This window comes from Calliphora vicina, chromosome 2, assembly GCF_958450345.1.
Source record: "Calliphora vicina chromosome 2, idCalVici1.1, whole genome shotgun sequence".
Classification (NCBI taxonomy): Eukaryota; Metazoa; Arthropoda; class Insecta; order Diptera; family Calliphoridae; genus Calliphora; species Calliphora vicina.
Window position 1 is genome coordinate 32,111,108 of NC_088781.1, and position 144,179 is coordinate 32,255,286.

At 30.0% G+C, this 144,179-nt stretch overlaps 1 protein-coding gene across 1 annotated transcript; it reads right to left on the minus strand.

Annotated features, from left to right (window-relative positions):
- Window positions 1–3,607: 3,607 nt before the first annotated feature.
- On the minus strand, window positions 3,608–4,640 carry LOC135950375 (putative mediator of RNA polymerase II transcription subunit 26). Its single transcript, XM_065499922.1, has 2 exons — window positions 3,994–4,640; window positions 3,608–3,938 (listed from the first exon to the last, which is right to left on the minus strand). Exons 1-2 carry the CDS (start codon window positions 4,638–4,640, stop codon window positions 3,608–3,610), a joined length of 978 nt encoding a protein of 325 aa, XP_065355994.1.
- Window positions 4,641–144,179: the final 139,539 nt, after the last annotated feature.

The following is a 144,179-nucleotide window of genomic DNA, read 5'->3' on the forward strand; positions in this document are numbered from 1 at the left end:
CTACCAGTCAATCCTTCTACCAGTCCATAATTGACCATACCCCCCATATAACCCCATATCGGGAAAATATTTTATTGTAACATATTGATGGTGGGTATACAAGATTCGGTACAGCCGAATAAAACACTCTTACTTGTTCTAATTTAAAATTTGTTCTGTAAAACCACTTTTCCCTAATCCAACACTATAAACTGTAGCATACACAGCAATATATATAAAAACAACAATACACGAAAACACCAAAAACAATGACAAAGTGTGTAGGAAAGTGTTTACTTTAGAACACAACTGGAACAGGTATAAATTTTTCATAAAAAATAGAAAACAGAAATTATATTATACACACATGATTATAAGGTTAGTCCCTCTTCCTTTATCTCTCCGTATATGTATAAATGTACGCTTTAAAGAAACATTAAATGTATACATGGCTATTAAGGTTTAATTAAAATGTTCACCTGTACGTGCCTATTTTCTATTTTATATAGAAAGTGTCAAAAAGGGTACAAACAGGGTTTGTTGTTGTACATATTAACAATAGATACCTTAAACGAAATTAAAATGGATTTTTATAATGTATTTAATTTTAGCAAAATGAAATTGCATTTTCAGAAATATTTACTTTATGGTGTACACATATTACACACAAATTATCACATAGGTTTAGGTACTGTTAAATATTTGTATTTTTGTAAAAGGTGATGTTTAATAATAAAAATTATTATATCAAAACATAAAACATTTTGAAAATGTAAGTGTATATGTGAGGATATTTGGTAGACCAAACATTTTCCACATATTAGGCAAATATTTTAAGTTTTAATCAGTTAATTGACACAATTGATTTATGTCATCATATTTTAAATTTATACTCAAACAGCCAGACATGTCAAAAAGACTTGAGGATAAATACCTTACTAAGATAATACTTTGCGTTAAAATCATAATGTAAATTAATTTTGTGTAATGCGTGCTGTCACTTAGCATCTCCAAAGAAAAGTAAAATAAATAATCCGTCTCCTCGTGTATTCAAGGCTAATACTCTCTTTACCGTATAACCACTGCACTTGCAATAATTTATGCAAAATAATCTATATTCAACACAAAAAACTGAAATTTCTAAAATGTTTTTCCACAGTGGATAAATGTGTTTTCGAATATTAATTCTTATTTTGCACTTACACATTGATATAAAATATTCAAAAGAAAATAAAAATAATAAATTGTTTGTATGTGTATGTCAGCATTAACAGTTTGAATATATTTTATTTGTTTTATGTTACTTTGGTATAAGGATTAAATTTTCACTGCTATTCGCACGACTAAAACAACTAATAAGGCTACAACTGTTTATGTCTGTAAGTATGAGAGTGTATAAGAATACAGTTGTATGTAAGTGTAAGAATATTGCTAAGGATTATTTATTGCAGCAAATAAATAAAGCTTAACGGTTAATTGTGCCCCATTGTGCTGTTAAAAGTTTTGACATTTATTGTGTTTGTTTTTAGATGCTGTAAAAACACTCACACACACCTCACTATATTTATGTATAGGTTTAGCCAATAGGGTGGCCCTTATTTTGCACACTTTCGATGTTTGATGTTCAAAAACCAAGACAGAAATGTTAGATCTCTACACTAAATAGTAGTTTCATTTTTCTCTTGGAAGATAACCATTAAAACAAGTTAGGGTATTATATTCGGCTGTGTGGAATCTTATGTACCCTTCACCAAAGTTTAAAATAAATATTAAATTTTTTATTGCTTAGAAAAATAAATAATTTCAGATTTTTTTTTTATTATTTCGATCATAACTATTGTTTATAAAAACCCGACGGTTAACCGAAAATTGTAATTTTTTAGAAAACCGGTTTTTCGGTTAACCGACATTGAAAAAACCGGTTAAGCCGGTTATATATGTGTAGAACACATAAAATGTCCAATAAAGTATATACAGCTTTATAATTTGAAAATGATTTTTAAAATAAAAGTCAGACAATTAGTTTTATCTATTTAAAATAAAAATTACACTGTCCAACAGCATTTTTGGAACAGAATAGGGAACATTTAATTCTGAAATGGCATGTTCAGTAGATCATTTTTGTACAATAAACTTATAGTCCAGTGGATCAAAATTTAAATTTTTTGATCGAAGTGAGCATTAGAAATTAGTGAAAAAAATGTAAGTAAATGTCTGAGAGAATTGCTATTGTCACAGTTATATTGTGGAATTTCTTAAACCTATAGCTCCTCTCTTTAGGTGTAATTTTTACCCTTTTTCGAGAAAATCCAAAAAAAATATTTTCAAAAAGGACATTAGAAGATTAAAATATTCTACGAAAATTGTTTCCGAAAAATTTCAGTGAGGGTCACCAAAGATACCAAAGTTGTAATAAAAAAGCACACGCAACCTTGGGTATCACATTTCTTTAAAAAATTTGCAAATATCTATTTTTGATATTAATGAGTTGTTTGATATTTAAAATTTAAATAGCCCTCGAGAAGATCTACAAAAAAATATAAATCAGAAGAAAAATTATGTTCAATAATGTAAGAAATCTAAAATACTTGGGATAAAAAGCCAAAGAGCCAAACATTTGCATAGAGAAAACAAAATTTGATGATATAAAAAGTTGGTGATATTTCCATATGATGGCTTTTTTCCTTATAAATTTAACGAATAATTATTATTTTCGGTCCCTGTTTATTACCACTTACAAAAACAATAAAGTTTTTGTCCTCTGATGTGCATTAATGGAATAACTTCCCACAAAAATTATGAAATAAGTTGCAACGCATTTTGGGATTTTTCATAATAAAAACATTTCCAATTTGCATAGCAATCTCTATGGGGGTTATTTGGTATCAAATTAGAATGGGTTGGTTGGTTGGTTGGTTTACGTGGTAGTTCACTACGTGCGAACAATCAAGTAGAGTCGAAGGGACCCCGTTTTGATGAGGCCACACCACTCGTCAGATGTATTGTCGTTTACATCGCAATGTAACTAAAAAGTGCTAGCTAGACCCAACCTGTAGCTGTGAGATATCTTAGTAGGTCATTGAGTTTAGACCCGGCTACCTCACCAAGGTTGGTCAATGTATAGTTGCCCATGAATTTATGTCTCTTGACACTCAGAGCTGGGCATTCGCAGAGAAGGTGGAAAGTCGGTTCCTCCTTTTCCCTATCCTTACAACTGCGTACAAAGAAAAATGTTAATAGATTTTTTGGCAATAATACATGATCTTGGCCTACCATTGTTTCTTGCATAGAGGATATTATATGCTGAGGCCGGGAACCCCTTCACGTCCAAGTCAGAAGCCCAGGGTTCTTGCACCAGCCCAATGTCCAGGTCCTCTTCGGCTAAGAGTACCCGAAGGTTATCTGTAGCACATTTCGAGTGCTGCAGATTTATCTGCACTATTTTAAGCGCCATTGTTGGTTTTTGGGGGGGTTCGGAGAGCTTCATTTCTGTTAGCAGAGAGTTTGCAGCTTCAATCTAATCCGCTTCACCGCTACCCGTACCTGTAGGCCTGAACACCTTTACCTTGGCGTCCCTCACTCCGAAGAACAGCTTAAAACCCGCCTTCTCAAGCTTGACAGAGCCCGATTAGGTGATGGCGAGGACTAAGAATGTGTGGCCATCGCCTTGCTCGGTGCGGATGATGGACCAGTCATCCGTGTGGATGTCGGGGTTCTGTAGCTTCAGACACTCCACCAACTTATGCGCATCGGTTGCCATCTTCGGTAACCAAATACGTGCACGCGGTCTCATTGGAATTTCTTGAGCAGGGATCTGTTTAAGGCTTAAACCTTCCAATGCACCACTAATCTTTGCGATGCACTTGCTAAGAAAGTCCTTTGAGAACTCGTCCATGCATTTGATCACCCTGTAGCCCCGGTGAATCTCACCAGAGTCAAAACGAGGTGCTGTACCAGTCCTATTAGCGAACACGTGTTCCATTACGAGTTCAGTTAATTTGGACTCGATAGCACCCCATTCTGTTACCACAGGATTGATGGTGCCATTCTTTCTCGGTCGCCAGAGCCATTAGAAGATGGTCCTTAACCACCTCGTTGAAGGGCCGTCTGGCGGATGTAGTCGTGGTTGATGTGGGTCCCGGAGTGGATTTTTTCTCTACAACCTTTCTCCGTTTAGGCGACTTCTCTCCCTCTGTCTGAGAGCGATTGCGCTTGGACCTCTCTGTTTCTTCGGCTGCTGCCTTTGATGTACTGGGTACGGAATCCAAAAACTTTTGGTACTCATCAACCACAGCCTGGTATTTGGCGCGATCTTCTTCATCACGCTCATGGGGGGCACCGCTGGCAGCATTCTTGTCAATCTTGTCAAGAATGAATATCGCCTTGGCGTAACGGGATTTGAGGATGTCTTTCTGACTCTTCCTCTTTTTTCTTTTCTTCTTCAATTGGTCGCCAGTCTTGGCATCCGATTGAAGAGGTGCATTCGTCAAGTTTTTGGAGGGCAGTAGAGTGCTGTGACGGTCACCCAAGCTGTCTGACATTGCGACCAGAGTCTCTTGACTAGAGGCTAGTAGGTCGTCATCTGAAGAAGATCCGAGATCATCGGTTTTCTTCAGGGGGTTGTTGTTGTTGTTGTTTGTGTTGTTGTTGTTTGTGTTCATTTTTGGTCCCACGAGTAGGCACGTAAGGGGATGGACCATACATGCAGTGACGGCGTACATAGACTAGACAGAGATTACAACCGGCCCGTGTCATAAGCACCGGAGGGGAGCTGTTATCGACTAATCTTCTTTAACCACTAATTAGCCATTCAGGTTCTCGGCACTGCTACCAACCTCGTTAACCTTACAAGTGGGGGAAAAGAAAGAGAGAGAGAAAAGACAGAGGGAAAGAACAGAGCGAGGAAAGAACAGAACAGTTTTGGTCCGCGGGTAGTAAAACAAGAAATATAAATAGAGCACTATCGCTAGGCGACCATTTGATCTAAAATGTATCGCCAGTTATAGCATTACCATAGCACCAATTATATCCTATTGTGACCATTTGTTAAAAATGTGTCACAATATTATATAGTTGGCTATCACAACCCGTTTTACGAAACCTAGCCATATCAATAAGTTTAGACCATTTGTTAGAAAAAAAAGTGTCTCAAGATATTGACATTGCTCGAGCATTTGTCAGGGCTAATGACATGTTGTAGGAAACAGTATCACTAGACTAGGCAATTGCTCCCCCTATCCGCCACCTGGGACGCGTTCGATGGGAGACTGATAACTCCACACGGATAGGGGGAGAATGGGTTATACACGCAGATAAAAAGCATGCTTGTGGTAAACATAATCTAAGAGCACCATATTATGATAAGATTTATGATTGCAGGCCAAACAAATGATCATTATTAATTTCATAAAATATCATATTATGCTCAAATATAGTTACAATATCATTATCATGCAGGATCATAAAATGTTCTGAAGTAATCATATTATGATCCAAGCAAAAATAATACTGATATAACCCAATGGAATTACATTATGGTCCAACGTAATCATATTTATTATTTAATATTATGATCCAATGAAATCATATTATGATCCAAAGTAACCATATTATTACTAAAATTTATTTTTGGTAATAGAAAATTTAATTTTAATAAGTTTTAGTTTTAACGTACAAAATTTCCAATAAAAATATTATTGATAAACTCAACGAAATTTTTTGATATTCGCTTTAGGAAAACTAAAGATATTACAAATAAAACTATAGAGCGATTGAGAATTACAGACACTCAAAATTTACTTGTAATTTTCAGCATTTGGTTTTTAGATAACAATCTTAGACCGTGTGAGCATCGAAAATCCAAATAGTGAACAATTAGGGTCATCCTAATACACACACACATTCACATAAAAGCTAAAGCAAACATACGCTTTTTATAATACATGTAAGTATGTATGTATAAACGTGTATACGTTAGGGATGTAAAGTGGGAATTGCAAACTGTACCAAAGGGTATTGAAAAATCGTACTTTTTCTGTGTAAAATGTATCAATATTTTGGTATATTTTTTATTGTATAGATTTAGTTATTATCTATCTGTCTACATACAAACATTATTTTATAGGCTTACATCGTTTTTTATAGTACTTATTCCTAACTCTCTCAGTTACCCAGTTAAATATTTAGATAATTTGAATCGACTAAAAAATCGACAAACAAAAATTAATGGCTTGTCTCGGTGGCATGTCACAGTGTCCATTTACATAATGTCCATGGACATTATGACACCTCATAAAGTGACATTATGTCCATGGACATTATGTAATTTCGGTAGTGTCATAATGTCCATGGACACTCTGTCACTTTGCTTATGGATATTATGACACTTTTGAAAGTGTCATAATGGCCAAATTTTGTTCAGAAAAACTAATTTTTATAAAATGTTTGATCCTAGTAACAGTTTATATTTTCATATATTAGAAAACTTCATGTAGCGAAGCCGCCTGCCGCGTTCCATGGAGGAGAAAGCCCCTAAAAGCGGCCGCAGGCCGCCAATAAGAAATACCTTTTTCTACGATACAGAATAGTTGCTCGCCATGCTACTGAACTCCACAAAATTCAGATAACAGATCACTAAAAATGACTAACCCTCTTTTCACCCTCAAAACAATTTTTAAACAGGTTGTTGTTGGTTATGAGTACGCTTTTGTCAGAACACATTATCCGATAAAAAGTTATGTTCCTAGCGCAACACTAAATATTGCATTTTCTGTAAATTTCATGAACATTGCTTAACAATTTTGTTGTTATAATTGTATAAAAAAGATTAATTTTGTGTGCTTTCCCACACAAGAGTGACATAAGATTTGGGAAGTATTAGTATCTGCAATTCAGCGATTTATATGTAATATTTGGAAATAGTTAGTAGTAGAACTCCCAAGTTATAGTCGGATCTTTTAAATGGCATAAAGTGAAAAGTCTTGTAAGTAGACCAATTTATCACTAACTGTTGGGAATAAGTTGTACCAAAATGGTACAATTGTTTGAAAATGTTCATCCCTTTTGCACGCACACATACTACATTTCTAGGTACGCTGTATGAATATATGTTAAATATTCTCTAAATAAAAAATATATAAAACAAAATAAATTGAAACTAAACTAAATAGTGGCAAGACTCGTGTTTGGCATTTGTTTATTTTACCGGGCACATGTGTGAAAATCTACGTGCTTTTCAATGGCTGCTTTTTATATGTGTTTGTTGTTTATGCTTTAGTTTTGTTTGAGGTGCATAAGTAGAAAAGTGCGTGAGTGTGTATTAGAGAGTTTGAGTGTATTTTGTGGGTAAAAAAGTACAAACAATCTCGGTAAAAAGCTACATAAACATTCATCCATACATCTATAAACTAAAGAACTTTTGTGGTTGCGGGAGTTTACCAAACAAACATAAAATAGTTTTTTGTTAAAAAACTTTTCATTCATTTTGTTGTTGTTGTTGTTTATAACAAGTTTTTGTTATACATCTTTATGTTAAGTTTATGCTTGAGTATAAATACATACAACATACCTAAAACATGCACCCATTTGCTTATGATGCATGATAGTTTTAAAACTGAAAATTTTTTTTCAAAAATATTTTATGGTTTTGTAATATTTTTAATTATATAAACAAAAAACAAAACAAATAAGGGAAGCTTTATTAATTGTCCAGAAATAAAAAGTTTTGTTTAATTGAAAATATATATTTATCTAGTAGCTGCGTGGGGAATTTGTGCTGGTAGTAAAATGTATCTTTAATTTATGAGTAGAGTTCGAATAGTAGTAAATTATAATTTTTTTAGTGCTGTAATATATTAAATTATTCCTTAAAGATGTAGATATATTAGCTCATTAAGACAAAGAGAAATATTAAGTAATTAATCCCCTCTGTGTGTGAAAAAAATTTTAATATTCTTCAGCAATTTTTCAATGATTGGTTCTCTTCGTCATCTAAAATACAAATGCAGAACTTTTCAATAAACTCGGATAACGGTTTTGAAATTGGATTTTTGCAAAGTAATTTTGTTTTTGAGTTATTAGTTTTCATGTTCGTTAGTTCTAAATCGAAATTATTCAAGACAATAAAGTTTTTCCTCGAGTTTTTGATCAAAGAAGCAACATTTTAAAAAAAATAAAAAGTAAAATATTGTGAATTACAACAGATTGCGTAATTTTTGAACGAAGTTTTCTTTGAAAATATAAAATTTTGTATCAACAAAGCGTCATATGTGGGAAATTTTGCTTTACTTCCTTAATTTTAATTGCTCACCAAGTTTATGGTAAATATGTTCCAAAAGTTTAACTGTGTTAGAGATGGTTTGCTTGGTTCAGAAGTGGTGATTTTAATATGGACGACAAAGACCTTCCATTCCAGCCAAAATAGTTTGAAGACCAAGAATTGCTTAAACGCTAAAAAAGAAAATAGTTTTGCACCGAATCATTACTTGCGATAAATAGTAGATCCATTTCGTTAAACCGAAGCGTAAGTGATCGTATGCGAAATCTATTTTGAGCTGTTGCAATCTGAACAAACCATCAAAAGGAACCTGTAGCGAGCGTAACTGATTCGTTTGAAGTGAGCAGTGCCCGAAAATGGCCCAGATACGAAACCGCAATATTCCATCATGACAACGCTCGGACACAGGTCGCTATTCCTGTTTAGAAGTATTAAAAATTAAGTGGTTGGTAAATTTTGCCCACCCACTTCCTTCCGACTACTATTTGTTGCTATCGATGCCAAAAAGATGGAAAAAGGTGGTAGCTAACAATGGCCAATACTTCACTCAGGGAAAACCTGCAACTTAAAAATAGGAACGTGTCATATTAATTCAATAATGATCATTATAATAGATTATAATAGAAAAATTATATTGATATACTATGATAAATCAATAATTTTCAACTTTAAGTTAATATTTTTCCATATTGAAATAAAAAATTTCAACATTACTAGACTTTCGTTAATGTTCCTTATTGATTCAATATGGCTTTTATTGATTTTAAGTTTTTTTTTCTCTGGGTCTCTGGAATAAATGTTTCAAAATAAAAGCTAAAAACCCCACAAAAAAAGTGTATCGATGTAAAATGGCATGATCTCGGTGGCCAGATGATGGGATCACCTTTCCGTGAGATAACTGTGACCTCAAATCGCTAACGCAGAATGTCCAATGTGGCATGTTAAAACCATACGTTGTTGGTGACTACACGCAGAGAAAAAACATGGTTGTGGTAACCATAAACTAAGAGCAACATATTATGATCAGATTTATGCTTGTAGTCCAAAATATGTGATGATCATTATTGGTTTCATGAAATATCATAATATGTTCTGAAATAATCATATTATGATATAAATCAATCATAATATGACCCAAAGTAATCATATTTATGACCCAATTAAATCATATTATGATCCAATGAAATCATATTATGATCTAAAGTAATCATATTATTATTAAAATTTGTTTTTATAAATACAAAATTTTATTTTAATAGGTTTTAGTTTTGAGGTACTAAATCCCAATTAAAATATTATTGGTAAATTCAGTGAAATTTATTGTTATTCGCACTAGGAAAGTTAAAGATAATATACAAATAAAACTATAGAGCGAATGGGAATTACAGACACTCAAAATTTACTTGTAAAAATAACACAGTTTAGACAAACACCAGCACTCACAAATGGTGGGAAAAAAGACTATTAAAAGTAAATATATTTTGTTTGCATCTTAAACATATTAAGGGTCCTCATGTAAACGCTTATATGCCTCGTAAACTGTGCAATCTGTGCATTTTTACACTCTCGCAAATGAAATGTCAAAAAATGTATGAAATTTGCACAACTCGGATAAGTTTGCGCGACAATTTAGACTCGCAAACTTGAATTTATTGTGCATTTGATGAATCAGCTGCTTTTGTTTACTTTTATTAATAAGAAATAAAAATCAAATAAAATATAAAAATTTTGAGCATGTGAAAATTGTGTAACTTTAGAACAGAATGATTGTATTAAATGACATTGTATATGAAAGCATTAACCAACAGCTAGAACATAAATAAAATCTTACAAACTATGTATATCACCGTTTGTTCCAAAGATTTAACTTTCATTCAACATTTTTAAAATTAAAATTTATACAGTTTGAAAATTTATTTTTTAAGGCTTTTGTTGAATTTATTTTTATTTGACATTTGTATCAAATAGAGAGAAATTTAATGTATAAACTTGCACAAAATTGAAAAGGTGGGTTCATGAAACACGTCGCGCAAATTTGCACAATTGAACAAATGGGAAACTTAAGCGTTTAAATGAGTACCCTTATTATGACTAAATAATATAATATGTTTACTTATTTATCATTATTTAGTTGTTGTAAATATATTATGTTTACATCTTAAACATGTTATGTCTACGCGTATAGAAATTTGACATTTAATGGTTGTACATAACATAATATTTTGACCTATATATCATTATTTAGTTGTCCGAACCAATCGGTGACCATTTAACCATATTCATATTTATAACATTTAATGGTTACAGAAACAAAAATATTGTTTAAATTAAATTAAAACAAAAATTATATGTTTACGACAACAATATATTGTTACAACGAACATAGTATAGTTGTCGTAACCATATTGAACCATGTTTTTCTCTGCGTGTATGCAGTCCAGAATAAGTAGGTAAGGTATAGCGCTTGCCGTTGACGGTGATGGCTTGGCCAACGTCGTTCTCAAAGAAATTTCAGATCCTGGATCATTATAGATAGCGGAGTCGATTGAGCAAATGCCCAGATATCTTCGGGAAGCAAATATTCGATAATTCTGTCAGACATGCTTTCTAAAAGTATTTAGAATCAGCAAAATCGGTCCACAAATGCATGAGATAAAAGAAAAAAAATCAGGACAACCTCGATTTTTTACCCTTTTTATGACCTATATCTGGATTACAAAAGGTAGGGTCACACATGGCAAATATTTGCTCAAAAAAGCGTAACCATATTTTTTTAGCACAACTCTGTTTGACGTGTTTACTCTTACAAGTGGTTTGTAAGATCAAACAGCATCAAATAGAATAAAACTAAATAGTTTGTTTTGAATCATCCAAAGTAAAATATTTTTTTTTGAATAAATAAAAGAATTCAAATATATTTTATTTAGTGGTTACGTCTTTTTCGTCAAATATTATATAGACAACATGAATAGCTAATGACAGATATTTCAATGACCTTTGCAACGTCGTATATAAAACCATAGTTAGACCTACAAAGGGTCAAAATCGCAATAAATATTTTTTAACTCGATATTTTTTAAAATTTAAAAAAAAAGATTAAATTTTAAAAAAAAAAAATTACAATAACTGCAAAATTCTTTTTTCCAAAATATTAATAAAAAACAACTTTGGATAAAAAAAATCAATTTTGTTTACTTAAAAATATTTAAAATTTGTGTTTTTATATAACATATATAATTATATAATTTGGTGAAGGGTATATAAGATTCGGCACAGCCGAAAACAGCTCTCTTACTTGTTTTCCTTGATACTTATCTTACCTAATATTTTTAGCATTTCGTCGCATTTAGGTCTTGCGAGAATCGAAAAGAGTTAAATTAGCATCACCCTACTGACCACATATCAAGGACCAAGCCTATTGAAACTGACTGAAATAGGTCCATTATTTCACCTAGCCCCATACAAATGTCCTTCCGAAATTACACTTTATCTGTCATAAATGTTTAATTTATATATGTATCTCCACAAATTCCGCTCCAAATAATTTTTTTTTTAGACCAAATTTTGTTACGATCGGACCATAATTAGTCATAGCTCCCATATAAACCCGCTTCCGAAAATAACTTTAACGTACAAAAATCGCTTAAAAATTTTGGTATACACAAAAATCAACATAGATAACTTTCATATAGACATAAATCACACGACCTATTTTCATGGTGATCGGTCCATAATTGGTCATAGCTCCCATATAAGGCCCACTTCCGAAAATTACTCAAAAATATAAATTATTGAAATTTTGAAAGAAAAAAGTTTTTTCTCTTTTACTTAGTGTAGGGTAGAATATGGTCGGGCTTGACCGACCATACTTTCTTACTTGTTTTAAATATATTTTTTTTTTTTGCTTAAAGTAACCAGTAACAATAACATTTGAAACGCACGCAAATATAAATTCTACCACACTCATTTTGAAATTTTACCTTCCTCGAAGTGATATCCTTCTAATCTGGGCAAAATAAAAACACAATAAAAAAACTAAACACAAATACACATAAATCTTTACAAACAACACAGATGAAGAGTAAGAAAACACAAGTAAAAAAAAATAACTGTAAACAATACACGAAAAATAACTTAAAGATAGTGAAACATTTAACTGTCATTGTGAATCATTGTTGTAAGATTGAAATACATTAGAAATAAAACGTAAAATAAGGAAAGAAGCTGTAGAGTTAAAACCACACAAACACACACATACAAATGATAGATACTTAGATAAAAATTCGGATTGCTATTGCTGAAGGGTAAAATTGTTATACAGCATTAGCAAACAGCAACAATAAAAAATCCAACAATATCACAATAACAACAAATGATAAAACCCTATGGTTTTCATTGCTAAAAAATAGCATTGGGAAATTTTAGTAAAAATTTTCTTGAGTTTTTGTAAAAAAATACAAACAAAGAAAGCTGAAAAAATATATATAACAAATATAACTTGATATATGACTGGTTAAAATGTGTAAAAAAAAAACTCAACTTAGATAAACAAATAAATGTGTTGAAGAGAGTGCTTGTTTGTATCTTGGAGTATCTCAATACATAAAATACAAATTTTAAGGGAAACCTCAAAAGAAACCCATCAAGTTACATCATGTAAAATAACAAATATTAGAGGGATATAACTTTTATTCACAAAATAGTATAAATAAAAAAAACAAAATTTGCTTACGAAATCCTATAATGAACAGTGGGTTAAAACGTAAAAAAATTTATATGGAAAATTCAAACATGTTTAATTTTTAATATAGAGACTTTCGAAATTAATGTTCCTTTCGCAATATGAAAATGGATAGTAACCAATCATTACTTCCGACACTTAAAGATCTGGCGGATATTGAGTCAACTTGTTGGGAATTATAAGTGTCCCTTAGAATTAAATTTTCTGAAATGTTGAAACGGTACCCGCTGAAAAATTTCGTAATGACATATAATACCACCAAAAACATTTTTAGCTTGTTCTAAGAAGGGCAACCCCTGTAGAATTTCGATTTAGTTTTGAGGTGCTTTTACAAGGGGAAAAATGCATTTTCAGTTTTTTTAAAAATGTTGCTATTAAGTAATTGCTGTAGTTTAAAAGAATCGAAATGTGTACGTAATTGCTGTTCTAATGAGATATAAAAAACAAAAATTGGTTAACAAATTTTAAAGTTATTAAAAAATCTCCAGGCCATTAACGTGTCTCAGGCCACTAGAACAAGAAATGTAGGAACAAAATTAACATATTTTGAGAAATATTAAAATAAAAGCTTATTTTTACTTAAAATGTATCCATATTTAGTTGTGTATGAGTTTTTATCTTCTTAGGATAACGCTAACCTATTCGCAGGTATGACCAAAAAAACGGCAGTTTTAAAACTCCATTTAGAAATTTTTAAAAATTTTGTTAAACAAATTTCATAATTTGTTGATCATCACATGGGGATTTATTAAAAACATAACAGGGAATAAAAATATGAAAAAAGTATGACAATACCTGCTATAGTTTTCCGTACCTGCGATATAAATTTAGCGATTTTCGAGAAAAACTAATTTTTTGGCTATATTTTGGCGAATGAGCCCAATTTCCACACTGTTATTAATTTTAAGTAAAATCGGTTCAGAATATTATAGTCCAGGTAATTCTAAATATAGTCTGAAAGTTTTCTAAAATCAGAAAACGTTTACCCTTAAATGGTGAATGTCAAAGATCAAAATTTTCAATATTTGGAATTTCTAATGAAAGATAGCGAAATATTATATATTTTTGGGCCGATTTTGATGAAACTTAAGAAAAATATAACATGAAGTCTAGTTTTTACAATAACTGTACAAAATTGGAAATTATACCGTAAGGGCACTTGGGGTCCAAATTACCCTTAACTTTTAATATCACGAAAAACACATTCATTTTGACCCCAAGTGCTCTTAAGGATTGATTTCCACTTTTGTGCTGTTATGTTTAAGTTTCATCAAAATCGGCCCAATAATATATAATATTTAGCTAACTTTCCATTAAAAATTCCAAATATTGAAAAATTTGATCTTTGACTTTCACGATTTAACGGTTAACGTTTTCCGATTTTATGAGACCTCTACTATGCTTCGGGTTATTGCAGTGGATTCATTTTACTTCGCAAGTAATTAGCAGCATTTTGGACATACAAAATCGTCCTTCAAGGTCTCTCAGCTTCAATTCGTATGGCACAGAATTTCCCTCTTTTTGGATGCATTCTGTTACTTGCAAACGTTTTGAAATTGCCGATAGTGTAGCTCCCAATGATTTGCAAATTCTTGTTGAGTTTAACAATAATCTTCGTAAAACAAACATTTTTAGATTGGCGATGTTTGTCTTCCGTGTCAAAATCACCACTTTTGAACCGAACAAACCATCTCTCGCACATTGAAACCGATGGAACATATTCACCATTAGCTTTGGTGAGCAATCGTGTACTTCAGTGTCACTTTTTTCAATCTAAAGAAGTAGAGCGACATTTTCGAAACAAAACCAAACTTTGTGGTTTACATATGTACCCTTCTATTGTAAATCCTTCATTTTTAAGTCATACGCCCAATATATTTTTGCTTTTGAAAACTATGGTAACTTAAGAATGGCAAGCCTATCGCGACTGAAATTGATTATATCGTGAACTTTATTGAGTAAAATTAAAAATTATATAATTCCTTGGATATTGACAAAGTTATCAACATTCTCCTGATATAATGATGTTGACTCAGTATGAACTTGTTGCTTCAGCGTTTATATCATAAAAAGGATTTCAGCTGTAGCCACCATATCTAAGATGGAGAGTCTCTGTATTTCTCAAGGAGCTATCTTTTGGTATTCTGCGATGGCCATGGCAAGACAAATGCCATCGACAGTTCTGATTCCACGTAATTAATCACAGAAAGTGATAGCAATAAACACCGCTTCTGCGAGATGCAAGGTAGGATACTCAATCTACCGTATAATGAATTCGAAGTTGTAATGATGAAGGAGGTCAGATATCGCGAGATGCTTATTCTATGTCTGTCCAACCAACTCCGACTAAAATTATGAGAATCTATGTGGCTTCTTTTGCACGACTTGTATTGGAGCATGTAGCCCGTTTCTGTATTTCTCGAATCGAAAAACTTTCCGCATAAAACGATTGAATTGCAACAAAAACAGTGTAAAATGAAACAAAATATGTTTTTTCTCGCACAAGTGTTTCTGTATCTTGAGTTTGCGAGAATTATCTGTCATTTAAATAATTTTCCAGCAATTATTGGAAGGATGTGAGAAAAAGTGTTTCTGTAACAATATTTTGCGAAAAGTTTCTCACAAGAACTGTCAAAACAAGTCACATTTGAAATTGGCACAATTGTTATATTTTGGCATTTTAAATTTTTTTAGCCTTTCACTGTTTTGGTTTTATTATAATTTCTTTCTTTCGTTGACGTTTGTCTTGCATTTGACACTTAATTATTGGAAATATTCCAGTAAGAATAGAATCTGTGTTGTCTGTTTTCGCATTCAAATATAGAAACACTTTTTTCTCGCACATCGAGAAACGATGGAATTTTTTGTTTCACACTTCATGTGAGAAGTTTTCCGATGCGAGAAATACAGACACGACCTACTGGCATCAGAAGGGTAAATTCTTCATTTGAGCATCAGAAAGCTTCATTTGAGTTCTTATAATGGTCGAATGTGATGTCGATATGGCTTTTACTTTTTTCTGGTATCACAACAAGCCGTACAGTGAAAGAAAACATTCTGTCACCATGAGGAAATGCCTCTCTATTTAACCTAAGCTCATGATTTACTAACAACGCATCATATATTTTTGTATTTTAGCAGCACGAATACTGTTTATACTGCTTGTTAAATTTTTCCAACACACTGTGTTTTACCAAAAATATACTTCACATTTTATTATTAGTTTGCTATGTGGAAAAATAGAAATAAAAAAAAAAATAAAACTTATCATGTGATTCAAGTACATATTAAAATGTAACAGTAATGAATGAGTAAAAGATACATATTATATGTTTTGCCAAAACAAAAAAAAACTGCAAAACATTATGATGAATATTTCTGTGATGTACAAGAAGTTCCCTGCAATGAGCTTAAAATATGTAATTTGTTAGAAAATGAGAATTTAGTTAAGGAAATTGCAATTTACCATGCTGCTGCTTTCTAAATACAGTCGTATACATGCTACAGCTATTAAATAAATAAGGAAACTTAACTCGTTGATGGATGAATGTCAATTTGTATAAAGCAATTTCTATGTTGAGGTCAATTTGTGGATATACAAACAATTGCCAATTATCTTGTGCTTGACCAAAATCCAAAATGAAATAGAGCATGCTAGAGTAAAGATAACCAGGCATTCAACCAAACCAACGTTGACTAAATATATGTTTGTTTGTTTATTTGTTTTTGTGCAACAACATACCTACATAGGTACTTATCCATACATACATGGAGTTCTATAGAAAAATTAAAACTACTACTGCAACTACAACTACAACTGAGCTGTTAATCAGTATGTATGGATTGCTGGGTTATATGCCCATATAAATGACCATACATTTTACCTAATAGTTATACGGTGACTCCTTACCTCTCCTTCACTCAATTCAAATAAGATTGTCCTCTAGAGCATACATACAAACATCTGTATCTGTATCTGCACACTCACACACACGCAGCTACACAGATATTTGAAACATGTTTTGATGGTGTTGTTTGTTTTCTGTTTATTGCTGGCTAATAAGATTTCACGAGAAAAACCAAAAGTGTTGTCAGGTTTTTCACCATGATACTCTGAAATGAAAATTGGTGTTTATAAACCTAAATCTAAAAATGTTGTGCTGTTTCTAAGGTGAGGTAATTGTTCATTAATTGAGTTAACAAGTGTTTCATAAATTATTTATGGTAATTTTTAATATATAAAACTTTTGTGGGCCGATCTTCATAAAATAAGGATCGGGCATTGTTATGTAAACGAGGATTATCGATGTGGAATTTAAATATTATTTAAGTGCTTTCGGAAGTGGTCCTTATATGAGAGCTATTACCAATTAAATGAATTAATTGAAAAAACTGTCAAGCGGTGCTCCCCGCTAAACTAATTCGAGTACGCTAAATTCAGTTGGAGGTTGAACAACATACACAGAGCCTCAAAAGTGAGTAAACATCAGTGAATTTTTCGATTTTTTTAAGACCATAGTTCGACTTAAATCATTGTTTTTCAGATCCGAATCTATTACTCAAACAAATCTCCAACAAACCGAAACTTTAAAATTTTAATCGGTGGATAGATTTTAAGATGTTCACTACCTTAAAGAAAATCAAAACTTTTGAGGCTCACTGTATAATTGCGTAACTCAAATTCAAGAAAACCGAAATGAAACTAGTTTAAAGAAAGACTTAATATGCGGGGTCGTTTTAGAAATGTAATTTTTTTTTGGCCAAAAAAAATATTTTGTTAGAAAAATTTCGAAATTTTTATTTGGCATAAAAATTTGGAAAATGCAGATATGCTGTTAATTTTTTCTTTGATTTTATTTACAAAAGATAAAACAAATATCCCCTAATATTTTAACAAAATTCATAACACGCCGTAATTAGCTACATCTTGCATTATTTTCTTTTGTTTATTACTGCAATAGTTGGCAATGCAGTGCACAAAAATATATTACAAAACGGAAAGATCCTGTAAATTTTCTGTTTGTTGTTGACTTTGAATCCTTAAATTTGACTAGTGGAAAAGTATGTATATATCGCACTCGTTCAACAATACTGTATTAACTCAAAATTTCAAAACTTTCAGTAGAGGGAAAAAACTGTTTGTGGTTGCATTTTAAGAGAATTTTTAAAATCCGAATACATCGTAGTAAGCAAATTCCATTTGAAAATATATTTACATTGTTTTTCTTTAAAATGTTTGCAATTTTTTCAAAATAAATCTATTTTTTGAGTTAATAAAATTTTTCTGAAACTTATCGATATTTTGTTTGTATTATTTTATCAACCAAATAAAAATAACGCATGTAAGAAAGTATGGTCGGTCAAGCCCGACCTTATAATACCCTAACCAAGCAAATGAGTAAAATTTTTTTTCTTTTAAAATATCAATAATTTATATTCGTGAGTGATTTTCGGAAGTGGGCGACCTGTACTCTGCGCACAAGGTTTACATGGACAGCCAACCAGCCAGCCAGCCAGACGGACGGACATCGTTTAATCGACTCAGAAAGTGATTCTAAGTCGATCGGTATGCTTTAAGGTGGGTGTTAGACCAATATTTTTGGGCGTTACACACATCTGCACAAACGCATAATACTCTCCCCACTATGGTGGAGTAGGTTATAATAAATTAAACATTTATGACCGATAAAGTCCAATTTCGAGAGGACATTTGTATGGGGGCTATTTGAAATAATGGACTGATTTCAGCCAGTTTCAATAATCTTCGTCCTTGGGCCGAAAAAATTATATGTACCAAATTTTATCGAAATATCTTCAAAATTGCCACCTGTACTCTGCGCACAAGGTTTACATGGACAGCCAGCCAGACGGACGGACATCGTTTAATCGACTCAAAAAGTGATTCAAAGTCGATCGGTATACTTTAAGGTGGTTGTTAGACCAATATTTTTGGGCGTCACACACATCTGCACAAACGCATTATACCCTCCCCACTATGGTGGTGTAGGGTATAAAAATTTTATTATTTTTAACTTGAATAAAGGCTCAATTCAAAATTATTTTTTTTTATGAAAATATACGATGTATGTGTATTTAATTTTTTATATAAACTCAAAATAATACCTTTTTGTTGATACAAAGGTAGTACTAATTATCACGAAAATGGTCTGAAATGTGGTTTTCGAGATGAAAGAGTAATCGGAATACGTTGAAATTTTTACAGTAGATAGATATTGAGTTGTTGGTTTCTTGCAAAAAGTGAAATTTTAAAAATTTTGAGTTAATACAGTATTGTTGAACAAGTGCGATATATTATATATTATCGTGTAGAAAATTGTGTCTTCTTTTCAAAAATGTATACAATTTTTATTTATAGAAGATTTTTGCAAAAATATGTTAAACAATTTTAAAATGTATGAGGTATTTTTTTTGTCTTTAGCTTAAAAAATCAAAAGTTGTGGACATATTTTAATCGTTTAGAGCTTGTTTTGTTTGCAACTTTACTTTCTATGCGATTGCAAAAAATTAAAAAAATTAAATTTTTTGACAAAACAAATTTCTTTTTCTAAAACGACTGCGAAGATAAAAAAACAAGTAAGAGCTATATTCGGCTGTGCCGAATCTTATATACCCTTCACCAAATTATACTTAAAAATATTTTTTTTTAATATTTTTATTTAAACAAAATCAAAATTTTTTTAATGTTTTAAAATTTTTAAAAAAATTTTTTTTTTTCCAAATTGTTTTTTAATTTTTTTTAAAAAAAGTTTTTTTCAAAATTTTTTTTTTAAATTTCTTTAATTCATTTTTTTGGAAAAAGAATTTATGACAAAAAAAATTTTTGATGAAAAAAAAATTCGGGTTAAAAAATATTTTTTCCCGATTTTGACCCATTGTATGTCCAACTTACTATGGTCCTATATACGTCGTTGCAAAGGTCTTTGAAATATCTATCATTAGATATCCATATTGTCTATATTAATGACTTAGTAATCCAAATATAGGCCAAAAAAAGGTCAAAAATCGAGGTTGTCCTAGTTTTTTCCTTATATCTCAGCCATTTGTGGACCGATTTTAAATAGCGAATCGTGTATGTAAGTTATTTGGGGGCTTCGGAAAGTTGATTTCAACATACAAACGGACAGACGGACATGGCTATATCGATTCCGCTATCTATAACGATCCAGAATATATATACTTTATGGGGTCGCAAATGAAAAATGTGGAAATTACAAACGGAATGACAAACTTATTATACCCTTGCCACTCATGGTGAAGGGTATAAAAAGTGTCAATTCGTGCACCGATCTTCATCAAATTTGGTATGGAGCCTGGGAGAAATCATGGACCGATTCTGGTAATTATCAACAGATCTTGTCATTTTGTCAAAAGAACAATGTGAGCAAAATTATTCATGATTATTAGCTGCAATATATTTGATGAAAATAACAAAAATATATAACTGCTCATTTTCAAAACCAAACATTTCTGATCAATAATGAATATTTAAAAAAATATGTCATCCCCTACGTTATTATCGCTCCAGCAGCATACTGATGAACGGACGAACAAATCTATGTCATCTTAGAATTTTATAAGGATCCATAATATATATAAATTTTAATTCTACTACCAATATTTCGATATTATACAAACGAATTAACAAACTCATTATAACCCCCATAGTTTTAGTGATGGGTATATAAAACCGAATTACTTTGCAATTTACCCACTCTAGTTATAGTTCATAGAAACTAATCTTAGTCAATAGACGGCTTAAAGAGCATCTCATTTGAGTTGTTAGTATTTGTTTCCTACTATTATTTTTTTTTCCTTTTTTGCTTCATTTTGTTCCACTTTAACATCAAGTGTTATAATTGTCGACATTATGCTCAGTTGTTACGGGTATTGTAGCCGTTAGTTTCAACATATATGTATATTAGGGGTATCACTTTTTAAAATTTTTCCATTTATCCAAAATACGTTAGCATGAAAATATGTTCATTTATCCCTTGTCCACATACAGGGTTCCACTCATAAAATGATTTGCACATTCAAAATTGTCTTATGTTAATTAACATTGTGATAAAAATGGACATAAACCAGTCTTGTATGAACCTAAATCTTCCTACTAACTTTTGTGAGGATCGGACAACAAAAATATGTATAGCGATATCATTAAATGAGTACCTCATTATTTAAAATGTTACATATATCGAAATTTTTAAAAAATTATTTAATTCAAAATGGATTAAATAATTTCAGAATTGGGAACGTGAAGTTTTTTTTATCCAATATATTAAAAAGTATATTTTTTTTTATTTTTATTTAAGCTTGAGGTCATTTTTTTTTTATAAATAATTATATTTATTTATTTTCAATATTTCGCTACTCTTTGTGTAGCATCATCAGGAAAATAGTTTAATAAATTAATTATAATAACAAATTGTTTTTTCAATATTTCAATAAAACTATTTTCCTGATGATGCTACACAAAGAGTAGCGAAATATTGAAAATAAATAAATATAATTATTTAAAAAAAAAAAGTATATTTTTATTATCAAAACAATATTTATTACCCACTAGCTGAACCCTGTCCGCGTTGCTGGCCTTTAGAAAACATCTGTTTTATATTGCATCTCGATTTTAATATGCAGTGTCGGACAATGTCGGTGAACCAACCTTCAATGTTAATACATGCAGTGACATTTCGGCTGGTGCCATTGAGTTCAAAAATTCAGTATGGAAATTTCATATTCATGTACCTAATATGCGAGAGTAAACAAAATTGTTTATCACAGACCGAAAATTAAAAATCTGACTTTACACTGTTACCAAAAAGGCTTTTCTGAATGTTCTGTAAAAATTTCATCAAATTCGGTCCAGACATTTTTGAATCCATACATACATACAAAACATCCATTTTTATGAAATACTAGCTGGCCTTTAGAAAACATCTGTTTTATATTGAACCAACCTTCAATGTTAATACATGTAGTGGCATTACGGCTGGTTCCAATGAATTTAAAAATTCAGTATAGAAATTTCTTATTCATGTACCTAATATTCAAGAGTAAACAAAATTGTTTAATACAGACCGAAAATCAAAAATCTAACTTTACACTGTTACCCAGAAGCCTTTTCTGAAGATTCCGTGAAAATTTCCTCAAAATCGGTCCACCCTTTTTTGAGTCTATACGGAACATACATACACACATCCATTTTTATGAAATATAGGGCATTAGCGGTGTAATGTAAAACTTGATTTTTATATCAAAAATCTGACCTTATAGTGTTACCCTCTGGGCTATTCTGAAGATTCCCTGAAAACTTCATCAAAATCGGTCCAGCCGTTTTTGAGTTCATTCGGAACATACATACAAACATCCAATTTTATATATGGGGCATTTCACGTCAAGTGAACCAACTTTTGAAATCGATGTCTTCCGATCGCGATGAAATTTGCACCAATGTTAGTTCTATTGGATAGTATAATTAGCATCCCACTAAGCGACCATATAGGTCGCTTAGGAGAAGACCTAAGCTTTCTTAAAAAAAAATAAAAAAAAAAAAATAAAAAGGGCCCATTTTGAAAAAAAAATCAAAAATATTTTATTAAATTTTTTTAATTTTTTTTTTCGAAAGATTGCATAAATAGCTATCTAAACTATTTGGGACACATTTTGCTAAGAACAATAGGTAATAAGTTATATGGATAAAAAAAACACCTGTTTGGCCAAAATGTCAAATTTTGACCTCCTATAACTCAGAGAGTTCTTGACCGATCTTGTTGATAAATGGTGTCCGAATTACTATCCAATAGAACTAACATTGGTGCAAATTTCATCGCGATCGGAAGACATCGATTTCAAAAGTTGGTTCACTTGACGTGAAATGCCCCATATATAGATATGGCATTAGCGGTATAATGTAAAAATTGGATTTTTACACGCCCGTCCTCCCACAGACCGAATATTAAAAGTTTCCCTGAAAATTTCATCAAAATCGGTCCAGCGGTTTTTTATATATATAGATGACATTAGCGGTATAATGTAAACATTTGATTTTGCCACACCCCGCCCACAGAACGAAAATAAAAAATCGGACTTTAGAGTGTTACCCGCTAGGCTATTTAGAAGATTCCCTGAAAATTTCATTAAAATCGGTCCAGCCGTTTCTGGGTTCATTCGGAAAATACATCCATTTTTATATATATAGATGAAAAATGTTTGTATGAGAAAATTCGAAAATCTTCACGAAAGCACCGAACACTACATTATATTTTAGGTGTCTAAAACCATATTCAAAAAATTTTCTTTCCAATGTTACCAGTTTGGAGCTAATTGGTTGGATGGTCTCAGAGTCTATAACGGACATATGTAGAAACCTTTTTGTATTTTATATATATGGATAGAAGATAAGGGGGTGATAAGGTATCTTGAAGCACCAAACTAGTTATATCCCTAATGTATATAGAGTAGAGTAGGTCACATTTATAATTAACATATCGCCGCAGGAATAAGAAAAATAAAAGCATGAAAGAGAGAAAAATAAAAATAAATGAACATAAAATAACCAAAGTAGAAATTAGTTGACTTTTTAGCATTTGCTTCAGTTGTTGGTAATTACTTTGCTTCTTATACAACTATGTATGAAGTGGGCAACTGTGTGAGGAAGTGATGTGGAATAATAACCAAATATAGAACGTGTTAAGTGCAAGCCTGATTAGGGACAATTTGAACAAAAAAAAAAAAGGAATTTGTTTGTATGTATTTCAAGTAAAGAAAAGAACCGGGAATATGTGCATGTTAACTGTACGCTTTTAAGCTCAAGTGTCAACGAAAAATAATCATAAAACTTTAATTTGCATAATACACATATAAATAACTTTATATGGTTGTCGTAAAATTGTTTGGTAACAGTAACCATTAAGCTTTATTACTTCACAATTTTGGGAAAAGTTAAAAAACGTTGCTGTTTAAATAATAGAAAAAGACATGTATAATTAAAATGCAATATACTGTCTTAAAAGCAAAAACTTATTTAGATTCTACCAAAAGATACAAATATGATACATGACCATGAAGAGGAACCACCAAACTCCATCACAAGGAACGCGATGTTCTCTACAAATGAAAGAAACATCTCTCTAAATTACTCACACCATATTTTCTCGGAGAGATCAGACATTTACCAAAGAGGTGAGTCGCATTACAAATTAATAGTTTGAAGCAAACTAACAATATCAAAGTCATTTTCTTATTAGTGATACTGAAAACTTTTACAGACTACAGGATTTTAAAAGATATTACATGTAATTTTAATCATATTTATTAAAAATTTTACAATTTTTTAAAATTTATGTTGTGATTTATTTGGAGTTTTTAGCTTATATTAACAAAAACGTGTCTTATTCTTTAAAGTTTTCTTTTTGCTTATGTAAACATGCATGAAAACATATGTTTGTCTACTCCAATCTATAAACAAGTTGAATTCGGAAAAACATTTTTATTGTCACATTTTCGTTTAAATTTGCTTCTCTTTCATTTTTTATTTTTGCTTCTGTTAACATTCTTGTTGGCTTTTCCTGTTTCAGATTTGTGTTTAGTAAGAACTTGAAAGAAATAAAATAAAGTCATTGTGTTGAGCAAAGAAAGGGGAAAAATAAAGTGCCAATGTCATTGCCAACTTATCACGCTGAGCAGTAGAATATATTTTCTTAGCAACAGCTTATGATTTATGTAAAAAGTTTTTTTGTTCCTACATACACATACATATATTTTCAAGAAAAACGGGTAAAGTATTGGTTTATGACTTCTTTTTATTTCTTGCCACCGCCTTTTATCATAATTTTTTTTGCGCCTAAGCCACAAATAATGGGTTTATTTCCTGCTGAGTTGAAAGGAAGACACAAAATGAGTTCATAGCTAAAGTTCAATGGCTTGATTTTTTTATTTTTGCTGATTTTAAAAAACAGCGAAAAAAGTTAATAATAATGGTAATCAAATGTAGGGAATGATAAATAAAAATGTGTGTTGGAGTAGGACTACAACTGTGCTTTAAGTTTTTAAGGGGTTTGATATGTGAGGAAAATCAAAATTTTTTAAGAATTGTTGAAACTTAATTCATTTTAGATGGCTTGAATTTCTTTCGAGTTTCGACATGAAAAAAATCAGTGGCACATATTGGTAGATCAGAGAAAAAACCGTGAATCGGAACTTTTAGGTTACTCACCTCTAAAACTTATGGTCATTTAAAAGTTGAAAATTTAAAAATATACTTTTTCACTTACAAAAGTTTTTTTTCATTAATTTGATATCTGCACTAACAGTTTCTAACTTACAGATTAAAACCAACATAAAAGAGTTATTAGATTTTGGAGAAGAAAATTAAAATTTGTTGAAACAATAGTTTCTTTTGAATTTGAATTAAAAAACATAAATATTAGGGTTGGTCGATTTTTTTCACAAAAAATCGTATAGTAGAAACGCATTCTATGGGAAATTCTAAGAAATATTCCCCAAGAAACCACAGGTCTAAAATCAAATCCTATTTTGCGCATTTCATCTTTTATCCTGATATTTGATTTTAGACCTATGGTTTTTTTGGGATAATTTCTTAGAATTTTCCGTAGATTGCGTTTCTGCTATATGATTTTTTACTTTTTGATCGTCCATACAAATCGACCCGGTCTAATACATATATATTTTAAAGCATTGTTCACATAAAATCCGTTCGCGCTGTAGAATCTTTTTACAAAAAACTAGTGGCAAGATTTTTGTTTTTTTTTTGGCATGACTTTCTGAACAAACCAACCGTAAATCAAACTAGAAAAAAAATTATGCACAATTTTCTAAAAAATTCAACATGGTCAGGTGCAATGGTATGAAAAACAAGTAAGAGAGCCATATTTGGCTGGGCCGAATCTTATATACCTACCAGTGTTGCCATTTTAGCCTTTTTGAGGCTAAATTTAGCCTTTTTATTTACTCTTTAGCCTCGAAATTTTGGTTTTAGCTTCGTGGCTTTTTTCTAGCCTTTTCTTAATTTCAAAATAGCCTTTTTTGAAATTAAAAAAGGCTAAAAATTTCGGGACTAAAGAGTAAATAAAAAGGCTAAATTTATATTTGTGAACCATTTTCATTTTAATTCATTACTGATTTTCATTTAGCTTTTCAACATACTCAAGAATTGTGCAGTATTAAAAGAACAAATAACAATTGCCAATATCAAGTGGTTCAAAATGAAATAGAGTATTTTATATCTGAAAGCTTAAATGTCTAGCAAATTCTCTTTCAAGACAAAATTGTTATTACACATTATATTCATCATTATATAATGGACAAGAGCCCCACAAACTCTTGAAGGCTTGTGATACTCAATGGCGATCAATAGCCGTTAAACGTCTTGTGGATATATGCTTCGAGTTAAAACCCATTTTGTTTTAATTTCGTCAAACTAGCAATTCTAAAAAGCCAAACTTTTAAGTAATTAATACACTGATTATAATTTGGCGTACCATCTTTTTTTAAAACCAGTATTGCACAAAGTACAAAAATTAAATAAATCATTTGCTGTTTTCTGATTTAAAACTCAAGGAATTTGATCCATTATCGTCGCCAATTGAAAATTGTTTAATGTTTTTGACACATTTTTCATACTAGTTTGATGAATGAGAGATAAAATAAAGAACGTTTTAATTAGTGAAGATTATGACAAAAATAATACGACAAATTAAACTAATTGAGCAATTGCGACAAAGATTACCATTGAAAACTCTACGCAAAATCTATTTTTTCCCGTTGATAATAAAGTAGTAAAACCAAAAAAAATATATTATGTCATATTGATAGTGAAAAATTAAAGTGCTAATAAAATTACGAAGCTTAAGGCTCAGGGGCAGAATATATTAAACTACAAATGGACAAATATAGAACCAACAATGTACATTTTCTGACATGGTTAACCTAGTATTTAACTTTTTAGTACTTCCTAAAAAGTAAAGCAGATGAATTTTATGAACATATTTTCTAATTTTTTATTTAAAAATAAATATAAACCAAAATTCTTAATTTATAATATTTTAGCTTTTTTTTTGCTTTTTTTCTAAAGCGGTTTAGCTTTTTCTGGCCTTTTTTTGAACACTGATACCTACCCTTCACCAAATTTTTCCAAAGTTGTTTTTTAATATTTCGGACAAATTTTTTTTCGAACTGTTATTTATTTTTTTAAAATTTAAATTTTTTTTTTTTTAAAATTAAAAAAAAAATCTTATATACTTCGTTGCATAGGTCTTTGAAATATTTATAATTATTTATAAGGATCCAGAATACCAAGTCCTAACATCGAAAATAGTGCATTGTTTCTTCCTGGTTTATCTAATAATGATCGCGCCAAAAAATATAAACCAGTCATAGTACAGCACGAGGAATACGTCCGGGTGCTGGCTTACGGTCATATTGTAACATTAACCATTCTTCAGTATAGTTTTGCCTGAATTGGCGTCCTGCCACTATTCCAAAGCTGCCATGTCGATGTAATACCAAAATACCCAATTGTACCCAGCTTCGCCCAATTGAAAAATATTGGGCTATTGTCACAGCTAAATTAAAGAAAAATGGAAGTGCTATTATCGACAATAGGTCTGTTCATTTACTTTCCCAGTAAATACTTGCAACCAGAGAATAAAATCAAAATTTACAAAATTACTCTCTTAATTTCTGAAAAATAGTAAAAAGTAAATGAACGCTTTTTCAGTAACAATTGTTTTATTTTTTTAAAAAGTATAAATACTCACATTTTCTTCAATTTTATTGAAAATTCTTTTTTATACATTTTTTCACCACAAAAATAAAATTGTAAATAAATAAACAATAACACAAAACATATGAAATATAAGCTGCTAACTATTACGACTTCAAAATAGAACTTGTAATAGTTTGCAACAAGAGAACACTCTCTAAAATTTATACGCTCTTGATTTGTTCTCTACTTGCTAGTTTTTTGAGTTGATGAACGCTTTTCCAGTAACAATTGTTACTAACTAGTAACAACTTTTAGTTATTGAACAAAGCTAATATAAAAATATCATCTGCTTGGAATAAATTGCAGCACACGTGGACCGAAATGTTGTGCAAAAGCTAATGGGTACCATCAAGTCAAAAACTAGAATTTTTATTACAAGCTAGCTTACCCGACAGACGATGTTCTGTCCAAGTTAAAAAAATGCTTGTGTTCGTTTTGCGAATTTGTGAGAAGCGGTTTGAAAAGGGTAAAAATAGTTAAAAAGAAAAAAAAACATATTATTGAATGATAATTTTTATTCATATAGGACAAAGAATAAAATATACATAGAAGCGCTACAGAGAGACAAAGAACCTAAGTTTGTTGTCAAAAACCTAAGTCTTGCAACAACATAAATACATGTAAATCAATGTACTTATTTTGAGTATTTAGATAAGTAATCGAATTTTGGTCAGAAAAATGAGTGATCACAGATCGTGCTCCTTTTCTTGATTAAACCCTTATTGGCCAAGTTATTAGAGAATTTATCTAAATTTTGAGTTTTTATATAAAAAATCGATTTTTGGCCAGAAATATGAGTGATCAAAGCTCGAGCTCTTTTTCTTGATTAAACGCTTATTGGCCAAGTTATTAGCGAATTTAGATATTTTAAGTTTTTATGTAAAAAATCGAATTTTGTTAAGAAATATAAGTGATCACAGATCGAGCTCCTTTTCTTGATTATACGCTTGTTGGCCAAGTTATTAGCGAATTTAGATATTTTGAGTTTTTATATAAAAAATCGATTTTTGTTCGGAAATATGAGTGATCAAGTTATTAGAGAATTTAGATATTTTGAGTTTTTATATAAAAAATCGAATTTTGTTAAGAAATATGAGTGATCACAGATCGTGCTCTCTATTTTTCTTGATTAAACGCTTATTGGCCAAGTTATTATCTAATTTAGATATTTTGATTTTTTATATAAAAAATCGAATTTTGTTAAGAAATATGAGTGATCATAGATCGAGCTCCTTTTCTTGATTACACGCTTATTGGCCAAGTTATTAGAGAATTTAGATATTTTGAGTTTTTATATAAAAAATCGATTTTATATGTTTACTGTAACCATATAAATGGTTGAGACAATCATGTGAATCGTAAGTTAACCATATTATGTCTTAAGATTTGTTGAAGTTGAAACTAGAAAAATATCATTATTTCACTAGATTTGCTTATAAAAAAGTAATAAACGAACGATCGAGAAAAGTATTTATGAAACAGAATTGCTATATGAGAACCCCGGAATATTTTTGGTGTAGGAAAACTGTACGAATTTCAATATAAGAACCCCTTATGTTTTTAGTTTCAGAAATCTTTAGTATCGATGTATACAACTTTAAAATGGCGTTCGTGTCATAAGAAACAAATTTTAAAAATATATTGAGTGAAATTCTCAAAATTTTTCGATTTTTCTCATATACATAGTAAATATTTCTATATTATTTACTATAATAAAGATGCCCACATATGTTTATTATTAATTTTTGGGTCACTTTTAAACAAAAAGTTTACAAATTGTTTGTATCCACAAACTCAGTTTACTATAGCAGATGCCTTATCGTTTTTCATTTGAGCCAATTAATCTAAAATATATTGATTGAAATAGAATTTTATTGAATTAATTTTATTTAGAAATCATTTAATATTTCAGTTTAAATTTCCGTGTATAAGCTTGAAAGCGAAAAGCCGTAGTTTTAATTTCTTTGTGAATTTATAAGATTTGGATAGAAAAATGTATGCAAATTAGACCTTGTAATGTCTAATAATTTCAGTGATTCAATTAAGGTACATTATATGGGAGCCATGGTAAATTAAGGACCGATCGGTACTAAAATTGGTAGTCTGAGCTAGGTTTAAATAAAACTTATTTGTGCTGAATATATATGAAATCTTAACTTTTTTCAGATAGGCAGTAGTCTGAGACCCAGGAGAAATAATGGACTGATTCCTTGGAATAATGGAAAACTTTTTGAAATTGATGGTGTAAAAAACTTTTTTTCACGTTACAGACATCAGCGCTAACCCAATATACACTCCACACGATGGTGGTGTAGGGTATAATTAGAAATTTGAACCTCGACTAGACAAAACCAGCTAGGTGATATATTTTTATAATTTTTTTAAGTTGGCTAAGGGAATTAGTGATTTTCTTATTATTTTTTTTCAATTCGAATTTCTTAAATATCAGAAATCTTTATTTTTTTAATTATATTTTTTTTGTTGCCAAATTTGCCTTTTTAATTTTAAAAACAGATTTTAACAGATTTACAATACAATACACAATTTCTTTACAATGTCATTTCGTACGTCGTGTTAACTTCCATATCCTGTTTTCTTTTCTTCCTGTTGTTTGATTTTTTTTTTTTTTATTTTGTTCGTTTTTCTTGGAAACTTTTTTTTTAAATTTTTTTATTTAAGCTTATTATTTGTTTGTTAATAACAATGTGCTTGTTTCTTATTTTTAACGTCATTCTTATTATAATTGTTGTTGCTGCTGCTGCTCTATATTTAGTAGAAAACTACAACATATGCAACATACATATACACATACAAAGATCTTACGTTGCGGCATCTACAACATATGCGATGTTTTATACAATTTTCTTACCTTTCATTTCAACTTGACAGTCAGTACGTACTCACATATTATTTCTTTTATATTTAACTTAATTTTTTTTTTTTGTGCTTCATATACAACGTTCATGTACGAATATTTTTTTCTTGCAATTGTTTTTCTTTTCGTTTTTTTTTTTTGCTTCTCGTATTCAACGATTTTGTATTTTGTTCTGTGACTTAACTTGATTGAATTATTCCGCTTCATGTAAACATTTGCAACTGTGGCAGCAGCAGTAAAATCATCAACATCAGCAAAATGCGAGAAACATGTGAAATAAATAAGCAAGAAAATTGTGAATAAAAAAAAAACATTGTAGCAGATTTGCACATGAACACATTACACATTTACACAAATTCATTTAAAACCAGCTAAAAATAGAAAGAAATGAAAATAAAATAAAATAACACAGTCGTTAATTTATATACGTTTTTTTTCATCCTCTTGTTTGCATTCATTCAGTTTACATTTCTTGAATTCTCCAGCTTCTTCTTGTGTGTTTGAGTGTGTTAAAGAAAATGTTGACTTGGTTAATTAAGTTAGTATAAACATTTCTATGAGCAATTTTATTTCATTTGTTTAATTTCTTTTTTTTACAATTTTTAAGTTTTATTTTTGCAATAATATAAATTAACGCTTTCCCTGATGTACAATATTACAGTAAGTAACGTGACTCTGATAATCAGCTGTAATATTCAATCATATACATTTTATATTTTGAGATGTAACTTGAGATCAGACCTGTAAATGAATGTTTCGTATTTGATTTTAAATTCACCATGATTTAAAAATTGTAAATGTATTATAAATATAAATTGAATTAAAATGTGAATGAATTCATAATGAATTAAAAATTCTTGGATGTATTCATTTTTATTCCTAGACAAAATTAATGCATTAAAAAATTACAATATATTGCATGAATTATTTAAAGTTTCTTGTAATAGTAAATGATTTTTACAGCTCTGCTTGAGATTTTGAATGTTACACATGTTTAAAAATCTTCGTAATAAGAATCTCATTTTCACACTTTTTTGGAAATATTCTGATTTCAATAAATAACTAATTTATTTTAAATTTTAATAAGATTTAGTTTTTATGTCCTAAATTCTCAATTTTATTGACATATTCACTGATATATTCACTGAAATTGAATTAAATTTTTGATGTTTTAGTTTATAAATAAAACAAGTCAGCCAGCTAGCCAGACGGACGGAAATCGTTTCTTCGACTCAAAAAGTGATTCTAAGTTTATTGGTATACTTTCAACTAATATTTTTGGGCGTTACAATACAATATATCCTCCCCACTATGATATTGTAGGGTATAATTAACCCTACTGGAATAAGAGCCAAGAATTATTATTTGAGCAACGTTTCAACAACAAGAATTTAACCCAATAGTACCCATGTATTTGTATTTTTTGATGAACAGAACATTGGCACAACAGACTAGAGATAGTGCGCTGAAATATCAATCAGAGGGTTGGTTGGTTCGATTCCCACCATAGACTCTGGATGTATGTATCTGCAGACAAGCAAAACGGTTCACAGTTTTGCAGTGTTTGTTTAATAAAGAACATGTGACCTTATCATTTTGGTTGAAAAAAACAAATCTGTGCAAAAAGTTTTATGTGGCAAAAAATTTTGGGTGAACAAATTTCGCGTAAAGAAAACATTTGATAAAAAATCGGTCCAAAAATTAAGGTAACTGATTATTTTACTCTCGGTAATTTTTAGCCGATTTTCCAGTCCACAATATTTGGTGCTTTATAGCCTTTGATGTCCTCTTTTTGAAAAAAGCTGATTCATCTGGTTAGTTTATCTCTATAGATTCGATTTAATGTTGAGCGTATTCAAATATTTAATTCAGTGTCAGCTGGTGAATTTTAAATTTGAAAAAAGCTCTTAAAGGAAGAGACCTAAGCTTTCTTTTGAGCAAAAAAAAAATTTTTTGATAAAAAAAGCCAAAAAATTTTTGATTTTTAAAAAAAAAGGTCAAACATTTTTATTTTTTTTTTCGAAAGATTGAAAAAAGAGCTATCAAACAATCTTGAACAAATTTAGCTAAGAACAATAGGTTACCTATTTATGATGGCAAAAAACACATGTTTGGATAAAATGTCAAATTTTTACCACCGTCTAACTCAGAGAGATTTTTATCGACCTTGTTGAAAAATTGTTTCTAAACTACTATCGTACTATAGGACTGACTTTGGTGCAATTTTCATTACTATCGGAATATCGGTTTCAAAAGTTGTGTCTGTTCAGATGAAAACATACATATGTTTAACTGTTTATTTGCTTGTTTGTACATTATAAGAGGCTAAACCAGCAAAGCACTCCTCTTGATATTTCTTCTGTATGCTCCTCTGTATCTGTAAGTAATAAGCTACGTCTTATTGTGAAAAGTAGGCGTGGCACATTCCATACAAGGTGAATATTTGTTATTAAATATCTGATGACTTATAATCGTGAAAACCACAAAACATTGAGGGAGAATCATTCTATTATAATTCCCCAGATATCAATTTATATCCATAATAAATGATAAGTTGAAATTGATAAGTGTAATTTGAAGAGTTTTTGTCATTTTTGTATTCACTTTCCACGTACGTTCTTTTGTGTAAAGTTAATATTATGCAGTTTCGTTGGACAAAAACTGTAAATTCTATTCAAATCCAAGTTGATTTCAGCTTTTGCTGCAAGTTTTTTTTTTTTTTTGCGGAATAGTATTATTATCTTGTTGTATGGGAGGTGCTACGTCACCTGATATAATCCGGCTGAAATTTCGACAATTTTTATGCCAAATTTCGTAAAATGATAAAAATGTAATTCCGACAATTCGAAATAACAGTTTTCCGGATAATACTGAGATAAGAAATTGATTCAAACAAAGTTTAAATACTTTTACAATTACAGTTCTCCAGATATTCAAAAGTAACTTGTAAATTTGTATAGGAAAAAACTATGTAAATAATAACAATGCTAATTTGGACAAAGTTTAAAAACTTTCACAATTATTCATGCAGTGAAAATAAATTGTTTCATATAAAGTTTGAAGACTTTCCCAATTATAGTTCTCCAGCTATTCAAAAATAATTTCACTATGCAATCCCAATAATTTTTAACCAAGCTACTGACAATATAAACGGAGTATATTTCACGAAGTTGTACGGCTTTCACAATTATATTAACTTTTTTTGAAAGTTGACTGCAGTTCCTAGAAGATATAGAGGAAAATACTGATAAAATAGTTTAGCCTAAGCCAAACTTACATACATGCAAATATACAGACAAACACATACTTATTAATTTTTATATAAATTAATAAATTGAAATTATAATTTTTCTTATTTTGGGAATAAATACCAAAGTAACTCCTCTGAAATGGTGTTTTGTATAATTTTATAGAGTTTAACAAGATAAGATCCCCTCTTTTGTATTGCCAGTTTGAACTAATAGTTTTTTGCAGCTTTAGCAAAATTTTTAATACAATTTTAATTTTATGTTGAAACTTATTTATCATATACTTCGCTTTATGATGATTACTAACAAAAATCACTAACATATGTGCAAAAACTACAAAGTTTTCGGTAACCCTTAGATTTCATTAAAAACACATCTGGTTTTAATTTTTAACTTTTTCTTTTTGCATTGTTTGTATATAAACATACAAACTTCTTGGAAATTCGCATTTGTTAAAGGAAATACAAAAAATAAATAAATATGTATTAAAAGAAAACTTTTATGCTGAAATTATTAATGTGTATTTTGTGTAAGCAAAAAACTATAACATTTTAAGTTCGATTGGTATTTTTAATTAAATTAAAATTATATTGGTTTAAACGAATTAAAGAAATCATATTGTCTGCAAATGGGTAATTCATAAATTTACTTCTATTAAAGCCTGGAAGAAATGTGAATTTTATGTACCTCAAGCACCGTTCACGTTCCATATTCTGTAGTATCATCTTAGTTTTGTACGCAGTAGCACATCGCTACATAATTACAATAGAATCTAAAAAAAACGAAACAAAAAAATTTTAAGTTTCTAAAATTTAACTGATATATGAACTTTAAAAACTTAAAATTTCTATAGAATTAACTGGCAGTTTTTACAACACAAAATAGTAAGTTAAGTACGTGTTAAAATTTAACTGATATATGAACTTTAAAAACTTAAAATTTCTATAGAATTAACTGGCAGTTTTTACAACACAAAATAGTAAGTTAAGTACGTGTTAAATTTTTACTCGAAATACTCACTTTTGTTGCAGAAATTACTACATAAACTTTTACTATTTTGTTTTTCGTAAAATAATCAAAATTATAAAAGTTCCTTTTCCTACATTCAAAGTATGATATGTGTAAGTATGTATATGAAACGTATGTTCTTTTTTACAATATTGACCCCCTATATTATTTTGCTGTATAACTAAAGGCAATATTTTTATATAAGCTTGCTTGGTATAAATTTATGTACTATGTGCATTATATAGCAAGAAACTATAGTGTAAAAAAGGCATAATAAAGTTGATGCTCGTTCACATAAACATAAAAATAATTTCATTTTTGTGTTGTTTTGCTTTTAGCAAGAAAACAATAAAAAGCTTTGTGGGTGTATAAATAGCTTATGAAGATGAGCTGTAAAAATGTTAATAAATATTTACGAATGTACATGCAGATAAACATATTGATTGGTAAATATGCTGATGGCAAAAAATAGGTGACTAAATATATCAAAAACAAAAATATTGTTATTGTAGGTTCTTTGGAATAGAAGTAACGAAAAGGTAACTAATAATTTAAGAAGATTGGGCTCTTCCATGTTTATGTTATCCAAATTCCAATTCATAAAAGTGTCTCACCGCAGAGCAGATTTTCGATTTTATTTTTAATTTTACTATGCAGCATGAAAACTATTTTTATTGGTTTCGTAAGAATTTACATATCCATAAAAAACATATAAATGTGAATTAATTATATTTCTTGAAAATCACATTTCTTAATTGCTCACACCTATATGTATGCTATACAATTTAATTTTGAATCTGAAAATAATCATACGTCACGTATTCCTAGCAAACTTAAAATCAGTATTGCCAGGAGCTGGCGAAAAAAGAAGCTATATTGGCTTCAAAAAAAGGCCAGAAAAAGCTAAACCGCTTTAGAAAAAAAGCCAAAAAAAGCTAAAATATTATAAATTAAGAATTTTGGTTTATATTTATTTTTAAATAAAAAATTAGAAAATATGTTCATAAAATTCATCTGCTTTACTTAAAGGAAGTACTGAAAAGTTAAATACTAGATTAACCATGTCAGAAAATGGACATTGTTGGTTCTATATTTGTCCATTTGTAGTTTAATATATTCTGCCCCTGAGCCTTAAGCTTCGTAATTTTATTAGCACTTTAATTTTTCACTATCAATATGACATAATATATTTTTTTTGGTTTTACTACTTTATTATCAACGGGAAAAAAATTGATTTTGCGTATAGTTTTCATATGGTAATCTTTGTCGCAATTGCTCAATTAGTTTAATTTGTCGTATTATTTTTGTCATAATCTTCACTAATTAAAACGTTCTTTATTTTATCTCTCATTCATCAAACTAGTATGAAAAATGTGTCAAAAACATTAAACAATTTTCAATTGGCGACGATAATGGATCAAATTGCTTGAATTTTAAATCAGAAAACAGCAAATGATTTATTTACTTTTTGTACTTTGTGCAATACTGGTTTTAAAAAAAGATGGTACGCCAAATTATAATCAGTGTATTAATTACTTAAAAGTTTGGCTTTTTAGAATTGCTGGTTTGACGAAATTAAAACAAAATGGGTTTTAACTCGAAGCATAGATCCACAAGACGTTTAACGGCTATTGATCGCCATCGAGTATCACAAGCCTTCAAGAGTTTGTGGGGCTCTTGTCCATTATATAATGATGAATATAATGTGTAATAACAATTTTGTCTTGAAAGAGAATTTGCTAGACATTTAAGCTTTCAGATATAAAATACTCTATTTAATTTTGAACCACTTGATATTGGCAATTGTTATTTGTTCTTTTAATACTGCACAATTCTTGAGTATGTTGAAAAGCTAAATGAAAATCAGTAATGAATTAAAATGAAAATGGTTCACAAATATAAATTTAGCCTTTTTATTTACTCTTTAGTCTCGAAATTTTTAGCCTCTTTTAATTTCAAAAAAGGCTATTTTGAAATTAAGAAAAGGCTAGAAAAAAGCCACGAAGCTAAAACCAAAATTTCGAGGCTAAAGAGTAAATAAAAAGGCTAAATTTAGCCTCAAAAAGGCTAAACTGGCAACACTGCTTAAAATTATTATCATTCCATAGTAAATATTAATTATACGCCACCAATTACATGCATGTATTATCTTAGGCCTTAGAGTATGCTATGGTTTTTTATAATTTTATTTATTTAGTTATTATCACAGAAAACATGAATCAAGCAAATGCATATATTTTTCCTGTACGTTCTATAAAGTCGTCCAAAAAGTATTTATCCGTTTCAGAACATTATAAGCATTTTGACATTAATTTGTTTTTTTCTGACATTTTTTTTTAGAAAAAAAAATTAGTTTTTAACCTAAAAGTATATAAAATGGAAACTTTTAGGTAAATACAAATATGGATTTCAGTAGCGACAGTCTATAACATGACAAATGCCCAGCTAAAATTGTGTGAATTTTAGTAATGACAACTAGTTACCACATATGTACATTATTTTGTATGCAGATTGGTAATGATTTGGTTGGTTGGTTTTGAATGTAGCCACAATATCTTGTCTTCAAAAGAAAAAGGATTGTTTGGGAAAATACATTGACAGCAATACTGTAAAAATTGCATGATCGGTTCTTATATAAAATCTTATTTTTAAACCTCTATAAAAGACAAACCAAGCAACTTGAAATTTTGGATGACCGTAAAGAACTAGTGCACCAAGTTTAAACTAGGTCCAATGCTCCCTATAAATACCTTTGGTTGCTGTTATGATATTTTCTAGGAATAACATTACATTTTACTACACATAAGTATAACTCAACAGTGTATTGTTTTTCGTATAATGAAATTTATGGTATATTGGACATTGAGTAGTTCTTGGTGCTGAAATCCAGAGTTATAAATATATTTTCTTCTTATAACAATTGTAATAGTTTTCAATTAAATTTTATATACATACTTAAGTATACTATCTCACATGTTTATGAACTCATGCTTTAATTTGCTTGTTTAAAATGACTTCGAAACTATAAAACTTTTATCGGGTTTTGCTGTTGTTTTTTTCTTTTTCTTTCATTTAAAGCATTGTTTTCTCTCTTTTGTCCTTGTGCTGTTTCTGTACATGATTATATGGTCACATTTCAGGCATTATCCTTCTTTATTTCATAAAAATATTTTTGGGTAAAAATTAAGAAATATTTTCTTGCATTCATTCCTTTTGGCATTCGTTCATTTTACCTATCATGTCGACTGTGATTTTTTTTGTTTGGCATTAAAATGTACTTAAGTGGTAGCGTGTACACGACATGCATGCTAAATGTTGATACGAATATTCGCAAAAATGTCATGATTTCTTTAGTGTGTTTTTTTTTTTGTGTTATAGGTTTGAATTGTCTGTTTGAGTTTGTGGGTTGTTGGTTGAAAAATAAAGATAGGATATGGACTTATAATCACACAAGTAAAGAAGATATCAAATCCTTTTTTAATAGCACTGACAGTCAGGTGTATACGTACAAGCATGTTCATTGTCCTACACATTCTCATGTATGCTCACAAACATAAAGGTGCAGTGGTGAACAAAAGTTTATAAGTATTTAAAATAATGATATATTTGGTAAATGAACAATTAGAGCATTAGAAATATAGATTCAATATTAAGATGCTTTAAGTCACATAAAATAATTTGCATATCTCTCAAAAAATTAAAGGACTCCAAAATATAGGGATGGTAATGCTGCCTGAAAAGCCTACATTCAATTACATATCATCAGGACATATTTTCTAAGAACAAAAATGATTAATAAAAAAAGTTTAATCGATATAAATATGCAGACTTCATGTAATTGTCCCGAAAAACGATTATTTTTCTTAAATAAATGGAACCGACATCTTCCGATGTAGCAAAATAAATGTTTTAATTCAAAAAATGTATGTCTTGAGTTACAAAACATTTATTTTGATTGATATTCCATTCGCATCCCACTAAGCGATCAAAATTATCACAAAGGAAAAGAGCTAAGCTTTGTTTTGAGCAAAAAAAGTCTAATTTTTTTCGAGAGAGATTGTGAGTATGTATATCTGAACTCTTTGGGACACATTTTGCTAAAGAAAATAGGTAATAAGTTACATGGATGAAAAAAACACCTGTTTTGCTAAAATGATGCCAACATAGGAAGTTATTGACCGACCGGAAAAATTCGGTTTCAAAAGTTGCCACGAAATTCCCCATATATTAATCATATTTATTACGACTAATCTGTTAAATTGTTTTCCGATAAAAAGCGTGCACACGATAAGCACGTACAAAGTATTTTCCATTGTTAGCTATGACCTTTTCCAATCTTTCAGGTAACATATGAATTTCGAGCCAAAGAATTGCTCTTCTTTTCTGGCCAAGAAACCAGCCAATATCGGATACTCTGCTCCAAAGTGAAACGTATCGCATGGAGAGCGTCCTGCTACTTTCGAAACAAATAGTAGTCGAGCGGGGCAAGTTCTGGACTATAAATCGGTTGAGGTGAAACTTCCCAACCACTTCAATTTAAATAGATTTTAACAGGTATTGCAACACAGACAAAACAGATTCGTGATAGCAACCGAATTTGTTCCCAATCGAATGATTCGAATGATTCACCTTAGTGATCGAATTTTACAGTTGTGGCTACAGAATTTTGGAAAGGATAACAAAAGTTTGGTTGCTTCAACCGAAATTCTTCTTTATCAACTGACTTTCTGTTGATAGAACTGAAAAATTCGATGTGTGCAACCGAATCATTCGATTGGCAACATTCGGTTGCTATCACGAATCTGTTTTCTCTGTGAACATGTGGCCGAGTCGTCATGATGGAATATTATAGTTTCTTGACTGCCCGCATATTCTAGGCGTTTATAGCCAATGATCGCTCAAATGACTCAGTTGTGTGCTGTACAGTTTTTCTGTGGTGGTTACATTTTTGGAACTCATAATAATTAGGACCCTTGTGGTCCCACCAAATACAGAGCATTACCTTAGGGCCATGGATATTTGGCTTTGGTGTCGATTCGGCTCGTTGGCCGGTCTTCACGTATAATCTATTACAGTGAGAGTTATCGCATTGGATCCCTTTTTCATTGCAAATAATGATTCGGTGCTAAAATTATCCTCTTTTATAGCTTTCAGGCATCACTTGGGACATGCTTCAATTCGTACGAAACCACATTTCCGTGATTTTGGATGAATCCTGCATTTCGAAACGTTTTAAAATTGCTGATTGAGTTTTACAACAATCATCAATTGAGTAATGCCTCCAATTCATGGTCTCAAAAATCTTTCTTCCGTGTCTAAATCACCATTTCTGAACCGAAAAAGCTACCTCTCGCACATGAAAATCGATGGACCATCGATTCAACATAAGCTTTGGTGAGTAATCGGTGTGCTTCCGCTGCACTTTTTTCAAATTATTTATTTACATACCCGATACTTTTTTTTTTTGTATTTAAAAACTTGTAATAATAATTTTAGGAAATCATTTGGACATCCCTTATCAAAGATATTTGCAAAAAACAGAAATTCTAAAATTTAAACTAAAAATATCTTTTAAACTATAAGATATAAAGAAATAAACATACATTTTTGAGCTTCGTTCCCACTAGCTTTATAACAAAGTTTCATTCATTGAAATCTGTCCCAATTTGCCCAAGTTATAAAGACAAAGACTCAGATTTATTGCCACTTTTTTTCAATAGACCCCACTGTCTGCCGTCCATTTTATTATCTGCACTGTTCTTGTATTGTACATTTGTTGTATTTTGATGTTGCTGACATGTTGTAGGTGACTTTGAAAACTTACTCACAGTTTGGGTTTAATTTTTGTAGTCTTTAGGTTTTTTCGTGTTTCTTATTTTCATTGTTGTTTTTCTGTCTTTTGCTTTATGTTTTTTGTGTTGTTTTTTTTTTTTTGATGTGGTAAAGAAAATGGTAAATATTGTATGATTGAGAATGACCAACATAAGAGAATTAATAAACGACAAGTGTTGTTGTTGTAGTTCATGTTATTGTACATGTGAAGATGTTTATATATGAATGTTTGAAGTATATACCCTGTAGTTTATTGAACTAGTTCCTCCATGTCGAATTAGTTAGCCACTGAGAACTACTACTAGTGAATTGTCTTGAGTTCGTAGATGAGGGAAGAACTCAGAGTTAACTCAAAACTTGCTAAAGTAAACTTGACGTGTGTGAAACAGCACTATTATAACTAGTTTTCAATTTTCACTTTTTAAACTGCTGGGTATATATAGCTTTTTTGTGATGGTGTGCGTCGGTTAAGTAGGAGTATTGTATTGTATCAGGATACTGATACTGATGATTATTATATTTTATACATGCTATGCACGTGTGTTTATTTGTTCATCTTTTTTTATTTTTTTGCAAATATCACATACAACATTACCATGGCTAGTAATATATATAAATATTATATATATGTATATTTTTATGTATATTTATTTGTAGGAGTATGTAGTTATGTGCCTGCACATTATAAGCTATAGATGAAACTTACAGGTTTATTAAGGATTTGCTTTATTTGTTTGTGTTGTTATATTAAACACATAGCTATACGTATGCATGTATTTTTATATGACCAAACAAAAAAGCTTAATTGAAAATTTAATTTAATTTTAAGAAACCGAAAACAAAAAAAAAATATCCATGAAGACAACATGGAATATACAATTGAAAAACAAGTAAATAAAAATATAATAAAGTGTTTTTATGTCAATATAAAAACAAGCATTATATAAAAAGTTAATATGTATACAAACAGACATATTTGTAGGACGAGAAGTATCAAAAGTTATTGGTTTAAAAAAAATTTTAAAAATACTGCAAATACATTATTTTACAGTAGATTAAAAACATACACCAGAGCACAATGGGGCTGATCGGAAAAATTTGCTAATAAATCTGTATCCTTTTAACTACTTGTCCGAATTGCAAAATATTCTACAGTTAGGAATTTGTACAAATATAGACAGAAATTAATTAATTTTATCTTATTAAAAGAAATAGTTAAATAGTGGAATCACTAAAGGATAGATTTGCTTTTTTTACCTTGAAATTTTTTAGTTTTTTTGAAATATATTCAGTAAGATTTGTCAAATTTTATTGTAAGAATATCCTCATATTTCTAATAAACTCGATTCTAATAAACCGATCGACTCAGAATCACTTTCTGAGTCGATTAAACGATAACCTTCCGTCTGGCTGGCTGTCTATTTAAACCTTTTGAGCAGAGTACAAGTCGCAATTTTGAAGATATTCGGTACATATAAGTTTTTCCCAAGCACGAAGCTCATTGAAAGTGCCTGAAATCGGTCCATTATTACACCTAGCCCCAATACAAATGTCCTCCGGAAATTGGACTTTATCGGTCATAACTGTTTAATTTATATAGATATCTTTGATCCAAATATGTTTTATATATACGGAATTCATATCACCATATTTTATTATAATCGGTCCATAATTATACATAGCTTCCATATAAGACCCGCTTAAGAAAATCACTTTAACATGCACAAATCTCATAAAAATGTTGGTATACTCAAAAAATTCAACATAAATATCTTTTGTATAGACGTAAATCACACGACCTAATTTCAAGGCAATTGGTCTATAATTAGTCAAAGGCCCGCTTCCGGAAATCACTTTAACAAGCACATATCTCCTAATATTTTTGGTCTACATATAAAAATCAACACAAATAAGTTCGTCAGAAGTTCGCGGAAACGAAATCTCATTTGTGGCGGGATCAATTTTAATTTTTCATTTCGGATATCCAGAAGTGGTTTTGAGAATGTTTCGGCAGAAGGGTCTTGCAGCAAATGCACATGCATGTTTTTCGACTAATTTCCAATGGTATGAAGATTTCATCAACTCATCTGAGGGTATTTATCGAGAAATAAAGGAAAAAGTTTGGTGGAGGTCACCAGCAAGAAGAATCAAGGCTCCTCCCATCGGTTAGTTGTTTCCTCGAAAATCACGCAGGGCCTGGTCGAGCGCTTTGAGCAATTTCTTATATGTCACTCTGCATTCATCCAAAATAATAAGGACTGTATCCATGCCGGGCTTTTTGCTGTTATTTATATTGTTGTTTTTTGCAAAATATTTTTTTTATGTCATTAGCAGTGTAAAAAATGGATTTTGCCACGCCCCTTCGTCCACAGATCCAAAATCAAAAAATCTGACTTTACAGAAACACCAGGTCAGTAAGAAATTGGGTATACTTATGGCTGTTCATAAGTTAGTGAGAACTGAGTATAACACAATGTTAACCATCTGCATCGATGCTGAAAGTTCTAAAGAAGCGCCACTTGGTCTTGGGTTAACTAGATTTTCTAGTGAGTATTATTTAAGCATTGCAATGCATTATTCCAAGAATTTTGGTAACAATCCAAGATTCTTGGAATTGCTTCCAATCAAGATATTTATATTAAAAATTTAAAACAAATAAACTGCATTAGTTTAAAATAAGCACACGTAATATTCTTATACAAATATTTTCCCAAACACCTTTTAACATATCACAGCTCCCAGATTTGTTATTGCAACAAAAAAAATATCTATGAAAACATCTTTTAAAATGAATTAAGTTCTGCAAAAACTTTATACCTACATATGTGTATGTAAAAATATAGTACTTGGTTTTTAACACTTCAAAATATATTTAAGTATTTGTATTGAACATTAAATAAAGTTTTCATGTTTAACAAACATGAAGTGTAGTTAAAAAGTCTTTACAAAAACATATTTCTCTTTGAATATATGTTCGACTCTACTTGAAATATTGTGCTAAAGTATATAGTTATTTTTTTCCATTTAAAGTTTTTTATAAAAAAAAATAAAATGTTACACAAAACTTGAATTGACCAAAATTTGTTGAAAACAATTTTTTTTTTGCTATATGGAATAGATACAAGAAAATAAAAAGGATTTTTTTATGAAAACTTTATAAAAAGATTTAAATAAATTTATAAAAAAAAGAATATATATAGGAAATTTTGTAATTTTTAAACAATTTATACGAAGGTGCAAAAAGTGAGAAATTAACCAACTATGAGCTGAAAATATTAATACTATAGGGAGAAAACTAAATCTTTGGAAAAGTCATCGTACCTTACCCGTTACAAATTTCTTTAAACTAGGTCACAAGTTCTTAAAGGTAACACAAAATTTTAGGTTGCTCAAATATTTTAAATTCTATTCGTTTGACTTTTACCGCGGTTCAAAGTTCAAATATTATATAGACATGTTTATAGTATATATTTTTATACCCTTCACCACCATAGTGGGGAGGGTATAATGCGTTTGTGCAGATGTTTGTAACGCCCAAAAATACTAGTCTAACACCCACCTTAAAGTATACCGATCGACTTAGAATCACTTTCTGAGTCGATTAAACGATGTCCGTCCGTCTGGTCGGCTGGCTGTCCATGTAAACCTTGTGCGCAGAGTACAGGTCACAATTTTGAAGATATTTCGATGAAATTTGGTACATATTATTTTTTTGGCTCAAGGACCAAGCCTATTGAAACTGGCTGAAATCGGTCTATTATTTCACCTAGACCCCATACATATGTCCTCCCGAAATTGGACTTTATCGGTCATAAATGTTTAATTTATATATGTATCTCCACAAATTCCGCTCCAAATAAGTTTTATATCTACGAAATTCATGTCACCAAATTTTGTTACGATCGGTCCATAATTAGTCATAGCTCCCATATAGACCCGCTTCCGGAAATCACTTTAACACAAAATTCAACATAGTAAACTTTCATGTAGACATAAATCACACGACCTAATTTCATGGTGATCGGTCCATAATTGGACATAGCCCCCGTATAAGGCCCACTTCCGAAAATCACTCAAAAATATAAATTATTGAAATTTTCAAAGAAAAATGTTTTTGCTCTTTTACTTAGTGTAGGGTATTATATGTTCGGGCTTGACCGACCATACTTTCTTACTTGTTATAGTTTCTATATATTTTCCTCAAATTTCTTTTCTTTTGAACACATGATATGCGGGATTTACAATAGATGGCGTATCTTTTCAACGCAGTTTTTGTTTTTAGTAACATATTTTTCATTTATTCTCTTTTAGTTCACAGAGAAAACGGATTCGTGATAGCAACCAAATTTGTTGCCAATCGAATGATTCGGTTGCACACATAGAATTTTTCGATACCGTCAAAAGAAAGTCAGTTGATAAAGAAGATTTTCGGTTGAAGTAACCAAACTTTTGTTACCCCTTCCCAAATTTAGCCACCAATACGTTAAAATTCGTTCACGAAGATAGAATCATTCGATTGCCAACAAATTCGGTTGCTATCACGAATCTATTTTCTCTGTATTATTGCACATTATAGTGTAAACAAAATTTTTTTTTTGCTGGGAAAATTTTGAATTATGTACTAAGAAAGCGTCATCTGCCGTTGCACACCGATTGCTCACCAAAGCTGGTGAATGTGTACAATCGGTTCAACGTGCGAGAAATGGTTAGAGCTTTTCATAGTTTGTGATTTTGACACGGAATACAAAAAAACCCGAGAGACCTTGATTTTGCATGTCCGAAATTATGCTTAAAAGTTATAAATGAAAATCATTATTCCACCAAATTTACTAGCGATGAAAAATGTGATGTAAAACGCTAGGCCAAATGTTGATATACTTGTTAAAAAGTATTTCGTATGAAGGGATTGGGAAGTTTTGCCTCACCCGCTTTATAGTCCAGACCTTGCCTCGTCCGCCGACACGCTTCACTTTGGAACAGAGCATCGGATATTGGCTTGATTCGTTGTTTGCCTAAAATATGAGCACTTCTTTTGGCTCGGAATCCAGGCTGGATTTTTCCTTAACAAGTCGAGCGAGAGTAATCGGTGAGCAGTCAGTTGAACGGAGGCCTCCTCTGTACCTTATCTTTATTGATTTGGAGAAGGCATTTGACACCCTGGCCCATAACGTTATCTGGAATACTCTCGAATGTAGAGGGTACTACTTAAGCTGCCGATTTCTACATGATGGCATGCTTAGTCGGAAGATTGAGGTTGGAACTAGCGTTCGTCAATATAGTACGGGATAGTGTGATGCACCAGGCAATGATGGGAAACCGAGGGATCGTATGGGGCCTGTACGAAAGGCTGGAGGACCTCGAATATGCAGACGATATATGACTTCTCTCTCTCACATGGCCGCCCAACTAAGGCCGGGCTGAAAATCAATATAAGAAAGACCAAAATTATGCGAATAAATTCTGGAAAATTTAATCCCATTCTAATAAATAATGAAATATTAGAATAAGTTTAGACATTCTGTTACCTGGGAGATCTAATGAAGACATTATAAGCCGAATAAAAAAAGCCACACAATTTTTTGGCCAGCTCAGCAAAGTTGGAAATCGTCATCAATAGCACGCCGTGTTATAATCCACATCTTCAACATCTATGATCGAAGGGAATATATAAATAGATATCGGAGTCGATATAGTCATGTTAGTCTGTATGTTGAAATCAACTTTCCGTATCCCCCAAATAACTTACATACATGAATCATAAATCAGTATATCCAATATAGTCCTAGTTCAATTGCTATTAAATTGGCGAAAATTGGTATACACGTGACTTAGATATATGGAAAAAAAAACACGTCTACCTAAATTTTTTAACTATTTTGATCGATCTGGATATATAATATCGATATCTAATGATATACATTTTAAGGACCTTTACAACAACATATATAGCGCCATAGGGTCAAAATCGGGAAAAACATAAGTTAACACCAGTTTTTTTTCACCAAAAAAATGTTCAATCTTTGTCTCTGCTGAAGGGTATATAAGATTCGGCAAAGCCAAATATGACTCCCTTACTTTTGTTTTATTATTTTTCTGTATAATTTTTAATATGAAATTAGCTACTACATGGTGATGTTTGAACTGCTACATAACTGAAATTTTACAAAAAATAAAAAACAAATTATTTTGAATAATTTGCTAACAACTTTCAATACTTGCATTACAGCAAGTTACAGAATTAAAAACTACAACGTTTAATTTCCATTCAATAATCTCACTTAAAAACCTCATAGCAATAATATGTAGTTTCATGAATGGTCCCTAACCAATTCCAACTACTACATTCTTCCTATTTTTGTAATATGTCAGTTTTGTTATACAGTATTTTATTTCATAGTTAATTTGTTAGTGACATAAATGTCGAAAATATTTCACTGGCTACAGTCAAACATGTCTACCACATGTACATATTCATATATGTATATGTTGTTTGAATACCAGGATATAGTACTTAAAATTATGTTCATGTTCTATTTGGAAAAAGGAAGGAATGAAAAAAATAGCTCACTCATACTTCATTACAATTCTGCTGATCTTTTATAATATGTTTATATGCATGTGTCGGCATGACAGCTCCCCTTGGAATAGACCAAAATATTTATACATTTTTTGAATATTTCTAAACATAGCAGAATACCAAGTTATTTCATATTCAAATGTGCACACACACACACACTCATTTGTTTATGTATCTATGTATGTAGTTTTTACAGTGGTTGGTTTTATTTAATCGCGTTGCCTTTGTAAATTAAATTTAAAAAAACATAAATATTTGTATTGAGTGTATAAAATGTATGGGCGTTTTATAAAAATGTACAGCATGTAGTTGTTTTTATTTATGTTTTTTTTTTTTCTAAATACACAGACATTTTTGTTGATTTATTACCGTCAATAACCTCATAGCCTTTTGTATTGAATAGTTTATAATTTTATAAAAGCATCTTTGCACATTGAATGTAATATTGTGCTACTGCTTTCAAATGATGGTTGGGTTGGTGTGGTAAATGGTCTGTGAATAGTAAAACGAAAATATTTTACATTGTTATTGTTAATAATTTTAGACTGTGAATAATGCTAAATATTTTGTGTTTAACTAGCACTGATTTGTTTTTCTTTAATCAAAGAATTTTAACCCTCCCTTATGCATATATCACCAGTGGCTACACATTTTTATTTCAACCGGACTTTATTTTTATAACCTCCATCAAAAATCATGTTGGGTATATTGATTTTGTAATACCATTTGTAATACATCGATATATATAAACAAACCCACAAAATACCGTCTGTATCTCTCACCTAGCAACCATAAAAATGTACCCCTATAATACTGTTTGAGCAGCCCTAAATATGTTGATTATGAGGCAATCTGGATAAAATTTTTCACAAGATATGTGCCCTGAAATTATACTGTTAAGTAGATGTAAATCGGGTAACATTTGTCCCCAGTTCCCATACAAGGTCCCCCTTATTGTCAATAATTTAAAAAAATACCCACATATTGATGGTGGTTATACTAGATTCGGCACAGACGAATACAACATGGATACTTGTTTTTTCTATTTAACTTTTTATCAAGTACCAAAATATGATACTTAGTAATCGGTAACCACACTAAAATCATCACATTCGTGGTTTATATAAAGGGTATCCCCAAATTGATTCAAGATTTAAATTAAATAGGAAATACAGTTTCTTATCATTGTATGAAGAATATTGTAACTACACTAAAATCATCACATTCGTGGTTTATATAAAGGGTATCCCCAAATTGAGGCATGATTTAAATTAAATAGGAAATGCAGTTTCTTATCATTGTATGAAGGATATTGTGCGTTAAATAGATACGACATTCTGAGTCAATTAACGATACCCATCCGTATATTACGAACGAATTGTAAATAAGGACATATGGTTTAATAAAATTAAATTTGTGACTACCCTGTTAGTATGGTGAGATATACGTAATCAAAAATGACCACCTCTGGTTAGAAAAACTTTATATATCTTGTGACTTGTAGAAATATGGACAGATTTCAATGAGTGAAACTTAGCTTAGAAAGTGGGAATGTAAATTTATGTTTTATTTCACTAACTTTTGTATTATATTGAGTCTGGAAAAATTTCATCTTTTAAGGCCAAGAAAAAATCAAGAAAATTTCGCATACTCTTTTCTAAAGTGAAGTATATCCCAGTGAGACCTTCTACATCGATCTAAACAAATAGTAGTCGGACGGGGGCTAAAAAGCGGATGAGGCAAAACTTCCCTACCAGTTCATTTTAAATACTTTTTAACGGGTATTAACACATATGGCGAAGCGTTGTCATAATGGAATATCACGGTTTCATGTCTGGTCTGGACAGATTTCAGCAGCTTATAATAGAAAGGACCCTTTTTCTCCCACCAAATACAGAGTATTACCTTAGCGCCGCACAGTGGGGTATCTGAATAAAAAAGTGGAAATAAATCTGTAACTTCTAAACGAATTACCCGATTTTATTAAAATTTCCCGTGGCTATAGAGGAGGTGTTGATAAGTTTAAGTTTTGAATTTGGGCTTATAACACCAAAGGGCGCCGAGCCACAATGCCCCAAAGTGGGGCACCTCGGGTATATCAAAAATTAAAAATGATGCCAAATTTTTTTTTTCCAAAAATCCCAAAATTGGGATTTTTTAATTTATTGAAGGCACCAAGCTCAATTTTTTGAAAGCAGCTATGCGATTTGAGAAAATGTTGTCTAAAGTTGAAATTTATATAAAAAATATATCTAATTCGGAAGGCTCTGAACCACGTAATAAAACGAATTTTGATATTATTTTGCTTTTATAATATTTCACGAAATGCTATCCTTCAGAAAAATATAAATACACTATTTATCTTCTTCTTATTTTCTGTATAATTTAAAATTAATGTAAGTACTTTTTTCGAAAAAAAAAAATGGCGAAAAAACGACTTTTTTATTTATTTTAAGTTTGAATACTTTTGAGTCAGTAGATGTTTTTAAACAATTCATCCACACTATTATTAATACATATCTTGTTAATTCATAAATTTATATTTCAAGAAAATCGGGAAAGAATTGGATCCGTTATTAGCAAAAACCAGACCAGAACCAGCAAAAAAAAAATTTGGCATAATTTTTAATTTTTGATATACCTGAGGTGCCCCACTTTGGGGCATTGTGGCTCGGCTCCCCCTTGGTATTCACACTTAAACTTATCAACACCTCCTCTATAGCCATGGGAAATTTTATTAAAATCGGGCAATTCGTTTAGAAGTTACAGATTTATATCCACTTTTTATCAGATCCCACTGTGCGACAGAAATAACACGCAATATCTTAATCCTTCTTTCTAGAAAAATACTCAACTTCGTATATTTGAATTGAGTATTAAAAATACCTAACTTTTGATGCCTAAGATTATTTTAAAAAACTGTAATATATTTTTACATTTATTTTTATTAAATAAAGCACAGTTCACCGTCTTATTAAAACCACGTGTCGTTCAGATCAATATCATCCAATTTATGCACTTATTAGATCGCGAGTAACAGTCAATGCTTAACCTGTCTCATTTTCGAACTAATATTTTCCAATTATGCCTCCAGCTGTGGATGCCTTTATTTTTCAACAGTCACATGTAAATTTTTAGAACCAAAAATGTGGCAATTTTGGTGAGGATGTATTTGCTTTATTTGCATATTTCTGTAGTATAATGTTTAATTTTTACTAAACTCAAATAGCCTGCTCTCAAACTGGATTTTTTTGTTGGTAAAACTTTCCCGCATATTATGATTTTTTTAAGATCATGAAAATCATAATAGTTTGACTTATATCTTTTTTTCAGAACCGAATCTCCAACAAACCGAAACTTTTAAATTTAAAACGATGGATATAATTTAGTATTTCCCTTATCTTAAAAAAATCAAATAATTTGTGGTGTTTACTCATTTCTGAGGCTGTGTGTATGTAATTTTAATATTAACAAACATTACTACAGTCAAAAAAATTAACATTCTTAAAATATCCCAAGATAATTTCAATTTAATAATGCCGCACAAGCCCACACAGCTAAGCACTTAATGAATTCTTTTCAAAATTCAAATTAGCTGTAATGCTATTTGAATACTAAAACTATTTATTTTGTTATTTCCCCTACTATTCAATCAGTGACCTACTTACGACAGCAAAAAAACTAAAGTAAAACAAGGCCTTTTCATACAAATATTTATTTATTAGCGGAAAATATTTCATGGCCATTTTTACTATATATTAGTTGTTTTTTTTACTTTTTTTACAATTTGATAAACTAACGTCAAAGCCTGAAAAAAAGTTATCTAAAATTAGTTTACAACTTAATTTAATTTATTACATTTGAGAAAACTTAGCAAAAGAAATATATGTACTTAAAAAATATTATACAAATGTTGTGTATGTCTATTGTTACTTGGTAATCATGTATATAATTTCAGAAGGTTAAACATGACATACATAACATACAGATGTTTATGTAAGAATATATGAATTTGAAGAGTTTTTACTAAAAATGTAAGAATAACTGCAAATTAAAACGTCTAAATATGTGTAATTCTTTATTCAACAAAATTTATCTTCAAGTTTTTTTTATACTTTGTTATATGGATACTTATCAGACGAACTGTAAACCCTAATATGTTTATTTATAATTCTTATGATTTAACTCTTATCCATAAAGGGTATTTCATTAAGGCCTTCTTTTTGTTTTAGATATAAATAAAGCAAAGTGTGAGTGAGATATTATCGTAATGTTTTATTCGTTTGAAAGGCCTTTATATCGATGTCATTATGTATGGAATTTAATTTCGTGCAAAAGACCACCGCGACTTCGCTGGGTAGTGAGTATCCGAAATGTTCAATATTCGATAATTCTGACGCATAGATCAGGATTTTGACCAATAGCTTGGTTTATGTAGGAAAACCCACAAGAAAGAGTCTAACGGGGTCAAATCGATGGCTAGTTTGCATCACCTCCATACCCTCAATTCGATCCCGCAGTATGCCAAAAATGGTAAAAACTGTGTGGCACGTATAGCCTTCCTCTTGAAACCACATGTAATTGGTGTCCATATCAACCAATTCACATCAAAATAAATTAGTAATCACCGACCCATTGACTGTGATGGCCCAGCTGAGGGCGTTGACAAATAAATGCACAAAAATCAATCACATTGGTACCGTCTCCAATTCAATAATTTTGATTTTTGATATCTTTTCATCCAAAAATTGGCCTCGTTGCAAAATATGATGTTTTAATAAAAATTAGGGTCAGTTTCCAACTGATCTAGAACCCATTCACCGAAAACACTTTATTGTCTATGGTCGTTTACCTCCAATTCCGAGTTCTTATGAGCGATACGAAATCATTTGCCTCGGCGTTTTGTCCTCTTACGGGTTTTGGTTCACTGTTTATCATTTTGATTAAACAATTTTATCATTTACACATGTTGTTGAACGATATATCATTCCATGGTGATTTGGAAAACAAGCTGAATAAACGCAGGTCAGTTCGACATATGAAGCTTCAACAACATGGCCGCTATCAACTGCCAAAATTCGAAGGTCCCTATTGGAAGACCCTTTATTTGGTATAAAGGTTTTTCAGTACTTTTCAGTAAATATTCTTAATTCATATTATAAATCCATTTTGCTTTCAATATTTTGTATTCTTTTAACACATATTTTATTTTCTTATTTAATATTTTTATAAAAAACTTGCTTCTGATATAATATTTACTTACACGCATACAACATATTAATTTACATATACGGGTAAGTATGTGTACTCTATGTACCCAGCGGTTTCGGGTGACTGTTTCCAACAAGTTATCATTTACTGGTTACAGAATTAGCTATCTGACTCAGTGATGCCAGTAGATTTTTTAGAAATACCTACGCTTATGAAAAAAAATCCTTTTTTTTTCCTACACTCACTTTTGATTTTCCCTACACAACTTTTTTCTATTTTGAACAGCTAAGTTGTGTTCAATAAAAAAGGCTTAATCGGATTTTGAAATTGGCCACATCATTGGTTTTTCCAGGGCTTGCTTGCCAAAAAAAGAATCCATTGTTCGGGTTTTTGTTTTTGAAAGATTTTTTGGTGCATTTGGGTATTAACACACAAGCCTTGCATCTGCATTTAAAGTCGCCATCTTTGACCGGCTCCAGCCATTCCTGTATTTCTTTACTTTGTTTCCATCATTAGTTATGTTTTAATTTATAATGTTATTTATTTCTTAAAAACTTACTTATTAAAATCGATGGTACCTGCGAAGATGGTGTACGTATGTATGTAAAAGAATGCACAAAACCAAACAAGTCTTTACTTCAAAAGAAAATTTATTGTAGAATCTACTCTTGTAGCTAGTTCTCTAAGGAATTGTCAAATACCGTAAAAACGAGAATCCAAGGCATATTAACAAGGTGAGTGCGTAAGTGAGTTAATACGCCTTGAGAGAATCACTATATACACAGCCTCAGAAGTGAGTATACACCAGTGATTTTTTTGACTTTTTTAAGATCATAAAAATCATTATATTCCGACTTAAATTTTTTTTGTTTTTGAGAACCGAATCTATTATTCAACTCAATCTCCAACAAATCGAAACTGTTAAATTTGAATCGATGATAGATTTTAGGATTTATTTTATATTTGGAAAATACATAGTTTTAAATTGCCACTGCAAAAAATCTCTACAATTCGACAAAAGTAAGAAATCTTTCCCTTTTTCCCTACATGTGAAATTTTTGGAAAAAATCCCTACAAAAAAGGAAAATTCCCTACACTTGGCATCACTGATCTGACTAGTTATTTTAATATGATCTTATCCTACGCCCTATATATATTACTTCTGGGTAAAAAGATCACAATTGATGACATCTGGTGGGGAAAATATCTGGACTTAAGTTAAAAAAAAGTTTAAAGTGACTACACCTCAGATTACTTAGAGACACTAAAGTTACAATTGATTTCAGGCTATATAATCGGGGATTCATAAAGAGCTCATACGTGTCAAATGACCCAACAATTTATAAATTGAGGTCAGCCAAGTAATTACACATTAGTGTCTAAAAGTGATACATTTTCTATTTACAAAACTTCTGGGTATAAGTTGCTGCAACTGTGTATGTTGATGTTCAAAGTATGTTAAAAACATACTTTGCTCTACTATAGAAATATGTTGTGTCGAAAATGTGTTTTTAATACTTCAACTAAAAAATTTCTATACAAAATATTTCTTAGTTTTTTTTTTGTTTTGTCATAGTTCCTTTACACACACATACTTTTTCTTGCATGTAAAATTATGCAAATGTTTATTATGCTCCAAAGTTTTCAGCAAAACAAAGATGTACTGCACAGTATGAAAAAGTAAAATATTTGGTCGCAAAATATGTTACTTTAAAGTTCTTTGCATATTATTTAGTAAAAGAAAGAAAAAAATAAGAAGAAAAACATTACAAAGAATTAAAACAGAAAATAAAATATTAATATTTAAGCAAGTTTTTGTTTGTAACGAGAAAAAATGTTGCAGTAAATATTTGTATAAGAGAAAAGTTAAACAAAAAAACAATTAAAATACTACCTACTAGTTGTTAAATATTTAAAAGTTTTTATCGTTTACTTTTTTTATTTTCTTTGTTTCTATTAATTAAGTCACAGCTGCTACGTTGCAATGTGAAATGCCAACAATTTTTAAAATTTTAATACAGTTTGAATCTAAGATTTATTGGCATATATTACGTTGAAAGTAAATGATAAATAGTTTTGTTAATAATATTCGAGAAAAGTTTCAGAAAAGTATATCGAAACTTGAATTTATAAAAGCCAGCCCATGAACTTAACACTATTAATACTAATAAGTAATTTGTTCCAACCAATAATTTACTAGTACTAAATATTTTTGTTAATAATTCCCAAAGAGTTTATGTGAGTTTTAATATAAGATATGTAAGAAAAACACCATCAAAGCAAGCAAGAATCGAAGTGCCGCTCTAGTTATACTTTGCTACTGGGTAAAATGAGCCGAAGCATTTATGGCGTCTGATTGTACTCATTAGCTAGTCACAGTTGTAGTTAGCCGACCTAGAACCGAAGAATTTATCTACTTGGATGTCAAACATAAGATATATTTATCAATAATTAGTCGATAGCAGACCGAGCGCAGAAGCAAGAATTAGCCTCGGATTGCATCCGCTGCATTTACATTCCCATAATAAGTCGTTAGCCGACCTAAAGCCGAAGCGTTTATCTCGTCGAATCGTCTATTAGAAGCTTCGTTGATTAACAATCATATCCCAAAGATACAAGGCAGCACTGTGGTAATAGAGGTTTAAAAGTAAGCAGGCTTAGACAACGATTATATATACAAATTATCAAATAACAAATTATCCAAGACAGCTACAAAATTGTCCACGATAAAAAAATCTTAGTAACAGTAACGAAGAAATACCTACAATTTACATTACACTAATAATACACTAAAATGTGATAGAGATGTAGAAATAATTTAAACAAGATTTGAAATTAATAGAAAATACAGGTTTCCCTTAAGATTATTATTTTCTATTGAGTCATTAATTATAAAGGAATTTTCTTCTTTAGTGACTGGGAAGTTGTGGAATTGTTAGTATTCGACTTCAAATAACCCTATAAAAACCAATTGAATTGTGTTAAAACTCACGATCTAGGAACCCAATTCTGATCACCGAAATGTAATGTTTATGTAGTAATTTAGTTGTTTTATGGGCTGATTGATATGTGGTACCTTATTGTAGAAACCACATTTCATCCACCTGAATATCATATAATTTACATATAAAAAAATCTCTTATCATGTTACGATATCGAGCACCAGTAATCGACTCTGCTTGGGCAGCCCCATTTTCGAGAAAAATCCACATCAAATAGTGACATATTTTTGAACAATAAGGCGGGTGAAGCAAAACTTCCTAACCACATCATTCAAAATAATGTTTAACATGTGGCCCAGCACAGTGGGGCAGAATCGAAATTTTTTGGAAATAAATCTGACTTTTCTAAACGGCTGGTCCGATCGGGATAATATTTTACACGGGCGTAGCCAAGGATCATTCGAGTTTAAGTTATTGAAATAGGCCATACAAATGCTCTAGGGGCGTCGATATGCATGCGTGTGCTATGTATCTCTTCAAATTTTCGAGTTATAGGCATTTAAAAATTGAAACTTTAAAATTTGGTCATACTTTGGGCCGCTGTATTAAAAATATAGGGCTTAATTTTGGACAGACTGGACTTGAATTATTATTACAAGTTTATTTTTGGTCTTACAAAATAAATTTCAAGTAAATATCTCAATTAGATTCAAAAATATGCCACTTTAAAACTCCGTCCTTCAAAAATATTGCACTTTTTAATACTAAAATTTTTTTATAAATTTTCTTATTATTTTATTCAACACAAGTCATTGGTTTTTAGTATGAAAAAGTGAAATATTTTTGAAGGACGGAGTTTTAAAGTGGCATATTTTTGAATCTAATTGCGATATTGACTTGAATTTTTTTTATAAGACCAAAAATGAACTTATCTAAACAAAAAAAAAATATAGCTCGGAATAAATATGGATCAAAATGTTCCTAATATTTGTAATCCTATTAAAATTATGATATAAATTTTAGTTTTAGAAACTCAATGAATATGTAATACATATGTAATAAAATCTTTATTTATTAACGAAACACAATGAAATTTTCAGCGTTTTTTATGTTTGTCATTCTTAATAACAAGGTTTAAAAAACTTGTCAAAAGGTCATAGGGAATCCCACAATTCTTAAAAATTGGAGCGAAAATCCCAAAAATGGTAATTTTTACAATTTTGCCGATAGTGTCCACATTTCCTTCGGGGCTGGGAAAATACTTTGGCGATAAATAGCAAACACATCAAGGTTTCCAAAGCTGCTTTTTGTTTTCTGATCCCAGCAAAATTTTAAAATTTCCTATATAACTAGGAAATTATAAGAGATAAATAGCACACGCATGCATGTTTTTTCAAGCCCTATCCGAGCGCATTCCAGAAATATAAAAATGTTTGAAATCGGATAGTAAACAAAAAAATTGCACGTATTTAAAAATTTTATATGTCGAAGGTACCATTCTTTGAGTCCCCATAGCGCCGCCCCTGGTCTATCTGTATGGCCCATTTTAATATCTTGAAATTTTATCCCGATCGGACCAGCCGTTTAGAAATGCCGGATTTATTTCATGCGTTGTCATGATTGAATATTACGGATCCATGTATGGCCGCATATTCAGGGCCAATGCAGGATTCAAACGAATCAGTTATTTTCGGTACTGGTTTGGTATGATGATCTAGAAAAATTTCAGCAGATCATAATAGATAAGGCACTTTTTCTCCCACCAAATACAGATAATTTTATTAGCGTCATGGGTATTTGGCTTAGGTATCGATTCGGCTGGTTAGCCGGGCTTCACATACGATCTCTTACACTACGGGTTATACTAATATATCCGTTTTTCATCGCATGTAATGACTCGGAGCAGCATTTAAAACCAAAAAAAATTGTTTTTCAAGGCCTCTCAACTTCAATTCGTATGATACCCAATTTCCCAGCTATTGAATGAATCTTGCATCAAGTTTCGCCACTGCTAAATATGGGTATTTTTCCTGCACCATGTTTATTTCTGTAATCACTAACTTTATACCAACTTAATTTAAAAAAGAAACCTATTTTACACATTTGTGGTTTTAATTTAACAAAATATATTTTCTATTTATTATTGAAAATTAAATAGACATACTACATATTTCTGTTTTTTAATTAAACTATCACTTCTGTTCTGTTTAAAAGGGATTTAATATTAAATGCTGTATACAGAAATTGAGTTGAATTGAAACCTTTAAAAAACTGATAGATTAAATAAAAGATTTTTGGTTATATTTTAAAACAAAATAAATTTATTGATTTATTTTTCGAATAAACATATTCCATTGAGATTTGGTATTTTACAGAGAATAAAATTTGTTTGGTGATGGTTGATAATTTTATTCCCTGCATGTTTTTTCTTTGCTAAAAGATTAAATATCAATCTTACAGAAAAAAAAAATTAAGCAGAAAAACTGTATCATTGATAAGGGATTTTCAACATCATTGTTGTAATTGCAGAGTTATGTGATCAGTGCTATATCATTGAGATGACAATTATTAGATTAGAGGCATCAGAAATTTTATTTTATATAAAGTTTTATGTAAAATGATTATAAAACTGATTTTTTAAAACATAGTCATTCTCTATACCTAGAACTGACGTCCATGTTTTATGCAAATTCAGTTAATGTTACAAATAATTTGTCATAACTAAATGCCATACTTCAATCAAAACTAGTGGTTATAAATATGATTTATTAATAATTTATATGTTGATGGAATTATTTCGCGAAATAATATTTGAGCTTTTATTTACCATAAATATAAAGAATGTATATAGAATACAATTATATTTGTATGTATAGATATACGGACATTTATATTTTATCTATATTGACCACTATTGAATGGGTTATCAAATTTTTTAGTCATGAATTTTAACAATTTTATTAAAATCATATTTGAAATGTACATGGTTTTTTTTTGTTTTTTTTTGTTGTTGTGTATCATACAGATAAAAAGCTACATTTATATTATTCAACAAATTTTTAAAAACGCTAAATTTTGTACAAAAAACCATTCATGTAAAACGCTAATGAATTGCGAGTAAATATAAATAAATACTCGTAAATAAAAGTGCAACTCAATATTCATTTCCTACATTTATTTTATATTTAATCACTTGTCAGTATAAATAATAATATTTATTATTTTGTTTAAATAAGCAATATTGATATTTAAGGTTTTCTGTTGATTTTACTTATATGGAAAAAATTTAATTTTTTTAATTAATATGAATCTAAAATAACTTGTATGATATAAAAGATTTTATTAAAATAGATGTAGTAAACGACACCATTAGTGGATAGGGCTGATTTTTCTAAAAGTCTAACAATTTTATGTCATTTGTAGTTTAAAACATATTCTGGAACAGTAGCGTATAGCCTTCTAATGAGACGGTCATCTTAGATGGATCTCATAAAACCGCTCGTTTCGTGAATGACGATACTTGTTTGTGACTTTTCAAGGACAAACGAAATCTATTAAATTTTTATTAGTACCAACTATTCAACAAGATATGATATATGGCTTTGATTTTTGGACGGAGTTTGGTTTAGCAATTTCTGTTCCGCAAATTGGAGAAATTGACTAAGTCTAACCCAAACCTAACAAGCTGATATTAACACCGACACAACAACAACTAGACAAAGTAATTGCTTCTTTTCCTAATATGGAGACTGAAGGTTTAGGTTGCACGAATCTGATTGAACATGCTATAGATATGCGAGATTCGAAGCCAATTAAGCAGATATATTTTCCAATATCTCCTGCATTAGAAATAAAACATTGTTCAGAATTGCTTTCATTAAGTGTCAGTGAAAAAGCCCCTAGCTCGGGATGTGTCTAGATCAGTGACGAAACTTAAGAGTCTGTAACTCTTAAGGACTTTAAAAGATCGTTAATGTTCGGAATAGGGTAATTCCCAACACTAACGGACTTTTAGCGAGACTTCCTTCAGTTTATTGTATTTCAAAAATTAATTTGAAATACGACTTTTTGGCAAATTAAAATGAAGGAAAGATCAAAACCCAAAACAGCTTTCACAGTTCGAAATCGGTCATTGTAACAGTTTACAAGAATGCCGTTTGGACTGTGTAATGCACCACAAACGTTGTGCCGACTTATGGACGTTATGTTTGTATCTATTGAAGGTGGATGATGAAATACTTGGGCGCCATTTAAATATACGTAACGAACCTAAAAGCAAGGGTCTACCTCTCAAGGGACCATGCTACCTATTAATACCGGCTGTACTCATGGAGAATTGGGGCGGTTCTTGCCCCCATCGATATAGTTTGCGATTCACTACATAATTAAAAATTTAAGGTGCTTAATAATCAAATCGATCAAGAAATAAAGAGCTTAAAACAAAAGAAAATAATAATTAAATAAACAAACAAGTAACACAAAAATGTTTCGCACACGCTCACGATATAAAGTATCTGGGACTAGATTGACCTTCGCTCTCCGGTGTTCTATACTAAAATCAAATCCTTGCAACTTCAGGGACCATCTTGCTAGTCTGCCAGATAAATCCCTGGGATATAAATGCAATGGGTCTCTCCCTCCCATTATTGTCTTTCTGCGCTAATACTGAACCTATGCGATTGTACTGGCATCACATTGTAAAATAAAATGCCTTTCGTAATTAGGATGAACAATATTAATTGTTAATGTGTAGAAGTCAGTTTAGTTTTTAATTTTTTAATAAAGCCCATTTATAAATTTGCACTCTTTCGTCAGCAGCATACATACCTGGGTATGTATAGTAAAACGCATGCAAATATAATGATATAATCGAAAATTATAGTATTTTTCCGACATTTTTACCCACTCTACTTGATAACAGTGGCTCCAAATATTTCCCGATATTCTCCATTTTTTTTCTGTTGGACTAACAATGAATGTTTTTGTCAAAGCAAAAAGAATTGTTTAAAAATCGAGACTGACTCCAAACTTATATGCATTTGAATTTAAAAATTTGTAAAAAGGTGATTTTTCGATAGTTTTTAGGAAAAAAGTACAAATTTCAAAATATTTGGTTGTGGGACTTATATGGGAGCTATGACGTATTATGATTCGATTGTCATAAAATATTTTTACGTGATTTTTATGTATTTATATGAGAGCTGTGGCCAATTATGGACCAAAATTCAGAATTATGATTTTGAACTCAAATTACTGATCTGTGTACTTAGGGCCATAATAGGTCATTTTAGATGCTATGACCTATTATGGCCCTAAGTAATTGAGGGCTATTTTTGTAGAATTTCATATACACAACGCTATTAACAAGAGTGGCCCTTATATGGGAGCTATGCCGAATTATGGACCAATATTTAAAAAAACTTGTAGTACGATTCTTGGATACAAATTACTGATTGATGTAAAATTTTGATTCAGTACAGATTTTTTTTGGATATTTGTGCTGGTTAATGTGTTTTCCTGAAGTGGAGGATTTTAGTGATTTTCGGGAGTTCCCCTTATATGGGAGCTATGGTTAAATATTGTCCTATATTCACAAAATCCAGAAGTATGATTACTGGATACAAATTACTGATCTGTGCATAATTTCATTTTGATATCGATATGTTTTAAATAGTTTTTAAGGTTAATATCTTTTTCGGAAATTGGCCTTATAGGGGAGCTATGACAAAATCCTGTAGTATGATTTCTAAATATAAATTACGGATCTGTGTGAAATTTTGTTTTGATATTGATATTTTAGGTTATTGTGTTTTGGGTTATTGTGTTTTTCGGAAGTGGTCATTATATGGGAGTTATAACCAATTATCGGCCGATCTTCATAGAATTATGTACAGAGATTTTGGTATATATGGGGATTATTTATGTCGAAGTTCAACTTGATAGCGACGTTTATAAGATTTTATGCTTATTTAAGAGATTTTCGGAAGTGTACTTTATATGGGGGCAAAGGTCAGATATGGGCCGATCCACGAAAAATTTTGTAATAAATTTTTTTTTACCACGAAACTTATTTTTGCAAAATTTTTTATGGATATTCCTATTCTGTTGGCATTTAAAGACCATAGAACCATATTTCGGGAAGATATTTGTATGGGGGCTAGGAGAAATCATGGAGCGATTCTTATAATTTTCACCAGAGTTATTCCTTTTAGCATAGAAGTAGCGAGTGAAAAATTTTGTAATATTAGCTGCAATATATTTACAAAAATGACCAAAAGTATGTGAAAATTATCAATTTTTTTTTTGAGGTTGTCCCACATTTTAATTTACATATAACTTTGGTTCCACTGCACCGATTTCGATGATTTTCAATACCATACTGCATAGGACAATAGCTAGCATTTTCCTTGCAACTCTACTAAGTTTGTTGGAGTATTTTGGACGTGAGCGTGTATTACACAGACGGACAGACAGACAGACGGACATTGCTCAATCGACTTAGAATTTCATAAGTATCAATAATATACATACTTTGTTGGGCCTCAGATGAATATTTCTCAATGTTATACACGGAATGACAAACTTATATATACCCTCATTCACCACTTATGGTGGTGGAGTGTATAAAAATAATACAGAAATTCCAACAAACGAGTTAGATAATAGCATTTTTATGCTAACGGCATGTAATAGCCCATACAAAACGTATGTGTATACCCAGGTATATTACTGTTGACTTGCGTAAATAGATAGCGAAGTCGATATAGCCATGTCCGTTTCACCGTTTGTCCGCCTGTGTGTTGAAATCAATTTTTCGAAGTCCACAAATAACACACATATATAATTTAAACATCAATATATCTGCTATGGTACAGGTTCGGTTGCTGTTTCAAAACGAGAAATGGCTGATAGGCAAAAAATCATGACTGTCTCGAATTTTGACCTATTTGTTTATCTATGCATGGTTTACTAAGACATTAATATATACAATATGTATATCTAATGATATTGTAGATACTAGTTTTTTTTTTTACCAAAAACTTGACTTATCTCAAAATTCTACAAACCATTCATAATAAAATGACTTACATATTTTTAATCTCATTTAGCCTTGAGACTTGCTACTTCTGAGTGTGCTATGATAAACAGTTTTCCTATATGAAATTTTGTAATATCTTAATTTACGGAAATTATTTATATATAAACAATATGCCCACACATTTTTGCAAATTTCAGCAGATTTGATTTCAATAACCTTTTTTTGCTAAGCACGTATATAATTTTTTGAATTTGTTCTTAACATACATACATTTTCGGATGCCATGAAATAAAATAGCACATACAAATTCATATTTATGAAACGTGAATGTAACACCTTGAAGAAACAGAATCATAAAAATGTCTTAACATTTTAAATAAAATCAAATGAGCGTGTAATTTAAATACACATCATCTTGATACAAAAATGACTGAGAAAAGATGAAAACAAAAAAGTAAAAGCGAAACGAAAAGACACCAACTGAAAATGAAGATGAAAAATTCAACCATACCGTGTTCACATGCGTTTACAAATGTGACACTTATGTTGTCAATAAAATGCTTAAAGCAAATTTTTACTTAATTTTTTATATGTCTCTTATTTTATCCGAAAAAAAACAACAGAAAAGTTATATAAACTGTTGTTGCTTTCGTTTTACCTTGAGATAAGAAATGGTTTTTTATGTAAGATTACAGTTAAAAATAATCTATTGGGTGTGATTGGTCACAACGAATTTAAAAGACTTTATACCTTTAATAATGACACTAACTATCAGAAATACAGTTCATCAAACCATTAGTAACTTATCTTTTAAAAGCGGTGGTTTATTTCCTTTAAATAAACTGAGTTCTCTTAAATTTAAATAAAAGTGATCAGTAAATTACAAATTGTAACAACTTTTTATTTATTAATGTTAATACACAAATTTAAATAGTCATTGTCTTTTAATACACTCACTTTAAAATCTAAATTTATAATTTACAAGATTACACTGTTAATAAAATTGCTGTTAACTCTAACATCTCCTACGATATACCAGCTGCTCTGCTACTCACTGTTATTATTTATATAGGCAGTTCCCTCTTCTAATAGTTTCATGAATTATCTAACGGACAAATCTAGAATTTTCTATTTCCTCAATTGTCACCTAGGTCTTTAAGCACCTTTAATGTTAACGTTAGCAGCTTTAACAGTTAATGTTGTCATACTTATAAAGAATGATAATAACAGCATTTTATCAACATTTTTTCTACTGATGGATGTATTTATAAACATGATGAATGTTGCAAGCAGCCGATACAGACCATTTAATTCAAACTTATAATACAATTTCTTAAAAATATATTTAAAAAACTGAAAACTTGAATTATGTACAATAAGTATAGGAGGTAGATAGTCTATATATTTTCAATAGCTTTATTATACAATGGACTGAAAATGTTTATAAAAAATCTGCAATATTTTTTCATCAGTATGTTGATCAAACGAACGAGAAAAAATTGGCTTATTATTTATATCTTATTTAGTAGTAGGGTCTAAAAAAAATGGCGCGTCACAAAAGATATATTGAAATTAATATACCACCAACTGTATGTAATAAAGGTGATATTAAAAGGCAACAAACACCTTAAAACATTGTAAAGAGCTTAAGTTTTTCTACTACTGTCTGCGTGATTTGTTTCTATTCAGTAAATTTTTTTGTTATTTTTCTTATACATTGAATTCTATCAATTTATACAATTTATATATATATATATAGTACATACAGTGAATGTCTAATATGGTTTATTTATAATATTATTAAAATATTTGGTAAATTCACAAGGTTTCTTATCATGTCATATTGTCATAATGTCCTAGTATTTCACAATGGTTTTTATTGTTTTTCAAGCAAAAAAATGTCCTAAAATAATACTACTCTGTATGCAATGTTTATTGTGTTATCGTAACGTCTCGGCTAGTTGAGTCGTGATATATTAGGACATTATGACTGATAAGTGACCGATAAGAGACTGATAAGAGACTAATAACACAGTGCAACAGTGAAAAACACACGATCATGACTATATAGGTTCGACTCTACTACCAAAGGGTAGTAAAAACCTATACTCAGTTTGTCCATTTTGGTGACCGATTTTTTTTTTATGGGCCCCCAAAGTTTCTGAAAATTAGTGGGGCCTCTAAAGAAGGTGTCATCAGTTTTTGGTTAACAGCTAATTCAGACTTTGTGATGCGGCTTAACTTTATATGACAATAATATAGCTAAGAGTCCGCCAAATAAATTTTGTTAAGTCACTTTAAATAGCACATAAAGATCACTTTGTACTAGGGTATTCAATCGATTAACCGTTAATCGGTTAACCGATTAATTTTGGACGGTTAACTGTTCGAATAATTTGAAATTGCCGATTTTCAAATAACAAATAAACCGATTAATTTGTGTCGATTAACCGATTAACCGAAATTCCTTTTTTTTGCACTTTAAACAATTGTTTTGTATTTATTTTTCCATTTCAATTCAAAGACAAATTTCAAATTAAAATTAGAAAAAGGAAGGAAACTATTAAATTAATCAAAATCTAAAACAATTCAAAAATGAATATTCCTTATCATGCTTTTGATTTCTCCAACATATACAATCAGCGAGAGAGTTTTTTTCCAAGAAAAGTTTTATTAAATCTAAAGAAAAAAATCGTTTAAATTATACAAATCATGCGATTTCAGAAATATAAATAGTAGATGTTAAGTTCTTTATAATTAAACCCAAATTTTTACTTATCAAATATACGAGAAAACATGAATTTTTATTTGGATGTTTACAACAAAAAAACACTCACACAAAAAATAATTGACTTTTTTGAAAACTGATGAAACTATATGAAAGATTATAGAACAGTTCATAAAACACGGATTTTAAGTTATGACGTTGTTGCAGCAAATAGGCGATATGTTTACAAAAATGATCTCAAATACCTTATTAGCTGTTTTTTATGTTTTTGTACACAAAATTCGTTGTTGTATTTTCGATTTAAAATGAAAATAGAAATTATTCGGTTAATCGAATAATTTTAAATTAACCGATTATTAACCGAATAAATCAAAACCTCGGTTAATTATTTGCTCGATTAACCGATTAAACCAGAAACCCGATTAATTGAATACCCTACTTTGTACCTTAACAATTTACGTTTTTACTATTTATCGACGCTAAAACAAAGATTTTTTGTTAAAATAGTATGATCAAGTACACACTTCTATATTGTACTGTATTACTCGGCTGAGGTGTTCGGAATGGGGATAAGTGAGTGGACCCTCAACGTCACACATTTAAAAAAAAATCGCCAAAAAGCCATTTATGATCCGAATGAGCTGAAATTTAAAATATAGATAGTAGAGTGACAATCAGTTGTATGGAAAAAAAATTTTGTTAAAATTTTGAAGAGTGCCGGGTGGAATATTGTGACACTAGGCCTATATGTTAAGTGCTGAAAATTTGAGCCAAATCGGGCAACGATTTCTGGACGCGAAACTCGTTAACTTTCTGCACTGTTTTCTAGAAATATGTAGATTTATTTATATTAATGAATATTACATTAAAAAAAAAAATTTGGAAATTAACCCTGTATCTCCTTTGGTTCAAAATGACCCAAAAACTGAATTATCGCCAAAATTAGAGAAAAATACAAATTTTTCAGTTTTTGAAAAAAATTTGCTACTAAATAAACACTTTTGCAATATAATGCAAAAGAATCGAACTATGTACGTAATTATCGTTGAAATGAGATATAAATGACAAAATTTGATTAAAAAATTTTAAAGTTATTACAAATTCGCCAGACCATTAACGAGTTTCAGGCCACTTGAACAAAAAAATTAGGAAAAAAATTAAGATATTTCGAGAAAAATTAAAATAAAAGCTCATTTTTACTTAAAATATGTCCATATTTACTTGTATATGAGTTTTTGTCTTCGTAGGATACCGTTAACCTATTCGCAGGTATGGCCAAAAAAAATAATTTTTTTTAACGGCTGTTTCAAAACTCCATTTTCAAATTTTTTACAAATTTTGTTAAACAAATTTCATATTTTTTCGATCATCACATTGGGGTTTATTGAGATCAAAATAGGGAATAAAAATATGAAAAAATTATGGCAATACCTCTTACAGTTTTTCCGTACCTGCGAATGAGTTAGGCGAATGAGTCCAATTTCCTTACTGTTATAAATTTTAAGTAAAACCTATTCTTAATATTATAGTCCTTGTAATTTTAAATATGTTCTGAAAGTTTTACTAAAATCGGAAAACGATAACCTTTAAATCGTGAAGGTCAAAGGTCAAATTTTGCAATATTTGGAATTTCTAATGAAAAGATAGCGATATGTTATATATTTTTGGGCCGATTTTAATGCGATTTGAAATCTAAAAAAAATCGGCTGTCACTCTAATAGATAGTCCTTGAGAAGGTCTACAAAAATATGTTTTTATCTGTAGGTTATATGTTTTAGTTCAAGAGATATTTAGGTTTAATTTTTTTTTTAAATTTTACTCGATCTTTTATTTGTATTTTATATATGATGGGCCTACGAAAGGTCGTAATTTGTTTTTTATATATGACGTATATTTGCGATTAAATTCTAAAGAAAATAAAGCAAACCTGATAACAACTATTTCGTCCCTTCCTTATTCGATACCCGACCAGTGTACAAGAGGAGTATACTTGTTCTTATTATCAAATATTAATCATACGCATACGTCTTCAATATGAAAAATACAAATCTTTAGCTTACTATGGTTTCGACCACCTACTATAGTTGAACAATTGAACAAATTTGTATAACGTTTAGGTTTTGTAATTTGGGCCAAATTAGCAACATTTTCCAACTAATTATAGTTTAAAAAAATTCTAATATTTTGAAATTTCATTAAACAAAAATTGTTAAAGGAATTTTTATATTTTTTAAAAAATATGAATGCAATGTTTTGTTTTTTATTGGCTGTATGACTTAAAAATTAGTGATTTGGAAAAGATGGCGTATCTTTTGAACGCGGTTTGTATTAACTTATATGTAATTTTGAAGGGTACATATCTGTCATTTTTTCTCACTTATTTATTGAACGTTATAGTGCAAACAATGTCTTTTTGCTTCGGAAATATATATAATTTTGTACCAACGAATCGTCATATGCGGGAAGTTTACATTTACTTCTTTAATTTAAGAAAAAACCCAATGAAGCACACCAATTACTCACTGAAGCTTATGGTGAATGTGATACATCAGGTTTCAACGTACGAGATATGGCTTGTGCGGTTCAGAAGTGGTGATTTTAATACGGAAGACGAATATCTCCCAAGCTCAAAATTAGCACAAAAGCAGGAATATTGCAGCCGAGATACCTTGAAACCCGATTTTGCATGTCCGAAATGATTACATATTCTTATATAAAAGAAAATAATTTTTGCACATATTCATTACTTGCGATGAAAAATCTATTACGATAACCCGAAGCTTAAGAGGAGTATAATGCTATAATAGGTAAACAATTTTTTTATATTTAAAAAACCTTTGCTGGATATAAAAAAAATTGGATAATTTTTTAATTTTTTTTTTTTTAACTTCAAATAAATCGTGAAATCTCGAATACTACACCATTTTTAATTGAAATTGAGAATATTTTACCTGATATTGAGAAAATTGCAAATGGAATTAAGAATTTCCATTTTAGATTGAAAAAATTCCAATTGAAATTGAGAAATTCAATACAAAATTGAGAAAATTCCAAATGAAATTGAGAAATTAAAATACACCTATTTGACCAATCATGTTTTCTACGACAAAATAAATTAAAATTGGTCTCTCTATCCAGACCGCCAGATCTGTTTTTTTTTTAATATAAAAAATTTGTATAATGTTCTCAATTTTATTTAGAATTTTCTCAATTTCATTTGGAATTTTCTCAATTTTAAATGGAAATTATGGAAATTCTAAATTTCATTTGGAATTTTCTCAATTTCATATAGAAATTCTCAATTTCAATTGGAATTTTCTCAATTTAAATTGGAATTTTCACAATTTAAATTTGAAATTCTCAATTTTACTTGGAATTTTCTCAATTTAAAATGGAAATTCTCAATTTCATTTGGAATTTTCTCAATTTTGATTTGAAAGTTTCAATTTCATATGGAATTTTCTCAATTTCAATGAAAAATTGTGTAGTATAAATTAATTTTCAAGTAAAAATTAAGAACAAATTTGGGAAAAAAATCTAAAAAATCCATATCATCTATTGCATATTGTTGTAAATGATGATTTTGCAAAACAAACTGAATAAATGACAGCCAATTTAACAGGTGTAGCTTGAACAATATTGCCGGTCGCAACTCTCAAAGTCCGACATTTTAGCTTATATTTGCTTGAAACTTATTTTCCAGATATTTCATATTAACCTTTCTAAGCCAAAAACTTTTTCGAAATTTTGTTTCTTTGCATATAAAATCTAAACAAAATATCACAGATATCCGCAGTATATACCACCACTTTTGTTACTCACTTTTGTTAAATCAACTGAAGTATATGTATGAGATTTTCCTTAAACTGACAGTAGAACATTTTTAAGAATAATCATAGAGAGTTCGAAAGTCAAGGTACTTTTCCTTTACTATTATTTTTATTCTCTTGGTTGTTTTTTTTTTTGTTTTTGTTTGTTCTTTCTCTATAACTGCCTCTCTACCCTTGAATGTATTTTGCTATCTTGAAGATTTATTGAATTTCTAAACGTGCATCGAATTAGAATGTATGGTTATTCAAATGAGTATAATTTGTTATTTGAGGGTTGAATGTAACAAAGAATCAAAAAGTAAAAACTTGTAGAGGGGATTCTCAACAACAACAAAAAAACATTCTTAGATTGGCAACCATTCACTTGAAAAATAAAGGTGGAAATGTGGAAATTATACAGTCACACCGAGAATTTCTTTTTTTGTTTTCTTTCTAATTTTTGATTTTTCTTAAGGGGTTCTTTTGATAATTCAGTTTTATGAGTGCAATTACTTAATGCTTGATATTATTTTGAAAGTATGTGAATATGTGATTAATTTATAGCTGGTTCATCTTGTTAAAGATTAATAAAGGAAAAATTAAAATCTACGAGTATTTAGATTATAAATGTATTTTTTTAGGGAAAATTATGTGATTTTTTGGTGTGATTTGTATAATGTTCCTTAGAATTTATTTCCATAATAAATACAAAATAATTTGCTTTTTTCCTTAAAGGGTTTAAGAATTTATTTTAATTATACTAGAATAACTGAACCCAATTTATGTTACGCTTGAACAACTTTTTTATATTGAATGACAGTTTTATTATGTCAATGTTTGAATATTCCTGAGAATGTCTAGAATATTTGTCAATATTAATTAGCGTTTTTGTTTTCTTTTTGGTTTAGGAAATCCTTTTTTAGAAACAAACTTACTTATAAAAAACTTTAATGGATTTTAAGAAGAATATGAACTTAAAGGTTAAAAATTGTTAATTCTGGCAGATTGCTGGAATATCCAACACATACAAACATTCAGTAACAGACACAAAATGATTGTCAATAGATATTCTTGCCTTTAATTACAGTAATTTTCAGTGAATTATATTGTGGTTATTTAACACCCCTGCGCTATTAGCACCTACTGAGATACAAAGGCCACAACGAGAAAGTTGAATTATAACATGAATTAAGTCAATAATCAGGTTTTCAATTACATACATAGATTGAAGCTAAATATTTTAATTCCTCGAAATTTCAAAACCTTTTAATACTAAAATCGACTTCAACAAAATACAAACCATATTATACTTGTATACAATTTTTGGCAACCTTTAGCACAATCAGAAACAATATTATCATAGACGACTTAACTCATTTCGTAGAAGATAAAGAATGTCATTTGCATTTCAAGGTTATAGACACATTCCTATTAAAACCAACATAATCGCTGTGATTATAAACGTTATAAAAATACATATTTTCATAGCATTTAATGTAGCCTTTTAACCTTTAGTAGCACTCATTAAACGTATACATATTACGTACTAATTACATTATATTTTCCTTTATATTTTTTTGGTTCGTTGCGTGTCTAGCATTATTTTTTCGGGGGTAAAATCTTTAATTACAAACTCTTTTGTGTCTGCAAGTTTTTCACAGACAGCAGTTTTATATTTTTTGTCTCCGTTAGGATATATGGGCCACTCAGGTTTACATCATGATAATATTTATCAGCATAATTACATTTAACTGTTGTAGGGATTGTTAAACATGTGTAAGTTGTAAATTATAATTAAAAACCACTATTGTAACAACAACAGACAGAACAATTAACACGGCAATTATCTAAACGCAATAATATTTACAGCTAAACACAAAAATATTTTTGTTTTGGATTTATAATATATATCTTTTTTTGCTTTAAGTTTTGGGATTTGTTTTTTTTTTGTATAATAACATAATCCGAATTTGAGCTAAATAATATACATAATTGTAGTAGAAGTTATTGTGTGATGTTTTTAGTGAAAAAACAATTAATTACAATTTGTTTGCATAGAGTAAATCACTGATTAAAGCACTCTAAAGTCCTCCCTTGGTATATGAGGAAAATCAAAAAATTTCCAAAATCGTTGAAACTCGAATATCTCAGAAAATATTCGAATTCAGAATTAGGAAATTAGTAAAGACTATGTGAAATCGTACAACCATATTGCCCACTTTCAATTCCAAACAAATAATTTATTTATAGAGAGTATTTGTGAAAAATGTTAGCCAGCTAGCTCTTTTCCTTTGGTCCCTTTCGTGTTTTGAAGAGACAGATAGAAGGACATAGCCAGATCGTCTTACACTCTTATTTAGACCCAGGATATATATACTCTTTTGTTCTACTACCAATATTTAGATATGATACAAACGGAGTGACAAAATTAATATACCCCCATTCTTTTTGAATGGGGGTATATATAGTAATCGAATTTTATAGTTGTGTCTACAGAATTTTGGAAAAAATAACAAAAGTTTGGTTGCTTCAACCGAAATTCTTCTTTATCAACTAACTTTCTGTTGATAGAACTGAAAAATTCAATGTGTGCAACCGAATCATTCGATTGGCAACAAATTCGGTGCAGATATTCGAAAATAACTATTTTCCACGCACATGACAGATATTATATAATGAAATATATAATTTGTACATATTTAATTTTGTCATAATATCGAATTGATTTCAAAAAAATTAACACAGAGTTCTATTTCTTTGAAGAACAATTATTTTTTGAGGATAAAACTACACTAAGACCATAAATTTTAATGGTAAAACAGTCCTTTACTGAATTTCGTTATGGCCGTACCAGCACAAAATATTCTGGTCGTCCAATTGAGGTCTTTACACGCGAAGCAATTGAACAAATTCTCGATATGATGCTGGCCGATTGGAGATTCAAAGTTCGTGAGATTGTGGATGCCATATTCATCTCACAGTGGTTTCAATTTGAAAGGATACCTTGGATATAATTAAGCTTTAAGGAAGATGTTTTTAGTGTTGTTTAACCGTAATATGAACGATTTTTGAGCCGTTTCGTAACCATGGATACACCAGACCAGGGGCGAATTGATGACATCGATAAATCTTTGTTTTTTTGGAAGCGATAAACAAAATTGGAGAAACTACACGCAGAGAAATAATATAGTTGGGCATGGTTACTGTAACCATTTCAATATTGTTACAAGTTTTTTAACTATATTATTGTCACAGTAACCATTTACATGATTATGGTAACCATAATATGGTTAATTTACGATTCACATGATTGTATCAACCATATATATGGTTACAGTAAACAAATATATGTTTGTGACAACCATTCATATGATGAAGGACTTATCATATTATGTTGCTCTCGGCTTAAGGCTTATCATAATCTGAGAACAACATATTATGATAAAATTAATCATCATAAATATGGTTGTCACAAACATATACTTGTTTTCTGTAACCATATATATGGTTGATACCATCATGCGAATCATAAATTAACCATATTATGGTTACCACAATCATGTAAATAGTTACTGTGACTATAATATTGTTACAAATCTTGTAACACTATTTAAATGGTTACAGTAACAATGCCCAATTATATTTTTTCTCTGCGTGTATGGACAAAGATTATAGAGTTATTTACTTTCTGCTTTTTGAGTACATATCGCTGATTTGCTTCAACAAAAAACGGCTTTGAATGTTTGTGACATTTTACTATTTCTTAAATAAATTATCAACAAATCATGCGATTTCAGAAATAAAACCTGATCTAAATAGTATATATAAATATTCTTCTAATCTGTATTTAACCTAAATTTTTACTTGTCAAATGTACGAGAAAACATGAATTTTAATTATGACGTTTACAGCAAACTGATAAAGCTATATGTAAGCCTAAATAAGGGCGCATATTTTGTATTACTCAATTCAAAACACCCGGATTTTAAGTTATGAAGTTGTTGCAGCAAATCTATTTACAAATTATATATTGTTTTACTAACAGAGAAAAATCTGTGGCGTACGATATGTCACGTATGATATGAAATTTTATTTATTATAAAATCATCTAAAGATTGTTTTGCAAAAGCAAAAAAATACCACATAAAAGCAAAATATGTGGTAAGCAGTGTTGCCAGTTTAGCCTTTTTGAGGCTAAATTTAGCCTTTTTATTTACTCTTTAGCCTCGAAATTTTGGTTTTAGCTTCGTGGCTTTTTTCTAGCCTTTTCTTAATTTCAAAATAGCCTTTTTTGAAATTAAAAAAGGCTAAAAATTTCGAGACTAATAAGTAAATAAAAAGGCTAAATTTATATTTGTGAACCATTTTCATTTTAATTCATTACTGATTTTCATTTAGCTTTTGAACATACTCAAGAATTGTGCAGTATTAAAAGAACAAATAACAGTTGCCAATATCAAGTGGTTCAAAATGAAATAGAGTATTTTATATCTGAAAGCTTAAATGTCTAGCAAATTCTCTTTCAAGACAAAATTGTTATTACACATTATATTCATCATTATATAATGGACAAGAGCCCCACAAACTCTTGAAGGATTGTGATACTCGATGGCGATCAATAGCCGTTAAACGTCTTGTGGATCTATGCTTCGAGTTAAAACCCATTTTGTTTTAATTTCGTCAAACCAGCAATTCTAAAAAGCCAAACTTTTAAGTAATTAATACACTGATTATAATTTGGCGTACCATCTTTTTTTAAAACCAGTATTGCACAAAGTACAAAAAGTAAATAAATCATTTGCTGTTTTCTGATTTAAAATTCAAGGAATTTGATCCATTATCGTCGCCAATTGAAAATTGTTTAATGTTTTTGACACATTTTTCATACTAGTTTGATGAATGAGAGATAAAATAAAGAACGTTTTAATTAGTGAAGATTATGACAAAAATAATACGACAAATTAAACTAATTGAGCAATTACGACAAAGATTACCATATGAAAACTCTATGCAAAATCAATTTTTTTCCGGTTGATAATAAAGTAGTGAAACCAAAAAATATATATTATGTCATATTGATAGTGAAAAATTAAAGTGCTAATAAAATTACGAAGCTTAAGGCTCAGGGGCAGAATATATTAAACTACAAATGGACAAATATAGAACCAACAATGTCCATTTTCTGACATGGTTAATCTAGTATTTAACTTTTTAGTACTTCCTTTAAGTAAAGCAGATGAATTTTATGAACATATTTTCTAATTTTTTATTTAAAAATAAATATAAACCAAAATTCTTAATTTATAATATTTTAGCTTTTTTTTGGCTTTTTTTCTAAAGCGGTTTAGCTTTTCCTGGCCTTTTTTTGAAGCCAATATAGCTTCTTTTTTCGCCAGCTCCTGGCAACACTGGTGGTAAGTGTAAGAAATTAAAAGAAAAAATAACGCCTCTCACGATTCGCAAATTTTATTATATTTTTACATGTAACTAACTTCCATTTTATGTTACGTACGATATACCCTTATTTCGCTCAATATTTTGGACAAACAATAAAGAACTTTTGATGAATGGAACATAAAGACCAAATTATTTTTCAGATACTCTTATTATTGCAAAATCTATTCCACTTTATAGGCGTACCAATGTCACGTACGATGACACGGAATTGCCCATATGAGATTACGAACGAAAATATTCTGAAATTCCAGTACTATATTTGTTTCCTGAATCTTTTTCATATTGTCACTACGTGATAGTTCAATTATGATTTTTTAAATAAAAATATCTTATTTGCAATAAATTACAAGTAGCGATAAAAAATATCATTGCATACATGCTAGCAATAAATAATAATACATGTAATTTTTTTTCTTTTACAATTTCCCCTCGTATATTTCATTAAGCATTAACCTTTTCAACTGAAATAAGTACTTTTAAGCATAGTTTTTTTTTATATATATTGTATATATTTCCAATTCAATTTCCAACCTTTCACAATTTCCCTTGAATAATATAATAATTCTAATTACACTAAATACTTTTAAATACTATTAAAAATAATATTAATATTTAAGTTTGCATAATTAATTGAAAATAGCATGGAAGCTGCACAGAAAAATGCTTTGTAAATATTATGGCGAAATTGTTGTGGTTTTTATATAATTTTCAAAAACATTTAACTACAAACACATAATGAAATTAAATGAGCGTTAAAAGTGGTTGTGATTAAAAACTACTGTGAGTGCTTATATTTAAAATATTGTTATATACAGAAATGCATTTACAAACTATTGATTAAATTGCAAATTATAAGAATATTTATAATATCAATGAGTGACATTAAAAAGGTTGGAAAAAATAAGAAAAAAGTTTATTTACATTTTAAGTAAATCAACAGCATTTATAAAGTAATAAATAAATTATGTTTATTTTCAATTTTTTATTACTTTAATTAGAAATTTGTAATTTATTAACAAATAAACATCTGCCATTGTTGTATACATTTGTCGGAGTATACATACATAAATATATATTACTCTGTCATCACGTGCTAATTGCAGAAAAAGAAATGAAATATTTGAAATTTTCATAAAACTATAAATTATAAACACAATTTGTATGTCATTGTGTCAGTCATGTCAATCTAATCAACACACTTAAATAAACTTTTGTCATTCTTACAGCTATCATCCCTGTGTCAAATACAACACACACAAACACATAAACACACAATTATTGTGTGTGGATGTGTGACTGACTATATATTTTACAATTCTTTTTAATATGATTTGCAAGTCTGGTATTTTGTTGTCATAGTTATGCATTTTACATTAATAATAAAAAGTCAAACTATAGCATAGACATGAGAGGAAATGGAAATACAATATTCTATTTTATAGGAAAGATGGAATATGTGAAAGTAATAGGTATGGTTATATAAATAGCAGTTTTTTTGAGTTTGAACAAAACTACCTTAAATGTTTGAAACTGAATCAACTACACAAATTATTTAACATAGTTAGTAGTTGTATATGAACTTCTCTCTTACTGCGAATTTCTTTCAGAATTTTGAAGAGTTAAGCGGGATAAATGCACAGACGATAGCAAGAGCAGACTAAGAGGAATCATGAGTACTACAATACAGGCTTACTGCACCACCGGACAATGTATCCCTCTGAGGACAGTATCCTCAGGAAAGGGCACGTTTAGTATGTAGAACTTCTCAAAGACTATTTATATTTTAAATATCAACTCATTCAGTTCATAAATATAATTTTAAAAAATGTGAGACTTGAAGTGGCGTGTCATTTTTATAATTAACCGTATAGAGCTTTACATATATCTTTGGTGACCCCCACTGAAATTTTCTGGCAAAAATTTTCTTAGAGTATTTCAATCCTTAAGTGTCCTTTTTGAAAGGACTTTTGAACGAGGATTGATTAGGTGGGACTTTAAGCTTTAAATATGGATTTTTAATCATAAAAATCAAATTATTAAAAAAATTGTATGAACGGATAAAAATATATTTTTTGATTTTTTTTTTGAGTTTTTATATAAAAGTAATAGAACTATAGTACCTCTAACTCACATATTTTTAGACCGATTTCCGAAATTTTAAACAATTAAGGAGAGGCATCGAATTAGTCTTTCATAAATGTCTGCATATTTCATGAAATTATGTAAGTTTTTATGAAAATTTGCGCATTTTTTTATTTTTTTCGTAATTTTTCAAATTCAACAATAGTTATTTAAATTTTTTTCTATAAAACCTATTTTGTTTGCACAGTATTTTAAAGATAATTTTACATAGACAAAAATGAGACATTACTTGATAAAATCGGTTTATATTTGCAAAAGTTGTTAAACCTTTTCGAAAAAATTTACCTTGTAAATTAAAAATTTTACAAAATATTTTTTTTACACTTGGTTTTTGTTATTCATATGCGTTGAGGAAGAAAATACTATAAAAGGTTGAACAACTTCTACAATTTTCATCCGATTAAAAAAATGAAAGCACTATTTTGTTAAGAACTAAATTTACTTTATACATATATAGTTATAAATTTGTATAAGCTATTATATCAAAATAAGCAATGAAAAGACTCTGAATTTCAACATTTTTGCATGCCATTTGTTTATAGGCACAAAAAGGCAGCTAATTTTCATATATCTTTTAGATAATAAGTCAAACGTTAATTCTATGTTAAAACTAGATGGCGCCAATAATTAAAATCGTAGTCAAAATTGCGTAAGTAAGCCAAAAACCATTATAAATTTTAACCCTCGGAGGTATAGGGATTTTTTTTTCGATAAACGGTATAACCAGGTCTGTGCAGACCTATATGGGATTTGTATGTAAATACATAGTCAGGTCTCCTAAAAGTATGTTAAAATTGGATTGTTTGGCATTCAAGGCATGAATACCTGGCATGTGAATGCTGTAAACAAACCGGCTTTTTGCAATACATGCAATGAATCCACTATTATATTCATGCATTATTAATGTGTGAATCCCCTTACATTAAACATAGATAAGGACCACTATATGTATAGTTTCCTTTTTTAATTTTTATTGACGTTCAAATTATTCATAGGTCTGCACAGACCTGGTTTGAACCAAAATGTTTGAAAATCTGGATTAAGCCGAACCCGGATCCACAATCGGTTTGATTTTTTGCTCATTGTGTCCGGAGAATGTTGCTCCAGGAAATCATGAAAGGATTTGTCTCTAACATTAAAAACAATAAAGTTATATACACTTGTATATGACAAAGCTCTGCACAGACCTGGTTATACCTCCTAGGGTTAAATGAATAAATTTCAAATCTGCTAACAACATATGCAAAACTCTTTACAAAGATAGAATCTGGACAAGATACCCTTTCCAACAAGGTATAACAATCCTAAAAAAAAAAATTATAAATATTAAAAATACGCATTTGAATATGGTATAATTTTATCTCATTAAATCTTTAAAGTCGAAAGTAGTGTGTTCTGTCGCCATTTTCGAATACTTCTGTTGACATAATAACTATAATTTCTGCAAATAATTATTGCTTGACATCTTAACTTTACATAAAACTTGTTTTATGGTTAATTTCAATCATTTGCAAAAATCAATTATGAGATGCATTCACCTTATATAATCCACTGTGCAGGGCTATAAGGTTATTCTACAATAATGATATATTCAACATGCACTTTCATAATTATAGGGTCGTTATTCTGTCGCTGTTCTGTTCCAATCAAAAAGTCTTAATTTGTTGGACAGTGCAATTATTTTAACTAACAGATTTTCTTTAATTGTATGTAAAAATCAGTATTTATCATGGACTATATGACTTAAAAACTCGGGATATTTTTAAAATTTTCAGCTTAGATTTTGAAACATTTGTACAATATAAATTATTTTAAAGTATTGGATATGTTTAGGTAAGATCATTTCCCGACTTTGTTCATCATTTGAAGCCAAGAACGAATCAAGTTTATATCGGATACTCTGTTCCAATGTGTAGCGTGTCCCAGAGTGAGCGTTCCGCATCGATCGAAACAAAAAGCAAGCGGACGGAGGACGGTCTGAACTATAAAGCGGGCGAGAAAGAACTTAACAACCACTTCATTCTAAATACTTTCTAACAGGTATTGCAACATGTTGTCATGATTGAATATTACGGTTTCATGTCTCGCCATATATTCTGGGCATTTTTCGGTCAATGCTGGCTTCAAACGAATCAGTTGCATTCGAAGTAAATCAAAACTTCCCATACAAGTTTATCGATATTTTCGACGCAAAATATTGTTGTTTACACTATAGAGTTCAGTAACTACGTGAGCATTAAGTCATACATCCAATAAAATTCCTACAATTTAGCATATTCGGAAACTACACCATTTTTCATTGAAATTGAGAAAATTCCATATGAAATTGAGAATTTAAAATTAAAATTGAGAAAATTTCAAATGATATTGAGAATTTTCATTTTAAATTGAGAAAATTTCAATTTAAATTGAGAATTTTAACATAAAATTTAGAAAATTCCAAATGAAATTGAGAATTTAAAATTAAAATCGAGAAAATTCCAAATGAAATTGAGAATTTTCATTTAAATTGAAAAAATTCCAGATGAAATTGAGAAATTCGGAATGAAACTGAGAAAATTCCAAATGAATTTGAGAAAATTCTAAATAAAATTGAGAAACATTATATAAATTATTTTATATTAAAAAAACAAAATTAACGATTATATCAGATGTTGTGGTCTGGATAAAAAGACCAATTTTAATTTATTATGTCGTAGAAAACATGGTTGGTCTCGTGTTGGACCCCGAACAGTTCGATACCTACTTCCCGTGGCCACAGCATCCAGCTAATAGGTATAATTGGAACCGCAGGCATTATTCAAATGGATGGCCGCAGAGGTTCGTTCACTGCCAAAAGCGCAAACGAATGGGTCAAAAGAGTTCTTGATAGATGACAAGAGTAGGGCAATCAGTTATCTTCGCGTCTACGTGTAATTTTCCTTATTGAAATAATTTGGTCCAAAATCAAAAGTATTCTGAAGTCAAGGATGTTGAGTAGAATAACAATTTCACAATTTCATTTGGAATTTTCTTAATTTCAATTGGAATTTTCCCAATTTCATTAGGAATTTTTTAAACTTCAATTTGAATTTCTCAATTTCATTTGGAATTTTCTCAACTTCGTTTGGAATTTTCTCAATTTTATATTGAAATTTTCAATTGGAATTTTCTCAATCTAAAATGGAAATTGTCAAATTCATTTGAAATTTTCTCAATTTAAAATGGAATTTCTCAACTTCATTTGGAATTTTCTAAATTTAAAATGGAATAGAGCGTAAACTCTGCTGTCAGAGACCTAACTCAGTTGTCAGAAACCTAAGTGGTTAGAATGTATTAGTAGAAAAAACTATGCGAAAACAAAAACAACATTCGTATGAGTGATTATTTTGAGTAATTTGTTTCTCTATGTTTCTCTATGTTCTCAATTAGAAATGGTGTAGAAATTAATTTATTTTACTATACATACACTTAGGTTTTTTACAACTGAGTTAGGTCTTTGACATGAGAGTTTCCGATCTATGTGTATTTATTGATGGCTATAACAAATCTGTGTTTTCTGTGTAGGAACAGGTTTTTTTGCCTTCAAATCTTATGACGTCAATTCTGTTAAAAAGGTAATCCACCTTACTCATAACCGAAGTACATATTTATGTAAAATGTGTAGAACAGAAAAAAACTAACAAACATATAGACATATAGAAATATTATGTCACAGATGGTAAGTCATGATTTTTACGACAATATAAATATGTTTCTAGTGCAATATACACAGACATACGATGTGTGGAAAACAACACACGAGGGTGAACAATTAAATTTTTTTGAAGCTGAGATGAGGGTTGATATATTCCTAACATAATGGTGTTGTAATATTTATGAAGTTTATGGAACTATGACACATCACCACCCACTCATTACATTAAACATTCACAAAATTATATTTTGCTCCTAACTGTAGAAACGCTAAAACCAAAATGGCACAGGTATGTCACAATATGACATTTTTTCCCATAATCTGATCACATGCTACTATGTATAACAAAGTCAAAACAAAATAAAAAAAAAATTTGAGGAAATAAAATTTAAAAAAATGAAGAAAAATTGATGCGTGCATATTCATGAATACATTTGATATGACACTACAAAATCTAGTAAGCAAATAACAAAAAAAAAAAATCTGTATGAAATAAATGTTAAAATTTGTACTGTTTCCAAATTGTGTATGATTTGGTGCGGGAATACACTAGTACAGTTGTACGCTTCAGTTTTTATTGTACTCGTATTACATGGAATATGTACAATGTGTTCGTGTGTAAAACGTGTATGTGCATGTTGCGGTATTGTGGCATATAGAGGTTTGTTGCAAAATATGTACGTTACTATGTATGTAACCCACGCATTACAGATTGTACACGTGCCAAATAACCAATTTGTGTTTACACTTTTTTTATAACTGTTACAAACTGAAGCACTTTTTTATTTTAACAATATCACTAACAGTTAAGAGCAAAAATTTTTAGTGAAAACTACAGGTATTTTATATAGTTTATTATTGTGATATCATATAAGCAGCATATGCATGAATATATCTAAAATTGACCGTAGGGTCAGTTTTCATACAAATGTATTTGGTAAAATTAGATTATCCCTTCCGTAATAAGCTTAGACCATTTCAATTTAAACTACTTCCTGTTAGAAACTCTTTCCCACCACTGTATGTGTACTTTATACACAAAAACCTATATTGGTATATTATACATACTAGTTACAAACATAATACAAGTATATTCATTTATACAAACACATGCTCATACAGTTTGTATATAAATATGTATGAGAACAATATGTGTATGTATGTAGTACATTTTCTAGTAGTGCTTATAAAACAGAAAAACAGATGAATAAAAAAAAAAACACATGTATTGGTTGATGTATTTTTTAAGAATGATTGACATTAAGCAAGCAGACAGGAAATTGAATATATCATGTGGTGCATATTAAGCCATATATACACAATACAGTCAAGGACTTCGACAACAAGGACACATTCATTCATTCAGCAAACATGTTGAACAATAGATAATAATAAAGGAAAAAAAGTAAACAAATATCAAGAGAGTGTTACATTTTCGATGATCTGTTGAGGTTGTGAATTACCTATAGTAATACTTTAACTTTAACATGTGCCACGTACTTGTTTTATATATAAAATAATATTAGCAAACTGGTTTTATATTCAAGATCTTAGATCATATTTCCATAATATTTAGCATAGATCAAATCAGATATAGGTTATGGGATGTATTGTTCGTTGATATTAAATTTTATTGTTACCTTCATTGAAAGTATCAAAAAAGCTTTATGCAGCAAATTCATTTAACATGCGGACGGCGCGGTTTTATAATTAACCCTTTAACCCGCAAACTTTAAAAAGCTAAAAAAAAGTTGTCGAATAATTTTAATTATGACCCATAAACTCAGAACAGTCATCAAAACCTAATTTGCAAATTAAGTTTAGGAACCAGATGCAAAAACGTGAAGAGTGCCTCAAGGCATTGTTTCTGGTTTAGGTGTAAAAAACATTAATTATGATACGATTTTATTGAAAAACTAAAGAACTAATAAAAAATATTTCGAATAGTTCGGGCGACTAAAAGTTAGTAGAACTTTGATTAAAAAAAAAAATATAACACACAAAATTTCACGTGCTAAAATTATAACATCACTCATAAAAAAGCTGACAGAACAAAAACTAAAAGTCAGAATGCATTTCAACCTTCGAAGTCACAGTTAAATTTAAAAAAAAAACAAGTAAGAGAGCTATATTCGGCTGTGCCGATTCTTATATAGCCTTCACCAAATTATACTTCAAAATAAAAATTGTAATTATTTTTAGGTAAACAAAATTTTTTTCCAAAGTTGGTTTTTTAAATTTTTGGAAAAAAAATTTTTTGAATTGGTTTTTTAAATTTTTTTTTATTTTTAAATTTATCGAAAAAAAAAATATTAATGTACATATATATCCATCTATAACCAGATATAGGTCAAAAATCGAGGTAGTCCTTTTTTTCCTTATATCTCAGCCATTTGTGGACCGATTTTCTCGATTTTAAATAGCAACCCAGCCGAAAGAATTCCGGAGATACTGACAGACATACGGACATGGCTTAATCTACTCCGCTATCTGTAAGGATCTAGAATATATATACTTTATAGGCTCGTAAAATTATAATGTGGAAATTACAAACGGAATGACAAACTTATATAGATATACCCTTCTCTCGTAGCTGAAGGGTATACAAATTATAATTACTTTCTGAGATAATTGGTGTTCTGTAATGTATGCCACAACTTCAGAGGGTGTTAGCAGTGAGAACAGAATGTATCACAATGGATTATAAAATCCAAAAATGTATTCATTTCAAAATATTAATTTTGGTAAGGTTTTGATAAAACTAAAATACAAAATTTATACAAATTATAGCAAAGAAAAAAATGTTCAAAAATTTTTTTGTTTTTTTAATTTATTAGGAAAAAAAATTAAAAATCTCTGTTTCATTACAGGGTGCACCAAAAGGAAGGTTTTTGAGTGAAAATGACAATTTTTCACCGAAATTTAGTAGCTAAAATTTTTATAAATTTTAAAAAAACTGAACTAAAAAAATCTTTGTATATGTTCAATAAATCTGTGGTCATAAGAAATAACCACCTAAGTCGACTTTAGAAAGATTTGAGTTATACAGTGGTGGCCAGGAATTTAAGACAAAAATTGTTTGCTAAAATCCACGTGATTGTCAATTATTTTTTCAAATATTTCCACAAATATGTATGCATGAGGACTGTTTTAACACACAAGTGTATTTTATTCGACTGCGTCAATTCATACATATTCACCACGAACACATACAATTTTTCTACAACTTGACCAAAAATTTTTTTTTAAATAAACATATTTTCTCACATTTATATCATTATATTTTTATTATTATAAAATATTCGGAACAAATTTCGTATTTTTAGTTCCATTAGTTTCGGTCATATCATGTTATTAACAGCGGATTTCACTGAGGTGGGTCAACGTATTTCCACATATCTTTGTCCATATATGTTTTACCGATTTTTCCAAACATTTTTCAGAAACTAGAAATATTAATAATAAATTTCATACCCTTAGAGGTCCTTTTATCTTGGCTCTATCGCACTTAAAATTCAGTTGATGAAAAAAATTCAAGTATTTGTCTTAAATTGGTGGCCACCACTGTATATGCTACATTATTCTGTTCATAGAACTGTTTGTATACGTGAAATCCCTACCTTCCTAACTTTCTTATTTAAAAATCTATTAATTCGAAACATATTGGCTTAAGTCCTAAGGAAGACTATTGCATTTACAATAAGCGCCAAAATATACTTAAGAAAATATTCAATAATATTTTATTTTGTTTAAATAGCTTATAATGACTTTGGTTGTTATTGTATATTTTTCACGAAATAAATTTTCATAAATAATAGTGCTGTTATAAGAGCCAAACTAAAGATAAACGATTATTGCAAATTGGCTTAATTACTTGACATGTCAATTTTTATATATGCAATAACAGCTTAAATCAATATATGCCAAGCAACAATCAAAACACTTATTTTCAACAAAATATTTCTCTAATAAATAAAAATTTTATTATAATTTTTCGTTTTCGCATTATGAGACTATGAGTCTTTGATTCTGCATTATATTTTTTCTAATGTACTCTTTTATTTTTTCCAGAAATGCTTTTATAAATATAAATTGCTTTATCTCAAAAACATGTTTATTGAATTAGGCGGTAATTGCTTGTGACCACAGAAATCGTAGCAATAGCTTTTTGCTACAAGAAGTACTGTGATCACATATGAAGATGTGCTAACTTAAAAAAAACTAACTTTTCGTATATTATTGAAAACGAATAAAATCTTTTTTAAAATTATAGAAAACAATATTGAAGTTTACTTTATGAATAAAACAAATGTACTTAGTTTCAGTCCATTTATTATGCGTTTGCGCAAATGTTTGTAACGCCCAAAAATATTAGTCCAACACCCACCTTAAAGTATACCGATCGATTTAGAATCACTTTCTGAGTCGATTGAACGATGTCCGTCCATCTGGTTGGCTGGTTGGATGGACAGCCAGCCAGAGTACAGGTCGCAGTTTTGAAGATATTTCGATAAAATTTGGTACATATTATTTTTTCAGCCAAGGGACCAAGCCTATTGAAACTGGCTGAAATAGGTCCATTATTTCACATAGCCCCCATACAAATGTCCTTCCGAAATTGGACTTTATCGGTCATAAATGTTTAATTTATAAATGTATCTCCGCAAATTGCGCTCCAAATAAGTTTTATATATAAAAAATTCATGTCACCAAATGTTGTTACGATCGGTCCATAATTACTCATAGCTCCCATATAGACCCGCTTTCGAAAATCACTTTAACGTGCATAAATCGTTTAAAAATGTCGGTAAAATCGATAAATCATGTCATATGAACATAAATCACACGACCTAATTTCATGGTGATCGGTACATAACTGGTCATAGCCCCCATATAAGGCCCACTTCCGAAAATCACTCAAAAATATAAATTATTGAAATTTTAAAAGAAAAATGTTTTTGTTCTTTTACTTAGTGTAGGGTCGGGCTTGACTGACCATACTTTCTTACTGTTTTTATTTATACTTATTTAACCCTAGCCGAATTCATGGTGAAGGGTATAAAAATATGCATGATCACTTACCAAACATAATTTATTACCATGATGTTAAACGTTGACAAGGGTAAAATTTACCACCGCGTCAGTGACTATGTCAGTGACTAATGAAACGTAGAGGAGAGTTACTCAACGAACTTAGTTCACATCCAGCTTCATGTAAAACAAGACAAAAATCAACGATAGCGGTTTTAAGAACGACACATTTATAAGGGGATTTAAATCACATAGAACATACATATATTTTGCCGAATTGTTTTTCAGCTTATTATATTATATACATATATTTTAATCTAAAACTCTCATATCGAACAAAACTATTAATACATACATATATTCATAGTCTCTATAACAGACACATGCTTTAGGCTTTAGATACTTTTTTCGAATGTTTAAAAATTGTTGACAATTTCCTATAAAGCCAATCTATGTGTACTTATTTGTACTGCCAAGTCAGTTGCTTGAATGAGGCGTATATTTTCTTCATTTCCTTCCTATATTTATTTGTATTTGTTTCGCTTTATTTTTTTTTTTATTATTATTTCGTTCTGTTGTTTAGCTCTTTATTTAAGTAGGTTAAGTGATGAATATGTTGAACATTGTATTGATTTACAGATATTAAGCAAATCTAATACAAAGCAGAAAATGTAATATAATTCCAATTTATTTTTTCTTTATTGTTTCTGTTGTTTAGTTATATAAATTTTTTTTTTTATTTACATTTTATTGACCTATTTCTTTTAATTATTGAATATTTCCTTAGTAACGAAGCATCAGGCGTATGAACAATATTAATTAATTTTTACATTTTGTTTCGTTTGATGAGATAAAAGTATTATTTTCATTATGCTATTTTTATAATTTTCTGTATGTCTACAAAAAAAATATGTTTTTTAGCTTTAAATATTTCAATTTAAAAATGGTTTTGAATTTATTATTATTTTTTTAGCACTGAATAAAATGTTTTTTTAAACTGTGATTATTATCGCAGTCCCTTGGAGATTTGGAAAAAAACAATATGGGTTTACAATATGAAAGATTTTACAGTCGCTTGTTTATATGTATTTTTTTAAATAAGGGGTTTTTAAATAATTGTGTGTATGAAAAAAGTAAATATATCATTTCTATGTGAACTATGAATACATAGTTTACAGATATTCTAAAGATTTGTTTGTGAGTTAATTTATTATGCAAAAGTGTATTGATTTGATTACAAAATTTATGCGTTCAAGTAATAAAAGTAGCTTTAATTTTTGTTTGATTCGTTAATTTTGATAGTCCAAAAAATGCTTGTATATAAAAACTAGTAAGAAAATATACTCGGTCAAATCCTATCATACAATACTGAACTCTGAGTACTTGAGCAAATCATTATTCTAATAAAAGCGATTCGGAGTCGATCGGTTTACTTTAAGGGTGGTGTTGGACTAATATTTTTGAGCGTTACAAATATAAGTACAAATGCAATATATCCTCCCCACTATGAGTGTAGGGTATATGTAAATAAGAACTTCCGAACTTTGACAGCAATTTGTTCCGTTTGTTTATCCAAATCACCATGAACGCATATAACGTTCAACAACATCTGCAAATTATAAATTTGTTTTATCAAATTGGATGTTTTTTTCCGATCGTTTTTCCCAAAAAATCGGTTTCAACGATGAGTCCCATTTCTGGATAAATGCGTATAATGCATCCCGAAAAAGTCATGGTTTGGTGTGGATTTTGGAAAATATTGACAATAAGGATATGAACGTGAGGTTTAACTCCGCTAAACTTTTGCTTGTGGGGTTTTCTTAAGTCGCATTTCTATGCTATACAAATAAGTTACAAATAACTGCGGCTCTTAGAGCCAACATAAACCATGTCATCGATCAAATTCAGCCTGTTTTATGCACCAGAGTCATGGACATATTGGATACGTGCCACGCAGCAAATTTTTTGCTGACATTTTCACGATGTTATATTCCATACAAAATGACATCGATAGGCCTGCCAAACGAATAAATAGTTTCGATGATATTTCAGACGCACCTCATTTTATCTAAATTGAAAGATAGGAAGCGCTTTATTAAACCCATTTTCTTAATATGCCAATTTCTTAATTAATGTTAATATACCAGCTTTGTTACAAAAGAAAACTGTCCTCTAAATTATTTAAAATTTTTGCGATAGCTATTGTATACAAAAATAGCTTATTTGGAAAAGTTAATACAAAAATGCCCATAGTCCTTCTTTAACAAATTTAATTTATATATTTAAATTTTGACCAAAAAAAAACAAATTATTTTTTCTACATTTTTGCAAATACCATTGTGTGTTATATACGATACTTCTATGATATTTGTTTATATGTTTTTCTAAAAAAAAAGAAACGGAGAAAAATTCAATCTCCAGTGAATTGGGGTCAACCATTTTTGCTCTATTTGTATAATAAATTTTCGAAAACAGAAATAACGTTTTATGAATTTTAAATAAATAACCTCAAAATCATTGTTGGCCTACTTATTGCCACTACTGGTATACGTTTATAAGAGTGTTAGCTCATGTTGGGGAATTTTGGTCATTAAAAAATAAAAACAAGCCACATTATAGAAATCATACAAAGACAGGCAGCATACTTATATTCGAGTAAATACATATGTATGTATATGAATTCATATAAGTATAATAAATAGTTTACTTGTACTAATATAATACTATGCTTGCGTATATGCATAGAAAGATACAAATTCTACTGAAACCGCTGTAGTCTATCCAACTGTGTTGTCGGATATACAAATAACTAGAATAAAAAGAAACGGTTGTATTAAACTAACTGTGTAGTGTTTTCAATTCAGACCAAAAGCTAAATAATACAAAGACTAGTGTATGTCTGCATATACTGCACAATTTTTCTAGGTATATAAATCTGGTTAAATTTATGTTTAAAAAGAGACAGCTGTGATTCACCAAGTAGCAATTATGAAGCAAATTTGTATATCATACTAGCCATTACCCGCTACTATGTTAGCATATATTTTATAATAAAATAAAATGATATCAATGTACAATGTGTTATTTAGGTAGCATGAGACCTCTTAACTTACCAAATTATATGATTAGCAAATAAAGTTTCTACACAATTTTCCCAAAAATAACTACGTCCATTATTCCACAAAAGTCTCCCCCTTGAATTCTCTCTCACTTACGACCATATATGCTTAATTACATGTTCCTAGGTCCATTATTATAGAAAAAAAGTACCTATAGTTTAGTTCTTACATTTTGGTACCTAAATATTATCCCCTATTCCTAACTCTTACTTCACTCAGATACATATGAGCTAACTTTAATGTCGATAAGTTAAATAATTAAAAATATTAAGAAAAGTACCATTAGGAGAAAAGTACATTCCAATTTTTCTTTTTCTCCTTGAACACACTTCAAGTATGAAATTTAAAAATAATTCATTTTGCCAACATTGTTTATGCTACAAACGTGTTCAAGAAAAATATGTTTTAAAAAAAGTACCAAACTGTGTACCCGGATTTGGCCCAATATACATCTTGGCACTCGAGTTCCAAATAATACTCTGTTAGTTAATTTTTGTATGAATCCATACAAAATTGGCTTTATAATATTAAATAAAATGTATTTTTCCGTTGTTACCCACTTTTTTGTATCTTGAGGTAAAATCTTATTCAAATAAATTTATGGTGCGAGCTCAAAATAAAATAGTGAAATGGCTATGCCAATTTATAGAAGAACCTTTACAAAGGTAAGGGTTAGAATTTCCAAAAGTACCAAATCTATATTTGTTATTTTTAGATATGTAAAGAATATGATTTAAAATCTGTTTTAGATTTATTGTTTTAAAAGATACATATGGTGTCAAAAAAGTACCAAAATAGAGTTTTTATCCGTTTTCTCCCTTAAACGTTCGAATTTCAAAAAAAAAGTACCAAACACGTATCAATTAATTTTTTTTTTTGAAATGGAGTAACATACAATTTTAAGGTTTTCTGCATATTTTTCCGTTTTTTTAACCCCCTAAACGTTCGAATTTCCAAAAATCCTTTTTTAGTGGATCGTTTTAGGGAGGAAGGAGCCCACAGTTAAGTCGTAGGTAGTTCAGTCGTTTGGGCAGTGCAATGATGAATAAGTCAGTCAGTCAGTAACAATACTCTTTTAAGCTAAGTACTCTGTTCAAAATTTCGTGCGAAATGCTGTCAAACTAAATATAAAATATTTGGAATGAAATATTTGCGAAATAATTTCGCCAAAACAATACTCTGTTATTTTTGTGAAAAACATGTGAAATAATTTGGCATAAATACTCGCTTTAGAAGGAGCTACAACCGATATCTAAGGAACCGAAAAGCCTACTTAAGAAGGACTTATAACGGAAAAGCAGATTTTGATTTTGAAAATGTTGAATTTTGGTATTTGCTTCTCTTAAGGAACTAACACTAATAGCTTAAAAATAGTAAACGGCTCAAATGTGATAATAAGGGTTTCTCTATGCCTTTCCGAGTTTAACCTATTTTGGATCGAAATTTTTAATTTTTCTAAAATTTCAAAGCTCAAAAAATTGATGATTTACATGTTCTGGTTGAAATTTAACGAATAAACCAATACTTAAAATAAGTTTGTCACTGGTATATACATTAGAGTGACAATCAGTTGTATGGAAAAAATTTTTTGTTAAAATTTTGAAGAGTGCCGAGTGGAATATTGTGACACTAGACCTAAAAGTTAAGTGCTGAAAATTTGAGCCAAATCGGGCAACGATTTCTGGACGCGCATCGAGGTCAAAGTTCAGATATATGCAAAATTTTACTATTTATATGGAATAAATAGGTGAAACTCGTTAATTTCTGCACTGTTTTCTAGATATGTATAGATTTATTTATATTAACGAATATTACATTAAAAAATTTTTTTAGAAGTTAACCCTGCATCTCCTTTGGGTCAAAATGACCCAAAAACTGTATTATCGCCAAAATTCGGAAAAAATGCAAATTTTTCAGATATTTTAAAAATTTTGATATTAATAAATAATTTTGCAATTGAATGTAAAAGAATCGAAATATGTACGTAATTATCGCTGTAATGAGATATAAATGACAAAATTCGGTTAAAAAATGTTAAAGTTATTACAAATTCGCCAGACCATTAACGTGTTTCAGGCCACTTGAACAAAAAATTTAGGAAAAAAAAATTAACATATTCGGGAAAAATTAAAATATAAGCTAATTTTTATTTAAAATACATCCGTATTTACTTGTGTATATGTTTTTGTCTTCGTAGGATACCGTTATCCCATTCACAGGTATGGCCAAAAAAATTATTTTTTTTTAATGGCTGCTTCAAATCTCCATATTCAAATTTTTAAAAATTTTGTTAAACAAATTTCAGAATTTTTTGATCATCACATTGGGATTTATTGAGATCAAAATAGGGAATAAAAATATGAAAAATGTATGTCAATACCTCTTACAGTTTTTCCGTACCTGCGATTTAAATTTTGTGATTTTCAAGAAAAACAATTTTTTTGCCTATATTTAGGCGAATGAGCCCAATTTCCTTACTGTTATAAATTTTAAATAAAACTTATTCATAATATTATAGTCCTGGTAATTTTAATTATGGTCTGAAAGTTTTACTAAAATCGGAAAACGATAACCTTGAAATCGTGAAGGTTAAAGGTCAAATTTTTCAATATGTGAAATTTCTAATGAAAAGATAGCGAAATGTTGTATATTTTTGGGCCGATTTTAATGAAACTTGAGGAAAGTTAGCATAAGGTCCAGAATTTAAAATAACAGCACAAAAATGGAAATTAACCCTTAGCAGCACTTGGGGTCCAAATTACCCTCAACTTTTAAAATCACGAAAAACACAGCCATTTTGACCCCAAGTGCTCTTAAAGGACTAAATCCATTTTTGCACTGTTGTTGTAAATGTTAGATCCAAATGTATATTTTGCTCAAGTTTCATTAAAATCGGCTCAAAAATATATAACATTTCGCTATCTTTTCTTTAGAAATTCCAAATATTGAAAAATTTGACTTTGACCTTCACGATTCAAAGGTTATCGTTTTCCGATTTTAGTAAAACTTTCAGACCATATTTAAAATTACAAGGACTATAATATTATGGATAGGTTTTACTTAAAATTTATAACATTAAGGAAATTGGGCTCATTCGCCTAAATATGGACAAAAAATTAGTTTTTCTTGAAAATCGCAAAATTTAAATCGCAGGTACGGAAAAACTGTAAAAGGTATTGACATAATTTTTTCATATTTTTATTCCCTATTTTGATCTAAATAAATCCCAATGTGATGATCAAAAAATTCTGAAATTTCTTTAATAAAATTTTTAAAAATTTGAAAATGGAGATTCGAAACGGCCGTTAAAAAAAATATTTTTTTTTGGCCATACCTGCAAATAGGTTAACGATATCCTACGAAGACAAAAACTCATATACAAGTAAATATGGACATATTTAAAGTAAAAATGAGCTTTTGTTTTAATTTTTCTCGAAATATCCTAATTTTTTTCCTAAATTTTTTGTTCAAGTGGCCTGAAACACGTTAATGGTCTGGCGAATTTGTAATAACTTAAAAATTTTTTAATCAAATTTTGTCATTTATGTCTCATTACAACGATAATTACGTATATATTTCGATTCTTTTGCATTCAATTGCAAAATTATTTATTTTGTAGCAAATTTTTTTCAAAAACTGAAAAATTTGCATTTTTCTCTAATTTTGGCGATAATACAGTTTTTGGGTCATTTTGAACCAAAGGAGATACAGGGTTAATTTCCAAATTTTTTTTTTAATGTAATATTCATTAATATAATTAAATCTACACATTTCTATAAAACAATGCAGAAAGTTAACGAGTTTCGCCTATTTATTCCATATTAACAGTAAAATTTTGCATATATCTGAAGTTTGACCTCGATGCGCGTCCAGAAATCGTTGCCCGATTTGGCTAAAATTTTCAGCACTTAACTTTTAGGCCTAGTGTCACAATATTCCATCCGGCACTCTTTAAAATTTTAACAAACATTTTTTTCCATACAACTGATTGCCACTCTACTGTGTATTCTAAAGTGTTAAGAAAAATTTGCCATAACAATTTTATAAAAATTAAAAAAAACAAAAAAAAAATTTTGCCCAGAATTTACCACCGTGCACTCGTTCAGATTGAAATTTTGATATAGTTTCTCATTTAAAAATTATTTTTATATAAAAACTTGAGTTTTTGAAAAAAACAAGGTAACTCCACGGAAAAAATAAGAGTTTAAAACAACGTTGTTTCAGAAAGTAAGTGAGAAAAAGCGAAAGCGGGTCACACGCTCCAAATTTTGAAACTAAAAATTGCAAATCCCGAGAATTCAAAGAATATCTTTTCTGAGTAATAGTTTTTAAGTTATTAATTTTCAAAATTTTTGGGAACCTATACCCATATCTCGTAAACAAATCAGGGTAACAAGACGAACCACAACTTTTGGATCAAAATCAATGGCGACTGTTTAGGATGACCCTCTAAATTAACGGTGGTCAATTTGTAATATATATTTTTTATTTTTTAAAAAAGAATTTTTTTAAAATATGATGATGGTCTTCTCAATGACAAATGCTCATCAACCGGAGAAGCATTTAGGATTTTTTCAAATTTGAGATCCGATTCCTTTTCGTCTGTTCCTTGCTGCTTTCTGGAATATTTTCCTCCAACTTAGTATGCATTAACTGCTGAGTCAAGTAGTTAAAGTTTTTCAACAAATATTTGCTGAGGTGGTTAATTCCCTAAAATATAAAAATAAATTGAAAAAAAGGTTTTTTTTAAAAAAACTAGGTAACTCCATTTTTCGAAAAAAAACAACTGACATCGATTTTCATTTTTAATGTTCAAAAATGAGTTCAATGGAATCAGAAATCTTTAAATTTATGTTTTGTTTAATGAACATGTTTAAAAAAAGTAGTTTTCTAGTGTTTCAAAAAACGTAGTTTTTTCATACGACCACCGATTTGTAAACTTTGTTTACAGAAACAGTGTATTTTTACTTATTTCAAATGTGAATCGACCAAATGTGTCTTTACTGAAAACTGCTGCTATATTTTTATTCCATTTTTGAATCCTGAAACGTTAAAAATATTTTTCTCTTTTTCTATGTATGTCATTTGTGCGCAATTAATGTATTCAAAAATATTTTTGAAATAAATACTAAACATCACAAACCAATAAATAATAAACATATTTATTTTAACAAATTGGATAAATTTTTAATACCAACAAATTGCATTCGTTCGTAAACTGATATGTATATAAATAAATATTTATTAGTACATACTTTAAAAAATGTGTGTTTAACACAAATTAATTTTGCAGAACTTTGAAGAACAAAAACAAATATTGAATATTTATCTTTAGTACTCAAAAAAACCTTTATAAATTGTTATGTTTGTAATAAAACTCACAAAAACCTGTAAACCTCACTAGTGTTTACACAAATAAAATAAAAATATGGTAACAATTACATGGATACATAAAAAATATTGTGGGTTTTTACTTTTAAATTTAAAATTGATTAAAAAAAAAATTGCTTAAATCATTCGATTAACTTTTTAAATGATTGGAAATAGTTTTCATAAAAAACATTCCACAGTCTTCCAATTTATTTATTTTTCAATTAAAATAAATTGTTTAACTTTATGATTATCATAATAGCTACACAAATTTAATTGATTCAATTTTATAGATATGTAAACAATTTGAGTTGATTTATTACGTGAACATATCTCCCATTTAAGGTAAGGGCCACAAAACTCCTATTTAAAACATTCAAAATCATTAAAATTTTTTAGTTATAATATTCTTGATGTGATATTTACTTATAATAGGTGATATTTATAATAGGTTTTATTATTTTCCAAATTCTGGAAATATTTTATAATGTAAATGTAAAAAATATTTTTTTTATTTAATTACACAGTGCAATAGTGAAAAAAACACACGATCATGACTATATACAGTGGTGGCCACCAATTTAAGACAAATACTTGAATTTTTTTCATCAACTGAATTTTAAGTGCGATAGAGCTAAAATAAAAGGACCTCTAAGGGTATGAAATTTATTATTAATGTTTCTAGTTTCTGAAAAATGTTTGGAAAAAATGATATGTGGAAATACCTTGACCCACCTCAGCGAACCTCAGCTGTTAATAACATGATATGACCGAAACTAATGGAACTAATAATTCGAAATTTGGTCCGAATATTTTATAATAATAAAATTATAATGATATAAATGTAAGAAAATATGTTTATTTAAAAAAAACTTTTTGGTCAAGTTGTAGAAAAATTTTATGTGTTCGTGGTGAATATGTATGAATTGACACAATCGAATAAAACACACTTATGTGTTAAAACAGTCCTCATGCATATATATTTGTGGAAATATTTGAAAAAATAATTGACAATTACATGGAATTTAGCAAACAATTTTTGTCTTAAATTCCTGGCCACCACTGTAGGTTCGACTCTACTACCAAAGGGTAGTAAAATCCTATACTCAGTTTGTCCATTTTGGTGATCGATTTTTTTATGAGCCCCCAAAGTTTCTGAAAATCAGTGGGGCCTCTAAAAAAGGTGTCATCAGTTCACCAAAATGGACTAAGTGAGGGTTTTACTACCCTTTTGTAGTAGAGTCGAACCTATACTATCATGATCTTGTGTTTTTACAAAAGTCTTCATTTGTTGCATAGTGTTATTGATAAATTGGCTGTAATTTATTCTTATGTGATATTTCACTGGTCGCTTAGGCCAGATCATCAGGAAACCTTTGCCCACAAGACTTTAAAAAAGCTAATAAAACTAAAGAGTAAATGAGAATTACAGACACCCATATTTATTTTTAAAAAAGTCAAAGCTTACACCAAACACTAACAATAACTAATGATTTTATCTTTTCTTATATTCCCTACTACAATTAGTTGGTTTTTTTCGACTCGAACTGTAGTGTAAAATAAAACAAATTTCTTTATTATTTTTTATTACTTATTACTGCTTTATTTTTCTAATAATTATATTATTAAAATTTAGTCTACAAGAACTTACTAAAGCCTCTTACAATAATTACACAACAAAGAGAATTTACTGCAGAGACCACAAGCTTAAATATAAATGAAAATACTAATTAAATATAATAAAACTACAATAGTAGTTTTATTATATTTAGTTAGTAGGAATTATTGTAATTAAAGAGACACGAGAGTAAATATTTATATTTTAAAGCCTAGTGTTATTAGTTAATAGGGATCAAACGAAATATTTCGAACAAAAAAATTAGTTTCATATAGAACTAAATCAAGGGACCTAATTTGACGACGATTGGCCCATAATTATTCACAGCAGCCATATAAGGCCCACTTCCGAAAGTACATAAATCTCATAAAAATATTGGAATCCAAATAAAATTTATTTCATAAATCGCGTGACTTCAACGACTTCAAAAATCACTCACGAAAAAAATTATTAAAATTTAAATAGAATGATCTGGGGCCAAATCACCGCATTCGAAATCGAGTACTTTGTCATCGAAATGTAGTGGATCACGGCAGTCGTTATCGAAATGTATTTACTCGAAGTTGTACTCGATTGATAATCTCTTATCGAAAAGAAATAAACACTGCCTTTTTGTGGTAAAACTAAACAAATCAACCAAAACAATGAAGTAAAATAATAAATAAATAAAAATATACGTATTTTTCTGATATTTTTTTGGGCCACAATTTGTTTTGTATTTTGTTTACATTTTTCACAACTTTGCACATGGTACTTTGTGCTAATCAAAGTAAAAAACATTCTGAAATTTGCCACTGGCCGATGATGAGGAATACAAAAAAACATTTGGATCCATTTTTATTAAAAGTGTTATGCATTTTTTTCACAATTTAACAATTTATCACAAATTTATTTATTTTGTTTTCCTTTTTTGTTTTGTTTTCTTATTGTCATATGCTTCAGCAATGTCAAAAATAGTAGTAGGTAATATAAATTACGATCGACTACCGTGATCCAAAATATTGCAGCCATCGAAATTTTTTTTATACACGAAAGTGCCCCTTAACTATATACTCAGTGCAGTTATTATATGGTCGCGCATGGCCGACTTTAATATTTGGTTATATTTAAAGATAATTGTTTTAGTACAATAATTTGTTTACTGCTGAAAAATTTCGATGCCCTAAGGTAATTAGAAGGCACTGGTAAGCGTCTCCAAAGTTTTAAAAATTTTGATATTTTCTTAGAATTAATTTTTTTAAAAGAAATACATACAAAGAAGAAATTCATTCAAAATTTAAAATTTATATTTGATACTTTGTTATCATATATGGGGGAATTCAATTCAAGTGAACCAACTTTTAAAATCGCTTTCAAAAGAAAGCTTAGGTCCATTCCTTTAAGAGGTTTTTGGTCTCGTAGTGGGATGCGAGTGGTATATCTATCAAAATAAATATTTTGTAAGTCAAGACATACAATTTTTGTGTTAGAACATTTATTTTAATACTATCCCACTCGCATCCCACTACGAGACCAAAAAGCTCTTAAAGGAATAGACCTAAGCTTTCTTTTGCCAAAAAAAAAAAATCAAAAATTGTATATCTTGAGTTACAAAACATTTATTTTGCTACAGTGTAAGACAAAAATGTGTAAATGATGGTCATATATTTACACTTTGTGACACCATTTTTAAAGTGCAATGTTTATAAAGAAACGTTTTGTGTTTTTTTAAACAATATTTATTAAGGATATTTTAGGACTAAATAAATAAAATATTCCCTTAATTATACTCCAGTAATCTAAAAAAAATAACTGCAACCCATTTACACACTTTTGGCGCAGATTACTAAAGTAACTTTTTTAGTACTTCGAATAACCTGCTTTCCCGTCAATGACAGCCTGAATTCTGGAGGGCATACTCTTCACCAGTTTGCGACACTCTTCTTGCATTATAGATCCCTAGATATCATGGGAGCGCACCTAGAGCTGAGTTGTGTTTCTAAATGCATTTTGATAATTATAAACGCGACGTTTTAGAATTCGCACCAAATTCTCAATCGGATTTAAATTCTGAGATTGTGGGAGTCAATCTAGCAATGTAATTTTGGCGGTTTTTAAAAAATTAAGGGTCTTTTTAGACTTATGTTTGTTGTCGTTATCTTGTAGTATCACAGTGTTTTCAATTTGTCCACGCCAATCATTCAGACTATCCACATCTGTTGTCTTGATAATGTCTATATACATTTCTGCATTCATATTACTACCAATTTTATGAAGTTTTCCTACACCTTTCGCAGAAAAACAACCACAAAATGGCAATATTCCACCACCATATTTCATAGTCGTCATAAAATCACGGTCTTTTAATGGCGCATTTCGTTTTTGGTAGTCATATTTTGGTCCATCAGTTCCAAAATGGTTAATTTTCGATTCATCTGTACAGATAACTTTTTCCCAATCATCAAAGGTCCATTTCTTAAAAAAATTTACAAATGTTAGTCGAAGAGACTTGTGTCTTTCAGTTAAACGAGGTTTTTTAACAATCTTTATTGCATAAAAACCACATCTTTTGATTTCTCTAAGAGATGCACGTTTTGAAATCTTAATTTGGTAGCATGAAGATAGTTTTGGTTTTACCTCACGGGGACTATTTTCTTCTCCTGATGCAACTAGACGTTATACAGTGAGACCATCTTTTAACAATAGAATTGAATTCCGTCCACAAATTGGTGCTGGAAAAGCCAAACCACATATATTCGCTATGTTCTCAACAGATTAAAAGAAATATTGAATTTGGTGGATATTTTTCGATGGGAGATACCATTTTTCAGCTGCTCGGTAACAGAATTTGCAACTTCGGTGATAATCTTCTTCATATTCAATATTCTTTAAAGAATTGTAAATTGTTAACTAGTAATATGTTTTAACTAACTGTCATTAATGAAATTGATTAAAATTGTTCTTTTTCTAAATAATAATAACAAGTTTATTTAACTTTAAAGAAAATGCGACAAAATTGTGTAATTCAGTTTTTAACTTTTTGATATCCTGGTATTTAAATGCCGTTACTTGAAATTAATTTTTTTGTATTGCTATACTTCACTAATCATGATCTTCATATTGTGTAAAAAATATTGTCAGATTGGTAAATGTTGAGCATAAAAATTCAAATTATAGATATTTCCAAATTTATTTACACATTTGTGTCTCGTACTGTATATATCCCACTCGGATCCCACTAAGCGACCAAATAGATCTTAAAGGACTAGACCCAAGCTTTCTTTTGAGAAAAAAAATATAAAAAGAGGGTCCATTTTGGAAAAAAAAGTTCGATTTTGAAAAAAAAATAAAAATGTGAAAAATTGCATGTTTTGAGTTACAAAACATATAATTTTTGAAAGATATCCCACTCGCATCCCACTAAGCCACCAAATAGATCTGAAAGGAAAATAAACAAGCTTTCTTTTGAGCAAAAAAAATTAAAAATGGTCCATTTTGAAAAAAAAGTCAACAAAGTTTTTGATTTTGCGAAAAAAGTCAAAAATTTAATGTTTTGAGTTACAGAACATTTTCAAACTCGCATCAAACTAAGCGACCAAATAGGTCTTCAAGGAAAATATCTAAGATTTATTTTAAGAAAAAAAGGGCCCATTTTGAAAAAAAAGTTAAAAAAGTTTTTGATTTTGGAAAAAAAATGGAGAATGGAGTCTCTAACGTTACTCCATTCGTTTTCCAACTCAATTTTGACAATGGTTGTCAGAAAGAGCGTTTCGATGCGGGCACTAGAGCATGAAGGACCATTAGATAGAGAGGTGTTTAGTTTGGGAGTACGTTGATGTTCATAACGATGCACATTGGCGAAAGCCTTCTTCGTTGTTTTCATGGCATTGTAATGGCTATAAATAGATGGAGTACGTAGACGTTCATAACGATACAGAAGAGTTTGGTGTCTACATCCACATTGGCAAAAGCCTTCTTCGTTGTTTTCATGGCATTGTAATGGCTATAAATATTTAGATGGAAAATGTATTGTTAGTGTTGTTCAGGACTGGGTAGCAAAACTGATTTTACTATAGGCCTAGTTGCGATGCTATTGACAGTTCGTATATCGACGACTCTAAATTTCTTATCATTACTGCGGATAACGTTTTCAACTCGACCAAGTCGCCATTGATTTTGGTGTAAATTGTAATGTCTTATAACGGTAAGGTCGCCGATAGCATAATCACGCTCGGCTATTTACATTTGAATCTTTTGTGGAGTTCTTTATGATAGTCATCTTTCCACCTTTTGGCAAAGTGGTGCTGAAGAACTTTATGTTTCTGCCACCGATTGACATATGATAGTGAATTATCTGACAGATGAGGTTCTGAGGGAGACAGAATTGGGTTTCCAAAAAGGATCTGCAGGGTTTTCGCTGCTTGGGCTAAGTGGTCTAGAAATTAAACACGCCACGATTCCAGCTAACATCATAGTAAACTATTCAAACGTGAAACTATGATAATAAGCAATTCGTTTCAGATGCATCTTCAATCTTTTGACACCAGAGACCCCTCACCCGACAGCGCTACTACGAAATTGCGTGTAGTATTTAAGCTTCTAGCCCCACATCAAACGGAAATAGCCTCAATGATCTTTTCTACCCCGGTCCTATTTTACAATCAGATTTAACCATACTCATATTGCATTGGCGGGGTTACTTTTGGAGTCAACATGAAACCAAGATTTACTGGCAGTCTTGTATTCATTGCAAGTACAATGTACAGCCGAGACTGCTTACAAATTTTAAAGGACAATTTGAAAGTAAGTGCTAAAAATTTATGTTAATAAAACCATTGTCAGGGTAGAAAATGCATTCCAATTTGCCAATTGTCTAAATTACTTTTCAATGGTATTATATGAATTATTACAGAGTACTTACAATATACGAACTCGAGCCAAAATAAATTTACTTTAAATTACTATAAATATTTTTAAACATTATTAGATTTTAATGCTGAAATCTAAGTGAAATTTCAAATTGTTATGTAAATATTTTGTTTTGTGGGTGGTTCACAATCTACTCTGTTTGTGGTGTTATGAATGCAATTCATTTATAGATTTAATATTTTGTATTCCAGATAAATAGTAACTAAAAAAAAGTTTGAAAATGTTAAGAAAATAAGACAAGATAATGAAAAATTTTTAACATATGTCTATTAAAAAAAAACATTCTATACTTAAAAAAACTTTCAGTTGACCCTTTTCACTGAACTAAAAATAAATAATTAAAATTTATTTTGTTGTAGGTTTTTTTCCGGGTATATGTTTAACCTTCGCTTTACCAATACCCACCCGGGTGACCACATCGATTTTATTGATTTAATATTTTTTTTAATTTTGTTTCGATTTAAATGAAATTTGTACTCACTGAACAAATTCTAGAGTTCTATAGAATTTAATAGAACCATTTTAAACTTTTTATAAGGTTTTTTAAATTTTTTAAAATTTCGTTAGTCGCATATATTTATAGAAGTATTGTGTCACCCGGGTGGGTATTGGTAAACCATGTACATAAAAAACCTTTGGTAAAGCGAAGGTTAAATGTGTGTGTGTTTCCACACGTACAATTTGCTTAAAAGTATGCTATGATTTTTTTAACAGCACGCGCTCTTATTTGCTTTTTATTTGTTTGTGTTTTTTTATATTTTTCATTTGCTAAGTTCTCTCTTTCCCCTGCTACAGTTGCTGCTACTCCTCGACACACTTGTAAACCTCAAGTGTTTATTTTGTCATCATTGAGCAAAAAAAAAAGGGTCAACTGTAAAATGTGAACTTCCTCTTTTTTTTGTTGTTGCCATAGCCTTTGCTAATATTGCTGTTGTTGTTGCTGTAGTGGCTCGTATAAATGACACACGTGGGTGGTCTTCTGAGCACCACACTTGATGTAATTAGTTTTATCACAAGTTACGTGATTATAAGCAGGATACTAAGGTTAATGTTGCTGTTGAGGTTCATGATGCTGATGACAAAAATCAGGGCTAATCAAAGGTTGTTTGTGCGTTTATATTTAGGAAAATAAAAAAAAAAATTATACAAAAATAAATAGATAAATGATGGGCACAGGAAGCTACTTTATGCACGTTGAAATATATAATTTAATTTTTATTTAAAAATAAAGATTAAAGGATTTTATTTTTGTCACATATTTGCGACAATATTCTAGAGTATAGATTAACAAGATTGTTTTACTTTCTTTTGAGGAAAATCAAATTTTCGAAGAAAAATAACTTACGGCTTTGCTGTAAAAAACATCACGAAAAAATATGGTAGTTCAGGAGATTTTAAAAAAATCTTCAATTTGTTTATAATAACTACACTACAACAATTAAGGAGCCGCAGAACAAAAGGTACTTTCTTGAATATTTAAAAATTTTGGGAAAATGATTTTTTCTAGAAGATTATAAAAATACCAAAAAAATCAATTTGTAGAAAAATTCGAAAAACTACCTTTTATTCTGCGGCTCCTTAATTGATGTTATAATGGTTAAATAAATAATCAATTTAAGTACCGAAATTAATATCAACTTGAGTACCGATGTAGGAAACAAACTTGAAGAATATTTTTTTTTAATTTTACTAATATATATATGTATATATATATTTCAGTGAAAATACACGGTATCAACAAATATATGGAACTGCAGTTATTTTATGTAGGGTGTGAATACCAACAGTTTCCACTGTGGTGTGCATTACCGAATTTTCTAGTTCTAGTGACAGAAAAACTTTAAATTTGGTGAAGAATATTTGGTTTTTTCAATCGTAATTCATATTTAGAAACTGACTTTCTGTTGCTAGAATAGGAAAAATCGATGTACACAATGAAATCATTGGTATAACCATAGAGAAAACACATACAGCGGAAACTCTCCTGTCAAAGACCTAACTCAGCTGTCAAAAACATAAGTGGTGAGAATGTATTGGTAAAAAAAACTATGTGAAAACAAAAACAACACTCGTATGTGTAACTTTTTTGAGTTTTTTTTCGAGTTTCCGCTCTATGTTCTCTATGGGTATAACTATGAACAGAGACGTTTTTTTATTTGCTTTACAGCTAATAATAGTAGTCACTCTTTAAGTCACAATATTTAGTGAAGCAATAAAATCATTAGCATTCGCAGACATCGACTTTATAGGACCATCGGAAGGCTAATAAATGTAGGCTTATAAAGAGTATGCCAAATTCAGACAAGATTTGAATTTAACCCATTGACATCTGACCCCCGAATCCGTTGTCCGATTTTGATAAAACTTTATACGGAATTTATGTATATTGACGTGACAATTTTTATTTTTTTTATCTGCCATACCTGAGCCCAGGCCCTGGGTATTCTGCTCACTTCTAAAATGTATCTTTTTTAATTAGCTACTCAAAAAGGAATCAATAAATATATTTTTTCGATTTTTTTATGAATACCTTGTAGATTTATCAATACCTAGCTAATGAAATGACTGGTATTGATAAGTCTGAGATTGAGTGTATTTATAAGATCTAAAGTTGTAAATTGCCCGTTGACAATAATGGAAATATTGGTCTCCATAATATAGAGCCATTATTTTGTTAATGAAGAGAAAGTCTAGAAAACATTGTATAGAAAATATGTGGGGAATTTCTGAACCACTAATAAGCCTATTCAACTTGTCTATGACTATTTTAAAACTATGGTAACATGGTATCGTAATAGTGGTTCTGCTAAAGTTTTCACAAATGAATAGCAAATTGAGTAGAATTGGAAAAATTTTGCTTTTGATTGATAAAAAATATAACAATAAATATACCCGTAAAATACAGTATTGAAAATTACTTATTTGAAACCTGTTTTTTTGTATTGTACTACAGAAAGTAGTTATTTAACCTAAAATCGGATGCAGAGTAAATTGTCCATTTGTAATTGACAAAATTTAGTATGCAAAGAGTCAATTGTCTTCCTCCCGGGACAAGCCTATGTTAAAATAACTAGTCACCTAACGAAAGTGTGGAAAATTTTAACCCTAAAGTAGGTGAGATTGCTAGGTCATACATAACTAAAATTGTTTTTAACATAAGATAATAAAAATCATCATCATCATAATATTAATAGGCAAGGCAATTTCTTTTTACGCTCACATTATACATTCAATTAGGGCAAGAAATATACCATTTTAAAGGGATTTATTCACAGAAGTGCATAGTATATATTTTATTGAAATCGGTTCAGTTTTTTAGGAGTTATAAGCGTTTAAAGATGTTACTAACACATATGCAAAACCTTAAGCTAAAAAGTAAACAAAGCAATGCGTGTTTGTCCAATTTGTTGTTGTAAATAAATAAGAGAAACAATTAAACAGTATTGATTTCGCTCTGTTTTAAGTGAGAGTTGTTATAGAAAACAAAGAAGAAGACTTTAGGAATTTAAAGTCACTTAAAAAAATATGCATAAACAAGTTTTAAATTTATCAAAGGTTTATAAAACAATTCAAAATTTGTTTTATAAATCTTTGACAAATTTAAAAACTGTTTATGCATATGGTGGTAAATATGTAATTGTATATAAGTAAATAGGTATTTTATAATATGTGCAATACTATAATTGTGATGTTTTTCAAACTTCATACGAATCGATTACTTATCACTGCATGAAGTTTTATCAAAAATGGGACGGATCGGAAAAAATGGTGAGTCGCCTCCCATACAAAGTAAATAGTTATTTCTAAATATTTTGTGAACTATAATTGCAAGATTTTTCAAACTTAGTCTAAATGGATTTTTATAATTTTGCATAATTTCGCTGAAATTGTTCGGGAATGGAATAGTGGACGTGGCACACCCTATACAAAGTATATAATTAATTTCTAATATATGTAGAACTATAATTGTAAAAGTGTTTAAACTTTTTGCGAATTAATTTCTTATTAGCTGAATATAGACGGAATTAGATTAGAGGGCATAGATCCTCCCATACAGAGTAAATACTGATTTCGAATATCTGGGCAACCAAAATGGGAGGGGTCAGAAAAGGAGGTGAGTCACCTCCCATACAATTTTACACAGATTGGCTGAAAATGGTCGGAATTGCATTAGTGGTTGTGGAAAATACATAATTAATTTTGAATATCTGGAGAACTATAATTCTAAAAGAATTTAAACTCTGTATCAATCAATTTATTACCATTCTACGGAGGTGAGCTAAAAACGAATTAATTCCTGTTCCCTGTTTGAAGTTTAGTTAAGCATGATCGGCTTAAAAGGTTAAATTAAATACAAAATTAATTAGTTATTTTCGAATATCAAGTGAAGTGTTATTTTCGTATTCATATTTTTTTAATTTTACTAGGGTAGGGCTAGCGAAGTGCACCGGGTTATGCTAGTCAGTATAAAGGAACAAGTTTGGCATCATTATTTCATGGTCGAAAAAATTTCAGTTAGGTTTTTTCAACTTTTCACCATCTAAATATATTATAGAATCATGCATTCTTATACCCTTAAATATTTTTTATTATGATTTTCTAAAAAAAAATTAATTTTTATTTGAATAATTAAATTCATATTTCATATGTTTTAGAGGGTTAAAAAAAATTAAAAATACCCATATGGGCATATTTTTTTTTTAAATAAACACAATCTGCGAAGAGTTTTGCTTATCTGCAGATACACCCAACCCGCAACCCTCAAATTAATAGTTCAGCATACTATCGATTGGTCTATCGGGGCACCTTTATATGTATATGTACCCATATATTTTTATATCCAATCCACAAAAGCGTCCTTTTAGCTTAGAAAAGTAAACCTAATCACTTGGTTATTCTTTTTACTGATAGATAACATCCAGTACTACTAGACACAAGGAGGGCATTGGGGACATCCACTCCCCTCGTTTTCTAGAGCCAATTTTTCGAATTTTTTGATTTTGTAAAATAAGGCAATACCTAATATTACTGAAAAAATTATTTGAAGTTGTTCGATTTGTCTATTCCAAAAGAAGATTTTTGATATCGTTATCCAAGAATTTTCTAGAATTTTCTGTGGGTTAATGCCTTTTGTGCAGCAAAATATTTGACAGCTGACAGTTGAGCGTCATTAGGATTACATTGTACAAGAAATCAAGTTTTAATTGTTGAACAATATTTTAAAAAATCAAGTTTGGCGTCCAAAGTTTGAGCATAATCATCCTATATAATTTTTTATTTTCATCTAGATGGTTTTTTAATAGTCATTTACAAATTTGGGGAGACGAATCCACCACGAGATGTGGATTTTAGGATGAAGGCCTTACTAAACTATAATTATTCGATAATTATATGCTATTTAATTTAGAATTTAAAAGATAACAATCTATAGATAAAAACTGTGTTTTCAATTTAAAAAAATTATTCAAAACATGAGTAAATTTTGGAATACGCTTTATATAAAATACAAACGGAATGACAAACTTATATATACACTTGCCACTAGTATGACTTCCCAGCTATTTTTATATGTGTTTCATAGGTAATTGTAGTCAGATCCTCAGAATTTGAATTCGGTACATTATTTATGGAAGTCAACTAATTAATACAATGATTAAGTTAAATTTCCGAACTAATTTCATTTTGTTATTTTGTTGTTTTCTATTACGACTTTAAATCATTTTACTTATTCGTCAGGTATGCTGGACAATTTATTTCAATTTACCAAGACTGTATAAAATGTCTACTGTCTTCATCCAAACAGAATGAGTTTTTTTCTAAGGTTAGTCATCAGGATTGTGGTTTTCCATTGCTTTTGATTTTGATTTAACATTTTTATCTGTCTCTTATAACCGATTATTTGTTTTTGCTGCTCCAACTCAAATCGATTAATCTCTTTCAAAAGTAAAATAAAAAAAAAAACTTGAAAAAAGTTCAGTGACCGCAGTTTGGCATGCGTTGGTATTTTGTGTCGACTTTTTTGTGCTCTTTATTTTTTTGGAAATAACTCTATTGCATTGTTTTAACGGTTTTCTGTTTTTGTAGTTGGTTTTGATGTTGTTGTATCTAAACAACAAAACCAGCTAAATACAAAAAACAAAGAAAACAAACAAAAACTCACAAAAAAAAAACAATCATTGTACATCTATTCGTTAGTTTTGTAAACATTGTTTATTGTTCGTGGCTTTCAACAAATATTTTCAAATACTAACAATTGCATAGACACATGTACGCACATACATAGATGTATAAACAGAGACACACACATGTTTACAATGTCCTGTCATGTTTGTTTTCATTCGGTTTTTTTTTTGTTGCATTGGTATGCATTTGTTTATAAGGATGTGTGTAGGGATGCATGTATGTTTATTGTCTATACCATTCAATAGAGTATTTTCAAAAACAATGTTTGTTATGTTGTGGTTTTCTGCGAACAAATGATATTTTTAGAATTTTTAGTTTGTTGTTGTAGTTGTTGGTGGTGGTGTTTTTATTGCTAATATTGTTCATATTACATATTTTTCTAACAGATGCAAATGAAAAAAAAAATGTATTCAAAATTAAAGTTGTACAGTTTTTACTAATGATAGCTGCGGTTTTACTTTTTATCTTTTGTTGAAAACTGTTATGGCTAATTTCGAAAATTTGTATGAAAAAAAAATATGACAGTATTTATTTAATAAAAAGTTAAATATTTTATGAAAAATAAAAAGGGAAAGCTATTCAATTGTTTTTAGTTTTTACCAGGGACCGTAACGGTTATAATGATATCAAAAAAGTTTTTTTTTTATATTTTTTTATTTTCAGACGGGAAAAATAAAACTCTTCAAATGGAGGAGGATAAAACACCTCAAATGAGTGTTTTTTCTAATGGGAAAAATAAAACTCCTCAAATGAGTTTTTTTATGACTCGTTCTAGAACTACATTTTTAAGAGTTTCATGGGAACTTTTATTTTTACATTGAAGAATAACTGTTAACTGTGGAGTTGATATAATTTTTTTAATATCACCATATGTTCTCAAAGAGCACGTCAATATGTTTATATTTGTATAAGAGTATAGGTCTACAATTTTCTGTATAACCGTTATTAACGGTCCCTGGTTTTTACAGTTTTAAAGTAAAGTGTAATATGCAGTAATATGCAATATGATGTGGCCAATTCGATCTATGACTATCGGAATCTTTGGATATTCCGCGGACATGACAGAAAGTTAACTGCTTTATAGTGAGTTACCGCCAACAATTTTAATTTTAGTGGTTGTAACTATTAGAAGTTAGCAATTAACTTAGAGGAAATTTTGTTTTAATGACAAATTTGTTAAAATTATTTCTTTATTTATTTTCTTATATTTAATTCCTGATTGCTTATTTTTTAATTTAAGATTACTTGAATATTTGTAACTTTTTTATAACTGGACTCAAAATTGTCAAAGACATTATTAACCCATATTAACCCTAAGTAAACAATGCTGCTCAGAGCAATTTAAAATACTCTTTTTTGGGTTTTATTTTCTATATTCTACCGATGTGTGTCGTAGTTTCTTTTTTTTATATGAAACGCAAAAACTGTAAGAATTCAGTTTCAATGATTCTCCAAAATTTTTGATATTATTCATATATGTATACTTAATATCCAATTCAACAGAATTAAATATTAAGTATACGCTAAAAATGAATGAGAACCACAACCAAAAAAACAAAAACCCTTATAATTTTTTTTCAAGATATTTACATATATTTACAGAATATATATTATTATACTATAAGAGAAAAATCTCTCAAGTACGGTATGTCACGTACGATATTAAAATTTATTTAATATAAAATCATCCAATGATTGTTTTCATTTAAATATGACGTATTGTAGAGAAAAAATATGTGGTTTAAAGTAAGAAAGAAAAAATAACGCCTATTACGATTAGCAAATTTTAGCATATTTTTAGCTGTACCTGAAAATTTTTCCGTTTTATATCACGTACGATATTTCCTTATTTCGCTGGCTATTTTGGACAGCATTGTTGCGAAATTACTTTTTTTTTTTCTTCAAAATGGAACATAAAGACATTTTTCAGAAACTCTTATTTTGGCTAAATCTATTCCAAATCATAAGCGTACAAATGTCATGTACGATGATGGTTTTAGTTTTCATTGATTCTCGCTAAGTTACTGAACATTATATTGTAAACAAAAAAATATTTTTTGCTTCGAAAATGTAATTTTTTGTACCAACGAATGGGCACATGCTGTAAGTTTTACTTTACATCTATAATTCGAAGTGACGCTGGAGCACACCGATTGCTCACCAAATGCATTACTTCATGAAAATTTAAAAACAAAAAACTCAACAAGAGCTTGCATAAGCATTGGAAGTTCAAAAACGTTTGTTAGCAGTAGGATTCACCTAAAAGCAGGGAAATTGGATAACATATGAATTGAAGCCGAAAGTCCTAACAAGTCTTTTTTGCATGTCCGGAATGATGCTTCAATGGTATGAAAGAAAATAATTTTTGCACCAAATCATTACTTTCGATCCATTACAATAATCCGTAGCGTAAGATACCGTATGTATTCTACATTTAAACTGAATGTAAAATATAAGAATTCACTTTCAAAGATTGTCCAAAGTTTTTGGTTTCATTCACATACAGCTAAAACCCGATGTGCTCGCTACCAGTACCGTAATTATTGATTATTGATAGTCCGCCCATTCTTGTCCTAAATATTAATATTGATGGTAGAATAACCGTACAAAATTTATGGACTCTAGTTCTTAAAGTATCCTATATATTCGTGTTTTTTAATTAACATCATATGGAAGGTGCCACGCCCTCTGTTATTATTACTCCCATTTGCCTCAAATATTTATACAAACGGTGGAATTGGTCATGCAAACTTTGAGGACTATAGCTATTATAGTTTAAATTAACTTTGTATGGGAGGTACCACGCCCACTTGAAAAAGTAGCCTATAACTAGTTCTTTCCAGACATACAGAAACATACAATTTCAAACAAATCGGGTCAGTCGTTTAGCCGTCAAACCCACAAATATACACATTCTCTTTTATATATGAGGAGCCGCTGAACAAAAGGTACTTTTTTGAAAATTTAAAAATTTTGGGAAATTGATTTTTTCTAGAAGATTTCAAACCAATTATTATAAAAATACCAATAAATTAATTTGTGAAAAAGTACCGTTTGTTCAGAACCCTTAGAACTTTTTTTCAAGATGATCTGAATAGGAAAAAACACTAAAATGGTACTATGTGAATGTGTTTAGAGCTTAAGTACTGCTGACTACTGATTACGACTGCTTACTATACCTGTCGCAGAATGTTTGGTGCAAAATGGGGCATGAGCTAGTTATGTGGATGTTAACCACATTAGTACGTCCAATACTGATGATATGTATCTCTAGCTTGCTGATGAACATGGTAGTATATTGAATTTTCTGCCCTCCTTCCTAATATAAACATTCGATTACAAAGCGACCCTCACAGACTTTGATAGGTTATATTCAGCGTTTTGTTCCTTCCAGGAATGAAGGTTAAAGTCATAATATTTTAAGCTGAGGCATTGGCGAACAAAGAGGCACATAAAGTTTCGTGGGATCACTGGCATTTTTTTCGAAACCATAGTGCCGGCACTATATCACTGAATTCCTATACTAGAACGTCTAACTAATATCACCCTAGTTTGAGTCCATACGTATAAAGACTGATACGGTAATTATCACTCAGATGAGATATCCAGAGTATTCGCTTTAAATGTCTCCGACGCAGTATCACAACACCGCTGGAACTATTAAAAACTGAATATTCAGACGCTATTTTCAGAAGGCTAATAATAGGTATCGCACAATGGAAACAATCTATGTATGTATAGCTATATTTCAACTAAATACAAACAAATTTAAAAACAATTTGTATGTAATAAATACTTTTAAGTTTAACTCAAACATTTATGTAAATATCATTCACAAGCACTATAAAAAAATACTTAAACGAATTTTTAATTATAATTGTACAAACAATTTTTGGAAAAGAAATTTTCATACATACTTGCAGTATTTATTTGGCATTTAAAAATATAGTTTACTTACTTTAAAATGTTCGTTTATGGTTTGCAGAAGTCGTTATAAAAATATTCACATGCAACTCAAATTTTATGCAAGAAAATCTTTACGAATGAGTATATACCCAGCAGTTAAGCAAAGTAGTCAATGTATCCTTTTATACAGTAATTATCACTAATGCCTGATCACTTGGCTGACTTCAATGTATATATTTTTTAGTCATTTGATACGTATCTGCCCATTATAGTGCAGAGAGAAGTAAATTGGTTACTTTATATATTCCATGTAATCTAACGTGAAGACAATTGTCACTTAAATGCTCTTTTACCCACCAGCAGAAGTAATCTCTTGGAGAGTTGTAGAAGAAAGTTTTACTTACAAGCAATCGGTTACTGGTTTGTCTATGAAATGTCTATTTAACCTGACTATTTGATGTCAAGTATCAAGTAGCTTTTCAAGTATCCAGTTTGGTAGCTAATAAGGTAACTGGATCTATGTAATCTGTAAGTTAATCCAATGCGTTGACTACTTTGGTCCAGCTATCAGACAGTATCATTATAATCCAAAATGGTCCATAACCCCCTGCTTAGAACATTTATTGATAAGTAAAAATCTTAGGACTAGAGAACTGCTGGGTATGTGTAACTATATATATATATTTATATATATGTATATGGTTATGTTAAAGTACATACAGTATTTATTGGATTGATTTTCTTTACATCCGCATTAAAATTCATTTTTGTTCCAGTTCAGTCATTGTAAATGAAAAAAAGTGAAGAATACCAAATCGTCGAGAGTAAAAAAGGAACACTTTATATGTTCGATACATTTATAATAAAGTTCTTTGTATTTATGTAGCCTTATCGTTGATATATAAATATATGCATTAGGGATATAAATAAGTTATTTAATTTTGCAAGAAAATTACACTAATTCAACTAAAAGTCATTTGTATCATAACAGGATTGTTAAAAAATGCACGTCCATCATTTGTTGAAGTAGGATGCAGATTTTTATTTATTTTTTTATTTATTAATTAATTTATTAAAAAGCCTTTTAGTTTTTTTTATTTAGTTTTATATACTTTTTAATATTTTGGACATTTTGGTTATAGCCCTAATATACACTTGTATATATGTTTAACATTGGATATATTCATTTATGTCTGTTGGTACTTGCAGTATGTTTGCTTGTTGGAAAAGACAATACTATTTGCAATTTGTAATAAATTCACTTGAATGAATTTTTATAGTTTCCGTGTATTGACTTAAACTGTAATGTTCAAACGTTGTGTCATTGTTGATGGGCTAAATTTAGACTCTAAAGTAAATGAAGAAATTCTGTATTCTTGTAACGATATCGAGCAGCAGTAACATTTACTGCTTCACCAGCCTCTTTTTCTAAGAAGTAAGCAGTAGTAGTTCGATTGCCAAATAATGTACAAACAATTCGTAGAGAAGGACATAAGTTTTGAGAAAATGAAATTTGTGACCACATTGTTAAAATACAAAGAGAGATATAGGATGTCATAGTCGAGCACCCCTGGTGTTGGAAACTTTTTAACTTTAACCTTTTTTTACAAGTTAGAAGTACAAATATCGAGCCCTAACCACAAAAATAACGTAAACGACATTTTTTTCGAAACTGACTTTTTAATGAAAGTCGATAGAAAAGTGTCGTGCTCATCAACACCCGAAATAATGGAAGTTAATATATACAGAGATAACGTAAATTCAATAATATCGTAAGCGACACTCAACTTTTTTCTTCACCGCAAAAATAACGTAAGTGACAAAAAGCAAAAAAGGGACAAAAAATTAAAGTAAGAGTAGCCGAAGAACTAGAGAGAAAATCAAAAGAAATTGAAATACAATTAACGGGAAAATTTGTTTCTGTTCACTCTCACCAGTTTTATAATTAGTTTGATCTTGTTTTGTTTTCTTGTTTACGAAATATGCATTTGAATTACATCAACCGTGTGGATTAGAGATCCAGTCATATTGTTTAGTAATTTGGCTTATTGAAAATTAAGTTCGCAAAAATTATAGTTTTTTTCTTTATTATTAATTTGAAACCTATAAACAATAACAAACAGGTGATTAAACATATTGGTTTCAGCACTGATTTAATTAGTTAATTTCTCAAGTGTTTGTTGTAAAATGTGTCCCGTTCAGTGTTTTGCGTCAAAGGTTTATTATGTAATTAACTTCTCTTTAAATTATTTAAGGTTATCGTAATGTCACTTGTGCCTTACAGTGACACTGAAAACGAGTCGAATATTGATAATAACGCCATCGAAGAAGAAACTTATGTTGGACAACGGGGATATAAAAAACAAAAACAACAACGTACATATTGTGTTCAAAAATTTCTTCAACCAAATCCTTGTCTTAACAAAAAATGTGGAAATAATTGTGCATCAAAATTTTAATAAAATAAAATAAAATAAAAATTTTGTAAAATAAGACTGCGAGTTTGGTTGACTTCATACATAGTGCAAACAAATATTAAAAGATCGAGAACAGAGAATGGTAGACGCCAGTTAAGCTATGAGTATTTTATAAACTTTCGCGAAAAGCATTTAAAAGTTTGCCAGCAATTTATTTTAAAAACCTTAAATGTATCGCAACAAATGATAAGAAGTGCTTCGGCAAATCTGAAGTCGTCGAAAATTAAAAGGAATGTTAAACCGCATAATAAATCAGACGAAGAGAAGGTTACAATTTTGAAAAAATATATTGAGGGATTACCAGCTGTTCCGTCATACTATTGTCGCAACAAGAGCAATAAGGTATATCTGCCCAAGGAGTTTTGCAATGTTTCAACGTTATATAAGTGTTATATCCAATATTTACACACAGAGAAAACAGATTCGTGATAGCAACCGAATTTGTTGCCAATCGAATGATTGGGTTGCACACATAGAATTTTTCGGTTCTATCAACAGAAAGTCAGTTGACATTGAAGAATTTCGGTAAAAGCAACCAAACATTTGTTACCCCTTTTAAAATTTTGTAGCCACAACTGTAAAATTCGGTCACTAGGGTGGAATCATTCGATTGGCAATAAATTCGGTTGCTATCACGAATCTGTTTTCTCTGTGCAAGAACAAAATCTTACAAACTCTCCTTTGTCTTTGAGAGTTTTTCGCAAAATTTTTAACAATGATTTTCACATTGGCTTTCATTTGCCGAAAAAAGATAGATGTACTAAATGTGATCAAGAAAAAAAATTAGACAGCAGTCACATCCAAACAGCAGAATTTAAGTCCCTTTTATTGGACAAAGATCAAATCAAGCTTATTTTTCTGAAGGAACAAAAACAAAGGACGGAAAATAATTTGCTTTTATGTGCTAGCTTCGACCTTCAAAAGGTTTTGAATACGCCTCATAGTAAAAATATTACACTGTTTTAATTGTTTATGAAAACGGGACAAGGAATGGATTACGTTTTTTATGGGGTGAAAAAGATGGCAAACAAGGTTGTAATGAAATTTGTACAGCAATGTACAAATATCTTCTTATTTTAGATGAACGGAAAACTGTGAACGATTTAAGTTTGTATTGCGATAGCTGTGCCGGGCAAAATCATAATAAAGCCATGTTGACCATAAGCTATCATATTAAATCATCCAAATTCATTAAATCTATTAAAATTACTTACTTACTACCAGGTCATACCATGATGCCTGTTGATTCTATTCACAGTACAATAGAATCATTTACTCGAAACCGAACTGTATGGACTCCTAGTGAGTGGCCTACAGTTATTTGAAGTGCAAGAACAAACCCTTACGGTTATGAGTGTATATCGTTAAAGCACTCTGATTTTTAAACTGGAAAATGTTTTCTGACCTACTTCTTAAAAAGAAAATAATATTAAAATTAAGTACGATGCGGTCTGCAATTTTTAATACAACTGTGATTACAATTAAATACGGCGAGGAAAAGACTATTAACATTGATTTAAATACTTCTATGGTCCATGGATCACCTCCGCTACACAACACAGAATTAAAAATTTCCTCAAATAAATTCAATGATCTAAAAGCTCTTTGCAATAAAAATAGTATTCCTCAATGTTTTCGTAACGAACATATTGGACTAAAACATTCTCAAAATATTAAAGATGCCTTAAACAAAACAGATGAAGGAGATGTGCCTTAATTTCCTAAGAACCTACTATATTAGGTTAAATCTTTTTTATGATTTATAAACAATGTATAATATACTCCATATTTTAAGAAAATAAATTTAAACTTAAACTTAAGACAATATTGTTTCTTTGTAAAACATTTATCGTATGCTCCACATTTTAGTCTCAGCTGCCTGTAATAGAGACGGTAAAAATAACGTAAGCGCCAAAGCAAATTTGTTCTTCACAAAATTAACTTAAAAATGCATTTATCGCATATATGATACCATTAATAAACACATTTTAATTTTCAAAGAAATCCTTCGCACAACTTAAAAAAAATCTAAAAAAACTCTCTCCTTTAAAATTTGATTTTTGGCGCTTACGTTATTTTCGCGGTTAGGGCTCGATATGTTAAGATTTCAATGAGTTTTACTTTTTTATAGATAAAATAGAATCAAATTTCTTACACTTTTAAAAATATTTCTATGGCGAAATTTTAGTTTTTTTGCTTTAATTTTATTTTTTTTTCGCAGATATCTTCGGTGATAGCTGTCAAAAAAAATTTTAAAAATATTTTCTTATTGCTAATCAACTAGTAATAGCTATGAAAATGAAAAATGTGGAAATTAAAAACGGAATGAAAAACTTTTGTATACCTTGGTGCTCATGGTGAAGGGTTAGAAATCATATTATTTGAAAATTTAAAATTATACCTAATTTTATAATTCATAATCTATTATTAATATTTTGATTCTCACTTTAAATTTGTTTTATTTGTTCATATTATTTTTATACCTAATAAAAACTAGAATAATCCTTATAAACAGTGGTCTTCGAGAAACCATTTTAAGTGTACATGTTGTACACTTCTGACCAATAAAAAAAACCCTGGGCTTTTATCAACCAAACAAAAATTTTCATTGATATTTGCCAATGCATTACCATTGAGTAAAGAAACATCTGTACAGGCACATTTACTTCCAGAGAAAAGGGAGGCAAACCAGTGAAAATATTTGATAGGCAAAGATTGACAAAAACGTAACGAACCATAGCTGTTGCACAGATTTTGTGCAGCAGGATACAAATTGAAAAATAATAAAACTACAACAAGAAAAAATCAATATCTACTATAAATTTAAACTTTATTCTTCATCATTTTTCATTTTACAATTTCCATACTAAACTATGCCAAGACATTTTTTGTCGTTTTCAGTTTCTTTATTTTGTAATTTGTGTTCTTCATATAAATACAGACAAAAATCACTCAAATATGTACAAGCGGCTGGTAAGAAAATGTAGAAAATATTTTAAATTAACATGCAATAAACAATATTGCAAATAGTTGTATGTTTGCATGTAATTCTTTTGAAGTATTGGATGCAGTGTTGCCATTTAGAAAAAATATGCTGAATACTAAAGTGAAGGATTTGAGAGATTAATATTTAATAAATATAATAACAAGTTTAGAGCCTATTTAATCCATTGCATCATATTTCTTAAGAATTTAGCCTATATTCTGGTAACACTGTTTGGATGTATTCCAAAAATTTCTAGTCTTTCTTTACAGATTGTAAGTCTTCTATAAAAATTTACTAGTTTTTGCCATCCTTTTATCTCGTTGATTAACCCTCAATACTCAAAAAACGAACCCATGTCATAGTTTTGTTAGGGGATTTCATCATGTCAATTTGTGACATTTTGTTTCAAATTTTTTTCAATATCTTCTGTTTTTTATCCGTCTTGTTTTTTTGTTGTTGTTTGTGTTGTACTACTCCGACAGACATTTTTGTGGTTCCCTTTCTGTTTTGGTTAGCATACTGTTGTTGTCACAATTATTCTGTTTACATCATCAGTCAGTTTTCTACTGCTGCTGCTGCATGGTAATATTGTGAATGTTTTAAAAATTGTTTCCGTTACCATTTTCTTTCTTTATTAAGTACGAGTACTCGTATGCTGTTGATGAAGACTTTACATGAGTTGTTATAAATAGACTTAAACTACCTGGAGATTTTGAAAAATTTCTAAAATGTTCTTTGTTGTGTCATTGCGGTTACCGTCTTTATTTTGTTATCGACATCGACATCTGCATTTGGGCATTTTAATATTTTTTTTGTTTGTTAACGTATGTAGTTAACAAATATTTGCAAGTGAAATGAAAATGAGATATTTTTTAGGCGAAACCTAATAAATTGTTTCAGTTGGTAGAAAATTAATTAAATAAAGTTGCTTTACTTGTGTTTTACAAAGTTTTTTATTTCAAATAGAGCACCTTGGAGTGAGGGGTATAGAAGCAAAGTCTGCAATCTCCATTAGTTTCCAGAATTTTTCTACAAAATAATTTCAACTAGTTTCATTTGGACGCTTGTTATCAGTCAATATGCCAATAACAACTACGGTTTTAACCAATATAAATCAATGGTCAAAAATTATCGATTAAAGCAAACAGCTATATCCATTGGAAATATGTTGTTATATTTGATTTGATCTCATTATTATATGGAAATTTTATTAACAATCTTCCAATTTTTTTTTTCTGTTTGCTTTCGAATTGAACTTTTTGCAAATATTTTTTGCTTTATTGTCTGGCGAGCAAATTGACCATGGGCATTGAGATTTTTTAATTGTCATACCGGAAACTGCAAGCGTTTCAGTCGTAACCATTAATATGAAAACGTCTTCTCCTTTGTACTTTCCTTTAAGTATTGTTGCAGGTTTTTCACCGCAAGCCGAATGCCATTACCAAGAAGTGGTTGGTTTAGATTTCGTATCATTTTGATTACCGATCCAACTTTCAGTTGTATATTGTGAGGTGGTAATCCGGGTAATTCCAGCGAATTTATACACTCGGTTGGATAGTTGACGACATCATATTGGGAAGTAACCAATTCGTGAGCGATTTCAATTTGAATCAGAAAATTTTTCCGCTGCAAATGATCAGCAATTACTTTGAAAAAACGTCTCCAGATTGGTCGTTCTACAGCTAGACACGCATGTTCGTAGTCAGTTTGAGTTTCTTGGCGTGTTTCCACTAAACGGACAACTTTAAACATGCATTAAATTAATCGGCTGGCGTTGACCGTGCAATCACTGGCAATGTTCTCAAAAATTTACCTGCCAACAGAATCATTACACCGCTATACAATCTTTTGTAAATCTTAAATGGTTGGTTTTTTATTGTTTCGTAAAAAGTTTTTATGGACTATTGCAAACATCAGTTCAGATATATCACAAAAGTGGGCGTAAAAATGGCTGTGATTAACTTAAATTGGATTAATAAGAACTTTTTAGCCATTCTCCGATTTTAGATAAATTAAAAAAGTTGGATTATGGCAAACATTACAAAAAAAAGTAGCCAAATTGGTGCAACCGTTTCCAAGTGATGCGATTTGATTTTTATTTATGTATATATTTTGAAAAAAGTATTGTTTTCAATTTCAATAAGGCTGAATTTTGTCAAAGTGAAATATTTTTAAATATTTGTTTAAGAATTATATGAATAATAAATAGTATTATAAATATAGCGATATATAGCATGGGGGAAGAATTTTCGGGATAATTTCTTTGATTTGTGAAGAATTTCAAGATGAATTTTTTTTCAAGAATTTGTGAGATAGAAGATCTAGTTTTGAGTAAGCAAAGTTTCAATTCATCTGTTTTGCTATTTAATCGCAGTTATGCGTTAAGTGGAATACAGTTTGTGTAAAAGTTCACTTCGGAAAATCACTTGAATACACATAAATATGTATATATGGGGGATTTCAAGTGAACCAACTTTTGAAATCGATGTCTTTCGAGCGGTATGAAATTTGCTCCACACTATTAGACAGTAATTCAGACACAATTTTTTAACAAGATCGGTCGACAACTCTCTGACTTAGAGTCAAAATTTGACATTTTGGGCAAACAGGTGATTTTCTCACCCATGTTACTTGTTACTCTTTGTTCTTAACAAAATGTGTCCCAAATAGTTTAAATAGATATTTCTTCAAACTTTCAAAAAAAATTAAAAGAACTCTAACTCAAAGAGTTCTTTCATAAAAACCCATTATAGATAGATCGAAACATTTTATTAAATTTTATTTGGATATCAACATTTTAATGAACTTTATAATCCTTTAAATAAATTTCAGAAGAAAAAATGTCTAGGTGTGATTTTTTATATAGTAAACTTATTTGTAGAAAATTACTTGCGCCATGAAATTATGTAGAGAGATTTCTTTCTGTATGGAACTAATTTATGTAAAATTTTTAAGTGTTTTATACTCGATAAATTAATTTTCGGAAGTGGATGTTATATATGAGATATGGTCAATTAGGAAGCGACCCACACAAAATTTTAAGGTGTGGTTTATTCCTATATAAAACTTATATGCGGAAAAATATCTATAATAATCGAATATTTATGACCGATAAATGCCTATTTAGGGTGGACATTTTTGTGTGTTGGCTATGGGAAAAAATGGATCGATTTTAACCAGTTTAAAATTTAAATTGACTTATGAAGTGTATATGAGTCGATAGGTACATTTTAAGATGGGTGTTAAACTAATATTTTTGGGCGTTATAGACCTCAGCACAAATGAAATATACACTCTCCATCATGGTGGTGTAGGGTATAAAAAATGTTTTCAAACTGACTTTTTGCTCTTATCAACTATCAATTTATTTAAAGAATTTTAAGTAAAAGTTTTATTATATTTATTTAATATCTATGTATTTAAAGTATATATGGGTGTATGTACATTTTTAAATATAAATTCAGTTGTGTTCATAGAGCACAAATTCGACAAGTTTAATTACTTTACAAACATAGAAAGTGCAACTTCGCAAAGTATACTTTTCTAAATAAGTATGTATATGGTACAAACCTATTTCAAAACTATTTTATTAACCCTTATGTGAATGGCAAAAAAAAAACACCTTTAACAGCATTGCAAGGTACCCGGGTACCTATATGGAGATAGTATTAGAAACTAGTTATTTTTGTCAGAAATATGTGCATAATCACTGAAAATAACTCTGAGACTTACACTTGATCTTAATTTTAAGTAAATTTTCAATATTTTGTAAATAGTAAACGACTACAATACAAAAATATACAGAACAGCAAAGAAAATAAAAACATTTGAGCCATTCCATGAAGAAGAACTAAATGCTTTTATATGAATTTTTAGAGACCATATAACAGAGTTGTGGAAACCTACTCACTTGCTGATGTTTCAGGCAGCAATGTCTATCTGCTGATTCAGTGCTATACGTACAGTTCATACGTTTTGATAATGATGGAACTCGCATTTTACGACCAGAAACAGATAAAGCTGCTGCTTTTCGAGATATTTGGACGATGCGATGAGAATTTACGTCACATCTTCCAGACAAATATGCCATAACATATTTTGGGCTTGCGATACACTGGTAAACCATTTGAATACTGGTTATTCCATTCAAAAACTCCGGGAGAAATGTAACTACTGACACCATGGAAAGCCTAATGTATAATCTACTTTTGCTGCTAAACCTGAAATTATTACATATTACCCCAAAGCCAAAGGAGGATTTGACAATATGGACAAGCTATTATGCGAATATTCATGCAAACGCAGAACAAATCGATGGTCGCAATCATTATTTTATAATGTTATAGATGTAGCAGCATTAGCATCTTATATCATATACATATGTGGAAAACTATACAAAATTGCGTTCCACAGACTGCTGTGACAATTATTGAAAGAGCTAAGCTTTGAACTGTGTAAGGAAAACATTCAACAACGCATTAAGAACCCAAAAGTTATCTCCCAATTATGTATCAAATCTGAAATACAGAGTGTGCTAGGGAAAGGTTTTGAAGTTTCCGGTTTGCAAAAAATAATAAAGGCGGCTGTAGTTCCGTAGTAGGGAGTTATCACGTAAGCTCGCAACTACGTATGGAGCAAACAAAAACACATAAAGCTTGCACCAGATGATCCAAACCGATTTGTAATGAGCATTCAGCGATCTGTCCAATATGCATATAAAAAAATATTATTTTGTTTCTTTTGCTTTCAGCAAATAAAAGTTGTAATCTAAAATATTCATAACGACTTTCTTTACTTTTATTTTAGTAACCCTTCACTAAAAATATACTTGCAACAATCGTTTTTTCATATTTAATGTATGAAGGTACCCGGGTACCTTGCCATACCGTTAAGGGTGTAAGATGAAAATTGGTCCACCACGCCTTTTCAAAATAATTTTTTAATAAACAAATAATGATAGTTTAAAATTTAGGAGTTCTCAAGAAGTTTCAAATATGTGGGCCATCTGTTTCTATAAAAAAATCAAGCTGAAAAAATACGTATTGTACAAGCTGAGGAAAATTTCTTTATAATTTTTAATTGAATGAGATACAATACTCTGATATAAAATGTATATTAAAAGTTTTGCAATATTTAGATATTTTTGATATATCAATCCTGTAACTTACTTTCGCTATGTACTGTAAAGATTTATGTATATTGTAAACAAATCAATAACAACAAATTTCAATATATTGTAGTTTTTTGTTTGTTATTGAAATTACTGTTTTATAGATTTATAAATTTGTTCTCTTTTCAATAAAATTTTTGGAAAACTAAAATATATGTATACAATGAATAAAAACTATATTTAAATAAAGACATTTTCATATATGTTTTTAACACTTGAAGAAAATTAATTTTCTCTCAAGTGTTTACAGATTACTAAAATACAATACAAATAGTTTATTAAAAAGAATAATATATTTATAATGATATTTTTGGTTGATGAGAAAAAGTAAGCAATTATTTTTTCTTTAATGTTTTAAGTAAACCATGATAAAAACAAGAAAGAAATTATTTCTGGGAAATCTTGTTAGTAAATTATTCTTGATGTATGACCAGAAATGTAGTTTTTTAACGACAAAATTCTTACTTCCAATTACATTATTTGAATGAAAAGAAATTTAAATGTGCAAATTTATAGAGGATATTTAAATTAAAAAAATAAAAAAAAATAAAATTTTTTTTTTTCAAAAATTAAAAAACATCAAATTTAGTTTACATAAAATATTTAAAAATTATATTTTTAAATATAATTTGTTGAAGGATAGATAGATAGACAATATTGATATATAATGATTAATATTTCAAAGTCCTTTGCAACAACGTATGTATATAAGGCCTTAGTAGGTTGGAATGGGTCAAAATCGGCAAAAATATGTTTGAAAAATTAAAAAAAAATTGGAAAAAATACCTTTATCGATATATTCGTTAATACCATTACCGATATACTTTAAACAATTTAAAATATAAAAATATACAACTATTTAATTTTAATAGTTGAGTTTAATGAAATCTACAAAGTATATTAAAATGCCACCTTTGCAAAATATTTTTAAATTTTATTCATATTTAATTCAGTATGAAATTACCGAAATAACTGCAAGTACCATTACCGCTAAGCTACTTTTATATAAAATATCTGCAATTACCATTATTGATAAAATGCTCTTACAGAAATAATCCAAATTAGCGTTACATATATCATTTAACAGTTTTAAATCAGAAGACATTAGGGTGGATAAATTTTTTTGGTCAACAGGCGTATAGAAAAAATTTAGTCTACGAAAAATTCTAAGAAACTTTCCCCAAGAAACTATGGGTCTAAAATCAAAACCTAGCTCCCGCTTAGAGACTTCAAAATACACGTTTAAGAAACTGTCCAACAAATTGAGACTTTTTGATTTGAACAGAATAGCGACCCTATAATTCTGAAAGGGCATGTTTAGTAGATAATTTTTGTAGAATACATTTATAGTTCAGCTGGTCTGATTTTTTAACCCTCTGTCTCCACTCTTTAAGGGTCAATTTGACCCTATTTTGAGAAAATCAAAAAAATCCTTTCAAAAAGAACGTTTAAGAATTAAAATATTCTACGAAAATGTTTGCCCAAAAATTTCTATGGGAGTCACCAAATATATAAAAGTTGTAAATAACTCTCTCAATTTGTTGGACAGTGAAATTTCTTAAACGTATGTTTTGAAGTCTCTCAACGGGAGCTAGGTTTTGATTTTAGACCCATACTTTTCTTTTGGTATTTTTTTTAGAATTTTGTGTATATTCCGATTTTGCTATACGCCTTTCACGTTTTTTCAAGTCCGAACAAAATCACCCACCCTAGTAGATATACCTTTTTAAATACATTTTCTAAAATGTCTATTTTTGCGAAAAATTCGTACCTTGGTCCATAAATTAATTCCTTTCCATACTGACTGGCACACAAGTTACCCATGTCAAAGTATGGTCGGCCAAGCTTAAAAGTATAACACCCTACACTGAGTAAATGAGCAAACAAATTTTCTTTTAAAATTTCAATAATTTATTTTCGTGAGTGGTCCTTATATGAGAGCTAATAGCTGTATAAATAATTATGGACCGCTCATCATAATATTAGGTGACATACAGAGTCAAAATTTAGTATACAGCACGCATTTTCATCTATGAAGATAAATATTTTAATTATAGAAAGAAATATATAAGTTTGATTAAACTTAAAATTAAATTTAGAGTTTAATCTTTTATTATTTTAAAAAACTTTTTTTTTAAATTTGTAAATAGTCTCGGCTGTTCATATTAATTGTAATGAATACAAGATTATCAGGTCCTGCAGCTGACATACAGCCCACACCATCGAAGACCCACAGTAGAATGACCCTTAGAATTTGATTTTTTGAAATGTTGAAACGGTACCTGCTGAAAACTTTCGTAATGATCTAAAATATCACCAACAACAATTTTTCAATATTTGGAATTCCTAATGGAAAAATAGCGAAATATTAGCGAGGGCCGATTTTGACGAAACTTAAGAAAAATATAAAGTGAAGTCTTGTATTTACAATAACAGTACAAAAGTGGAAATTAACCCTTAATAGCACTTGGGTCCAAATGACCCTGAACTTTAAAGATCACGAAAAACACAGTCATTTTGACCCCAAATGCTCTTAAGGGTTAATTTCCATTTTTGTGCTGTTATTGTAAATACAAGACTTCATTTTATATTTTTCTTAAGTTTCATCAAAATCGGTTGAAAAATTTATAATATCTTTCCATTAGAAATTCCAAATATTGAAAAATTTTACTTTTGACCTTCACGATTTAAGGGTTAACGTTTTCCGATTTTAGGAAAACTTTCAGACTACCTAGCAAAAACTTTACTTACCTAGTAAGCCAGCAAGTATAATTGGAGCAAAGCGATAACTACTTATTATTTGACTGAAACACTACTTACCGTTGTTCGAGATTTTTAAAAAATTCAGGGGTCAAGCTTACAAATGTACTTACAATCAGTTGAGAAATAAGTAGTAAATTCACAACAAGAATATGTAGCTAAAAAAAAACACAAAAAATATTGCCTTGTGTGGGAATCGAACAGTCGTCACATTATTTGCTTGTGTTTGATAGTCAAGCTGCTAACTCACTGCTCCATGTACGAGTTATTTTATTGGAAGTTAACAATAGTTTTAACATCAAGATATAAATGAGTATGATATGAACAAAAAAATTAATGGCTTTGACAGGTGGCGAACCACTAACCTCTCGTTTTCCACTCAAACACACTAGATAGCTGTGCTAAATGCAAAAGTTCATTACCAACCTGTATAAAAATAAGTACTTATTCTAGTAAATAAAATAATCTGCTGGGTAACCACCACTCCTTACAAAAGAATGCATGAAATAACTAGTTGTCATTACAAAAATTCACAAAATTTTTGCTGGGTATATTTAAAATTACCTGGACTATTATATTCTGAACAGATTTTACTTAAAATTAATAACAGTAAGGAAATTGGGCTCATTCGCCAAAATATATCCAAAAAAATAATTTTTTCTTTAAAATCGCAAAATTTATATCGAAGGTACGGCAAAACTATAGGAGGTATTGACATACTCTTTTCATATTTTTATTCCCTATTATGTTGTAAATAAATCTCCATGTGATGATCAAAAAATTCTGAAATTTGTTTAACAACATTTTTAAAAATTTTAAATTGGAGTTTTGAAACTGCCGTTAAAAAAATATTTGTTTTGGTTATACCTGCGAATAGGTTAGCTGTATCCTATGTAGATAAAAACTCATATACAAGTAAACATGGATATATTTTAAGTAAGAATAAACTTTTGTTTAATATTTCTCAAAATATGTCAATTTTGTTCCTATATTTCTTGTTTCTGTGTTTTATATCTTATTAGAACGAAAATTACGTGCACAGTTCGATTCTTTTAAATTAAATTGCGAAAGTAATTAGTTAATGGCAAAAGCTTAAAAAAAACTGAAAAAAATGCGCTTTTCCCCTTGTAAATGCACCTCAAAACTGAATCGAATGTCGGCTTCTTAGAACAAGCTAAAATTTTTTTTGGAGGTATTTTAGGTGAAAGTTTTCAGCGGGTACGGTTTCAACATTTCAAAAAATTGAATTCTAAGGGACACTCTAACCCACAGCCATGTTTTACGGATGATATTTGCATAGGGACCAGGTGAAATAATGGACCGATGTCAGCCAGTTTCATTTGACCAAATTTCATTTGGCATGTGCCAAATTTCACCGAAATATGTAACTTCAAAATTGCAATCTGTACTTTGCGCACAAAGTTTACATGGACAGCTAGACGGCCAGCCGGACGGACCGACGTCATTTAGTCGACTCAGGAAGTGATTCTGTGATACATTAAGGTGGATGTTAGACTAATATTTTTGGGCTTTGCAAACAACGGCACAAACGCATTATGCGTTTGTCACCACTGTTATGGTGGTGTAGGGTATAAAAACATTCATGTCAATTACTTCGTAGAAACCTCATTTAGTGACTATGTAGAAATGCATATTTTCATATATTTTCTCTAACTGCAATGGTAGCTTTTGGTATAAAACGAGGTATTGTAGTGCCTCGGTATGATTTAATTCATTAGAAAATGGAAATGCTTTTGTTAGTTGAAGTGTATGTACAAATATATGAATGAATCTATTTATATGTACTCTAAATGTGATTGTATGATGTTATTTAAAACAAATAAATTTACTTGATTGTTTTTGTAGACATACGCACACACGCACATACATAAAGATTTGAACATACAAATAAATGTGACAATATGAATTTGATTGCAAGTGCGTTTGAATGTAAGAGGGTGTACGATAATGTTGTAAGTTTAAATAGAAATATGTCTCTGTCATGTTGTGAGAGTATGTTTGTGTATGTATGCTTATGTGTTGATGCCATGGTGTTATGCCTTTGATTGGTATCATTTTGGTTGCATTAACAGAATAATAAACATTCCCCAAAATGCTGTTATTACTTGTCATCTGGTTGACCAGACAGACTGACAACAAAAGCAGAAAATACTACAAACGAACGATACAAATGTCCTTGTACTACTGCTACGAAAAGCAATACAAACGTAAATATGTATGAACATGAACATACACATGCCCTTTCTTGCACACAATATAAATAATTAAGTGTAATTTAAGCACTACGTAATGTAAAGTGTTAAAAGGCATTGTTTACTTTGTGTAATGATTGTACACATATTCATTTATTAATGTATGTGTATTTTCATTTACAAAAATTACCAGACTTTTAAAATTTTAATGACTTTGTAAATTATTTTTTAGAATTGCTCATTTGCTGCGAACGTTATAACCAGAGAAGTAAAAAAAAATAACAAAAATGGGTATTTAACTATATCAAAAAAAAATCAGGAAAAAACAAAAAAAAAAAAATAGCAACCAAAAGCAAAAAAAAAGAATTAGAAACGTCTACCAAACATACCACCAAATTTAGCTTAATTTGTTTCATAGCTCAATGGGATATAGAAAGTCGGACCAGGCAACATAAAACTGTGTGAAGCAGAAGGAAGTCAACAGCGAGGTGATATCATAACTCATAACATGGAAACTTAGTAAATCTAGTAATAATAAATTTAATAAGATTAATTTGATAAACTAAAGAAAGGCTTAAATTATTCAAATATTAAATAACATAAGACATATTACCTTGAGTACAAATTTATTCTATTAAACAAGCTTAATTAAGAAAATATTAAAGTAGATGGTCAGTAATTATATTATTTGATGTTGATTACTCTTTAGGTACGATAACACAGGGCATAGCAATATTTTAATTACACCCTACACCACCATAAGCATGTTTAATAGATCAACTCAGAATATTTTTCTGAGTCGATTTAACAACATCCATTTGGCTGGCTGTTTGTCCATGTAAATTTAAAACATGTATTATTTTCAGACCAAAGACAAATATCCTGGCGAAATAGGACTTTATAGGATATAAATATATTTTATATAGAAATAAAGCAAAATCGACAACGGTTGGTGTCATTTTGACACCATATGGTGTCACTTTTTTTCGACACCGTACGTTTACAATTTGTAAACAAACGGGTACTAATCGACAACGCAATGTTGTTCAATTATTCGCGAAGCATTTCAACGTGAGTTGCTTTTTATAAGTGTGTTTTAATTTTATTTATATTAAAAAATTTAAAATATTTTAAGAAATAATAAAGAGCAATAGTGATGCAAATACATGGTTTAAGAACCAAAATATAAAAGAAAGCGTAATTGTGTTTGATTGCGAATTAGTGTTGATGCAGATGAAGATCCAGGCAGAGAAGACCACCGAATCCAGTGACGACATACTACTCCAAATGGAAATTTATAGATTTTATATTTATGTTTTATATGTATTGTATTAAAAAGATGTAAAAAATAAAGAAATTGTTATTTATATTAATTACCAAAAAAAAAATAGAAAGCAAAAATTGTCAGGTGTCAAATCGTACACAAACGGTATCAAGTCGATAATTTTTGGTGTCAAATTGACAACGGAATGGTGTCATTTTTTCGTTGTCAAATTGACACCGTTCTTGTACAATTTGTACACATACAGGGTTGATACACTATTGACACCGAATGGTGTCAAATTGTACACGGATGTGTTCATTTTTTCACTGGGTGCACTTAAAAATGTTGAGCGGATCGATTCATAATTAACTCCAGCTCCCATGTAAGGACCACTTCCGAAAATTACTTTAACGAGCATAAAACTATTTAAAAATGTTGGTATCCAGAAACAATTTAACACAAATAAGTCTAATATAGAAAGAAATCACGCGACCAAATTTCATGGTGATTGGTCCATAATTGATCAAAGCGACACTTCCGAAAATCACTCACGAAAAAAAATTATTGAAATTTTAATAGAATAATGAGTTGCTTATACTCAGTTTATGTTATTATATTTTCTGGCTGCCCGTCTATTCTTTCCTTCTTCTTGAATTTAGAGACCAATATAAATCCCATCAAAACAAATTTATTGATTTGGAAGCAGTAGGAATTGTTATTGCTTGTATACAGCTTCTCACAATATTTAGCTTGTAAAAAATGTGAAAAATTGCAGTAAAGTAAAGCGAAGATCTAGGCTAGGAAATTCAAAATATTTTTTGACACCACTGCCATTCTCCCAAATTTCCATACTATTTTAATAAAGATAGATATAGGGTATAATTTATTCAGTCTATACCTGCTTACGTTTTTTGTAAATTTGCATTTTCATATTGAAGAATATATATGGCTGTGTTTAATAACCATTCAACCAATATTGATTTATGCAATTTGTTGGTTATGGTTTTACTTTAATGTTCATTCATAAATCTTTAAGTATTTAAATTTCATTAATAAATATATATTGTTGTTGTAAAATAAAATACAAAAGTTATTCATTTGGCAACAGGTGTGCTGGTTGAAATATTTGTGAAATTAATTTTTTTTTTACTCGTGCTGGTATGTACGTATATAAGTAGTATTCCTATATATAGTAGATATTTGTCTGTTGCGCAATGTTATATAATGTAAACATAATAAATTAATAACTGAGATACATTTGAGTTTCAAATAAATGTATTTTAAGTGCTTTTTAATCCATAAGCATTCAAAAAGGTCATGTATATTTTTTTGCACAAAAATGAACAATAAAGGAAAATTATATAACTTGAATTAAGGTCACACTAAGGTGAAAAGTAAAATAAAATGTTGAACTTATGCAATGACAATGATGGCAATTGTTTATATATATGTATGATAAAGTAGTCAGTGCACGTTGTTTGTAAAGACAGTTAGAAATGTTAAAATTTATTTGTTAGAAAATGTTTTAAATTTGAAACGGGTGAAATTATTTTGAGCACAGAGAATCACTTTAAATTCAATGTATCGTATAGGAAAAACTGTAATTTTGTTTGCCTTTTTCATGCCTTTTGACCATCTAAATGTCCGAATATAGCAAAGTTTTCTTCAGTAAAGTGGTTAAGCTCAACGCTGGCTAAAACTTAGTCAATAAAGAAAATTGGCATTTTTGGTTTTTATTGAGTGGGACCCTGGAAAATCAGTTTTTCATTATTTTTTTCGTTAGTTATCTTACAAAACTCAATTAAAATCCTCTAGTACTATACTCAGAGAAAAAATATAGTTGTACATATTTACCATAACCATTTCACAATTTTTACAAGTTTTTTAACAATATTATGAATACTGTAATTAGGTATATGATTGAGGTAATCATAATATGTTTAAGTTACCATTCATATAATTGTAGCAATCATATATATTATTGTAGGAATTAAGTATATGTTTGTAGCAACCATTTGTATGATGTATTACTTCACCATATTGTGTTATTCTCGGAGTACAACATATTAAGATATAATGATTCATCATATACATGATTGCCATAAACATATATTTATTTACTACAATATTATATATATACTTGCTACAATTATATGAATGGTAAACTTAAACATATAATTACAGTAACCAAAATATTGTTATAGAACTTGTACAAATATATTTTTTCTTTGGGTATAGTATTAGATGATTTTAATTGAGTTTTGTAAGACAACTAATTAAAAAAAAATTATGAAGAACTGATTTTCCAGAGTTCCACTCAATGAAAACCACAAATACCACTTTTCCTTATTGACTATGTTGTAGCCGGCGTTGAGCTTAACAACTTTACTTAACATAACATTGCGATATTCGTACATTTAGATGGTCAAAATGCAAGAAAAAGGCAAAAAAATGAAAAGTTTTCCTATACGATACATACTAATTTCAGATCGACATATCTGGATTCCAAGACCTGACCCAGTGAAACGCAGGGACACGTATAACTTTTTTTTTACCGATCTAACATTTCCCATTGGGCAGAACCCCCGCCGATCACTGACCCTACTATTTGTCGCATAGTGTAATCATTATGTTGTAATAAAATTCGAATTTTCTGATTTAATTTAGGCAAGAAATTTGCTGACATTGATGAAATGCTTAACTTCTTATATAGCTCGGTTATGAGACTCTGTTATGAATACAAATTGTGTGCAAAATTATTTACAGCTTACAAACATGGAGAGATTTCAATGAATTTGACTTTGTTTTTTCTCGCAAATATCTTCGGTAATAGTTATTAAAAAATTCCTCTAAAAATATTTTCTTATTTCTCGTGAAAACTAATCAAATTCAAAATTTTTAATGGAGTATGCAAAATGCATAAATTGTAATATAAACGATGCTTAATTGTTTTAAACTTTCCTTAAAGACTTATATAGTTCTATTGATATTTATAAATAACTGTTGACTTACCCCCAGTTCCGATCCCTCAAATTTTTGGTAAAAAGTCATGCAGTGATAAAAAATTTAATGGTGTACATTTTGAAGACTATGGAACAGTGCTATGGAATTTATTCATACAAAGAATTAATAATTTTACGTTTAGATATTCGAAAATAACAGTTTATGGGAGGTACCACGCCCATAAATATAATACCACCCATTTTCACTTAATCTATGTAGAATAATATGGGTAATATTCGGGCAAAATTTGAAGATCTCATCAATTACAGTTCTATAGATATTCCAAAATAACTACTTATTTAAAAAAACAAGTAAGAGTGCTATATTCGGCTGTGCCGAATCTTATATACCCTTCACCAAATTATACTTCAAAATTTTAAATATTTTTAGGTAAACAAAATTTAATTTTTTTTCCAGTTGTTTTTTGAATTTTTTGAAAAAAAAAATTTTTCGATTGTTATTTTAAATTTAATTATTTTTTTTTTTTTAAATTTAAAATTTTTTTTTTTTAAATTTTAAAAAATTTTTTTTTGTTTTTTCAATTTTTTTTTTTTAAAAAAAAATTCGGGTTCAAAATTTTTTTCCCGATTTTGACCCATTGTAGGTCCAACTTACTATGGTCTTATATACGTCGTTGCAAATGTCTTTGAAATATCTATCATTAGATATCCATATTGTCTATATTAATGTCTTAGTAATCCAGATATAGGTAAAAAATAGGTCAAAAATAGAGGTTGTCTTGGTTTTTTCCTCATATCTCAGCCATTTGTGGACCGATTTTGCTGATTTTAAATAGCAAAATTCTCGAAAGCATGTCTGACCGAATTATTGAAGATTTGGATCCCGAAGATATCTGGGGTCTTCAGAAAACTGATTTCAACAGACAGACAGACAGACAGACAGACAGACGGACAGACAGACAGACAGACAGACAGACAGACAGACAGACGGACATGGCTTAATCGACTCCGCTATCTATAAGGATCCAGAATATATATACTTTATAGGGTCGGAAATGAAAAATGTAGAAATTACAAACGGAATGACAAACTTATATATACCCTTCTCACGAAGCTGAAGGGTATAATAACTACGCCATGCCCATTTCTAGCCATGCATCGCACAATGGTAACGAAGTAAATCCAGCGAAGTTTTGCGGCTTTCACAATTATAGTTCACCAGATATTCCATAATAACTATTTGCTTTGCATGGGAGGTGCCATGCCCACTTCCAGATATATAGGAACATACAATAAAAGTTCTTCATTTTCGATCAATGTTAAAAGAAGAGTGCATTTTTATGTAATGTACTCTTCTTCTTGAGAAATATAAAATTTTTTTTTAAAACAATTAAGCTGAACTTCTGTTAAAATGTAGTAATTTTTCAAACACTTATCAAATATTTGAATTTGATTATTTCTTATAATAGATAAACGAAAAACGGTTTTATTTTACATTTATATAGATTTTTATATTTAAAATAGAAAAATAAATTTTTAAATTTGTAATCAGGAATTCCGAAATTCTCAAAAAAGTGTTTAAAAATTCCAAACATTTTATTTTTTTAGCTACTATATTTATAGCAGGGGCGGGGTTACCGGAACCCTTTACATACTAATTATGAACATATATGGCCATCTATATTTTGATATCGACTATGCGATTTGAAAATGTTTGCCCTAAATTTGAATTTTATATAAAACGCATTTTGCAAAACGCATTTTGCAAAGCAACACTGCAATGTATAGTGTTCATGAACGCAATAGATTTTGTTTTGGCAATGTCGCAAGTTCATTATTGTATGGCAATGCTTGTCCATGCGCAGCATCTGTCAAATTTGTGAACTGTTTTTATTTATGATTGTTAATGCCAAAAGTCTAACATCGACTTTTTGTATTAACAACTGAGATGGCCAATATTATCCCTTTTTTTATCTCATATATTAAAGCTGAGTGCTATGAGAGAACGTCAAAACGACCTTGTCAGTTTGGCCGAAAATGTCCACCATGGTGTTTCCGCCAAAACCCAATACTTTTTATCTCTCTTGTTTTTTGGCAGCCATCAAAAAAGGTATAGAATCGAATTTGTTCAATAAAAATTGCGTTATTTCAAACTTTCTAATATTTGATTTTTATTCATTTCTTTTCTTTTTCAACTAAATTTCCTACTGGGCTTTTGCGATAATACTGAGCAAACAAAATAAAACAATTGGGTTTTATTTTGTTTAAATAATCAACAGAGATTAATTGATTCCGTATTCCAACCAGATTTCAACATACATACATATTTCAACCCAACATTTGGTCCCACTCGAACCGGATTGGAAGTCAGCTTCAACAAACTCTCTGAGAATTCATTGGATTGCTTAAACCCAGTTTCACTCATTAATCTACATACATATTTGTCAAAGGTACGTTTTTGTTTTTTGCTTTAGTCGTAAAAGTGCATTTCAACAATTAAAGAACAGTTGCTTGAGAATTTAATTTTGGTTATTGCTGCACGAGGTAGCTCTCATAAAAATTATTAAACATTAAATAATAACAAGAAAAAAAAAAAAAAACTAAAGTTGAAGGGACATACATTAAAATAAGAACAAAAACAAATTCTACCAAAACCTAAAGGAAAACAACAAAATATTAAAGGAATAAAAACCAACAACAAAATCTACATTTCTGTGGGGAAAAATTACGATTTCGGAAAATTTAATCGATCACGACTACCAAATCTACGTAAGTCAACACATAAATTACTAAATTGACAAAGTCACATACGAGATAATAATCAAATTTATATATAAAAGTGCGATCTGTACAAGATTGCATGTGTCATATTCACAGTGTAGGGTATTCGCCTTTTTCCCCCTCATTGCATGTTCTCCCTTTTTTTCCATACCATAAGGTCTCCAAAAATATGTATGCATGTATGTTAAAAACATAATTCTCCCTTTTCAGCAATTCTGTTAATTACTCTCCAGTGTGAGCATTGCCTGTTTATCACTCTTGAGTATTTTATTTATTTTAATTCTTTCTCATATCTTACTCTTTACCATTTATTACACACATCCTGTAATATTAATTGAATACTAATCTCTTTATTTTTATCATTACATTACTCTTCGAGCTTTAATATTGTCACTCAAGAGTCTAAACATCTCTTGTACTGGCTCTTTCATTATATCTCTTCATATATTGTTGTGATCTTTCAGTCATTCGTTTGTTGATTCAGTGTTGCCAGTGCAGAGTGTTTCAACTTTTGCCTATTTTAAACAACAAATTATATACAAACCTTTTCAAATAACTAAACAGGAAAACTGATAAAATATTTAACTTAAATTATTACTTTTTATAAATTCACCCAAAGATTTCATAATAGTTTTTTTTTGTTTGTTTTCATAATCGAAAATTTTAAAGAACTATTACTTCTTTCTGTAAAAATTGTTACTATTATTTACTTTGTTATAGATAATTATAACAATAATAATAATAATAATAATAAGATAACATTGAACATTATTTCTTCTTAATAATTAATTAATTGTAATTCAAATCTTATCCCGCTCTCCCGCTCTCCCACTTTCCCATCTTGTTTATTTAAATTCTTCTCGACAACACTGTCTTGGTTTTTGTGTTTTATTTTCCAAAGAGAAATATTATTTATCTCATTTCCAATTCTCCATATCTTTTCTTTGGAAATATTGAGCGACAAATATCTTTAAGAAAAATATAATAGGGTGGTCCATTTTATTTACCCTTTCTATTTTTTGCTAAAATAAAATTTAAATTTATGTGTGAATTCAATCAGCATATGTTTATCATCGATTAAAGAAGTTATCAATAATTTGCAAGAGAAATTTCGTATTGAAAAATTGCACACTTCTTGTAATCCATTGATAAATTCATAAATGCAATTGTGGAAAATTTTGTTTATTATTTGGAATATTATTAAATATAATTTGTTCTTTGTAATATTCAAATATACAAATACAAATATAACCATTGCATATTCAAATTTCAATTAATTTTTGAGTTCATTATTTTTACATACGTGAAGGAACCGACCTAATATTTGGAAAGTTACTTTACTTTCCAACAAGTAAAAGGTGAATGACCCTTAACTCAACGTAGTTCCAGTAACAGCTGATTCTTATTTCAGTAATTTAAACAAATACAATCTTCCTTGATTGCAGAATTGTGAATGTATATCTAAATCAAAGTTTATTTAACATAACCATTGTTAAAGAGCTATAAAGTGCATTTATAACAACAATATTTTTATTTCTAAATTACAAAAAACTAAATTTCGAAACATATTACATTTTTTAGTGTTTAGTTTATTGTCGAGTACCATAGTTTAACTAGAATTGAACATATTTTAGGATTTTCTTCGATTGTCGTACGCATTAACAACCTTTGGTAAAGTTTCTTTTGTTTACTTTTACTTTTGCTTCTCATTTCGCCTTTTGTTCAATAAGCATTTAGAATTTGATTTGTTTCCTTTTCATTAAATAAGAATATATACCAAAATGTCCCTAGATCAGTTTATTCGATTAGCAGATAGTATTGTCGAGTTCGAAGTAGATCTTCAAGACAATCAGTATCCAATGACTTCGATTCATGCACTTGAAGTGCATCGTAATGAGCTCATATCAAACTGGAATCAAGTTAAGAGCGCTTACGAAAAGTTCTTAGTAGAAGCCGAGAAGGAAGCTGGAGAGTCTGATGAGCCAATAGAACTTGAGTCTTTCAAGGTTAAGTATAAGAGCACTTATACTACATTCTGTAAATGTTTGACTAAATTGTCCGAAGTTTCTGATACGCTCCATCAGCGATCAATACCCGAAGTGGTTCATCCACTAGGTCTGAGTCCCGATATATCTCGTGAACGTGGTCTCCATTTACCTCCGGTAGAAATCGAAACCTTCAATGGCGATTATGCTTCCTGGCCTACTTTCCGTGACATGTTCACAGCGATTGTTTCTAATTCTAGGGCTAGTGATGTTGAAAAACTGTTTTTCCTGACTCAAAAGACAAAAGGTGAGGCTAAAGACATTGTCCAAAAGTGTCCACTTACTAATCAAGGATTCGATTTAGCATGGAATAATTTGTGTAAAAGATACGAGAACCGTAGGGTTTTGGTAAATGGGCAACTAAAAAACTTGTTTAATCTTCAGTCCATTAACTCAGAATCAGGCAAGGCTCTTAAGAATTTGCAAAGGGACATCAATTCATGTATCTCTATCCTGAAACTCCATAATATTGATGTTCTTAGTTGGGATCCCATTTTCGTGTTTCTTTGCACTAATAGGCTTCCCGAAAATACTCTAACACTTTGGGAGCAAGAGTTAGATGATACGACCACTCTTCCAAAATGGTCAGATTTAGATGGTTTTCTTACGAAGAGATATAGAACTCTGGAATCTGTTTCAGAGATTCGTGGTTCTTATAATACCAAACCTAACGATTCAAAGTCCAAGAATCAGTCTACAAACTTAAACAAAAGAGTTCATAGCTTTCAAACTAACGTTTCAATCCCAAAGTGCCAATTATGTCCAAAAGAATTCCATGCCATTCGTAAATGTCCAAAATTTTTGGCTATGAATCATTCAAAGCGATTTAGTGAGATAAAAAGGGAAGGTTTGTGTATAAATTGTTTTTCGAAAACCCACAGTGTTAAAAATTGCACAAGTAAACACACTTGTTTCCAATGCAAGAAGAAGCATAACACTCTTCTTCATAAGAATGTTGATAACACTCAATTGTCTCCTAATTCGACAAATTTCGCTAGTAATTCAACTCTTAATCCCAATACTGTTCCATATTCTCCTACCAATCCTAACATACAGTCCACTAGTAGTTCAACTTCTAATCAAGTTCAGTCCTGCTTCGCTTCCAATTCCAAGTGTATTCTATTGGGAACTGCTTGGGTAAATATTTGTCATTTGGGTATAAAATACCAGATCCGGGCTTTGATTGATTCAGGATCTGAAGGGACTTTTATTTCGGAACGAGTAGTCAATACTCTTAGACTCCCTTCTCTACCTACAACTGCGCAAATTTCAGGTTTAAACAACTCTATTTCTGCTCACGTACAACGTCAGTGTTCATTAGTATTAGGTTCGCAGTTAAATGACCAAATCCAAATATCAGTTTCGGCCCTCGTAGTTCCTCAACTTTCAAATAATCTTCCAACACAAAGCTTTTCCAATTCACAATTTTCAAATCTTCCTGAAATTCAGTTAGCAGATCCTAAGTTTTACTGCAGTTCGAAGATTGACATGTTAATCGGAGGTGACGTTTTCCCATTAATTATTCGTTCTGGGACTATGCATCATGTTTGTGATTCCCTTCTAGCCCAAGAAACCATATTCGGGTGGATTCTTACTGGTCCTGTTTCCTCTCATTCCAGTCCGACTTTTACAGTCAATTCACATTTCTGTGAAATTTCCTTAGACAAGGAAATTTCACGCTTTTGGGAGGTGGAGAATCTTCCGAAGAAGAACTTCATGTCCGCCTCCGATAAAGCCTGTGAGGAATTGTACCTTCGAACTACGAAGAGAAATGCTGATGGAAGATATGTAGTTTCACTTCCATTTAAAGAAGAATTCCCTGAATCATTGAACATAGGACATTCTAGGTCCAGCGCCATGGCACAGTTCTTCCGTAACGAATCAAGACTAATCCGAAATCCAAGTTTTAAAGTTCAATATGACAATGTAGTCCAAGAATACGAAGAGCTTGGTCACATGTTCAAAATCGATTCATCAAATCTTTCTGACAATCACAATGTCTATTATCTTCCTCACCATGCGGTAATTAAACTCGAAAGTATCACTACGAAAGTTCGTGTAGTGTTCAATGCTTCTGCTCATTCATCCAATGGACAAAGTTTGAATTCTTTGCTTCACATAGGACCAGTTCTACAAAATGATCTAATAGTTCTTATTCTAAGGTGGCGTTTTTTTCAATTCGTTTTCAATGCTGACATTCAAAAAATGTATAGGCAAATTTTAGTAAACCAAGATCATACACCATACCAAAGAATCCTGTTCCGTAGTAATCCAAATGATCCCATTTGCGATTATGAATTAAAAACTGTTACATTTATGGTTAATTGTGCTCCGTATCTTGCGATTCGAACCTTAATTCAGTTGGCAAATGACGTTCAATCCACTTACCCGATTGCTAGTTATATTTTGAGGAATTCGATGTATGTTGATGATGTTCTTGCTGGTGCTCATACAAAAAAAGATTCCATAAAAGCAAAAAATGAGTTAGTCCAAGCTCTGGAATCCGCAGGCTTTTCTTTAAGGAAGTGGACATCCAATTCTAAAGATATAATAGCAGACATTCCACCTGATCATCTCCTTCATAAAAATTTCTTAGAATTCGAAGATAATAGTTCCACAAAAACTTTAGGCATCCGATGGAACGCTTGTTCGGATGAGTTCTACTTTGTGGCAGATGCATTTCCGGAATCTTCTAATTTCACGAAGAGAGAAGTTCTATCCCAAATAGCCAGATTATTCGATCCTGCTGGGTGGTTAGCACCCTGTATTGTCCTTGCTAAAATGTTGATGCAGAAGATTTGGATAGAGGGTACTGGCTGGGACGAAGTCATAACTCCGGACACATTACAGCAATGGAAAACCTTTCAATCCAACTATTCTATTATCAATACCATTCGTATTCCTCGATGGATTGATTATTGTCCTAAAGCCGAGATCCAATTCCATGGATTCTGCGATGCTTCAGAAAAAGCATACGGTGCGGCATTGTATGCTCGTATAGCAGATCATAATTTCGTTTCAACCCACCTTATCTCATCTAAAACCAAAGTTGCACCTATCAAAACTCTTTCGATTCCGCGATTAGAACTCTGTGGAGCAGTTCTCTTAGCAGATATGGTAGAAAACTTAGTGCCAAAACTAGTTGTCGAGAACTATTCCATTTTTTGCTGGACAGATTCAACCATCGTCCTGTCTTGGTTAGCCAAACCACCGTGTAACTGGTTGACGTTTGTTGCAAACAGAGTGTCTAAAATTACACAAGTCATCGATTACTCAAAATGGAACCACGTCAACTCTGAAACGAATCCAGCAGATATTGCCAGCCGTGGTGTTTACCCAGCAGATTTAGTGAATAATGATTTATGGTGGTTCGGACCGCAATGGCTCCAAAAGGAAAAAAGTCAATGGCCTAGTTCAGATTTGTCCAAAATTACAGAAACTGTTCAAGAAGCTAAGCCCGTCAAGGTGCATTTTTCATATTTTTCTAACTTTGAGGATTTGTTAGAACGGTTTTCTTCTTATAATAGAGCCATGCGGGTCTTAGCTTATGTTTACCGGTTCTACTATAGAACACATAGACATTATCGTTCTAGTTTCGTTAAAGATTCGACAGTTCTTTCAAGTTCAGAGATTATTTTCATTCGCGACAAACTTATTTCTGTTTGTCAAAAGGCTTGGTATCCTAATGAGTATAAGGCTCTGTCTGGTAACCAAAATCTTGCAAAATCCAGTAGTATTTTGAATTTGAATCCATTTTTGGATCCAGAAGGCATAATTCGCTCCTGTGGACGTCTTGAATCTTCCCCTGGACTAACCTACAATGAAAGACATCCTATCATAATACCGTATAAGTCACAATTTTCAAAACTTCTAGTCAAATTTGTTCATGACGTAAGTTTGCACGGAGGCAATCAACTAGTACTGCGTCTATTGAGGTCTCAATACTGGATTCCAAAGGCAAAGAATTTAATAAAATCCACGATCAATAAATGCAAAATATGTATTATATACAAGAAGAGATGTCAGCAGCAAATAATGGCGGCATTGCCAACCGAGAGAGCTGAAATTACTCGTCCATTCACACACACGGGCCTAGATTTCGCGGGACCCTTTGATGTCAAAAGCTATTCCGGTCGCGCCTGTCGTATTTCTAAGGGATATGTATGTGTGTTCGTATGTTTTTCAACCAAAGCCATCCATTTGGAAGCCACTTCTGAATTATCCACGCAAGCATTTCTAGCGGCGTTTAGCCGCTTCGTTTCTCGTCGAGGTTGTCCACTCCATCTTCATTCAGACAACGGTAAAAACTAAAGTGTTGGCAAAAGAGTTTATACAGACTTCCCAGCAGCGCATATTGGCCAACTACGCTCATCAAAATATTTCATGGCATTTCATTCCGCCAGGAGCTCCTCACATGGGCGGACTTTGGGAGGCAGGTGTGAAGAGCTTCAAAACACATTTCCGGAAGATCGCTGGGTGTTATAAATACACATTTGAAGAATTTTCCACGCTTTTGTCCAAAATTGAGTCTTGCTTGAATTCCCGTCCAATTTCTTCTATTTCGACCGATCCGACTGATATATGCGCCTTAACCCCAGGACATTTTCTTATTGGAACTCCGATTTTAGCTCCAATCGATCCTCAGATTATTGATTCAGCAGTTTCTATAACAAACCGTTGGCAACGACTGAAGCTAATCCATCAAAACTTTTGTTGTAGATGGAAAAATGAATACCTTAAGGAAATGAACAAAAGGTTAAAATGGCAGAGACCTGAACTCAATCTAGAAAAAGGCGTTATGGTAGTGGTCAAAGATGAGAATCTTCCACCAAATTCTTGGCGGCTTGGCCGAATTATGAAAACTTATTCTGGTCCCGATAATCGAGTAAGAGTGGCAGAGGTATTGACTGAACGCGGGTTGATAACTAGGCCTATCGTCAAGCTCGTAATCCTCCCCACAGAATCTTAGATTTTGCTTCGAAACTCTTTACTTATTTATAATTTTATTTTCCAGCTCATCATGCCAAAAATTACCTCTTCGAAATCCAGAGTATCATATAAAAATCTACCTACAAATTATAATGCGTTTCCTTGTCGTCGATGTAAACGTCCTCATCCTCTTCGCACTTGCCGAACGTTTTTGGCAATGAACATTTCTGATCGGATTCGTGCAGTTCGTGAGCACAAATACTGTGTTAACTGTCTCGCCCACGATCACTCACATGGAACGTGCTTCTCCAAACATGGATGCAAGCATTGCCGAAAATTCCACCATACATTGCTCCATGTCAATCCTAGATTGGCAAATGATCTTTTGTCTTTACGTTTAGATTCTAGATCACGCTCGCCGTCACCCAATCCAGGGCCTTCTACTTTATGCAGGAAACGTCATTCTTCAGAACCTAAAACTAAAAGAGAATCCTCTCCCCAATCCAGCAAATCAACATCGTTAACAAAAATCATACGACAAAACACCGTAATCCTCCTCCCCACCGTTTTGGTCAAAATAGGATCCACAACGTCCCATGCCCGTTGCCTGTTGGACTCTGGATCAACAGTTAGTCGTGTGTCTAAAGGATTGGTTGATAAATTGGTTCTAACAGCCTACTCGTTAAACGAAGAGACCATATGTCCGATTGTTCTTAAATCCCGTTATGACGTTTCTTCCAAAATAGAAGGCACCTTTAGAGTTGACAATCGAATTACTCTCAGGACACCAGCACAATCTCTTCCAGAATCCTACAAAAAGGAATTTAAGGATCTGTTTTTAGCAGATTCAAATTTCTATGAAGCTGGTCCGATTGATATAATCATAGGAGTTGACATTTTTCCGAAAGTTATTTGTCAAGGAGTTTTTTCCAGGACAGGTTTTCCTACCGCGCAGAGCACTGTTTTCGGATGGACAATATATGGTCCATGCACACTATAAACTTTAGAAAATGCACTTTTTAGACAGGATAGAGCAAAATCCAAAACGTATCATTAAAACACTATACTTTTAACATTTGTAATGTACAAATCATAAATGAATTTTCAATCAATATACTTTTATAATGAATTATGAATTAATAATGAATTATGGTTAAATTTTTATGTTATTCTATTGCAGAAACAACATCGTGGACATGACCAAGCTGACTTTGTTCAAATTTCGTTGCATATATCCTGCAAGGTGGGCGGCAATGTTAATGCCAAAAGTCTAACATCGACTTTTTGTATTAACAACTGAGATGGCCAATATTATCCCTTTTTTTATCTCATATATTAAAGCTGAGTGCTATGAGAGAACGTCAAAACGACCTTGTCAGTTTGGCCGAAAATGTCCACCATGGTGTTTCCGCCAAAACCCAATACTTTTTATCTCTCTTGTTTTTTGGCAGCCATCAAAAAAGGTATAGAATCGAATTTGTTCAATAAAAATTGCGTTATTTCAAACTTTCTAATATTTGATTTTTATTCATTTCTTTTCTTTTTCAACTAAATTTCCTACTGGGCTTTTGCGATAATACTGAGCAAACAAAATAAAACAATTGGGTTTTATTTTGTTTAAATAATCAACAGAGATTAATTGATTCCGTATTCCAACCAGATTTCAACATACATACATATTTCAACCCAACAATGATTATTTACAAAACATTTATGCGTTCATGAAAGTCAGAAAGTATTGCTTTGCCTTGTAATTGCTTTGCATTACTGCGTCGGCCTATGTCAACAATTCCCCTCGGTATCAACAATTTTCATTTAAAATATTTAGTACAAAGTTAGCTTTTCAAAAAGTATAAATTAATAAATATCTAGAATATTATAAATTTTTTAGACAACTTAAGAAGAAAAAAGATAATTTTTTACAAAAAAATACAGAATTAGCGAAAAATCACCTTTTTAAAAATTTTTAGATTCAAATGCATATAACTTTGAGTTCAGTTATTTGTATTTTTTTTTTTGACATATACATTTATTATTTATGTTATCAAAAAACTGGAGCAGGTTGGGTAAAAATTTATAGCACTGAGAAGATTTTTATAGTACTTGATGAGGAGATTCTACATACGTAATTTTAAAGTAACATAAAAGTATGTAATTGATTTTGATAAAGATATTGTGCACAAATTTATGCATTTTCTATAAATTGATTTTAATAAATTTACATGTATTTTTTATAGTATAGATTAAAAATATATTTTTTTTGGCTTAAAAATTATATAAAATTTGTTTTTTGAGAATACACTACTTTTCAAATCAAACATTTTTGTTTGCTCATAGAATGAAACTTATATTTTTGAGAAGAGGGACGCTAGCTAATTGACCATTTTTTGTTTCCACCTATACGTCAAAATTTTTAGATATATTTTTTTTTTATTTTTCACCTGCCCTGAGTACTACTAATGCATACTGTAGTCTACTGAATTATTTTAATTAGGTATTTACATAATTTTTGGGTACTCAACACTCTGGCGAAGCTACTAGATACTTTCAGAGTTTTATTTTTTTTGACAAATTCCAAAAAAAATAACGGAAAAAAAATAAATACTGTTTAAAAGTACATTTTTTTTTTGTAGATAAACGTTAATAAATCGCTATTAAATACAAAACTCTAAAGTTAAAACTATTTTAAAATGTCTTCAAGAAAGTGTTAAATAAACCCAGACCATTTTTGTTTTATTTGTGGACAAATTATTCAGTTAAATCGAGGGTTCCTATAACACAAACACTGCGAAATGATAAAAAGTGGGTCCCTCATTCGATTTGCACAAATTGTAGTGAATATATTCCAGGTAAAATGAACATTAAAAATGTCAGTTTGGTTGACCCACAAAAAATAGTTTTGCCGCCACTCCACACTAAATTAGATTTAATGAAAAATTTCGTAACAACTTTAGATAAGAAAAAACCAGCATTTCTAAGGCTAAATTAAAAGAAGGGATATTTGTGGGTCCTCAAATAAGAAAATTTTTGGGTGATACCAAATTTGAGTGTCTATCAACCGATGTTGAAAAAGCAGCATGGAATTCTTTTAAACTTGTTATTCAAGAATTTTTGAGGTATAAGAAAAGGCAAAACTACAGAGATATTGTTGCGAATTTATTCCATAATTTTGAACTGATGGGTGTAAATATGTCCCTCAAAATTCACTTTTTATATTCTCATGTGGATTTTTTCCCGGAAAACCTCGAACACATGAGTGACGAACATAGAGAACATTGCCATCAAGATTTGAAGTTTTTCGAGAGGAATTATCAAGGTTTTTTGGATCAGAATATGCTAGGAGACTACTGGTGGAGTGTCGTGAGGGAGACAAATGAAAATAATTATAAAAAGAGGACTAAAACACTTCACTTTTATTTTGTGTGTCATAATTTAATGTACATTTTTATATATTTCGTTTTTAATAATTATCACAAAAGTTTGAAGTCCAGGATTTTTTTTAATATTTTTTTAGACCTAAATATACAAATCCCCATATGTTTCAATTCATGAGCAAAAACCTTGTAAACTAGTGATATCTTTTTAATTTTATGCTCATAAAACGAAATTATTTTTCAGTTGTTTTATCTTTCAAAGCTTAATCTGTAATATTTGCTAATTACTAAGCAATAAAAAAATGTTATTACAATTCACTAAAATTAAACATTATTTGCAGAAATGTTAAATCAAATCAAAAACTTTTCAAATTTGTATTATCAAACTTTATAAATATCTACATAACATAAGTTATAAACATACATACTTATATATGAACAAACGTACAAACATTCTATACAACCATTCATTCATTCATACATATACGAACATTGAAAATTTTAATTTTTTTTGTCTTTATTCTGGGAAATAAAAGTATGCAAATAAAGTATACGCCATGTTGGCTGCCTTCAAATTCCGCAAAAAAAAAAAAACAATAGAATGAGAAAAGCAACAGCAGTAGCTGGAGCAGCATCAACATGATTTAACGACAAATGTATAAATAATGAAGATAAAATAAAACGACATCATACATAAAACAAAAAAAGACATATGACAGTAAAAGTTTGACAGTTGT

Bases quoted from the DNA above. Each gene is read 5' to 3' on its own strand.
- LOC135950375 (XM_065499922.1), bottom strand. From the start codon at position 4,640: ATGAACACAAACAACAACAACACAAACAACAACAACAACAACCCCCTG. The intron at 3,939-3,993 runs GTGCTATCGAGT...GTTCGCTAATAG, and splicing joins TCCTGTGGTAACAGAATGGG to GACTGGTACAGCACCTCGTT.